Consider the following 144,179-nt stretch of genomic DNA (forward strand, 5'->3'; position numbering starts at 1 on the left):
AGTTTTTGTGTTTTTAAGTTTTGACGTGTTTGTGTTAGTTTTTGTGTGTGTGTGTGTGTTTATTTTTTGTGTGTGTGTGTGTGTTAAAGTTTTTGTGCGTGTGTGTTTGAGTTTTTTTTTGTTAATGTGTAATTTTGTGTGTGTATAAGTTTGTGTGTGTGTGTGTGTGTGTATGTTTTTGTGTGTGTCTGTGTTAGTTTTGGCGTGTGTGTGTAAGTTTTCTTGTGTGTGTAAGTTTTCGTGTGTGTGTGTAAGTTTTTGTGTGTGTGTGTAAGTTTTTTTGTGTGTGTAAGTTTTTGTGTGCATGTATGGTGACCGAGGGAGGACCTTTGGGGCCCAGGGTGGGCGTTTGGGGATCCGGAGGCCCTGGAGGTTTGCGGGGTCTTTGGGGAGCCAGGGGGACCTTTGTGGACCGGGGGGAGGGCCCTTGGGAGCCCGGTGGTCTTTTGGGAGCCCTGTGGGCCTTTGGAGGTCCGGGGGGCAGTTGGGGGCCTGGGGGACCTTTGGGGACCGGTGGAGGACCTTTGGGACCCCGTTGGCCCTTTGGGAGCTCGATGGGGCTGTGGGGGGCCCGGGGATGGCCTTTGTAGCACTGGGTGGGCTTTTGGGGGACAGGGGGACCTTTGGGCACCGGGGAGGGCATTTGGGGCTCGGGTATGGCCTTTTTGGGGTCTGGGGGCCCTTTGGGACCCCGTTGGTCCTTTGGGAGCTCGATGGGCCTTTGGGGGGCCCGGGGGTGGCCTTTGGAGGTCTGGGTGGACCTTTGGGGACCGGGGAGGGCCTTTGGGGCTCGGGGCTGGCATTTTTGGGGTCTGGGGGCCCTTTGGGACCCCGTTGGTCCTTTGGGAGCTCGATGGGCCTGTGGGGGGCCCGGGGGTGGCCTTTGGCGGTCTGGGTGGGCCTTTGGGGGCGCGGGGGTCCCTTGGGGAGCTGGGGGGCCCTTTGAGTCCGGGGGGCTCCCTGCGGGTGTGGGGTAGGGGGATTGGAACCCTTTGGGGTTGGGGTAGAGGACCTCGAAACACTGTTCAAATGGAACTTGTGTATTATAACGACCACACCCAAAACCTCTTCCAAAATCGTTTCAAAAATCATCTCTTAAATGTCTCTAGCTGTTTCGCCGAAATCATTCCATAACCTGTCTAAAACAGTTTCGCCCAAATGATCCCTAAACGGAATTTCAGCGTGTTCCTTTTGTTTGGCATCCCTTTGCTTTCACATTTGAAATTACAAAGAAACCTTTTCGCACGCTAAGATCAAAACATCTGCCTCGGAAACGATTCTCTTGTTAGAACTCCAAATTAATTCCCCTTTCGTGAATCAATTCTCTATAGAACAACAAATTAATTCCCCGTTTGTGTCAATCAATCAATCATGACATCCTGTGTGATCTAACTGTTTCTCGGTGACAATTCTCTTTGGAAATGCAAGGACATTAATTAACTTGACGTCATCTGTCAGACATTAATTAACTGTTTCCCGGAACCTCATAATATCTGGCTCGAATAACAATAACAAATACTATTTCCGGATCATAACATCTAACCACGTGTTCTCCCTAATGACTCTATTCAAAACAACAACAACATTGACATTCGCTGAGAGCGTGCCAAAAACACACCTGGAGAAAGAGTTCATTGACCGATTACGCAAGCATTCTCACTAATGACTCTATGCCCATATAAGGAGCCCCTTCACGACCTTCTGAGGCATCTCTACTATCAAGTCATCCTAAAAGACATTTTTATCATATTTTCGACCATGCTGAACAAAATGGCTATCTCAAAATTTTGATCGGATGACTTTGGGGAAAAAATAAGCGTTGGAGTGGGCCTAGTTGCCCTCCATTTTTTTGTCACTTAAAGAGAGCACTAGGAATTTTAATTTCTTTTCCAACGAGCACTCCCATGATACTTTAGGACCACTGGTCGATACCATCACCCCTGGGAAAAACAAACAAACAAACAAACAAACACGCATCCGTGATCTTTCTTCTGGCAAAAAATGGAAAATTCCACATTTTTGTAGATAGGATCTTGAAACCTCTACAGTAGTGTTCCCTGATACGCGGAATATGATTGTGTGATTTTCATTAAGGTTCTATATTTTTTAGGGAATCTTTACCTCTTTTTTCGAAAATCAGCCAAATTTTCTCAGGTACATAGCTTTTGATATGTAATCTTAAACTGAATGAAACTTATATATTTGAAATCAGAATTAAAATCTGATTCTTTTTATGTATCTATTGGTATCAAAATCCCGTTTTTTAGAGTTTCGGTTACCATTGAGCCGGGTCGCTCCTTACTTACAGTTCGTTACCACAAACTGTTTGATACTATCAAGGTAAGTGAAGCTGCCCACCTGATCAATCTTTTCATTACCCAACGTCACCTTTTCATCTTCAATTATTCCTAGCCTTAGTGACTTGGTCTTCTTAACATTAATTTTCAAACCTATTCTAGCACCCTGAATTCGCAAAACAACTAAAAATTCATTCATTTTGCTCACACTTTCATCTAGGACGATTAAATCATCAGCATAATCTCCAGGAGACTTTTTCCTCCCCATTTGATTCCGTGGTCTCCCATTGCCTTTCTTGTGCTCCTTAAGACTAAGTCCATCAAAATAATCCATATAAAGGGGGATAGAACACATCCCTACTTAACTCCTGATTTAATACAAAACTAGCTGTTAATCTCATTTCCTACCTTAACCGCAGCAGTGTTATTCTCGTGCATAGCACTGATCACTGTAATATATTTGTCTGATATAATATACAAGGATAAAACCTTTACTAAAGCTCTTCTATCAACAGAATTGAACGCTTGCTTATAATCTATAAAACTGAGGACCAAAGGTGTTTGACAACTCAGGAACTTCTCAATTATTAAACTAAGAGTGAAAATTCGGTCGAAACATCCTATACCTTTTCTAAAACCGCACTGCTCTTCTCTTAAAACTTTGTCTACTGCATCTCTCAGTCTAAAAAGTATCATATTACTAAGTAATTTGCTACCTACAGAGACCAGACTAATCCCTCGATAATTACAACACTAACTTTTATCTCCTTTCTTATAAAGTCGCTTAATTAAGGTTTTTCTAAAACCGTTAGGTGCTTCCCCTTTTTCAAAAATCATATTAATAAGATTAAGTAACTTATTTCTAACCTCAGAACCGCCATATTAAACTCATTTACCGCCCTGTCAGCACATGGAGCCTTATTATTTTGATTAGAAATCTATTAACTTGATTAGAAATCTTGATAAAACAATTAGGTTGTCAAACTTGATTGAAAATATTGACAGAAAATTGGGTTGTTAAGTTTGATTTTGAATATGAGGGACTAGGTTCGAATAATTTAGTTATAATCACTTTTCAAAAGCGCATCAGACTAAGCTTGTGCCTTCTCGGGGATGCACGCATCCTCAGGGGATGTGTAAAAGGATTTATGGTGACGGAGAAAGTATTTCTACTGCCAATCTCAGGGAGGGTATCTATACTATTAAATAATAGGGCATACATCGCTAGTGGAGAGTGAATACGTCCACCTACACTCGTATCTGCATTTTTTTTTTTTTTTTTTTTTTTTTTTTTTTTTTTTAATGTTGAGGCAAGCAAAAAAAAAATTTAAGTTCCAGTACTTTTTAAAGTGATCCGAAGCCAATGTTCAAGTGCAAGGCCGTACCCAGGATTTTTTTTTTCATAGGGGGTTTTTCTGAAAAAATGTTTTTGAGGGGTTTTACACACCCTATATATATATATATATATATATATATATATATATATATATATATATATATATATATATATATATATATATATATATATATATATATATACACAAAATTTGTTTATATCCATTTTTGTTCCGTTTTTACGAGTCAGACAAACAATTTGGGGGGGGGGGGGGGTCAAACCCACTAACACCCTGGATACGGCCTTGTTTCAGTGCTCCCAAGACTAAACCAGGAGCTCCCTATAAGTATGCACAAAACCCAAGGGGCACGAAAGGAATTTATGTCGGCATGGCAAATGATTTCTAGGGACAATCTTATAAATATTTTCTATGCAATTGAGTAATTGGGTACTCATCGGTGGTGGAAAGCGAAGACTTCGTATCTGTGTTATTTAATATTGTTCAGGAAAATAGAAACAATTTAAAATTCAGCTGTTTTCAAAGTGTATCAAGCTAAGCCAGGGAGTCCCAGCGTGGGAAATGATGTCTAGGGATAGTCTTGGAAAGAGTTTCTATACAATTGCATAGCAGGGTGCACATCACTGTGAACAGTGAAGACTTGGCATATATATTATTGAAACTTTTCATAGAATCGGAAAAGATTTAAGAAACTGAATATAAACATTGAGGATCTAAACATTGAGAAACATTATTCGGTTGTTTACTTCGGAACAAAGATGTTCACAGCATAGAATCCTGATGCAACACGCTTGTTTTAACGCTGGATATATACAAAGGCGTCAAATTCGGGGAGGGGCCTATAGCTTTGGAAAAAAATATTTTTTTTTTTTTCTTTAAAAAATTCCCTTTTTGGCATTTTCATTGAAAAAACCACAAATTCCCTCTTCCAGATTTAGGAAAACATGTGTCCCCTGTACATGCTCATGAATTGAAGCAACTAGCGACACAATTACACATTAAAGTACTATTTACAGGAAAGGGTGCTATACAGAACATTGAGCTGTCCAGTTATGATTTATAAAGTAGTTTTTCAACAAAAATTTTGTGGACTTGTGTAAAAAAAAAGGGACTAGTCTAAAAGGGGTGCAGAATATTACTTTAATACTTCAAGCCGTGCAAAACTAGAAAAGGTTTGTAGCCCCGCGGAGAAAAGCATTCGCATCTACGAAATTTCCCTACATAGAAGTCATCTATAATCATGAATAGGAGCTATTTTTATTTCTAGATTTCTTTTTCTTAATTTTGTCAGTCATACTCTTACCACTTACAAAAAATGCAACAGAAATAGCTTCAATAATTTCAAAAAATGTTAAAACGGAGGCACCAAGAAGAAGGCCAAGAGACCCGCCAATGTCACAAAGCAAGGGAATTGATGTGTAATAGATCGATTCTTTAATATCGTCAAAAGTCAAATCCTGAAATGAAATCAATATGGTAAATTAGCAATTTCAGTCTCCATTCAAATGTTGTGACCACATCGCAAAAAGGAGGAATCATTCTATTGTTCAAACAGTTTGTGGTAATGAACTACAAATAAGGAGTGACTCAGCCCAATAGCAGCCGAAATTCTGAAAAATAAAGTGTAATAAAAATTAATACATTAAAAGGTTTTTTTGCTGATTCCAAATATATAAAATTCACTAAGTTTAGTTTTGCACATCAAAAGCTACAAAACTGAGAAAATTTCCCCGATCAAAGGCAGCGCGCTAGTGCTGCCTAAGTAAAGAGCGATGTGGGCACAATGTTTTCTTTTGTTTTTTTTAGCCGGGCACATCGTATCGAAGGAGTTGTCGTAGAAACTTCTAAAAGGGCTCATTTGATTGGAAATTTGGGTGGCAAGTGCCCTTTTCAATAGTCGAAAGTGATTGGAGGGCAACTAGCCCCCCCCCACGCCCATCATTCCCCCAAAACACATCCAATCAAAACTCTGAGATAGCTATTTTGTTTAACGTAGTTGATCTCCAGATAGAAAATAGATTTTTGAGAAGGACACTCCCCCACAACCCTCGGGGCAAGGGTTGTAAGTTATGCCCTGAGGGCATATAAGAACGTTGGCACAATGTACTATGTATTATTTTTTCCTTTAGAGTAGGGCACTTCATATGGAAGGGCTCGTCGTAGAAACTTCAAAAAGGGCTCATTCGATTGGAAATTGAGAGTTCGAGTGCCCTTTTTAATAGTCGAAAGTGATTGGAGGGCAACTAGCCCCCCCCCCCCCACGCACATCATTCCTTCAAACACATCCAATCAAAATTTTGAGATAGCCATTTTGTTCAGCGTAATTTATTTACAGATAGAAAATATGCTTTTGAGGACGACACTCCCCCCCAACCTTCGGGGCAAGGGTTTTAAGTTATACCCTGAGGGAATATAAGAATGATGTTGGCACAATGTACTATGTACTATTTTTTTTCCTTTAGAGCAGGGCACTTCATATGGAAGAGGTCGTCGTAGAAACTTCAAAAGAGGGTCCTTCGATTGGAAATTGGGAGTTCGAGTGCGCAGATTAACATTCAAAAGTGACTAGAGGACAACTAGCCCCCCCCCCCACGCCCATCATTCCCCCAAACACATTCGATCAAAATTTTGAGATAGCCATTTTGTTCACCCTAGTTGATTTCCGGATAGAGAATATGTTCTTAAGGAGGACACTCCCCCACAACCCTCAGGGCAAGGGTTTTAAGTTATGCCCTTTGGGCATATGAGGTTTTTATAGAAGGTGTTGTCGTAGAAACTTCAAAACATGCCTTCCCAAGGCCAGAACAAAATTTGCACTTCACTGAAAAAATACAAATGAATGTGCATTGTCAGTTTAATATACATATATTGATATTTAGTAATCAAAATGTTAATATTGTTTGATTTATTAAGGTTATAAAATTAAAAAAATTTATATTTTTTTCAGTAAAGTGCAAATTTTATTCTGACTTAGGGAAGACACAGGGGTTTCGCGCCCAAATTGTGTTTATTTCTGCTTGTTTTGAGTCTTACTTAGCTATTTACTGTAATTCCTATTTATTTGGGAGTTCATTTATTTACTAAGTCTAAAGTGGGGTAGTTCACGCTTGGTAGATTATTTGATTTTAGATTTGCTCATTTTTTGTTTAATGGAGTTCTTTACGTTTCTTTGAAAAACTGATTTTGTGGAAAACGTTTTTTTAATTAATTTTCAAGGAAGGGGTGAAATACCCCCACATAAGCAAGTGATCTTAATAAAAATCCCACCAATGAATTCAGCATATAAGAAAACCCTTCTGGAGAAGTTTTAAGCTCCTATATTCGGATACCTTTTTTTTTAAGGGTGATCATGTCGAACCTAGGGGTCCTAGAGGAGAACCGGTAGAGGGACTAATCCAACGGAAGTCAAAATTTTAAGCGCTTTTTTGAAGTAACCAAAAAGATTGCACCACGTGAAAGCGGCGTTTGCTTCCACTTTGTGGCACCAAACTTTGACTTTGTATCAGAGAGGACCAAGTTGAAACAATTGAAAATTTAGAGATAGCCAATTGATTTAAAAGCATTAAAAATAATATATATATATTGAGCCTTCCAGTTGCCGAGGAAGTAATACCGGACGTTGGCGCTTTCGTTTCTGAAGAGTTACGTAGTCCATACAAAATAAACGGTTAATATAGACATTTATTTTAATTTTTATTTAAGTAAGTTGATTCACTTGATTTTTCAACAGACTATAGGGCCGTTTTTTCACTAAACAAAGTTCTAATATCATACATCTTTTGTCAGAAAAAGCTTAAAAGTGAAATCTTTGAAAAAATATCTTTAATCTTTGGTCGTTTTTGTGCAAACGTCTTTCATCATTCTGCTCTGATCAGCGGTCTGAGAACAATGATGAGTAGATCATCAAAGTTCTCTCATCATTGTTCTATATGGCAGAACAGTGGCGGTCTTCACACATTTTGCTAACATCAGTGAGCTTTAAGATCTTAGAACAAAGATGAGTTAAAAAATGATAATCTCTGCAGAAAGATGTAAGATCTTAGTGCTAAAAAACGGGCCTTATGTTCAGTGATGTATAATTGCGCATCAGCTATTGTGAAGGACGAGTGGGAGGGCATTTTATTGCACAAACTATCTAACTCTCCATGAGCCTTTAGGAATACATGGAAAGGGATTTGGGGGGGGGGGAATTAATCTCTCATGTCTCTTTGTTTAGACTAAGTTAAATAAGGGGGCTGCAGGGAGATACCATCCTTCTTATCGCCGAAAAACGTTTCTGCCGTTTATTTTAAAATGCTTATTTAACTAAACTTATTTGCTTCATATTTCTCAAAATTGTACCCAGTAATATATAAGTACGCCACAGTTATTATGAAGGATGGACAATGGATTATTTTTTGTCCCGTTTACTTTCTGTCCCAATTCCTCAAAAATAACTGCTGAAACGCAAGAGCCGGAAAGCCCCCTTCGTATACAAAATAGTTTCTTTTCTTGTTTTAAATTTTAATGTTGCTCCTTACTATCAGTTGAAAAAGCTTGTTTTTTTAGTTTAATTTTTGATCGTTTTTCACATCATGCTTAGACCTCACTAAGGTATGATGCGGGACTTGTAATTTATTATTTTATGTTAAAAAGAAAAAAAAAATCTGCAATAAGAATGAAGCTGTCATACTGCAACACCTATATTTAGGCATAGTCCAAATGAAAGAAGGCTAGGGATTGATTTTTACTCTCAAAATCATCTGCCATATCTATCAGAGCGTTCACAGAAGGTTGGCAAATTTGAGTGTAAAAATAGTTTTTTTGAGGTGCTAGGTACCCCCCTCTGATTCGAATCAACTAGGTTAAATCAAACTTTATAATAAGCGCTTATATTAACTGTTTATTTTGATGAACCACGCACACGCAACTATCCAGGAACGAATTTGGTACCACTTGGTTCACTGCCTCTGAAACCGTGAACCTTAGTGTATAGCTTTTCAGTGATTTTAGTCGTATGGCTACCTCAGAATTTTCAATCGATAACAACTTAGCCATCTTTGGGTCAAAATTATAATTCGATACTATAAAACGGGAAAAACACTCTTTACTGTGGCATATTTTTTTGGTTACTCGAAAAGAACACTAAAAATTTTAATTTCAAAGGGAAGGAGCCGTATTTCAATTTCCTAGGACAATTGGTTCAATGCGATCACCCCTGGAAGAAGAACAAATAAACACGAATCCGGTATCCACCTTCTCGAAAAATAAAAATTCAAATTCCCCATTTGTGGAGATGGGAGCTTGGAGTCTGTAGATGGGAGCTTGGGTTCTCTGATATTTAAATAAATTGTATACATTTGTTTAAATAGATTGAAACATAATATATAAATAAGAAAACAGAAATATCACCATATAAAATCGCTGAAAAGAAGTCTCACGGTAGCGCTTACAACCCCCCCCCCCCCTCCCAAGAAATTTACTAGCAAGGCTCATTATGCTCCTCCTCACCTTCTCAACCTCTGTGCCGGTTGACATGCGAATGTAATAAGCTAGCACTAACTTGAGCCCATCAGAATTAGCCGTGGAACTTTTCAGCCAATCAAAAAATTCTACGGAAAACTTCATTGGTTTAAATTAGCACTAGCGAAATCTTGGTATTAGTAAATTCTCATTGTGAGTGGACCTTAAGAAAAAAAACCGATTTATTGTCTAATCGTTTTGTATCTATTAATATGAAGATAAAGAGAGTGGGGTCTGACCTCATCATCTTATGTATGAATAAAGACTGGACAAAATCTGATCCTCGCAATTCATGTTAAGTTTCCTATTGTGTAGAATTCTTATGACCATTATTAAACAATCTGAGGCGGGGCTTTAATGTCGTAAGGGATTATGCAAAAAGAGGAATTGGTCTGATAAGAAAGTTTAGCGTATCGGTTAAAGAAGAGCAATCAGAAAATTCTTGTTGAAGATGGTCGAGAATCACAAAAAGTCGTCACCAAGCGAACAAAAAAAGGATTGATTTACAAGTTGATTAATCAAACGCATGTTTCGACTTTCTTAATAATCATTGATGTTAGTGCACATTTTCATTAATAGCTTAACTTAACTAACGAAATGAATTTAGAAAAAAATCGTATTTTTTGCCAAATTTTCGAACTGATCGAAGTACACAACCTCTAAATATGATCAAACCTGCTTGACATTTTTTATGTATACCTTTGACAACACTGGCACTTGGAGAGCATCTACTAATATCTTATGTTATATTTTTATGTATACCTTTTACAACACTGGCACTTGGAGAGCATCTACTAATATCTTATGTTATATTTTTATGTATACCTTTTACAACACTGGCACTTGGAGAGCATCTACTAATATCTTATGTTATATTTTTCGCTTTAAAAAATGAAACACCAAAAGAAGTATTCATATAAACAAAATCAAGTTTATATTTAGGTGTCAGTGTATACTGGAAAATAAGCTAAACTATTTCTGACAAAAGCAGGAAAATGTGATGTAATATCCATGGAAACACGAAAATGGCAATAGACTAATTTAAATAAAAAAAATCTGCTTGGAAAAACGGCCAAAAGCCAACACGATTCAGAGCATGTCTGAAAGACGGGCTGGGTCATCATTGATAAGCGTTAAAACCAAGTGGAACACAATCACACAGAATATATATAAGAAAATATTGTGGTTACTTAATCTGCAAATAGAGTGTCAAAAGAGAATAAGAATAAAAGAAAGTAAATAAGTGGCTAAACATTCTCCAATAGGGTTCATCAAAGGGATACTACTAATCTGTGTTAATTTCACAGCAATAATAAGTGAGAGAATAAAGACCCACTTTTAGGTCTGCCCTAACTCACCTGAAAAAATACTCTTAGTCTTCCAAGCTTATTCTCAATAACGCTTGTTTCAGTATAAGGTAAAAAATAGTTTTGGTTACATTGTCTAGCGCAGGAACAGTTGGAGCTGGACCACTCACCAAAGAAGAGTAGATTGTCAGCAGCTAAAGCAGCTTTACTATATGACTCTGGAGATGAGCAATAGTTTCCTTGTACTCCTAGAGTGGAAAAAAATTTCAAAAAGATCAGGGGACTCAAAGAGTCCAGAGGTAACTTCAAAAAACCAATGTAGAGAGAGATTCTGACAATGGTAATATTAATTCAAAGAAGAATGTGTTGCATAAAAAGAGGTGTTCAAGGAAAAGCAAAGAGCGATGCTAAAACGTGAAAGGGGCAGGAATAACGTGATATGGTAAGTTGTCAGAAGGAGTCATCAGTTGTCAGAAGGAGCGCTTAGTAAGATGGTAGGATCTCTTTCAGATCCTCCTAAACCCATCCCCGTCATCTGCTCCTGTTGTTTTCCCACCTGCCGTCTCTAAAGAACCCTATAACGTCGAGCTGGACACACCAACCAGAGCCAAAATACTAAAAGTGATCAAGACCCAGAAGAACCACAAAGCCCCAGGTGAAGACGGCCTCCCCTGGAAGTGTACAAAGAATGCCCTGAGGTCACTACTGAACAGCTCCATGGTATTCTCGAAGAAGTGTGGAGGACCAATTCTTTACCAAAAGATTGGAATACATCAGTCATTCTCCCTTTCTATAAGAAAGGAGATAAAACCGAATGCAAAAATTACCGCGGAATAAGTCTTATAGACATTGCGGTCAAAATATTCGGGATCATACTCTTGAACCGCTTCAAAGGGGCACGGGAGGAAAGAACCCGAGAAAATCAAGCCGGCTTTCGGCCAGGTAGAGGCTGTACTGATAATATCTTCGTTTTTCGCCTCATTATCTAGCAGTTTGAAAGGTACAATCTACCCCTGATCTTGATGTTCCTGGACTTCATTGCCGCCTTCGACTCTGTCACTCGCCAGAAACTTTGGAAGATCCTAGAGAATGACGGAATGCCGCTGAAGTTTGTTGAACTGATGAAGGCATACTATGACGCGTCAGTGAGCCGAGTTTGAGTCTATGGTGAAGAAACTAAAGAATTCCTGGTTGAGTTCGGAGTAAAACAAGGGTGTGTCCTCTCTCCGACTCTGTTCAATTATTGCGTCGATTGGTTGCTTGAAAATGCACTGTCGTCCTATCCAGGAGTTCAGATCGGACAGAATCTCTCACTGACTAACCTCGATTATGCGGATGATGTTGGCCTCCTGTCAGAACCCGTAGAAGCTCAAAACATGCTTGACAACGTGGTGGCCTGGGCAGACCTGATCGGCTTGAAAGTCAGCACAGAGAAAACGAAATTCATGGCAATTAACCACGACACAGGACCATTCACACTAACTGTCAATCAAGTTCAACTGGAAAAAGTCAACTGTTTCACATACTTAGGCTCCCAAATATGTATTGACGGATCCTCCGACGCTGATATCCAACAGAGAATACAGAAAGCGCAGACAGTCTTTGCATCCCTTCGGAAACCCTTATGGAATCGCCGCGAAGTCAGTGTCCGAACGAAAGTTCGAATCTACCTGGCACTAGTCCGCACCGTTCTCCTTTACGGATGCGAAACATGGTCGGTAAAACTACAGCATGAGAATACGCTGAAGGTGTTTGAGTATACTTGTCTGCGAAGAATTCTCAGAATACAGCTGCGTGACCGTATCTCCAGCACGGATCTACGTCGAATGTGCAATATTCAGAGAGATGTTGCGCTCACTATTAAAGAACACCGTTTGAAATGGTTGGGCCATGTTTTACGGAAGCCGCCAGAATACTTGCCTCGCCAAATACTTCTAGTCGAGCCTATTAGCTCATGGAAGAGACACCAAGGAGGACAGCGGAAAAACTGGTGGAACCTGGCTAAATCAGACCTTGAATCTATCAGGGGGTTCGGAAAGTTCGTACACAGATGGTCAACTCAGTGGCTTACTTTTGCAGAGCAGCTGGCAGAAGATCGCTCAACATGGTCCAAGAAGGTCTCCAAGATCATCGATGCCGGGCGAGGTGGAAACGCCTGATTCCCGCCACAAGTAAGTACAAGTAAGATATGGTAGGTCAAATTTAACCCTATCATGGCTGATGACTCTTTTAAGGCTCACTACGAGTTTCGGCAAATGCATGCTTCTGGTTGGTCAAAATGACAAAGTCTTTGTAAATATTTGGAATCTAGGAGAAGAGAGATATCGAATGATGTATTACTTTTCCCCTTATGAGTCATCTAACGATTTTTGGACAGGACTGAAGTTGATGAAGTGGAAATTTCTTCATTCCGCTAAATGAAATAAATGGAACTCAGATAGAGTGAAAGTTTCTGCCGTATGCTTAGAGAAAAAATATATTGTGACGTCCGTTAATGTTAAAGATTAAGTCTGTTTTGTCTTTCATCATATTTTTCACTCTTGTATCTTGGCACGAGCTTTTTGTCTATTAGTCATATAAGACCCATCCGCCACAGGGAAGGTAAAGTGCAAGAGCAATTTTCTGAAAAGGCCCGTATAATATAGCTGTGCTTCAGTTAGAATCTGCTATGTGTTTTTATTTGCTTCTATTTTTGCTATTCTAAAACATGAATCTATTCCAGATATTGAATCGTCAACTTCTTTATATATCAAGGAGGCTACGGAAGGGACTGAAAAAAGTCTGCAAAAAGTGCTGAGGATAAGGCACGAAGGACGACTAGGGAGAATAGACCTTATCAGTGCAGTATCCTATGTCTTGGAGCCAGACGGCAAACTGTCTGAACTGGATTTGGAGGTGTCCAAGAATGAAAGAGACCTCTTCCTCTCAGAAAACCAGCTGAAGAAGAAGATGGCGACTGCTGCGAAGACAGCGACGACGAATATGATCTGCCCTTCTGTGGAAGAGCCAAGTTGCACATGAAGTCCGCGAAAGTACTTCGAGCTGAAGCTGAGGCAGACGTTACATCAAGCTCTTCGGCAGACCAGAGACGAATCTGGAAGAAAGCTCCAGTACTGGTAGAGACGACAGTTGGGAAGGACACGTTTCAAGTTCCGACTCTTTCTTGGTGACTCCAATTGCCTACTTCCAGAACTTTTTCGATTCGGTCATCGCAAGCAGTCTTGTAGAAGAGACAACCCTATATGCCTTACAATAGAAAGGCTTGGAGCTGAAATACAAATTTAAAGAAATGGAACAGTTCCTTAGGATTCATCTGCTTATGGGCATTGTGAAAATGTCAAATATGACGATGCACTGGGAAACAGCTAAACGCTATAATAATACTAATAATGATAATAATAATAATAATATGCTGCAAAAAAAGGCTTTCACCTCTATAAAATTTACTTTCACTAAAAAACGTGTCAATACTATTCTTGAAATAGTTAGTAGAGTCAGTCATAACCACTTTTTGGGGGAGTTTGTTCCATTCCTATTTACTCGGTTTGAGAAGGCCCACCTTCAAACTTCTTTATTGAAAGTGTTTTGTTTTAGCTTAAAGTTGTTTCTTCGCAGATAGTTTGTGTCGAAGAAGAGTATTTCCTCTGGTCCAATATTATTGTGTGCTGGTGAGATAGCTTGAAATTTTCAATTAATTCACCTTGGAGGAGTCTATAGGAGATGTTAGGAAGTGGCAGCTTTTCCAATCCTTCACAGTAGAATAGGCCTCTTGGTCTTGGTATAGATTTTGTTGCTCTTCGCTAAATTTTCTTAAGTGCATCAATGTCTTTTTGAAGGTGCGGTCTTATTGCCGTGTGTCCATATTCAATGATAGGCCGAACAAGAGACTTGAATAGAGTTGAAAAAAACTTAAGATTGATTAAGGTGAAGTTTCTACGAATAAGTCCAACTACTTTCGAAGCTTTTCTCACCACGGATTTGTAGTGGCTTGTGAATTTTAGCTCAGTGTTTATTATTACTCCAAGGTCCCACTCAAAAGATGTTTTTGGTATTAGACTGGTGTTAAAGCTATAGATCGACTTGAAATTCTGTGGTCCAAGGCAGAGGTGGGAGCTTTTGTTTGTGATGACCTCCATTTCCAACGTCCTCATCCAATCGCTATCTTGTTCAAGTCAGTCTGCAGTTCTTGAATTTCATTTGGGCATTTGGTAGGTCTAAAAAGCTTTGTATTGTCAGCATAGAGTGCGATATCTGAGTAAATATTGTCAGGCAGGTCATTTGCAAGAATATTGAAGAGCATGGGCCCAATGACGCTGCCTAGTGTAATACCACTAGATACTTTTGTCACAACTTTGCTAGTGTGGCCATCTACTTTCATCCTCTGAGTTCTGCCTGCCAGAAAATTCCTCTAGTCGCTGACACCATGGCAAGTGACCGTTTCAAGAAGATACAATATTTATTTCGAGTTAATGACAGCTCCAAAGCAATCACGAAGGGGAACAGAGGATACGACCCCCCCCCTTCAAGTTGCGACGGTTATATGATAGGCTGCGGGAGAATATGTGAGAAATTCCAAACGAAGAACGTTAATCCGTAGATGAGCAAATGGTCCCATTCAAAGGTTGTCTCAGTTTAAAACAGTATATAAAACACAAGCCCCACAAGTGGGGAATGAAAATATTCACGAAAGCCAGAGCTAGGGGTATAGTGTATGATTTCAAAGTCTATAGCGGAAAAAAAACCACCATTGGGTCTGATCTTGGTTTTTGGCGCAGATGCGGTGCTTCATCTGGTTGAAAATCTTCCGAAGAACCAAAGCTTCAAGATTTTCTTTGATAACTTTTACAGCGGCTCTCATCTCGTAGAAAATCTTCAGCAAATGGGAATTGGGTCAGTTGTGACAGTGAGAATAGACCAAATGCGGAAAGCAAAACTCCCAGCTCTAGAAGAAGACCAAAACATAAGAAAGCCGGGAAGGGGATCGGTTGATCGGCGAAGCGAGCAACATTCTAGCATTGTCATGACGAAGTGGTACGACAATAAGCCTTTCATCTCATTTCATCATACGCCGGGCCTGACCCCACTGATCAATGCAAACGATAGGACACAGAGAAACAGGCTCAAATCGACGTGACTGGACCTCATGTCGTCAAAGAATATAACAAGTTTATGGGGGGCAGAAATGGTACATCCGTCTTATTTACTACTTTCTGGACGTGAGTGTGGCAAATGCTTGGTTGCCTTATAATCATTATAGGAATGCCGAGAAGTCTCTGCTGCTTGTTCGCTTTTCTGCTGACATTGCAGACTGGCTACTGAGAGATTAATTGTGCCTGAAATGAGGGAAGGGAGACCGCCAAGTGGGTCTCCGGTTACTTCCCGACCCCAGAAAAAATGAGGAGTGATAGCGTTCCTAGTTCCAGTGTTCACTAAGATAGCTTTGTCAACTGGCCCAAGATGGTCGAAGAACAACAGAGATGTAAGTCCTGTGCAAAACACGCCTAAACTTTTGTCAAGTGTCTGAAACACAACGTACACCTTTGCCTCACAAAAGACAAGAACTGTTTCAAAACATAAATTATTGAGAGGACAGTTTCATTATTTAGCTGATGAGCCTTAAAAGAGTCATATTCCATGTGAAATAGATATTTGAAATAAATTATTTTTCTTCTTTGCAACCTTATCACAGAGCCCTATTAAGCTAGAAAAAAAAACAAAGTATATTTTTTTTCTCGATTTCATATTCAGCCATCAAAGGGTTAAAATGAACAGGAATAACTATGAATTAAGAAAAGAAATCTACAGCGAGCTAAAATCAAAATGAATAAACAAACCAAATTTATGACGAACAGAAATTACCACCAATACAGTGGCTTTAAGGCCATCTATAGGCTAGAGTGTCACTTACACTTTTATTTCAACATTTATTTGCCGGTTGTGTTTTATTTTCTTTATTTGTCCCAACATAAGCAAAAATTAAAGTGTTAATCAAGTTTACAAAAGAAACAAAAAAAGAGTAAATACATTCGTGACTTTCAATTTATTTTGATTCTTTTAAAATTTTGTTTTTGTCACTATTTTCGTTTTGAATCTATTTTAACCAAAAGTAAAGTTTATTGATACCTAAGCAAAATATTTACAACACTAATTGGCAAATAATGAAAAATCTATTTAATTTGCAGGAAGCAAAATTTTAAACGGGTGAATAAATAAATGATTCGTGGAGGAATATAAGAGATAGATAAACCTTATATTTTATCTAAAATTGGAAACAGCTTAAATGCATTAAAATTGGAAACAGCTTAAACAGTTTGAATCACCATTATATCCTAAACGGAGATAGCATCAAGAACCTATCTTCCCTCTTAGAGGATGAAAATACACAAAAGCACTAAATGCTGAATAATTCAGAAAAAAACGAGCGTGAGACTCTTTTTTTACAAAAAAAACATTAACAAATATAGCTGCATGGATCTCCTCAAAGGCTACATGGCCTTCAAAGGACCGGGAAAATCCACACAGCGTACTATTTAGATATTAACTTTTCAATAGTAAAAAACAAAAACAAAAAAAAACAGGACGCAAAGCACCCTTTCTAGGTTAAAATCAGTTCACGTACACTGTGGTGTCACTTCAAATAAATGTAAGGGAGAGGGGACAAAATGTCTCTGTCAAAACCTAGGGTGGGGAGAGATAAATTTGTCATTTTTATAAAATGTTCAATAAAAAATACCAAATAAAATTTAAAAAAAACACTACAAAAAATAGAGGGAAAGAGAGAGGAAGAGGGAAGAATTCAGCAGCTTATAACAATTATATCTGACCACTCGGCAGAAATTGGACCGGCGATCAATGGCCGAAAATTCTTAATATTCTAAATTTCTTTTTCAAGCCCTTTTAAGGTGTCAAACGAATAGCATTCTCGAGCCGAATCAGGAAGGGCACTCTATATAATTTGACGCGCAACTAAAGGATTGAAATACGATCTTATTGTTGAGGTATGCAGAATTTCAATATTCTGAGAGCTACGGAGCTGATAATTTGACCAATCAGATACAGAGGATGAAGTAAATCAAAGAGACCTGAGAAGATCGCAGTGGAGCTGTGAAAAACTGAAGGATACACAGGAAAGAATATAAAGCTTTTCAACATCCAGTAACGGTTTAGGTGCTGAACATTTTTCACCTGGATAATATTTATGGATCTATTACAAGTGTTAGAGTGTGGTTTAAGAAAGGAATGCAAAGTGGGTCATACAACTGAATTAAACATACAACTAAATCAAACTGTCAAAGACGATTCTCAAAATTGGCCAAGGAAAAAATACGTTCGAGCTAATAGAATATCAAGGCTTCTGTATAATTTCATTTGAATCAAATAAATATGGTGCTTAAAAGATAAATTTTCATAAAGAAGGATGCCAAAGAAACGGACATGGCCCGCCGTATGAACTTCAGTTTCTATTTTCCTCGAAGTAACAAGGATGCCAATCGGCGAAAGCAACAAGGCAATCCAAAGAGAGCAAACTACGACTATGAGAACAGGAAAATAAAGAATGACATAGATGACAACAAATAAAAAATTGTTCATATCTGAATGTGCAAACTAGGTCAATTACATTTGAAAAAATTATTCTTTAATTAGAAGAGTTCTTGAAAAAATATAATCTTCAAAAACCGGTATTCCGTAAAATGTGTTAATCCACTATGTAATTTCGTAATCCGGGTCGCAGCGGTAGCTAGCAACCTAGTAAGAGACGATCACGCCCCATAGTAAAAAATTAAATAGGTCATAACTCCTAAAACTTGAATCAGATAAAAAAAAAAACACAGTATTAGAACCGTCTTGTTCGAAACCCCCCGTATAGGAAACTTATAGTCCCTTGATTTGAACAACAAGGGAAACATGCTGGCTTGAAAATCAAGAAAAGTGGCTGAAACCACGATATTCTGCATATACGGCATCATTTTTTCTTTTTTCTTTTCCTCAGATAGCGGGGCATTGTAACATCGTAGATAGCTGTTTAATGGCTCATTTTAAACGAAATTGATGGGGTTACGGACCTTTTGTAATTAAAAAAAGTTATTTTTAATATTAAATCATGTTCTTACGAAAAACTGCATTTTCATGGTCATGATTGATGAATCACGTCATAATCTTAGGTATTTAATCATCATAATAGAAAGCTGTGTAATGGCTCATTTTAAAGGAAATTGCTGTATTTAGAAACCTTTTGTAATTAACTAAAATAATAATAATTAAGAACGAATTTTAGCCCACAGTAAAATAAATAACCATATGCTTTATTTGAGGCTCGAAGTCATAACCCTACGATTATGAAACCTACGCTCTACCGACTGAGCCACCGAGGCCCTTATATTATGAAGGATTATTCACTTTGAGACAATATTGAAAAAGAGTATTCAAATTTCAAATTTAAATTCATTTAATTCAAAAACAAGACATAGCTCTTGTGGGCAAAGCCCAAATATGATGTCTCTTAGTCATAATTAGCAAAATAAAGTTGTCTGATAAAACTTTGTCAGGATTAATAAACCAAAGGATAAAAACACTTGAGATTGAGAATAAAATTGTCGGATAAAACTTCGTCAGGATAAAATAAACTAAACAATAAAAACACTAGAGATCATTGTAATATTTCACAAAGCTTAGCACAAAGCTTTTATTGTAGCACATGGTGTTATAGTGGACTGGGGTTTGTTTCGGAACCTTCTCAGCTACTTCCCTAGGGGGCCGAGATCTTATAGGGACAAAAGGTGGGGGAAGGAATGATCGGTAGATGGGATGTTGAAGGAGGGAGGAGCCAAATATTTGGCATAATTTTTCTCGGCGGGAAGAAAGGGATTCAAGTTTAAATTCCTTGAGGTAAAAGGAGTAAGGTAGAGGGGAACCGCCATAAATGATTTGCAGTGATCTCTTCTGAACTCGTTCTGTTTTACCAGTTTCATCCTGGGTAAGGGAAAAGTGCCAAACCGGACAAGCATATTCAACTAAGGGGCGGATGAAAGTGTAAAATATTAGTTTCAGCTTGTCCTTAGGAACTCGAAATTTGTTCAGTGTTTTTAGCATTTGGATTGCGCCGTTAGCTTTTTTTACAATTATCTTTGTATTTTCCCGCCATGAGAGATCAGAAGAAATCACCACACCAAGTAAAGTTATCTTATGGCTTATTAGCTCGGAAGCGATAGGAGGTTCGAAAGACGGTTGAGTATTCTGAAGACAAGAAAATGTTGTGACCGAGCATTTGTCTTTATTCATGACCATGTTTAGATCAGCCGCCTCTGAGGTAACTTGGTCGATGAAACCAGCAGCATTGCTCTTCGAATCCTTAGATACGATTTCCGTTAAGGACAAGTTGTCAACGTATTTCCATCTGTCCTCCAGCTCAGAAGCAATTTCATTTATCATGAGGAAGTATCCTAGCAGCCCGATCACAGTTCCTTGTGGAATTCCACAAAAAAACTGGCAGAGGAGTGGAAAATTGGTCTTTATACTTTACAGTTTACTCTCTATTTGTTAAGAAGCTCTTGATGATTTTAATAGTAAAGCTGGGTATATTTTTTTCCGCCATTTTTTCTAAAAGGATTTTGTGATGAACAAGGTCAAATGCTTTTCTGAAATCAAATGCAATTAAATTTATCCATTTTCCAGGTCCATCCAGGTGTTTTAAAATAAAATCAATTAAATTAACGAGGTAATGAACTGTCGAACACTTAGGGATGTTACCAAACTGCTTTCGATCAGTTACTTTCAAAAGATATTTTTTCAGCCATGCGGCAACACAGCTTTCGTATATTCTGCTAAAGACTGACGTAACTGGGATTGATCAAAGACCCGAAAATCATTAGCTGCTCCTTTCTTTGGAATGGGAGTACTTAACCCTTTCTTCCATTTCTTTGGGAAATATTCAGTATTTGTTATAGTATTGAAGATGACCTGAAGGGGAAATGATAATTCTCTAGCAAATGCTTTAAAAAGAGCAACTGCAATGTCAAAAGGGGCAACGGAAGTTCTTTTTGAAGAAGAGAGTTTACGGATCATAATTGCCCATGAACTATCAGCAATTAAATTATCATCTGAAGGAGTAGTTAAATTTACTGGAGGATCCTCGGATGGTCGAGGGTGGTAAGACTGCAAAATTGAAGCAAAATGGGCATTTAAATCATTCGCAGTTTTCTCTAGAGGCTCCTCCTTCATGAAGTCAACTGGTTGAGAACTTTTGCCAGTCAGACTTTTTACTTTACTGAAAAACTGCGACGGCATGGACTCCAAAAGATGGTCAACTTCATTTTCATAGTAATTTGCTTGTGCCTTTTTGATTTTCCAATTTATTTGGTTTGACAACTGTTTTGCTTGGTTCACTTGACCTTTTCGTATTAGGTGCAATTTATGTTTTATCAGTTGCTTTATTTTTGAATTTACGTATGGTTTATTACTAGTACAGAATTTACTCTTACGTTCGGGAAAGCACTCGAGAAATTTTGAATTTACCTTATTATGGAATTCTTCTAATTGGGATTCCAAGTCTTTAGCTGAAGAGACTGCGACCCAGTTTTCTCCCGTTATCCAGTCACCGAATTGCAGCAGACCATGGTCAGTGATCGGCCTTGAAGTAACTTCGGTCACTAAATATTTAATTTTTACTTTTTCCAAGGGGTTCCACTGTAACATATAATGATAACTTCCACCAAGTGGTGCTAGTTTAGTTGGATTCTGGTAATATTCCGAAAGATTTATTCCGTAATATTCCGAGCGAGTACGCTTGCGTGGGTAAAATTCCATAAAATTTTCATAGTAAAATATAAAATAACGGGTGTTTTAGAGTACATAGCTTAGTCAATAGAGTTTTAACAAACAATCTGATTGGTGAATTGAAACTAGAGTAAATCCTGAAAATTTTAAATAAAATAATTTTATTTTATGGACTGCTAAAGTTATTATGTAAACTGCAAAAATATTTATGGTGTTTGAGCATTATTATAATAAATAAGGAACATTTGCCTGTACTAATAAATAAGAGATTGAAATAGTTTCAAACAGTTCGTGGTAGCAAACTGCAAGTAAGGAGTGACCCGGCTCAATAGTAACCGAAACTTTAAAAAACTAAATTTTGATACGAACAGATACATCAAAAGAATTTTCCTTTTATGCTGATTTTGAAAATAAAATTTTCATCAAGTTTAGTTTAACTCATCAAAAGTTACGAGTCTGAGAAAATTTGCCTTATTTTCGAAAAAAGGGGAAAACACCCCCTAAAAGTCATGGAATCTTACTGAATAATCACACTACTTACCTTACTGTAGAGGTTTCAAGCTACTATCTGCAAAATGTGGATTTTTTCCAGAAGAAAGATCACGGATGCGTGTTTATTTTATTTTTTTTCAGGGGTGATCGTATCGACCCAGTGGTCCTAGAATGTCACAAGAGGGCTTGTTGGAACAGAAATTAAAAATTCTAGTTCCCTTTTAAGTGACCAAGAAAACTGGAGGGCAACTAGGCCCCCTCCCACACTCTTTTTTCTCAAAGTCACCGGATCAAAATTTTGAGAGAGCCATTTTGTTCAACATAGTCTAATATTCTAATAACTATGTCTTTGAGGACGACTTAATCCCCACAGTCCCCAAGGGAAGGGCTGCAAGTTATGAACTTTGCCCATTGTTTACATATAGTAGGCTATTGGTTATTGAGAAATATACAGATGTTTTCAGAGGAGATTTTTTTCAGATGGGGGGGGGGTCGGAGGGAGGGGATTACGTGGGAGGATCTTTCCATGGAGGAATTTTTCATGGGAGAAGAGAATTTCCATGAAAAGGGCGCTGGATCTCCCAGCATTATTTAAAAAACAATCAGAAATTAAATTAAAAAAACAAGTTTTTTCAACTGAAAGTAAGGACCAACATTAAAACTTAAAACGAACAGAAAATATTACGTATATAAGGGGGGTTGACTCTCCTAAATAGCTCGCTATTACACTAAAGCTTTTTTGAACTTTTAAAAGAGGTTATTTTTCTAATTAAACAGCCTTTGTGATTCAGGAGTCATTCTTAAATAAATGGAACAAAAATCAAACTTAATTCAAAACCTGCATTAATTAAAAACGCTCAGTACTTAATTTTTTTTAACTGAAAGTAAGGAGCGACATAAAAACATTAAACGAACAGAAATTATTCCGTATATGAAAGGGGCTGTCCCCTCCTCAACGTCCCATTCTTTACGCTAAAGTTTGACTCTTTCTCACAGCTCTACTTTATTAAACAATCAAAAACTTTAGCGTAAAGAGCGGGGCGTTGAGGCGGGGACAGCCCCTTTCAGATGCGGAACAATTTCTGTTCGTTTTAAGCCTTAATGTCACTCCTTACTTCAGTTAAGAAAAACTTTTTTTTAATCCAGGTTGCAGCGGTAGCTAGCAACCTAGTAAAAGACGATCACGTCCAATACTAAAAAATATAATAACCTATAACTCCTAAAAATAAAGTCAGATCAAAACAAGAAGTACACTATTAGAACCGGCTTGTCCGAAAGCCCTATATAGAAAACTTACCGTCCTTGCCTTGAAGAACAAGGAAATTATATTGGCCTGAAAGTCAAGAAAAGTGGCTGAAACCACGATATTCATTATATACACTATCTCTTTTTCTTTTTTTTCCGTTTTTTTCGCCTCAACTAGCTCGGCACTAGAAAATCAAAGAGAGCTATTTAATGATTCATTTGAAAAGAAATTGATGTAGTTAAAAACCTTTAACAATAAAAAAAAAATCAGTAACAAAATGATTTTTTCGGGTTTTAAAAATAAAGAATTTAAATTGTATTTAACAAAAGTAAATTTACAATTAAAGATTTTAATTAACAATTACAAGCAACAGAGTAATGTTCTGTAACCAGTAGTTTCTAAATTTTTAATTTTACACCTGAAAATTTTACGTACATTTTTCAATTAACCATATCAATTTTACCGATATAATTTTTTAATCTACCATATCAGTTTTACCAATGTAATTTGTCAATTAACCATGTCAATTTTACCAGTGTTGTTTGTCAATTTATCATGTCAATTTCACAAATGTAATTTGTCATTTAACCATGTCAACTTTATCAATTTAATTTGTCAATTTACCATGTCAATTTTATAATTGCTGGTTAACAGCCAACTTTAATGAAAAAAAATTACTTGTAAAAGCTTTTGATATTATTATAATGATTTATCTACCCAGGGACGGATCCAGGGGGTGATTCCAGGGGCACATGCCCCCTGTAGAAGGTTGAAATCTGCACTAATTACAGGGGTGGAGGAAGACTAACCACAAATGGGGAAGGCCTGGTTTTGTTGGTGATTCCCCCAAACATAAATTATGCATCCCCCCTGTATCTACCCATGTCAAAAGAAAGTGGAAAACTGTTGCTTTGTCATAGAGAATTCTTGCCGCGAATACATTCGTGGCCCGCAGCAAATTATATAATCTGATAAGAATCAATAGTTATCCTAAAATGACAGAAAAGGATGATAGCATTTCACCCAGTGGCGCTAATTCACAAAAAATTAGGGGCGAGGGGGATATTTGTTTTCAAAATCTAGGTGGGACAAATTTGACATTGCGTTCAATAAAAATACCAAAAATGGTATTTTCATTACAAAGCCCCCCCCCCCCACCCCAGAAAAAGGTGTTTTCAAAATGAATAGGGGCATATTCGTTATTTTTTCAATCTTTTCTTCAATGAAAATTTCCAATAAGGCATTTTCGATGAAAATACCCCCCCCCCCCTTCAAAAGAAAAACAACAAAAAACAAAAACAACGACAACAACACAGTTTTCGAATTCTAGGGGAGCAGAAAAATCTATAGGGTTGGGAACCTCCCTCTTCCCCATTTACCTCACTGAAATCACCAGTAATGGCTGCTATTGAGCTGTACATTAGAAACCAAATATTAGAAGAAAAAAAAAATCAAGTCCTGATGGTAAAACAAATTAAAGACAAAACTCACTCCAAGAGGGACATGTACCAACCACACAAGTTTTTACTGCCTGCTTTAACTATAAGAAATAAAAGTAAACGCAATAAAACCAAGTGTTAAAATTTTTCATGACTAAAGTATGAATAAAGGGAAAAGGGAATAAGGAAACATAAAGAGACTCAACCATCGACATCATACTAAGAATAATAAAAAAAACTGACAATAAACAAAAATAATAAGAAAGCAAAGAAAGGTAATTTAATTGAAATAGTTTAGTAAGCAAAAATTTCCAGGTGGAAAAAAGAAAAGGATATAAGAAAGAGAAGAACTTGGACAGACCTACAAACCATGTTATAATATATGATAAAGCACTATATAATAAGACCAATTAAAAAAAAAAAACAAGAGCATGAGATGAATTAATTACTGTAAAAATCTCTACAAATACCTGTTTCTTATGAAATTGAATAAAGGGGAAGATACCATTTGGAGGGAGGGATAACCTGTCCACTTTTGGTTAAAAAATTCATAAGCTGGTTTAAAAATGAGGATAATTGTTCGAAAACAACGTGTAACTGGTGTTTTAAAAAAACCCTCCCCCTCCCTAAAACAAGCTTAAAATATAATTTTCGGGAAAAAAGCAAAGAGAGAACAGAATAACAAAAAAAAAAGGTTTAAAATAAAAAGACTTTACCGTCCATGTAAGGAAGCTTGCAAGGTGCTTTCGCTGCTAGAGCCGTCACAAAACATTTGGCAACACATTCTGACCAACTATAGTCTCCCTTTGAAATGCAAGGTCTTGACTTTGTATTCAATGTTTTGAACTGAAAGAAAAAATATATAATCATTACCAATTACTGAAATAAAAACTGAGATGCAATCCTACTAGGAAATCATGTCCGACAATTAAATCAGCAGCCGGAAAAAGAATATATCATAAAATCGTGAAAAAATGTACTTTTCAAAAATAAATCCTACAACCTCAGATATACCAAATGACAAATTAACAGGCATAACATGGTTTTGGGCAATTTAACATTTTCGTCAGTGTTGCGATGTTGATCCTTGAAAATAAAAAAGCGAAACTACTTGGTTTAATTTGGCAACACTTCCGTAAAAATTGGAACATTAACAATCTGTTAGTTCCCCACTACTACCTACACCACTTCCTCCTTACTCTTTCGCCCTATAACTTCAAATGGAAAACCATGTCTTCTTAAGCTGTTTGGTGCTACTGTTTCTTAGCTTATTTTTTGCTGATTTTCCCCCTCGTCACTTATTTTTAAATTATTATTCATCATTATTTATTACTTATTCATACATTTATTATTTATTTTTGTTTATTGTAAGTCCCTACTTGATAGGACTCGCCTTTTCCTTGATTGTACTCCCTAGTTGTATATTCGGCTGAAAGTCAAAGTTTGGAAAGTTGAACATCGTTCAACTCAGAAAGTACGAAGGGAGTAGAGTATTTGTATTATGGTCGTCTTTTATTTTTATTTTGTCTATAAATGTGACAATAATGTGGCCCCACCATAAAGTATTTGAGGGAGGTAGCACTAATTGAGTCTTTAAATAGAACCGTATAGAAAACAATGCGAAAATCAAACTGTGTAATAACTATGATTGTTTTGTAACTTAAGTATATCTGTCTTTGAACCCCTAAATTCATTCAAATTTCGACAAATATTTCATCTTAAACTTTCATTACAGTACTTTCGATAAGGAAAATTTTCACGAAATCAAAAATTTTCTTTCAATAAATGAACACTTTGGGGAGTCCTGCAGGTAAGCAGAAACATGAAAGTTTAAGTTATTTTTTAAAGTGTATCTGACTAATTCAGAGCCCACCCTTCCCCGGTAATTCACGAAACCCTAAGGGAAAAGGGTTTATGTTGGCTTGAGAAAGGATTTCTAGGTTTAAAACCAATTAACTAATTATAAATCGGACCATTAGGATGGTCAACAAAGAACCACAATAAAGGACAAAGTAAGTCTAGCCATTCGAGAGACTTGATTTAAATATTAATTAATACGAATTATTAAATAATTAGTCAAGATTCAAAATAAACTAACTAATTACCGATCGAACATAAATTCTCATATCTTTTCCCCAGCCACGGTAAACAGTGCTTCCATGGGTTCGGATCCCGATTAAAGCCGAGTCTCTCGAGTCGTGTACCAACAGCTTCCAGCCATCATCAAGATTATAGAGACTCTTTTCCTTCTCTTCGAGCCTTAAGTAGAAATTGTTAAACATGCCAGAAAGTCGAACTGAAGGGTCATCTATAATAAAAATCAAATTGGGAAAGTTCAGATTTTTAAAAAAGAGATACACTTTCCCTTTGAAGTCCGTATAATTACAACATTTCACTTATCTAAGTTTTATGTATGCTTATGTATTTCCTTATCTGAAGCTCGGAAGTATATTTTTAGGCCTAAAATTCAAACTTTCTATGAAAGGTGATTCAAATGTACATAGAGAGAGGAACTTAATCCGTAACTCCTCTTGGTTTGGAAGAATTAATTTGTGCTGATAGTTCAATGGGTACTGGAAAGTAGAATATCTTCTCTTCAGTGACGGTTTTAGGCCCGGCAGGGGAAGGGGGTGTAGCTGCCTGCTTCCAGTTTATTTTATGGTAAAATTCTAGTTTAGCTGCATTTTGCTATGTTGGAAAGGGGTTAGGTTAGGAAAGTAAAACTTTCAGGGACAGGTCTACAGACTAAAGTATGTCCTGGGAAGGTATTTTAAAGTACCCACCTCTACTCCTTCTCTCTCTAGAGAGCCCTGACCTTTGTTGACCTTTCAAAAAATTTGTGTTGTAAAATTGAAACCTTGAAAAATAAGTCTTCTGCTTAAATAAAGTACAAGAAAACTGTTTTAATCTTTATAACTTTGCTCAATCCTAATTTATGAAGTTTCAAAGATCTGTAAATATATTTCACAGATTTTGAAGAAACCATTGATATGGCTTATAATTCTACTCAAATGACAGGAATTGTATTTTAAGAACTGAAACCAGAGAAAAAGAAACTGATAACTCAAAATTAAGGTAAAATGTTGTTTTGTCAAAATTTCAATAGGTATAAACCTGTCAGGTATTCAAATTTCTAAGACCTGGAAATCAGAAGAGGGTTAATATGGAAGCTTGGAATTGCCTTCTCAGTGTATGTTTTTGGCCCTGGATACATTACTGAAAGTTTCATTTTCCTAACCTAACCCCTTTCCAAGATAGCGAAAAGTAGTTAAACTAAAATTTTACCTATTTTACTTCTGACATTAAATTCCTTTTATTTTATATTTTTACACCCTATTAAGTCACTTTCCCTCCTAGGTTATGGGGCTTAGAACTGCTACCTTCTCTCTTGATTACCTCCTCTCTGATCTATGATTCAAAATACCGAATCATAAGAATAAAACGTTGATCTTAAGCGTAAGGAGTAGGAGTTTGATGGGTGTGAGTGCGACAGCTTCCTTTTTATTTCGCAAAATTCTATTTTCTAATGTAAAGCAAATATATCTAAATGTGCCCCATTTCCCAAAATACTGCTATGCAATTAAAACAGCGTAAAGAGCAGGGGTTGACAGGAGTATAGCCCCCTTAGATTTATAATATAGCATATTATTAACCTTTAATATGATGTTCAAAATGACAAGAGACTGAATATATAAGAAACAAGATTTTTTTTTCAAATGACAGTGGCGAGCAACATTAAAAACTATTATTACTGTATTATAGAGGACAGTGGTGAGACAGTGGTAAAGAGAGTGGTAAGATCTTGGTAAGCAAATGGACTCTTTATATCAGAATCTTTACACAGACTTTAATATTTCTGATTCGTTTTGCTGAATAAAGCCCATATCCCATTTTCTGATTAATTCTAAACTTAGCCAAAAGCTTAAATAAAATTTTGTTAAAACTTTTGTGACAAAAATTCAACACAAATTTGTGACTCTAAGTTTTCTTCTTAAGTGCTATCAAATATTGGTATAAATAGGTAAACTCGCACAAAAAACTAGTAAATAACCTTCCCAAATCAAAATAAACTAAGTTATTCTTTAAAACTTTAAAAAACTACGGCTTTAAGCCAGTTGGATACAAGGCTCATAACTTCTTGTTTAGTTAGAACAACTAAAAACGGGAACCATATTCTAAGTCTTCTCAGTCAATTCTCGGTCCTCACTAATTTATACCAAAACTTTGTTGTGAATGGTGTGAATGTCTTACAAGAAAAATTAATAATAGCTAAAAAGAGAAAAAAGAACGAGAACAAAAGTGAATGCTAGAATAATCGAAGTAGTTTCTTATTATACAAGTTCTTATTATATATCAATAAATAAAATTATTAATAAATAACAAAAAAATTAAAAAAAATTAAAAAAATCCTTTAAAAATTGTTTTCGAAAAATTTACTTTTAGCGAGTTCAGACCCTAAATTACGGTAGTAGACTTAAGTAAGTCAAGCTTAGAGCGCGATCGGGCCCTAAGGTATAGCAGTTGACCAGTATGGCAATAACTCCCAAAAGTTGTCAGAAGAACTTAAATATAGTCCTTTTCAAATACCCTGAGATCGCCTTGTCCAATATTTTAAAATCTTAACTGGAATATTAAAAATTCTTAAGTTACTAAACACTGTCTCTACTCAGTGACAGGAGCTAAGACAAGTCAACAAGACTTCGATGGTAAAATTGCCACGCTGCAACTACGGAGCGGGTAAAATGCTAAATAATTGACTATAGTTCAACTATGGTCAACTGTATGGCAATAACTCCCAAAAGTTGGGAACCATAAATAGCTTTTATAAATATATCATCATCCTATCTAGTATATGAAACAATTCTTGGTTAATTACTAAATCAATTAGCTCATTTTATGGAGCTACTTACGCAATTTGTATGAGTAGCAGACCCCTTGATAAGTATAAATCTTTTTCCATTCACCACGCTTGGAACATGAGATATTTCTACCAAACCAACACTAAAATAGAAAAACAAAGTTACTTCTTTAGTACTATCAACTTAGACGTAACATAATCAAATATCAACAAACATACAGACCAGTAAGAGCCTTTGCAAGTGGTGCGACCGCACCGGGCCCCACGCTTACCGGGACCCCGCGCTAACAGAGCTAAATATGTTACGAATTACAATGACGTGGGTGATTTACTGACTTCGCGAGGAGCCTCACAAAAAAAGCCGTGGGATGCACGGATGGGGTTTCCCATTACATTATTATTGCTCCCGCTGCATTGTAACTACGACGTCATACCCGGCGCAGTGGTGGTTGCACAAGGCCCCGCAAACTAGTAAGGCCACTTCTGATACAGACAAATAGTTTTCAAATCAATTAATAAGCAGATCTAAAAAATTCAAGATAATACATTTTTCCTAAGAATTCTAAGAGCGGAGCAGCGATTTTATAAATATTCTAAAATAACACATGTCTTTTCCACAAAGCAAGGCAGTACAAACAAAATCGATCATGTTAGAGAGGGGGCTTTAGTCCCTCCCTAGAATACCAAAAATATACAAAATGCAAAACTTTAAAAATCTAGAACATGTGACGTTCTTTTTGGCTTTTGCTACAGAGGGGAGGGGGTCTCAATCCCATCTACAAAAAACATACACAAAATACAAAGCTTTGAAAGTAGTAACCAAGGTACTATTTTGCTCGGAGGTATAGCAATTTCTATGTTATTCTGGATCTGTATACACCTTTTCAAAGAGATTCAGAGCTCCCTCACATGACCTTCTGGATTTGCTCGGAGGTATAGCAATTTCAATGTTATTCTACGGGGCATTACACCTTTTCAAAGAGATTCAGAGCTCCCTCACATGGCCTTCTGGATTTGCTCGGACATATAGCAATTTCTATGTTATTCTGGACCTTGTATATGCCTTTTCAAAGAGATTCAGAGCTCCCTCACATTGATTTATACTATGTTCCATCTTGTACTAGTTAGGACCTTGCATAATATGTTATGAAAGACAAGTTTTTCTGACACAATTTACATAGACCAGATTTCTAGTTCATGGTATATATGTCTTTTAGGGTAAATCCATGTCTGAAAACCAGCGCGTCTTGTTTAGCTGTTAATATATATCAATTATTTTTTTGTTGTCACTATTCTAGTTTTTTCTAAACCAGTATTTGCTTGTGGTTACTCTATATACAGTAACTTCATTAGTAGGCTTTTTTTAAAAACTTGGCAACGTATAATGTACTCAAGCAAAAACCCTATAAATGATCATACCCTACATTCCAATCTTCATTATGATTTAACACATTTATTATAGTACACTACTTATTATTAACTTTAAAAACAATGGATTTGTCAATTTTCAATGTGATTGCAATTTCATTATTTATTTCCAAAAAAAAAAGTTTTAATAGTAATTTAAAATTTCAGTGGGGACTTAGCCCCCCCCCCCAACAATACAAAATATTAAAATATAATGATTATATTCAATAGAAAACGCTAAGTATGCTTTTTTCTATTATGTAAAACAAAAACCCACTACTCAATTGCTGCGTTACGATCATAATTCTTTAGTTTTAGTTATTTCGTTCAAACTGTGGCTTTTCACATTATCAAAAATAGAGTATCTATGGCTAATCCTCTTAACAATACAGCAATTTCCAAAGCTTAGTAGGTAATATCTTGGCTCATTGTCATGAATTGAAACCTGTTTCTGTGATCTTCGTCCTTCAAAGTGAAATTTTGAAAAGATGTATTTATTAAGCTATTAATTAGTTAAAGCATATTCCAGCCTAGGTAGCATACTAGGACTCCCAAGACTGTTCAGTATGATGAATATATGTACGCGAAGGAACATTTGAGCAGAAAAATATTGATTTGTAAAAAGTAGCAGGCATTCTAAAGCACTAATAAATTGAGCGCTACGAGTTTCAGAATCGACTTTATAGGTCAAATTATATCACGGGAAGAGGGTTATAAAATCATCCTTCCTTCCAAACTCAAAGTTTTCAAAAATTTTATTTTAAAAGCTGTTTTAAATATTTCTAAAGTGCTAATAGTTATAGCACTATAAACATCAGAATTGACTTTATGGGTCAAATTATATTATGGGGAGATGTTTTTGAAATCCCCCTCCCTCCAAACTCAAAATTTTCCAAAATTCTACTTCAGAAGCTTTTTTAAATATTTGTAAAGCTTTAAGACATAGAGCACTACAAACATCAGAATTGACTTTATAGGTCAAATTATATTATGGGAAGATGTTTTGAAATCACCCTTCCCTTCTTCCCTTCCCTCCAAACTCCAAATTCTACTTAAGAAGCTTTTTAAATATTTCTAAAGTGCTAAGACATAGGGTGCTACAAACACCAGAATAAACTTTAGAGGGCGATTTATCTGTAAAAGAGGGCTTATTATTTTATTACTAAACTTTTTCTTCTTTTTTAAGAATGTTGAGGTGGATTCATGCGATTACCCTCCCTCCGAAAAGAGACCAAGATGGGATGATATCACATCAATGCAAGCTGCAAGACCATCGGTCATCAGATTTGCTAATTCCAATGCACGTCCGTTGGACCAGCCAGGAGTCTCTATGCAACCTGACAAGAAATTCGAGTCAGCCTCATCTGATCAAGATGGAGGGAACACTCCTCTTCATGCATTGACAGGGACTTCTGATGTACAAATGCAGCCAGAATTTGTAAATGTATATTTAGTTTTTCTTTTCCGTATTTTTCAAAAACAAGACGAATTTTCTCAACCGTATAACTTTTGATGAGTAAAACTTAAATTTGTTTCTAAACTATTCTATATTCTTTCATTAACCAAATTAGCAGTATATAAAAGAATGGTTGTAACACAGAAGTACCAAATAGCTTATCATTGATTTTATAAAACTTTACCTGTAATTTCTCTTTTAAGCAAGATGTTTTCTACTGCAAAAATCCATTATTTCTTTAAACAAATAACTATTATTTCACAGTTGAAAATCGGACAATCATTCTTAAACTGAGATGTGTTTTGCACCTGGCTTTTGTGTGTATATTTAATCCGTTTATCAAAATAACCCATCGAAATGGTTGGATACTAACCTGACAGGCATAAATTTGAACCTTAATCGCCTGCTCGCTACAAAGTGAGGTTTCAAATAACCGAATGTTTTTTTATCTTAGACGAAGAGAGATATTAAAACAGGAAAAATCGCATAAATTGTTTCCACGGCGCATTTCTATCTGACGCCGTTTTTGCAGCACGTTATAGACTCATTGAATATAGGCTAAGGGGTTAGAAACGCAATTTCAACCTGTAAGAATATTTCAGCGTGTGTGTGTGTGTCTGTGTGTGTGTGTATATGTGTCTGTGTGTGGGTGTGTCTTTGTCTCTTTGTGGGTGTGTGTGTTTGTGTATGTGTGTGTTTCCTTGATTGTGTCTTTGTGTGTGTTTGTGTGTGGGTGGGTGTGTGTGCGTGCGTGTGTGTGTATGTATATGTGTGTGTGTGCGTATGTGTATGTGTGTGTGTATGTTTGTGTATGTGTTTTTGGGTGTGTGTGTGCGTGTGTGTGTGTGTGTGTTGGTGTTTTTGCTTGTGTTTGTGTGATTTCTCTCTTGTTCTTGCTGTTTTGCCTTTGGGTTTGTGTTTTTGTTCGCGTGCGTGTGTGTGTTTGTGCGTGTGCGTGTGTTTGCGCATGTGCCTTTCCCTGTGTATAAGCAAAAATTTGTAACTTATTATGCGTTTGTTTGATAAATTCGAATCCAATTAAGAAAAAAAAAATGTTTGATAAAAAAAAGAAAAGTGCGCTATAATTGTAATAAAACTTTCGTCAAAAAAAACTTAATCCATTCATATTCTAGTTTCAGGGGGACGCTGTGAAAACTTCTGCCTTCCCTGGCCCAGGATTTCAAAGTATCATGGGTAATTGTCCCCTCTCACCGGATGATGTTAGTGAAGGTACGTTATTTGGTATCCCCCTGGATTTTCAATTTACAGCTGAAGAAATGGACAGTCTTATGCAAATTGTTGGGCCTCATTTTTCCGAGGACACTTTTAACGATAACTTTACTATTAGTGAATCGAGTCCTGTACAAACAGGTGCAGGACATGAACGTAGTGCTAAGTCCTTGGAATCGCGTGAATTTTATTCATTAGAGTCTGCTCTAGGTCACTTACTAACATTCAGAGTTTATTTTAACCCCCCTGAGGAAAACGCGGGCCTTCTTTTAACTGACCCCGTGAAAGGTATCCAGAACTACATCGACTAAATTAGAGATCAAATTGAGTTTTCGATTAATAATTGGGGGGGGGGTCACGGAGGGAATAAAACAACGGTGAAACAAAAAGTGTATTTAAACAAGACAACATCCGGGGATATCTTTTATTGTAATTCTTCAACTGACAGCCAGACTTTTCACCCAGGTCTCAACGAATTTGGGGACAACTTTTACAACTGGGTAAATAAATTAATATCACCTTTGGACACGTTTAATGAGAGGGGAAATGGGTCCACCATTTTATACATTGAACACATGGATATGAATCTCAGTAGATTTAAAAATAACTTTATGGTAAGGGGGGCGGGGGCTGCTCGACGAATAAAATGCCACCCAGATTTTTTGCCTACAGAAGGGGTTCATGGTTTCAATTTTGAAACGGGACTATAATGTTTTAAATATGCATTTTTAGCAGCAGCCCATAAAACATTAAAAAAAGAATCGTCAATGAAAAATCTCGACAACCTTGCACGTAATGGCGGAAAAATTTTTCATATTTTACTATTTTATTGTTTAGAGGGGATTTTGCCAGCTTCACTTAGATAAAAAAGCTTTATCTAGGAAGCAATTTCACTTCGTTGGGTGGGGGTGGTCGTTCTTCAGTATGGTAGCGGCTTTGTAGATGGGGAAAAAAAACAAATAAAAAATCGGTTTTGTATTAAGTGAGGACACCGTCAGTAGAAAATGTTAAAAATTGGGTTTGGATTATTTACGAGCCTCCCAAAGATGTCAATTCTTATGGTCATTTTTCCCCGTAACAGCAATAAATCAACTCCTAGCCAACGGTAAATAGAATGGAGAATGTCTTTAGTACTCCATGTATTTGTCTTAATTCAGATCCAAGTAGACGGGTTTGTGCCACACAGGTACGAGCAGAACCATATACACTCAAATACGAAACCTATCAATGCAAACCAAGGATCCTTAACCATTTAAAAATTTCCATAAGTCTTTTCTCAATCCGTCCAACCGTGTCTAGACTGCGATTCAAGATTTATGTAGGCATCGGACTCATCAAAGCCGAATATAGTCAAGGATCACAAACTAGTTGCGTGTTCCTACGCGCATGCTCGTCGTGATTCCAACAATAAAATGCAATTAGAAGAGTTTTTTTGACTATGGATGAGAAGGGCAGTATGGAAAAGCTATTGATTTCTGTAATAAAAACAACGAACGGGGGAATTTCACGATTGCGTCACATCAATTATCCAATGACATTGTCAGATAAATAGCAACCGGCGCTGGAAAAGGGGACGATTTTCTGGGTATGTAGAGGTGCTCTTGCCCCAAAAGACGCGGTCCAGGACCACGATCACCTTATTGACCCCAATTAAACGGGAAAAAGTAACTCTCGGGGGTGGGCTCACAATTCATGTAATTTAAAAATTAAACAGCAACTTTTTCTTCCTGTTTTTATACATAATGCTAACTACGATCTAAAGTATGTGCTACCTGCATTGGTGCATCTTCAAAGAAATGGAACAATGGATAATGCATTGGTGATAGACAGCTTTACCTACAACATCATACCTAAATCAGCGGAAAACTTGCTTGTTTTGGAATTTAAGTGGAAATTTGTTGAAGCCGACATTGAGTATACGAATAAAATTTGCTTTTTAGATTCATACAGTTTTTTCCCTAAATCATTGAGCGAATTAATTCAAGTGCAGAAAAACGATGACGGTTGCAATGCTTTCCCCCTTCTCAAGCAACAATTTCCAAATGATTTATATGATTTGTTGACGGTCAAGGGCATATATTCTTATGACTATTACTGTTCCATGTCAAGATTCGCCGAGGAAACTATTCCTCCAATTGAATCGTTTTACGACAGTCTTCACGATCGTAGTTGCACCCCCGATGAATACAGTTTTGCTACAAAAGTTTGGGCAGAGGGAGGGTGTAAAAATGGGTTTGACTACTGCAAGCTGTATTTTTTGAGTGACGTGTTAACTCTGTTAGACATTATATGTAACAATACGGATAAAATCTATGAGGAATTTAATCATCAATTGGGGTATTATTTTTCTTTTCCTCGTCTAGTGATGGACATTATCCTAAAAATTAGTTTGGAAAAAATTGGGCTAAAATCGGACATTTATCAACACCTGTTCATAGAAAGATCAATGAGGGGGGGTTTTGTTTTTCACGCGGATCGTATCTTTGAAACTGATCCAACAGGAGAGAAGACGGGGACAAAATCGGATGCAGTTTTCCTCGATATGAACTCTCTCTATACCTTAGCCATATCTCATTATGCAGTACCTTGCGTCGACTACAAATGGCTCAATGACCCTCGAGCTCCTCATTTCCCCAACATTAACAGTGTTGAGGAGAATGGACCGGTTGGATGGTTTTTTGAAACTGATGGAGAGATACCAGTCGAGCTTCACGATTCAGTAAAGGATTTTGTTTTCCCATGCATCAATAGACCTGTGACAAAGAACTCTTTGAGCCCTCGCCATAGGCGTTTAGTCGAGGTGGACGGATTGCATTGGAAACCTTCAAAACAAAAACTTATTACTGATCTTCTGCCAAAAAAAAAATAGTTGTTACATCATATAACTTTAAAATGGATGTACAACAACGGTTTCAAAGTCACACAGGTTCACCGAGTGCTCGAGTTTAGCACAAAACAGTATTTGAAAACATTTGTTGACACTTGTGTCTAAAAAATTTCTGCACCGGAGACAAAAGATAAAAAAGAAATTTATAAGCTTTCTTTGAATTCAGGTTACGGCAAAATGTGTGAGGGCGTCCATAAGTAAAAATACTGCTACGTTGTGACTTACCCTAAAAGTTGAGTATGAAGCATTACCAATCCCAATTGTGCTTTCTTCAAAGACATTTGCCTGGACACGGTACTTTTGAATAGGAAAAAAAGGAGAATTGTCTTGAATAAAAATATTGCTGCAGGCAGTGCGATCTCGGAGATCTCAAAAAAGCTCATGTTGGAATTCTACTACAATGTGGCTAGGGTACAGTGGCCGGAAAAGGGGCAAGTAAAGGTCTGTTATGGTGACACGGATTCTCTACTGTTAAAAGTAAAAACCTCGAATGTAATTGATGATTTGGCGCACGTTTAATCTGTCAGTTAACTGTGGTAATGCACTAAGGGAAGGGGCATTTATCCATAGATCTTGAACCTTGGAGACTACCAGAAGATTTTATTTTTTTAAATCTTACCCAGTACGCGACATGATTTCCCGTGGTATGTTTGCAAGTCCAAATGTGTACTTTATGCAAACACACGACGAGAAAATCAAGAAACAATGCAAAGGAGTGCCATCTCGCTATGTGGAGAAGAATGTTAACATGGACATCTGTAGGAACTGTATTGTTGAAAATACAATTCCGCGAGTCTACTTGCTGGCAATTTTCTCCCTCAGCTATGAGATCTTTACTGCAAATGTAGAAAAAATTGCCATGAGTACCATCTCCGAAAAGGTCTATGTTTGTCAAGACGGTGTGACTACCCTCCCCCTTGGACACTATTTAACTTCAGACTGGACCGAATGTGTTACCCATAGGGAAAGTCGCGGTTTAAATAAAGTCCTGTAAATTATTTCCTAAAAACCTTTGGGGGGGCCTCGCGGCCGGGGGGGGGGGGCGGCCGCCAGCGGGGGGCGCACCGCCACTATCAAAGTTATTCTTTTTGACTTAGAGCAGATTTTTTTTTGTAAATGTTTCATTCAAAAAAAGTGATATTTTTTCAAGTGCTTTAATTTAATGTTGTATTTTTTTTCCCTATAAATAAACAAAAAAAGTATTCAAGTGTTTTTTTTCTCTCTGTGTGCCTATGTAAATGTTGTATTTTTTTTTATTATAAATAAATTTAAAAAAAAAGTGTATTTTTTCATGTTTAATGTGTTTTTTTTAAGTATTGTTACTTTCTTATGTATATAATAAAAGAAAATATGATTCTTTATTCGTTTTCTTCTTCTTGAAGAACAGAGTAGCAGTAGGGAAATTATATAGTCATTAGACAATTAGGGTCTATAGTTAGTTGTCCAGGTGAAATGTTGAAGGGAATATGCATCAATTTAAAACACCATTCAGATCGTTTCTGTGTGGGCCCTCAATGTCGGGCAAAACAACACTCTTAACTAAAATAATTCAAAATTGCGATAAAATATTTGCGGAAAAGCAAAAAAATATTTTATTGCTACAGTATTTGGCAGGCGTCATAAGATAAAATAAAAGCAATTGCTGTCATGAGATCAGTGCATATACAATTCATACAAGGATTTCATGTTTTCAACATTTATGAACCAAAATCTAGGATGATCATCGACGATCTGGCTAAATCCATTGAGTAGTGGTCCCAACAAAAGCTGCAATTGTCCACACTTCGCTCTCATCATGAACAGATTTCCGTTACTCTAGTTCTACACAATCTCTTTCATCAGAGCAAATGTATGCGAACACTTGCATTGAACTGCACCTACTAGATCATCTATGGAGTTGTTCGTGATTCTAGCTGGCTAATAGCACTCAATAAACGAATCTATCTAGGAGCCCTTAAATTCCTGCTCTCGGCACACAATCAGGCAACTAATAAACCCCACGACTATATCCTGTTGGGTCTTAATCGAACTACACCCGAGGATCTACGTGTAGTCACAGATATTTTTGACAATAAAATTATAGTATATCTCCCCGTGAACGCCAAAAAGACATATTAGTCGGTCTCATGGCACTGAAAAAATTACTTGAAAATATATATTAGTTTTTAGTTTCAATCACTTCAAAACCTCCGCTTAGAAAAGCCATACTCAAATACGGTACTGACAATTATTTAATTAATCTAATATACGAACTTTGTTTAAATTTTATCTAGGATAATTATTAACTGACGGAAGAAGCTAAGTAGCAGGCAAAGCAACATCGTTCCATTGTAAGTACATTGGCCTCTAAAAAGAAAGGAAAGAATTTTAAAAGGAAACAACTCCATCAGGCAGGTGGTAGCTTTTTCACGCTTTTTCTGCCTATAATTGCAGGATCAGTAAACAGTTTTCTCTAGAGAATGGCAAAACGCTATAAATTGACTCCAATAGAACTCGCTCTCTCACCCGTGGAACACTTTGAGGACAATCTGAGTAAATTCCTTGACAATGAAAATATTGAGGATGATAAAAACCTGATTTTACTTCAAGATGCACTTCGCCGAGTGGACAAACACAAGTCCTATCGATCGAAGCCCACTGCTACTGCTGCTGATCACAAAAGAATCATCTCCTCAAGAGTCTACTGCTGGAACACAATTAAAGAAGGAGGAATTGGATTCAATTGTATTTAAATTTGTATATATAAGGCCCCACTAATATCGTGAAAAAATTACACGCTTCCTAATATATCTTTTGGAAAATGGTCAAATTCAAGTTAAAAGCGATGGTAAAGGCATTATAATTCAGAAAAAGATCTATAATCTACTTGATTTAATGTACGACATGGGTACAATCTGTTAATGATAATTATAATTTGAAAATCATCTAGATAAATTTTTATATACGTAAAACATACTCAAAAGTCTTATTGACAATAGACAAATTGTAAGAAAAATAAATGAACATGTATCATCATCAACATTAAAATATTAACTTGAAGAAGAAGAAGATTTATAATCGAGTTTGAAAAATAATAGCACGCCACTGATAGCTTGACAAAAGCGAAGACGAATCCGGTAAGCGTCACCGCCACCACCGCCAAAAGCCAGTATACAAAAGGGTAGAAGGTATTACACAACGTGTTTACATCCAAAATGGCTGAAGTTCTGAAAGGTGTTTATGAAAAAATAGGTGTGGCGGAGAGTTTAATTTCCACCACCACTCGTATCAAAGCCACGGGTTTTCAAACTTTAAGTATAAAATACTATCTAAAAAACTAACAAAGTTGCCCTATGCATTGAAATAATAGACTTCATTCTAGCCAATATCGAAAAACTAAATCCTTTTACCAGTTTTATAAAATGAATGTGGATCTCATGAATCTAGATGAGACTCAACGGCGTCACATTACACCATACAGGTACATTCGACTTTAATACATTGTTTATAATCGTAATGCTCATGCGTTTTCATTAAAAACAAGGAGATGTGCTGAAACTAACCGGGCGTTTGAAAGTGTTCTTCAAATTGATTCACATAAAAAAATTCAAAAAGATCGTGGTAGTAAATTTGGTAAACTTTAGATTACAATAGTATTAGTGAAATATAGTACACTGCTCTATCATAGTCACAGCCATATAAAGGCTGCATTGGCCGAACGATTGATAAGAACTATTCGACTTTTAATTTCAAGATATTGTACATTGAAAAATACACCGGATTTTATTCATGATCTTGATAAAATCATGTTGATTTATAATCAACGACTTGATTTATTTACAATGAGCTCATTGATCATTATCCAACTCTACAACTATTTAGTTTGATCATTCGGAAGGTGATGTACTTGAAATGTTTCTTAAAGAGTATTACAACAACATGATACACAAGAAGATGACTAATACAATTAATGTTTGTGTTACTATTGGACTTAATAGAACAACTGGTGTTTTTGAAAAGGGGAATTACTTGTGGTCCACCGAACTTTTTAAAGTGGCAAAAATCCTAGACACTAAGCCTATAACTTATCGCCTGCGTGATACCAAAGATGAAGATATTCTCGGCGTCTTTTATGACTATTAATTGCAAAAAGTTAAAAATGCTAGTGAAATCTATCAAATTGAAAAGATATTAAAGACACGTACTCGCAGGGGTAAGAAACAGTTACTTGTTCGGTGGCTAGGATACAACTCTGATTTTGATTCTTGGATCGGTGTTGAAGAAATTGACAATGCCCCATGATTTCTATGTAACTTTCCTGTCCAAAGTTTCCGATCCTCTCTACAATAACTTGAATACGACAAGTGATTTTTGGACAAAACTCTCCCCCGCCATCAAATTTGACGGTGCATATGAAGTGGCTCTTGCCGACTGTATTCTCAAAAATACATATGACATCCTGAGAAAGGATCGAGTGTATGATATAAAAGTTTTACCATTCGATTGGGCTATGAATGGGTTGGGCTATGTCAACTCTGAATGGGTTGAAGCACTTAAATCTACGAGATATCCACGTGTCAGATTGAAATATATTGAATATGATAATATAGGAGATTTGTGTTATACAATCAATAGAAAAATCTCATATCGCAGGAATGGTACCTTCTATTTTAATTATTCATTGGAATTTGGTAGGATTTACATTAGCTCACCTGTTGACACTGAAACAATTATTCCCAATGATAATCTGAGAGATGTTCTTGGCTTTAAACAGAATATGATCAATGGGAAAAATGCTGGCATCGTTTACGAGATGGATCAAGTTATTTTTGCTGATTATCCACCTGGTTTTGTCTCGGACTCTTGCTTATTTCTCTATGCATCCTTTGTGGAAACGTCGAGAGTCGGTAATTCAAATGTCCCCCTCTTGCGTTTTCTTGAACGAAAAACAACTAATGAACTTGTTCATCACTACAATAGAAAGCATAATCAGTGTGTTCCTATAAAAACCTCGCATTTGGAACTCCTCCGGTTAACATTACGAACGAAATTAGGCAAAGCTCTAGCACTAACGAAATTTATTACACGTCTTTTATTAGCCATTATCAACAACAGCACAATCAGCTAAAAAAAACAATAGAAGAATTCCATTTGTCTGCCCCGATATTGATTGTTATCTTGGTGCTTTGAGTCCACGTCAAATAGGCAATGGATTGGACTACTACAAGGGTTGTACTACAATGTCTTGCTATGGTCTTGGTACTTGGTTTGCTAGGCTATTTCGTTCTGAACTACCCCTTGCCAGAAAATATCTTGTACCTGCTGCATCACATTTTGCTGCCTCCACGCTACAGGACTGGTGTTAGGGAATGAACTTCAAGGATAGTGAGAAGGAAAATACCAAATCTTAAGCAAGAACCATTAGAGAACAACTAAAATATCGACATAAAGTTGAGGAGTTTAAAAGGATGCATGCGCATCGTACACTCAACAGTTTCTAACCAGGCGGGAAGCGAAGGACATCAACAAGGACATCAACAAGGAAAAAAACGAAGGCCAATAAGAAGAAAAAGAAAAAGATTGTTAGATCAAAGAAGAATTTCTTCTCTTAAGATGTCTTACCGCATACGAATGGAAGCATACCTTTCAATCTGTTACTCATTCAGTCTATTTAATGCTGAAAATGTTGATATCAGTGTCAAGTATGACTAATATAAAGAGTTTCATCCTGAATGATCCTTCCAAGACACTATAAGCTTTCAAACATATTTCAATCAAGACTATTTCATTGATTTGTCATCAACATTTATTGATTTAAATGTTGTGGTGAAGAAAAAGTTAGATAATACAACCCCAAATGCCGTTGATGGTCTCTTCTCTGAAAACTGTATTACATACAACATATTTAAACAAATTTATGTATTTATTAATGGTAATTTGGTGAGCGCTAGCAATAATCTATCAAACTATGCAAGCTACATGAAATTTACGATGAAGATGCCGAAATCATACAAGGAGTTTCGAGGACAATTATTGGGCTATGACTATCGAACAGATTTTGATACTGACGTTGATCTGACTACAGTAGTGGCCCTGTAGTATAATCTAGATGGAAAATTAAACCACAAGATATTCAATATATCCCAATGCCTACCCCCCCAATGTCAAGATTAATATAAAGTTAGAGATTGCACAATAGAATTTCATTTTGAGAAAAACACTTCCTGCAGCACCCGATGCAAATGTCATTATCACATCGGCAATTCTCCATGTCCAAAAACAACAAGTTATGAGCTCTGTTGCATTGGCAGTGGAAAAGCTAAGAGCCAATGGCAACAACATTAAACTTCTTGTCCCTCATACAATCACCAATCAACGTCACATTGCCGCCGGTTCTCGTAGCTATAGCGATTCATCATTTATCAATGGAGAAATCCCATCAAAACTGTCTTTCACCTTTGTGAAAAGTGGCAGTGCCGTTGGATCCTGGACTGAATCCCTCCATGATTTTAATTTTTTTGGTCTATCTAGCCTCGTCTGCAAAAGGAATGGTATTCCACTGTACACCCTATCTTTTGACAAAAAAATCCTATAAAACGCTGTATAAGTAGACCATGCGATCCCTGGATTATGACTCTTAACTATTTGAAAATTAAATAACCAAATTAACATTTTAAAAAAATCATGGAGTAATTATTTTGGATTTGTCTGGGACTCAAGATATGAGTATAGTATGAACTGGAAATGTACGTTTAGATTACACATTTACCGATGCTCTGGCTAAGAGCATCACGCTAATATCACTGAGTCAATTTGAAAGCTAATGGGAAATGTAACCTTATGGTAGTATTTTGCTATACCTTGTACAATAACTACAAACCAAATAATTGGCGTATTTATCTTGGATCCAGACTTATCCAAGAGCAAGTTCTATTGCATACCTTCATAATTAATTGAAAAAAATCCAAGATTAAGAAATATCTTTATCATTGTTAATAGCAGTCCATCGACTTTGACGACCGGTCATTGGCCATGCATCTTTCAAACAGCGAAGAATATTTAATTTTTTGATCCTCTTGGCCTATCGTATAAATTCTATGCTCCGTACATCAGCAACTTTATTGAAAGCAGTGGGAAAACCATTATTCAAAATCAACTAAGAGTACAGGATTTAAGGACTAAGACGTACGGCTTTCATCCATTACTCTTTTTCATGTTCAGATGTCGTTGTTATACCTACAATCAGTGTCTCGATATCGACGCTGACTTACCTCGATTTAACGAATTTCTAGTAGAGATTATACTTACAAGTTTATTTAATGATGATTTTAGTGCCCTACGAATGAAATGCACTAAAAATTTATGTGAAATTTTTTATTAATTAAAAAAAAATTATATACATGATAAAACGACTTTTCTACTCTTTAGAATTCATCCACTACTAGGTATTTGTCGACAACAACTAGTGCAGGTAGATTATCCGAATTCACAGTGTACTGATCCTGATATAGTTCAATGTCAGGGTCACATTTTCTACAGTAGAGCGTGACTTCACTCTTGTCATATCTCTTTGTATATTCAATGACACTATTCTCATTCATTCTATAGAATTCACATGTTTCAATTTGCGTATTTGAAGCAATTTCATAAACAGTGTCCTCAAGTGTCGAATCACATTCCGTCACAGCCAAATAAAAATCAGTGGGCTTATAATCATAACACCCATTGTCTTCACAACAATGACGTAGAAACCATATTCTCTTGTTGTTCCAACAGTTGAATCGCTGACCCGGTTCCTCCTCCCAGAACAATCTAAAACCGCTACGATACCAATCTCTTAGCAATAAACTAAAATCACGGTTAGGATTCTTTCCAATCATACCAGGATATCTGCTCTCCGACTGCTTACAGTTATCATGATGACAATTGGAGCATAGGTGGCCTCTAGGATGAGAGTCACACACCTCTTCAAGACAGGAATTACAACCTTTAATTTGTATAGCATATCCTTTATGCAAATTACACGGGTTGCATAATCTACACTTTTCATCATACTCCTCAATCATTGTGCAATTCTCACATGATGACCAGCTGCCCAGTGTGTACATACATAACGGGCCTGTACGGAACATTTTGTCATGTGTTGACACTCTCACTGCCACAATGAAACTGAGCTAGCAATAACAAAAATTGTCTGAAATAGAGAGAGAGAGAGAGAGAGAGAGAGAGAGAGAGAGAGAGAGAGAGAGAGAGAGAGAGAGAGGAGTAAATCATACTTGAACACCATCTTTCTTATGAAAAAAAAGTCATAAATTTAAAAACTAATGTTTAAAATAATATAAACAATATAATTTGGCCATGTCTTGATCAATATATCAATGAATTGTGTAAATGCATTTGGACCACAACGTAAAAGCTTCATACACTAATCTAATGATGGAGAATCAGTTTTCATTATGTCTACAAGCATTCCCCAAGAAAATATCTTTCTTTGAATAGATGGTTCTAGAAAATTGCCATATAGAACCAAAAATTTTTCCATAAGAACTAGATTCCTCATGATTCGCTCTTTCTCGAATCTATCCATTTTTTAGAGTCCTAACTCTCTCACAACCAACTTCAGACTAACCAGAATTTCTTTTTGTACTCTAAAAAATATTCGCTAGTCTACTATAGAAAGAAAGAAACCATTGATTTAGAAACGATTTTATTGAACATAATTACAATAATAACATTCACTGATGCATTTTGTTCTCATCAATATATTTTGATAGGACATCTAATGCTGAACGAAGTTTATTTATATGGAGAATATTCACTTTTCCAGAAAAACATAACTGCTCCTCCTGCTTAAATTTGCTTAATTATATCACATATCTAGCATACATAGTGTCCCATTCAAGACATAGTCTACAACCAGCGGTTATTTCCACAGCCAAATTGGGTACTCGTGCATCATTGCTGCTGTTGTCGGCTCCATCATTAATCTCCAATAATGTAAATGCACCACTCATTTTTTCCTCTACTAATATCCTCACAAATGAACCATTCTCTTTAAATTCAATTCTCTTACTAATATGAACTGTAAAGAAAACTATACCTTTTATTCAAATCCCAATCACCAATCAAGTTATACTCACTCTCTTTGAAAAGGTGTAATGCCCTGTAGAATAACATTGAAATTGCTATACCTCCGAGCAAATCCAGAAGGTCATGTGAGGGAGCTCTGAATCTCTTTGAAAAGGTGTATACAGATCCAGAATAACATAGAAATTGCTATACCTCCGAGCAAAATAGTACCTCGGTTACTACTTTTGAAACATTTGAAAAAATACGACACTTTTTTGGCTTTTGCTTTCCAAACCCTAGCGAATGAAAAATCTGAACTGTTCACCAATTTAGATTATCACACTTAAAGAACCGATTCTGGTTTTTTATTAATATAGAAAAAAAACTGATGAAAATAAAAGAGCAAAGTTGAAACTTAAAACGAACAAAAATTACTACCTCGCAGTTTTGCATTTACAAGCTTACCGGCACTTACGGTCGAGAGAGGCGTGGGGAGCGGCAAGTGCTACCAGGGGCAATTTCTTATTGAATTTTAATGAAAATAGAAATAATAGTGCTAAATCAAGGCTCTAGGATTCAAGGTTCTAGTACTCTTAGTGAATATTTCCACAGCAAGGTAGCGTTTTCAATCATTTTATTGCGCAAAACAACTATTTGGGCAAAAATCTATCGAGTAAAAAATTTAGGATAGGCAATCAATTTAAATCATCCGAAAACTTTATAGTGTGGTTCTATGTTTCAAAGGTACTAATACTGTGAAGTGACAACAGAAACTATTCCTAGTGCCTAGAAATAATGCCACAGCAAAGTAGTTTTTCTACCATTATTGCCTCCAAACAATAATTGTGACCAAAGAAAAGCAAAAATCTATCGAGTAAAAAATTTAGGATAGGCAATCAATTTAAATCATCCGAAAACTATATGTTGTGTTCTTATGTTTCAAATATACTGATAGTGTGAGATGACCACAGAAACTATACCTAATGCCTAGAAATAATGCCACAAAAAATTAGCGTTTCCACCCTTATTGGCTCAAAATAATAATTGTGACTAAAGAAAAGCAAAAATCTAGCGAGTAAAAATTTCGGCGTAGAAAATCGATTTAAAATCCTCAAAAAACTATAGATTATACTACCCAATTTCAGAGGTAGTAGTATCACGTGGTGGTGGAACTGTTCTTAAATAGGTACGTCGTCAATTTAAAATGAATGATTAATGTTCAAAAACTGGATTTAACTATGCTGGTTAATTTGTGGCTAAATAAAATTATGTACATTGGTATGTGATTGTACATCAGCTACTATTGAGGAGGGTCGGTTGACCTTTTTGGGAGTGGGGAGCCTGAAGCATCATAAAGATTCATTCCTTTATTTCAAATGTATTCGATCCATTTCTTTCGCAACTATGTGAAGCGCAATCGGTTTCACACTCATCCTAGCAAATCTTCTGCCATTCATTTGCTTGAATTTAGCTTAATCACTTAGTCACCTGCCACTACATAAAAAAACACCTGACAGATAAATTGTGTTAATCCTCAGACAAATCGTAACGCTACTAATGTAGCCCACTGTCCATCAATTTACAAGTGCAGGCACATAAAATTTTAAGAGCAAGGAGGGGAGGAGGTCTTTCGGAGGAGGTAGCCTCCATCATAACTTAGAAGAACTGGGGCAGGATTGGGATAGTGATCAGATATTAAATAAATAGCAATTGCTTTCAAATGAAAGTAAGGAGTGACATTAGAACTTAAAACGGAAAGAAATTGTTCGATACATGGGAGGGGCTACTCTTTCCTCAATCTAAAATTTGACTTCTGTCCAAACTACATTAAAACGACTGCTCAAACAAATCGGCCGTTAAATTGGACTAAAAAGTATGCTTAAAGCACCATCAAACTTTTGCGCACAGAGCAGAGGGCTGAGGTTGAGCCAGCTTCCTCCCACAATTCAGGGGATATTTTTGTTATTTCGACTTTTTTATATGAAAATACCGAAGACAGGCATTTTTTTCAAAATCTAGGGGGCTATTACCATCCAGGTGTCACTCTCCCTGCTCATAGTTGGTATCCCTGCACATTATTGAGTTGATTATTTTACAAAATTTCTTCCATGACATAATAGTAACACACTGACAAACTTTTAAACCTACCCTTAATAGTTCAACATCGATTTACTATGTGATTTGCAATCAAGTTTTACCATTAAGATTAATTGAAATAAAAGTTACCACTCTTGAGCCTAATTCAAATTAACTAAAAAAACAAGTTTTTTTTACTGAAAGTAAGGAGCGACATTAAAACTTAAAACGAACAGAAATTATATCGTATATGAAAGAGGCTGTCCCCTCCTCAACGCCTCGCACTTTACGCTAAAGTTTTTTATTGTTTTAAAAAATAAAGTTTTGAGACAGAGTCAAACTTTAGCGTAAAGAGCGAGGCGTTGAGGAGGGGACAGCCCCTTTCATATAAGGAATAATTTCTGTTCATTTTTTGTTTAAATGTCGCTCCTTACTTTCAGTTAAAAAATAACTTGTTATTTTAGTTAATTTCTGAACGATTTTGAATTAATGAAGCTTTGATTTTGGCTCACCGTACATGAATAATCAAAACGAAATTCGCATATTAATTTTCCTTTTTTTGGCTAATTGGCTTTCTCGAAATTTTTTTCTGACGTAACTTACGAATTAAATTACGTAACAAATTTCTATATTCGTATGTTTTTATTACGTATATTAGGGAGTTCACTCCCTAGTCAATATCTTACTCTTTACCCTTAAGTTCGAATTTTGTTCGGATCACAAACCCCTGTATCACAAAGGAAGTTAAAATGGAATACACAGCTCTTTTAAAAGTACTAAAAAAACTTTAACGTGAAGAGCGTAGTATTAACTAGGGGGCGAACCCCCTCATATACGTAGTAATTTCTGTTCGTTTTAAGTTTTAATGTTGCTCCTTATTTTCAGTTGAAAAAAACTTGTTTTTTTTATTAATTTCTGATCGTTTTTTAAATAATGCTGGTAAATCTGGTGCCCCCTTCATGGAAATGTCCCTTCCCACAAGGAAATATCCTCCATGGAAAGATCCTTCCCCGTAACCCTTACTCCGACCCCAGCCCCCCACTAGAAAAAAATCCTCCTGAAAACGCCTGTATACTTCCCAATAACCAATACTATATGTAAACAAAGGGGAAAGGTTTTAACTTGTAGCCCTTCCCCCGGGAACTGTGGGGGATTAAGCCATCCTCAAAGACAAATTAATTAGATTTTTGACTATGTTGAACAAAATGGCTATCTCAAAATTATGATTGCGTGACTTCGGGAAAAATGAGCGTGGGAGGGGGCCAAGTTGCCCTCCAATTCTTTTGGTCACTTAAAAAGGGCACTAGAACTTTTAATTTCCGTTCGAATGAGCTCTCTCACGATATTCTAGAACTACTGGGTCGATACGATCACCCCTGGGAAGATAAAAAAAAAAAAATAAATAAATCAACATGCATCCATGATCTTTCTTCTGGCAAAAAATACAAAATTCCATATTTTTGCAGATAGGAGCTTGAAACCTCTTTAGTAGGGTTCTCTGATACGCTGAATCTGATGGTGTGATTTTCATTAAAGTTCTATGGCTTTTAGGGATTGTTTCCCTCTTTTTTCGAAAATAAGGCAACTTTTCTCAGGCATGTAAATTTTGATGGGTAAGACTAAACTTGATGAAACTTATATATTTGAAATCAGCATAAAAATTTAATTCTTCTGATGTATCTATTGGTATCAAAAACCCGTTTTCTAGAGTTTCGGTTAATATTGAGCCGGGTCGCTCCTTACTTACAGTTCGTTACCACGAACTGTTTGATGGCGGTTCTTCCTCGGCTTTATTTTATTTTATTATTTCTTTTTTTAAAACGTGTTTTTAAATCTTCAATGGCAATGGGCTAGGGTTCCATTTTTAGTAGGTTCATATTTAGGTTCGTTTTTTAGTAAAATCCAGTGCCATATTCTTTATCTTTTTTTACCTTTTTATACCATTATATTCTGTATCTTACCTCTAATGCCATAACATTTATGTCATGACTAATTTCATTCCAGAGTTGCTTAGCATTCATTCGCTTAAATCCTACTAATTCTGAAATATTCCAATCAACTCCTGGAATACCAGGGGTTGGAGCCTCATTTTTTAAACTGTACATCTCCGTCCGTAAACTAATTAGCTTCGAAATGTTAAATTCATTTTTATTGCAAATCGTTATTGTTGGAAATCGGAGTGTTGAGTTCCGAGTGACCCGAACACTTACATCAACAGGAAAGGAGAGATAATAAACAACTCGATCGTGAACCTGAAAAGAAATAGAATTTTGAGCCATTGGTTAAATTCAACGATTTTAAAATATTGTAAAAACCGAATATTGCTATATCAAGTGATCTCTATACCTACTTTTGCGGGTATAAGAAATTTTATGAGAGAAAATTTTCAATCTTATTTTGACTTTCATACTTAACTAACTCGTATTTAACTATATCAGCGGAATAAAGATACATACGAAATGACCAAAACTTTCTGATGAAAATTTTCAGAGAGAATTTTTCGATGTTTCCGGAAACTTTTCAGAAAAGTTTCCAAATTCCAATTAGGCTAAGTTAGCATAGACTTCCGCTCAACTCGATTGGAACATTTTGGTTGAATTTTGCACACAATTAATCAAATAGTTGGCCCAAACTAGCACGCTCGTATATCTCTATGAAATTTGAATCCTACGAAAGTGACAATGGCCTCTAGATAGTAAAACGAAGCTTAACCGTTTTCCCCATGGGAACTCTACGTGATGCAAGGTTTTTCATTGTAATATTACTTGTATTACAGGCTTCTCACAACAATTGGGCTTTTGGTAGCCGCCGTGGTGTCAATTCATAGAAATTAGGGGGAGGGGCAAAAATGTATTTTTGAAAAACGAGGAGGGGGCATTTAGTCGCTTCTTCAATTTTTTTCAATGGAAATACGAAAAAAATAAAATTTTCAATGAAAATAATGAAAAGAAGTATTTTGAAAATCTAGCAGGGTGGAGGACAAAAGATCCCAAGGGGCAAGGTCTCCCCCCCCCCAAATTGACGCCACTGGTAGGACATCAAATTTTGGGTAATAGCTGGCTAATTATGGATAATAGGTATCTAGAGCTGGGATATCAGCTTCTTAATTCCAGTGCCCTTTTAAAGATTATAAACAAAAAATTTGACATGGTGATATCTCCCTACGTAAGACATAGAGCAGCCATCAATACTTACTAGGAGAAATGAGCGTTTAATTCCTTAGATTTTAAGTTTTTTGTTCCTGTAGGGAGAGGGAGGATGGAGGTAATAAATGAAAGCAGATTTGCTCTCTTTGTTAAATGTCTTCATTTTAATGTCCAATTTCTTAGAGACCAAAATTATCGGACTGTTGATAAATTTATTAATATATTAAAATCTATTAAGATAAGTCCTGTTCAATCCATGGTGACCGATAAATTTGGTGCTTCTGCTCTCCCTTTTCAGTTTCATCAAAAAGGTTTTCTTGAATGTTGTCTATTGAAAAAGTAAGCTCATTCAGAGCACTTGATCCTCATTAAAGAAATTCAAAAAAATTAAATATAATTTGAAATAATGATTTTTTTGAGGAATCAGAAATCATCATTAATTTTTGTGTGATTAGTTATCAGTCCTAAGCCTAGGATCGTTTAATGAATATTGTTTAACCAAGTGATTTTATTACTACTACTACTACTACTGATAGCAACTCACCGCAGCACCAATCCACCTGAGGCCAACACAGCTGCGCACGCTCCTTCTCCATTACAATCTGTTCAAAGCCTCCCTTTTTACACCCTCCCACGACGGTCTCATTTCCACTAAATCTTTCTTTATGACGTCATCCCACCCCAGACGAGGACGATCTGCTCTCTGTTTAGCCCTAGACGGTTGGCCAAAAAGAACAATCTTTGGAAATCTGTCATCCTTCATCCGTACAACGTGCCATAGCCACCTCAACCTTTCTTTCATTATAGCCCTAGAGAGCGGTATTGAACCACATTTTTCGTAAAGCCTATTGTTTGAAATACGGTCAGTTAGCCAGGTACCAAGAACAATCCTTAAGCAAATTCTCTGGAAAACATCTAGCAAATCTTCATCCGCTTTTCGAAGTGTCCATGCTTCACAGCCATATTTGACTACTGTCACCACTGTGGCTTCTAACATTCTAATCTTGGTTTGCAGACTTAGTGATTTTATTAGTTTTTCAAATCAAAGAATTTTAAATCATTCAATAAAAGGGGCACTGCTGTCTTTAAACATACATCACCATCATTACCAACAGCTTCAGGGTATACCAAAAACCAAACAATTTTTTCAAAATTCCAAAATATATCGTGCCATCCGGCTTATACACTTTTCATCTGTGGCTGATATAAATGTCATTTTTAACGACATTAAAAAGTTGTACGATCTCATATTTGTTGTCATTTCTTCTCTGCCGACAAAAAAAATTAATCAAGTGCCATATTAAAAAAATGTTGACACGCATGCTGAGATACACATTAATGTTGTTATGTAGTTAATCAAATCCAATTCAAGTAGATAAAGACCAAAAATAGCTTAAAGAACACATTAACAATAATTTCTACTAAAATTACATTTCAGAATTGTGACCCTGTAACAGTAAGAAAACAAAGTTTCCAGGCAAAAAAATGATTTCAGAATAAAGCTTTATGAATATTAGCTTGATTTACGTTTTACAGGTTCAACTTACTGATTCATACTGCATGAGAGACGTGAGTGACAGACGACACTCGATAGTAGTCGACAATATCGGTTGTGCGCTGAGGAAGGTGAAGAGGCGCCGGTCGGTACTGTCCTATATGCAGGTATTGGGAAGTAGAAAGGGGGCGCGGCCACCTCCGCGTACTCTCAGAGTAGCCGCGTGGCCTTGAAGGCTACGAAGTTTTTAGCTTTGGTTCAAGAAATTTATGTTTATTTTTCTGCTTCAACACAACGTCGGAATACTTTTAAAAAACATTTAACTAACTTAACGCTCAAGCCCCTTAGTGAAACCAGATGGAAAAGTCAAATATATGCTGTCGTACCTCTTCGATATCAACTGGGTGATGTTCATAACGCTTTAATGGACATTTTATGAAGATTACTCTTTAAATGGGTAAACAGGTAACAACTCGCGAGTGCAAGCTTTAAGTCTGGCAAAAAACATTGAAAAATACAATTTTGTTGTAAGTGTAGTTTTATGGCACAGTATACTTTTTGAAATCGACATTTCAAGTAAGCAGTTACAATCCAATCAATTTGATTTGACTGCTGCCAAAGATCACCTAAGCAAAACTAAATTGTACTTACAAAGGTTACGTTGCGTTGATGGCTTTGGAAGTATTCTAGTTGACGCCAGAGGAGTGGCAGAGGAGCTAAACATTCAACCAACATTTGAAACAGAAACCCTGCCAACTCAGTTGAAAAAGAAGGAAAAACAGTTTGATAGCGAAGCAGATGATAAATCTTTGGTATCCCCTCAAGAACACTTTAACGTCAATTTCCATTTTGCCATTCTCAATACTGCAATTTCTTCCCTGGGTGAAAGGTTTTAACAGTTGGGCAAGACTTCTTCTATTTTCGGATTTGTCTACAATATATCCAAGGTAAATGCTGGAACAACAAAGTCCTTTATGGACAATTGTATGAATTAACAACATTTCCTCTCAAAGAATGAAGCTAAAGATATTGAAGGCGACGAACTTTGCAATGTAGTTCAAGCTATTGCTACGAGGGTACCCAAGAACGCAAATCCAAAACATGTCCTTAACTTCATCATAAGCAATGGACTTAAAGATTGTGCCCCAAATTTGCTAGTGCCCTCACGGATTTTGCTGACTTTGCCTGTGTCTGTTGCTGGTGGTGAGCGTCGTTATTTAAAATTAAAATTAATTCAAACTTATATTCGATCCACTATGACGCAAGAAAGGCTTCAAGGACTAGCCACTCTATCAGTTGAACAGGACTTGGCAAAAGACATCGATTTGAACGAACTGGTGACTTCTTTCACAAAGATTAAATTAAAAAAAAATTGTGAACTAACTTTCTTTCTGTCAATTTTTAACTTTTCCCTATAATCTATGTAAACTTTCAGAATTAAAGTTATCACTTCTGCAAAATTATCGGTTTCTTTGATAAGTTCCTATTATGCACCTAAGGAAATAAATACGCGTATAATTATCGCGTATTAATTATATAATTATATAATTATTCGAGTATAATTATCTATCACAATTATGGTTGTACTAGCAGCCACACAGGTTAGATATTCCTTGGTTAATTCCAGGTTAAGTATTCTTTATATTGTTTGTATTTGCGTTAGGTAATTTGTGAATGTGTGTCTAAATTAATGTAAGTTACGTTAAGTGCTAAAAAAAATACATAAGAAGTAGGCAGTAGGCAGGATAGGTTGCGCTGGCCCTGGCCTAATGTCATGGCCCACGCAAATAAAATAGGCAAAAATAGTTTTAGTCCAAACTAAAATAATCAAACAAAGATCATCAAACATAGTTGTTTTTCTTGGAATGATTTTTTTTCTAAAATTTCCTTAATAATGTGAATTGTTCGGATTGAATTACCTGGATTGCATTTATTCAACAAAAAAAAAACAGAAAAAATATAGTAAATAAGTAAAAAAAAAAGTAAGTATGACGGCACTAGACTCTTAAGGTACAAACCGGCAGTGCTGATCTCCGTTTCCTGGCCCTTCAGGCAGGAAGTGCAATGGGGGGGGGAGGGGCGGGGAGCCAGCCATCCTGCTCTGCCTGCCAGCCATCTATGCTATATATAAAAATATAGCATAGGTATCAGACATGTAACTAAATTTCGATAGACAGCTAAATTTGATAATATCTTGGACTGCGTAAGGTACTTTTCCCCCTAATTGAACCCACACCAAGAAATATTTAACAGCCATACCTGAAACCCTGATGTCAATGCACATATTAATAAAATAGCAATCCACATAATTCTTCTTGGTAGTTTCGCTCGATCGCCAAAAATTGTTTTGAATCCAGGAATAGAAATTTCTTCTAATGTTTCCTTAATAATCTGAACTGTTGATTTATCAACGTTTTCCTCTGCTATTCTCATAGCATTAGTGCTGTTTGATCGGTCAAGATGATTTGTTTTAAGTGCAGGGTTATTTTTTTGGAAATTAGGGTTTATCCTTGATATTTGGTATGACGTTCGCCAATAATAAGCCGTAGGATCTGGTGGGTCCTAAAAGAAAAGATAAGAAGTTTACCTTTACATCACAAAGGAAGAAGGAACAGTGATTGAAGTTGCTATTTCTCAAGACAAGTTTTTTTTTTTAACAGTAACACTGGGTTTATTTAAAAATAAAGTATACATCTTTTATTCCCTGAAGCAGACTTGTACGGGAGACAACCCTCCTAATAAATCAATGAAAAAAAAAAAAACAATTTCCATTTTCTTTGTATCATTTCCAATTGTTACCAAGAAATTAGGTTTCAAACACGGTTTCTCAAATAGTTTAAAGTGAATTTTCTTCTGAAAGGGAAAATGATATCCTCATTAAAAAAAATGGTCAAAATCAAGTTTAAATTGACGAGAATTTTTATTCTGTTATGACTATAGAAATTTACAAACATATCTGAATAACTTGATCAGGATGTTTTTTTTTCTGTTACGACCATAAGAAGCTTACCAACATATCTCAATAAACTTTGGGCGGAGCTCAAGAAACTAAAAATCTTACTTTCATTTTTTTTTTACAATTTTGTTAATCTTCACTTTTTCAAAATTCGCATTTTGTTATCTCAATGCTGGTGAATTGAACATGAAATCTACATGCTCATACTGCTTCTACCACTGCTACTATTACCACTATAGACGTCATCTATAACCTTACACAAATGGTCAAAAACGCATGTTCTTTCTTTCCCTTAAAGAGGTTTCATATCCATTGCTAAATGGTTGTCAAAACACCTGTGCTTTGACGTCTATACCATTTTTACTTCAAACAAAGTCTAAATTTTATTTTCCTTTATGGTTATATATCAGCTGCCAGGTTTACAATAATAACGCTAAGAGTGGGACTTCGGCACCCGATCTGGTGCTGCTTTGGTCTGGTGCTCAATTCAGTACTTGTATATATGAAAATCAGAGTAGCACCATGCTATTTCGGGCATCTTTGTGAAAACAGGAAATAAAATAAATGCCCTCATAGAATCTCTCTGTATACGGGGTAGCGATCGGATTGCCAATTGTTGGTTTCGGTAAGGTAGGAACAGTGGAGAAGATTGAGATGTTTTCGAAATATTGTGTGGTTTATACAAGAATTATTCCCTTGAATTACGCTAAGGGCATCAAAATAAAAACCCTTTTTTGGCTAGCTGGATCGATCTCGGTCTATTGGCACCTAAAAGTCGTGATTTGTTTAAAATTTTCCCTTGATTCTTTTAACCTTATAAAATTCTTATAAAATTAGGACAAATCTATATAAAATTAGGGCAATGTCACATGTTTGTCAGTGTTGCCACGTTGAACCGTGAAAATAAACAAGGAAATCAAATTTGGCAACACTTTTTGTCCATAAAATTTCAAACAGTAGTGTTGATCTCCAAAGACAACTACACTTTGAAAGAAAAGCTAGGCCTTCTTAAGCTATTTGGAGCCTAATGTTTTTAGCCTATTTTAGTTGTTTACCTACGTTTTTTTTTATTTGACGTCTGCTATTACAAAGAGCCGTCCCAGCCAAGTGGCTAGCGCTCCGGACTTGAACTCCGGTCTCCGGACTCCGGCCTCCGGTCGGGGGCTCGAGTCCTGCTGTCACTGGTCATTTGGTTTGGAACGGGGGTCAATGATGTCACCCTGCAAGCTCAGCCAGAGTCGACCCAGCTCTAAATCAGTACCTGAAGAAATCTGGGGGGGGGAACAAGAGAAGCGTCGGATGATTTCCCCCAACCACTTATTGCACTCCCGGCCGAAGGCATTGAGTTAGGAGCTTGGTACCTGCGCAACGCAGACCTTTGGTCAGCATGCGAAAAAGTTTTTTGTTTTATTATTATTACAAAAACTACATATTTGCGCATGGAGGTTATTTTCACTAAAATTAAATTTTCAGTGTTTCCTAATTTTTCAAAATATAATTGATCGAGCTGATGTCCACTTGACCAATTTAAACAAACAGATTTCTTTTCACTGTTCTCGGCACTTTAAATTTCTTGGAACCAAAATTACCAAGCTACTACCCCAACCTTTAGGTCAAAACAGACCCAAACCGTGAACCAAAGAACAAAATCCACTTTTATGCACTGAAGCCATTGCATCTTCGATATTAGAATAGCGTGGTCCTAGCACAAAATATTCCAAGTGGCTCATCGGATTCACCCTGTTTGTGAAAAACATCCAATGAATTAGAGCTACCAGACCTGTTGCTTAAGCTAAAACTTCCACAGTAATATTAATCGTTCTTGATAAGTGAGTTGAAAAATGAAGTACTGAAGAAAAGGAATGTACTTGATGATACTATTTTTACAGAAGGTGTGTGTCAAAATTCTGTGCTCACATATTCAATCAGGTCAAGTTCAAGTTATTCAATAATCAATAATTAATTTTTTCACAAAACTATCAAATTAATTACCCACAGTGAGGATAACTCGTGTGTGGATTATACAATTAACAATAAATAAATAATACCATCTCCAGATACTGGAATAAAAAGATGGCCAATCAATTCTTCGCATGGTAACAAAAAAACACCCAGTAAATTCAAAATAACCAAATAAAAAAAAATAAGACAAAATAAAATAAAATTTGGAGCCTCCACAACACAATTCAAAGTAAATTAATATTGATACAGTATAAAAGTATAGCTAATTTGGCTAGACTATCGGTCCGTTTGCCATTAGTCATGTGCTGAACAGTTTTTTGTGTTTTATTTTTGTAAAACGTCAAAAAACGTAGAAAATAACCATTTATTTTTATTTCTTTCAATCAATATTTGTCTTTATTCATATAAGTTACATACGCAAATCAGGTTGCACAAAAATGCATGTGCATAAATTCACAAAAATGTAGTAGGGGGGTATCTTTTTTGTGATAAGAAAAAAGGAATTTTGAAAATCCAGGGAAAGGGGGAGCATTTTCGATTTTTTTATTACTTTTTAAATGAAAATGGCTACATAAGGTAATCAAAAAAATTTCAAATTAGTTGCTGATCTAAAAAATTTTACAAACAGTATTTTCCTGCTATATATGGAATCAGATGTAACAATTGCTGAAGTCTTGAGAAAACAAGTTAAAGTAATTGATCTTAAGCTGGTTGAAAATCTAAACAAAGACAAATCTACCTTTGATAACTGAATTTTCCCAAGATAATCCTCATCTGTGTCTTTGTATAGTCCAGCTATTTTAAGAAACAATTCAGCTTTTCCTTCTCTTCTTCTGATTGACTGGTTTGGATAATCCTGTTCTAAGCAACATTTCGTTCCTGACACGCCAAAAAACATCCTAAAATTGAGAGCATATATGTATATATATATATATATATATATATATATATATATATATATATATATATATATATATATATATATATATATATATATATATATATATATATATATATATATATATATATATATATATATATATATATATATATATATATATATATATATATTTAGAGCATATTTTATGTATTGTACTCCAGGGATATAAGCTACCTTTATCTTTATAAAATCTCTTCCATTCTTCAAGTTTTGAACTTTTAATTTTATTAGAATAGAATCTTTTTTTTCCATTTTCATAAAATGATAATTCTCCTTGGCTGCGTGAATTCAGTATTTTTTTTTGTATTTTTTAAATGTATTTCAGTCTGCTTTCTTGTAGTTGAAACGGGGACCAGTCACATTCACGCTAGAGGAATCTTCAAAAGAACACCTCAGCTTGTTATACGTAGCCATTATCTGAAAGACTGGGACAATTTGACACTTTCCAATCAGAAATATCACGGGACATATGATTTCCGACGGAGATTACATCTGGGCTAGTGGTATTCAACTGAATACATGTAGAACTGATGTATCGTTTACAACAACCAATGACTTACTAGCAAAAAACAGTTCTAATTCAGCCCTCTTCCATCTGTATTACTACTACTAAGCCAGAACGGACTTCTGGCATTAAGACCACCACCTAATATTAATGCGTGCGTTTTTCTGAGTCTCTCAACTGGATAAGGACATAATGAGCGATTTTGGTACGATTACGGATAGTAAGGTGACAACTGTGAAGCTCTTATTGCTAGTATAGATAGAAACTACAGTGCATTCATTTTTAAATACCCTTATGCATATGCGGTTTTACCGTATTTAAAAAAAAAATGCTGCGCTGCAAAATTTACAGTGATGTAAAAGTTATTCTCTGTAAAATAATGTCATGACCAGGTCATTATTCTCTGTCTTTTTTTATTTGACAGTTTTTCAAATAGATAATAATAAATTACCCTAATCCTTACTATTGAATTGTTGGAGTTATCCTTAAATAGACGATTTTACATCCAGAAAACTTCAAAGTTGAAAAATAAATTTCAAACTATTAAATTCAATAACTTCAACTGAACCAAACACCTGAAGAGGAAGAAGAAATTAAACTGACTGGAAGTATATTTGCATTGGTTTCATTCCATAAGACTTTCACTTTGTTTTTAGGAACAGGATCATTATTCAAACTATCAGCCTTGTTATAAAGGCCAAGAAAAAATATTATCGAAAGTTTGTACCGACAAAGCATTCATTTCGTTGAAAAATATTTAAAGTGTCATATGTACAAGTACTTGTAAGCACAGAGAGACTATTAGCAATAAGGCATAAATTTCCAATCAATCAAATATTTGAATAAACTTGGTATTATTAGCCTGAAACCCGTGAAACAAAGCCTCATGCATTCGTATTTACACTGCATATTTGATGACTATTTATTACAGCAAGCTGATACATGGAACATTTCATCGGTGCAAATCAATTTTCAAAACCATCCAAATGTGATAGTCTTTTCTTTCATTTAGACACATATAATGCCTTTTAACCTATAGTAGGCAGCTCAATAGTGCTGTGCTGTCAAAATAAAGAGCGATATGACTTCAATGGACTTTTTTGTCCCCATGTCACTTCATCTGCAGGGAGTTGTAATAGAAGTGTCGAAGGGAGCTCATTCCAATGGAAACCAAAAAATCTAGTGCTCTTTTTAAGAGTCAAAAGTGATTGCAAAGCAACCAGCCCCCTCTTACTTCCTTCTTAGTTGCAAATAACAACGAAGCTAACACTGCCTTCCCATCACGAAAACAAACAACAGATAAAACAATACGGAATTTAACTAAGACAGTGAATTTTTTTAAAACCTTAAATGAATATTTCGACTATACATTCAAGGGCCGTCCTCAATCAAGCACACATATAAGTAAAATAAGACTTACAGTAAAATTCGATCGTTAAAACTGAAATTAAAATATTAAAATAGTCCCAGAATCATTACTTCAAGGAAGTTCAACCAGGGCTGAGGAAAAACAGCACCCCCCCCAATGAAAAGTTCCTCCCGCGGAAAATATCCCCATGGAGAATTTCTGCTGGTGATAATTTCTCTCTTGGAGAAATTCTTCCACTTAAAAATGCCCCGGAGAAATCTCAATTCTACAGAAAATTTTCCACAGACAATTCCCCAAGAGCATCTCCATATACGAAATGGGGTTGCCAACGAGAAAGTAAGAGAAATAAAACAAATTTTGTGAATGAGATCTGGCAAATCCCTCTAGTGTGTAATTTACCCTGGAAAGTTCACCCCCGACAACTTCCATCCCGATGGGAAATTCTCCCCGTAGAAAATCTATTCCCAGAAAATGTCCCCACCCCCTCCTCTGAAAAATGTCGGTATGCTTCCCGATAAGAAATACAATAAGAAAAAACGGGCTAATTTCATAACGTGCGGCCTTCCTATGGGGGCTCTGGAGGGTCACATCATACCCAAAGATATATTTATTGACCTTTTCAACTATACTGAACAAAATGACTATCTCAAAGTTCAGATCCGACGACTTTAGAGAAAAAAGAGCGTGAGAGGGGGGCAAGTGGCCTTCTATTTTTGGGAGTCACTTAAAAATGGCACTAGAACTTTAATTTCCGTTCAAAGGAGCCCTCTTTCAATTTTCTAAGACTATTGGCTTGATACCACCATCCCTGGATTGAACAGAGAAAGAAAAAATAACAAACATGTATCCCAGATCTATCTTCTGGCAAAAAATACCAAATTTTACATTTTTAAAGATGGGAGCTTGAAAACTCTATAGTTGGTTTCTCTGATGCGCTGATTCTGATGGTGTAATTTCAATGAGGTTCCTTGACTTTTTGAGGATGTTTCCTTCCTTTTCTAAATTCAGGGAAATCTTATCAGGCTCTTAAATTTTTATGGGTAACATTAAACTTAATGAATTTTATATATTTGTAATCAGCATAAAAGTCAAATTCTTTTGATCCGCCCACTTTTATGTTTTCTTAGGGTTTTGGTTACTATTGGGCCGAGTAGCTCCTTACTTACAGTTCGTTGCCACAAACTATTTGATTAAGTAAAAGAAAAATCAACTGAAATTTAGGAGAAACATTAAAACTTAAAACGAACAGAAATTATTCCGTATATGAAAGGGGCTTACCCTTCTTCTTTACTGCACTCTTTGCGCTAAATTTTGACGCTTTGTCACAACTCTGCTTTTTAAAGGAATAACAACATGAATCTTTGCCTCTTTATTAAAACTCTACTTTTTAAGGTAATAAAACTTAAGCATAAAAACGAGATAATGAAGAGGGAGCAGCCCCTTTCATATACGGAATAATTTCTATTCGTCAGTAGTAATAGCCCTGACACTCCAGGGAGTACAACTGAATGCATATCATATAAACCGACCAGAACACGATCTAGTTCCCACCAAAATGATATACGATTGGGAGTTAACTGCCTGAGGAACATAATTTATTGCAAGAATGATGCAAATGATATACCTTTTGATACCTGTATATAGGTAGGTCAATGACCCAAATTATGGTGTTCGCCCAGTATAACTAGCATTCAAATGGTCTCTAATGGCTTAACTCATGATATGAACATACAGATAAAACCAAACGGCAATAATGAGAATTTTTTTTTATTTGTATTAAATGAAACAGGTAAGGAGTTGAACGCTTACCAACTAAAGGTAAGTCCGAGCAAATGGTGAATCCCACGCCACATCATTTAAATGTCAGAATACGTTTAACATATATTCATCCTTCTCAAGTCAATTGCTTCGATTGACCTAGCTTCACTTCTTGGCTGTGGTCGCTATAATACACAAGTACCAAGTGAGGAGTGCGACTAATATACAATACTGTTTAGTAATGGAGTATGCATTGGCAACCATTAGTCATCCATGCCCCAACCTCCAAGGGCCCCAATATACCCACTCCCAAATTATTGGCCCCTCCCCTTATTTTTTATACTTTTTTTAGCTTTATTTTTTGAACTTTTATTTTTATTTTTCATATTTTTTTTTACATAGAAATTTTTTTCGAATTTTTTTACATTTCTTAAAATGACATGAAATATGTTTAAAACAAAAAAAAATCACAATTAAAATTTTCAAAATACAAAATTAGAATGATAGATATGTTTGTCGTGATTTTTACATTTAGAAAAACCATGTTTGTACAAGTAACACTTTTTTTTTTACTTAAAATTTTTTGGACTTATCATATCTTTAAAAAAGAGAAGATTAATTATTTGAAGAAAGTGTGTGCGCATGATAAATTCATCGTTGTGTTGAATGCTGACAAAGACAAATATTTGAACTACAAAACAAGCACTAGTGGTAACACTATTTAAAACGTGTGCGTGCGTTGTCAAGACCGTGAGAGTTTAGATTTCTTTGGAGTAATGAAGAGATTCAAAATTCTTGATGGTGGATATGCTTGAGTATCATTTCCAGAGATAACAGTGCTCAAAGAGAATACCAACATAAAAATAATTTTCGATGATGGGGGACAAATTCTTGCTACTGTTAGTGGTAACATCTTGCCTGTTGGAAGATATTATCAGAAACGCTCTGGTTTTAGCATTCTAAAGAAGACAAGACGAAGACAGGCATACTCCTGCACTATTGTCATTAACCATATATTGTCTACTCGTCAGAACTGTTACCTGTGTCAAAACAATGTGATAATAAATAGTGAAATCACAGGAAAATTTAAAATGGGCATTGATAGACAATATCACTAATGAATATAAAGATGAATTGATGGAAAATAAAGCGCAAGTCATCATTATTACAACTATTGACCACATACAAACAGATATAGTCAATGAACCCAATAATACCAAATATGAAACTCATATTGAACCTGTAGGTGACGCCCCAATAAAAATAGCTCATGACTCAAAATTGATTAATGATTATTCTACTGGTTACAAACTAAGAGAAGAGAGTAGCCAGAGTATCAAGAGAAAACACGAAGAATTATTTTATGAAACAGATTCAAAATGTCCAAAGTTGTTCAATGATATTAATAATCTATGTAAAATATTTTTATGTTAATATTCTACATGTCGTTATTTCATTAGAAATATTTTATACATTACTTTGTTGGTTTTTGGAAAATACTGGTAAGGTCTTAGTAAAGTTGGTTTCAATAAATCTGATTTTGCATAGACTGTCCAGAGGCCTATTATGCTTCCTAAACAACCAAAAAATAATTTTGCATAGACCGTTCAGAGGCCTATTATGCATCCTAAACAATCACAAACTGTACTTAGCAAATTCAGAATTAAAGTGGAACTTTTTCTCTTCTTAGAGAAAAATTCGGAATCGAAGTATAACTTTTTCGATCTTCTACGGAAAAATTAGAACAGAACTTGACATTTTTTCTCTTCTTTGACAAAATTCAGAACTGAAGTGGAACTTTTTTCTCTTCTTCCAGAAGATTTAGAAGAGAACTTGAACATGTAATCAACAATGTGAGTCCATTGTGAGTGTGAGGAAATAATAGAATAACGAAAAATTCAGAACAGAACATGAAATTTCTTCTCTTTTTTGAGAAAATTCAGAAGAGAACTTGAACTTTTCTTCACTTCTTTGAGAAAACTCCGAATTGAACTGGAACATTTTCTTTTCTTTGGTAAAATTCAAAAGAGAACAATCAGTTCTCTGAGAAAACTCAGAATTAAAGTGGAACTTACTCTGTTCTTGGGGGAAAATTTGGAATCGAAGCATAACTTTTTCTATTTTCTACGGAGAAAATAAAAACTGAACTTTTCTTCTAGTCTTTGAGAAAATTCAGAACTCAAGTGGAACGTTTTTCTCTTCTTTGGAAAAATTCAGAATTGAACTATATTTTTTTTCTCTTCTTTAAGAAAATTCGGAACAAAACTTGAACTTTTCTTCCCTTCTATGAGACAACTCAGAATTAAAGTGGAAGTTTTTCTCTTCTTGGGAAAAAATTCAGAAGAGAACCTGAACTTTTCTTCACTTCTTTGAGAAAACTCAGAATTAAACTGGAACTTTTTTTTCTTATTGGGGAAAAATTTAGAAGAGAACTTGATCTCTTCTTAACTTCTTTGAGAAAACTCAAAATTACAGTGAAACTTTTTTCTTCTCGGGGAAAATTCAGAATCGAAGTATAACATTTTTCCATCTTCTGTGAAAAAATTCAGAACAGAATTTGAACTTTTTTTATCTTCTTTGAGAAAATTTAGAATTGAGGTGTAACTTTTACTCTTATTGGGGAAAAAGTCGGAATCGACGTACAACTTTTTGTAACTTCTACGGAAAAATTTAGAATAGAATTTGAATTTTTTTTTCTCTTCTTTGAAACAATTCAGAAGAGAACTTGAACTTTTATTCACTTCTTTGAGAAAACTCAGAATTAAAGTGAAACTTTTTCTCTTTTTGGGGAAAAATTCAGAATAAAAGAATAACGTTTTTCGATCGTCTACGGAAAAATTCTGAACGGAACTAGTAATTTTTCTCCTCTTTGAGAAAATTCAGAATAAAAGTGGAACTTTTATTTCTTCTTTGGAAAAATTCAGAATTGAACTGTAACTTTTTTTCTCTTCTTCGAGAAAATTCAGAGGAGAACTCGCTTTTCTTCATTTCGATGAGAAAACTCAGAATTAAGGTCGAAATTTTTCTCTTCTTGGGGAAAAATTCAGAAGAGAACCTTAACATTTCTTCACTTCTTTGAGAAAACTCAGAATTAGAGTTGAACTTTTTCTCTTCTTGGGGAAAAAAATCAGAATCGAACTTTTTATAACTTCTATGGAAAAATTCAGAATAGAATTTGATTTTTTTTCTCTTCTTTGAGAAAACTCTCAAAGTGAAACTTTTTCCCTTCTTTGGGAGAAATTCCGAAGAGCACTTGAGCTTCTTGGGAAAAAATTCAGAAGAAAACCTTAACTTTTCTTCACTTCTTTGAGAAAACTCAGATTTGAAGTTGAGGTTTTCCTCTTCTTGGGGAGAAATTCAGAATAGAAATATAACTTTTTCTAGCTTCTACGGAAGAATTTAGAACAGAATTTGAATTTTTTTTCTTCCTGAGAAAAATTCAGAGTTGAACTGTAGCTTTTTCTTGCTCCTTTTAGAAAATTCAAAAGATAACTTGAACTTTTCTTCACTTGTTTGAGAAAATTCAGAATAAAAGTGAAACTTTTTTTGTTTCTTGGAAAAAAAACTCAGAAGAGAACTTGAACTTCTCTTCACTTCTTTGAGAAAACTCGGAATTAAAGTGGAACCTTTTCTTTTCCTGGGGAAAAATTCATAATCAAAATATAACTTTTTTTATCTTCTACAGAAAATTCAGAACAAAACTTGAAATTTTTTCTATTCTTTGAGAAAATTCAGAACTGAATTGGAACTTTTTTTTCTTCTTAGGGATAATTTAGAAGAGAACTTGAACTTGTAACCAAAAGTGTGAGTCATTTTAAAATAAATAGTGCGGGAAAAAGTCACCCCTAAGTGCTCCCATCTTGCCATGACCAGGGTAATCACAGCCAGCCTGGCGCAACCTGGATAAATACGGTAAATATTTTTTTTCTTATTACCTAGGTTACATTATGTTAACTGTTCTTAAGCTAGGTTTGTTTCGGTTCTGTAAACGTGCGGGCACTCTTACTGAACCCAAATGGACTTAGCTTAAAAACAGTTACCATGATCAAGTTCACTTCTGAATTTTTCCCCAAGAAGAGAAAAAGTTCCACTTTAACTCTGAGTTTTTTTCAAACAAGTGAAAATTTTCAAGATCTCTTCTGAGCTTCCTCAAAGAAGAGAAAAAGTTACAGTTGAATTCGAAATTTTTCAAAGGAAGAGAAAAAAGTTCCACTTCAGTTCTTAATTTTCTCAAAGATTAGAAAAAAAATTAAAGTTCTGCTCTAACTTTTTCCGCAGAAGATAAAAAAATTATACTTCGATTCTGAACTTTTCCTAAAGAAGAGAAAAAGTTCCACTTTAATTCTGAGTTTGCTCAAAAAAGTGAAGAAAATAAAAAAATCTTACAGTTCCATTCTAATTTTTTAAAAAGAAAAAAAAATTTCCTCCAGTTCTGAATTTTGTCAAAGAAGAGAAAAAAATTTACAGTTCTGTTCAGAATTTTTCTGTAGAATAGAGAAAAAGTTATACTTCGATTCTGAATTTTTCCCCCAGAAAAGAAAAAGTTCCACTTTAACTCTGAGTTTTTTCAAACAAGTGAAAAAAATTCAAGTTCTCTTCTGAATTTTATCAAAGAAGAGAAAAAATTACAGTTTAATTCTAAATTTTTTCAAGACAGAGAAAAATGTTCCACTTCAGTTCTTAATTTTCTCAAATATTAGAAAAAAAATTAAAGTTCTGCTCCAACTTTTTCAACCGAAGATAAAAAAAATTATACTTCGATTCTGAATATTTCCTTATGAAGAGAAAAAGTTCAACTTTAATTCTGAGTTTTCTCAAAGAAGTGAAGAAAATAAAAAAGTTACAGTTCCATTCTAGTTTTTTCCAAAGAAAAAAAGTTCCTTCAGTTCTGAATTTTCTAAAAAAAGAGAAAAAATTCAAGCTTTGTTCTGAACTTTGCCGTAAAAGATAGAAAATGTAATACTTTGATTCTGAATTTTTCCCCAACAAGAGAAAAAGTTCTAATTTTATCATGAATTTTCTCAAACAAGCAAAAAAAATTAAAGTTCTCTCTTGAGCTTTATCAAAGAAGAGAAAAATTTAAAGTTTAATTCTAATTTTTTAAAGAAAGAGAAAAAAGTTCCACTTCAGTTCTTAATTTTCTCAAAGATTAGAAAAAAATAAAGTTCTGCTCTAACTTTTTCCGCCGAAGATAAAAAAAAATTATGCTTCGATTCTGAATTTTTCCTAAAGAAGAGAAAAAGCTCCACTTTAATTCTGAATTTTCTCAAAGAAGTGAAGAAAATAAAAAAAGTTACAGTTCCATTCTAATTCTTTCCAAAGAAGGGAAAAAAGTTCCTCTTCAGTTCTGAATTTTCTCAAAGAAGAGAAGAAAAGCTGTGTTCTGAATTTTTCCGTAGAAGATAGAAAAAGTTACACTTCGATTCTGAATTTTTCACCAGAAGAGAAAAAGTTCCACTTTAACTCTGAGTTTTCTCAAACAAGCAAAAAAAGTTCAAGTTCTCTTCTGAACTTTATCAAAGATGAGAAAAATTTACTGTTTAATTATAACTTTTTTCAAGAAAGAGAAAAATGTTCCACTTCAGTTCTTAATTTTCTCAAAGATTAGAAAAAAATTAAAGTTCTGCTCTAACTTTTTCCGCAGAAGATAAAAATAATAATGCTTCTATTCTGAATTTTTCTTAAAGAAGAGAAAAAGTTCCACTTTAATTCTTAGTGCTCAAAGAAGTGAAGAAAATAAAAAAAGTTACAGTTCCATTCTAATTTTTTTCAAAGAAGAGAAAAAAGTTCCTCTTCATTTCTGAATTTTCTAAAAGTAGAGAAAAAAATTCAACTTTTGTTCTGAACTTTTCCGTAGAAGATAGAAGAAATTATACTTCGATCCTAAATTTTTCCCCAGAAGAGAAAAAGTTCCACTTTAATTCTGAGTTTTTTCAAACAAGTGAAAAAAGTTCGAGTTCTCTTCTGAATTTTATCAAAGAAGAGAAAAATTTACAGTTTAATTCTAAATTTTTTCAAGGAAGAGAAAAAAGTTCCACTTCAGTTCTTAATTTTCTCAACCATTAGAAAAAAATTTTAAGTTCTGGTCTAACTTTTTCCGCAGAAGATAAAAAAAATTATACTTCGATTCTGAATTTTTCCTTATGAAGAGAAAAAGTTACACTTTAATTCTGAGTTTGCTCAAAGAAGTGAGGAAAATAAAAAAAGTTACAGTTCCATTCTGGTTTGTTTCAAAGAAGGGAAAAAAGTTCCTCTTCTATTCTGAATTTTCTCAAAGAAGAGAAAAAATTTCAAGTTTTGTTCTGAAATTTTCCGTAGAAGATAATGAAAAAGTTATACTTTGATTCTGAATATTTCCCCCAGAAGAGAAAAAGTTCCACTTTACCTCTGAGTTTTTTCAAACAAGCAAAAAAAGTTCATGTTCTCTTCTGAACTTTATCAAAGAAGAGAAAAATTTACAGTTTAATTCTAAATTTTTTCAAGAAAGAGAAAAATGTTCCACTTCAGTTCTTAATTTTCTCAAAGATTAGAAAAAAAAATTAAAGTTCTGCTCTAACTTTTTCCACAGAAGATAAAAAAAAATTATACTTCGATTCTGAATTTTTCCTAAAGAAGAGAAAAGTTCCACTTTAATTCTGAGTTTTCTCAAAGAAGTGAAGAAAATAAAAAAATTTACAGTTCCATTATATTTTCTTTCAAAGAAGGGAAAAAAGTTCCTCTTCAGTTCTGAATTTTCTCAAAGAAGAGAAAAAAATCAAATTTTGTTCTGAACTTCTCCGTAGAAGATAGAAAAAGTTACACTTCGATTCTGAATTTGGTACCCAGAAGAGAAAAAATTCTACTTTAACTCTGAGTTTTTTCAAACAAGTGAAAAAGTTCGAGTTCTCTTCTGGACTTTCTCAAAGAAGAGAAAAATTTACAGTTTCATTCTAAATTTTTCAAGAAAAAGAAAAAAGTTCCACTTCAGGTCTTAATTTTCACAACGATTAGAAAAAAAAATTTAAGTTCTGCTCTAACTTTTTGCGCAGAAGATAGAAATAATTATACTTCGATTCTTAATTTTTCCTAAAGAAGAGAAAAATTTCCACTTTTATTCTGAGTTTTCTCAAAGAAGTGAAGAAAATAAAAAAGGTTACAGTTCATTCTAATTTTTTCCGAAGAAGAGAAAAAAGTTCCTCTTCAGTTCTGAATTCTTTAAGCAGAACTCTATTAACATTATCAAACGCTGTTCTCAAGTCCAAAAATGCAACACATAACTTATTTTTTTCTGATCCATGCTTTACAATTAATCCACTTAAAATACACACTCTTTCCGTAGTACTATAACCTTTTCTAAATCGTTGTGTTCTTCATTCATAACTCCAAAACCCTCTATCCAATGATCTAACCGGCTTTATAAAATTTTCTCTAAGATTTTGCTAAATATAGGAGCTAAGGCTATCAGACTATAACTCTCATGATCCTTAGAACTCCCCCTTTTAAATATAGGTACCATTATTGATGTTCTCTATGTAGAAGGCCATACTCCATTGCTACTAATTCTATCAAATATGTAAACTAACTGTTATATGATCTTTGGACTATTTTGAACAAAATCGCTATTTCAAAATTTCGATAAGATGCATTTGTGGAATGATGAGTGCTATAGGGAGGGGTGTTCTATTTGCCTTCTGATTACTTTTGACCTTTAAAAAGAGCAACAGAACTTTAAAATTCTAATCAAACGAACTTAAACCAGTCTCAAAAGATTCAATTTTTTTTGTTGAAATTTCAAGTCATGTTCGAAGTCCAACAAATTACTGAAATTATTAAGATTTACGTACTTTTCAGTCGAAAAAATGTAATTCTCAACGTAAATAGTACTTAATAATCAACACAGTTTGGATTTCAATAACAAATTTAAATTTTTTGAATATTATATTAAATGGTGCCATTTAAAGTAACTTGTTCAATAGAAATTCAATTCAAACGTTGGAATTATGACAGGAAAAAATTAAAAGCTATTTGTCTTTTCGAATGTAAAGATCATTCAAAAAAACAAATAAAATCAAAGTTAAAACATTTTACTTTGAAACAAGTTGAATATAAGCGCCTGTGAAGTACACACACAGAAATTTCCACACAAGCATTACATTTTCATAAAACGTTTATAAGTGATTTTTTTAGTGATTTTTTTTTATAAGTTTCTGTAGCTAGAAAATATGTGAAATGCCACCCTAATCTTAGCAGTACTAATGCTTAAAATATGTTACCTTCTGAATTCAAACTCTTTTTTGATACCGAAAATTCTTATGTAAGAGCAGCTCTCATTTTCGCCATAAACGCCATTTTTACAATAAGAAACAGAGAGCGTTTCAAAAAAAAATCTTGCTTTTATTTGCCACAAATTTACTACTAACGCTAAATTACAAAATAAGCAAACTTATCCGAAGGAAGAGGACACCAATAAATGTGTTTAAATCCTTTACAGGGCCATAAAGGAACCAGAACTTCCCAAAACTAGGGAATTTTCCAAAATAGCGCACGTTTCAACAAGACGTTAAAATGCTACATTTTAATAGAACGAAAGATGCTTCCAAAACTGACTAAAATGTAACACCAATTTGCCATAGATTTATTTTAAATAAAGGGACGTTGAGCTAAAAATTTCTATCAAACATGGTAATGATCTGTAATTAAGGACTGACTCGGCTTAATCGCAGTCGAAACTCTAAAAGACGGACTCTAAATACCAATTGATACATCAAAAGAATTGGCCTTTTAGCCTGATTCCAAATATATGAAATTCATGAAGTTCAATGTTACCCATCAAAAGCTAAGAGCCTGAGAATAGTTGCCTGATTGTCGGAAATGGAGGGAAAAACACTCCCAAAACTTAAATCGATTTTAATTTAAAAAACAAAAATTTTATCTCAGACAACCTTATTGTAGAGGTTTGAAGCTCCTATGTACAAAAAAAAATGGAATTATGTGTTTTTGCCATAAGACAGATCACGGATGCGTGGTTATTTGTTGTTTTTATGTGCTTCTGTTTTCCAGGGATGATCATATCGAGCCAATGATCCCTACAAGATAGGAAAAGGGCTCATTTGAACGAAAATAAAAAGTTCTAGTGCCCTTTTTGAGGGACCATAACCTATAAAAAAGTGACCATAAAACCCCTCCCACGACCCTTTTCTTCCTAAAAGACATCCGATTCAAATTTTTTGATAGCCATCTATTCCTCTGGAGATGACATGACCCCCCACAGCCCCCAGAAGGGATGTAAGTCATGCAATTTGCCCGTTGTTTGCATATAGTATTTGTTATCGGGAAATGTGTGGATAATCATCTGAGTGAATTCTCTGGGGGAAGGGGAAGCCCACGGGGAGGATTTTCCATGAGGAGGAAAGTTTCCATTCCAGGGAAAAATTTACACAGAGAGGATTTTCTGGCATGATTTGAAAAATGGTCAGAAATTAAATTAAACAAAACTAGATTTTTCAATTGAAAGTAAGGAGCAACATTAAAACTTAAAAGAAACAGAAAGTATTCCTTATATGAAAGGCGCTGCCCCTTCCTCAACCCTCGCTCTTTGTTTGAATGACTAGTATTTTTAAATAGTCTTAAGATATTAGCATACAGAGCGAGGGTTGAGGAAGGGGCAATCCCCCTCATATATGGAATAATTTCTCTCCGTTTTAAATTTTAATATTTCTCCTTACTTTTAGTGAAAAACGTGCGTTTTGACTTTAATATATGTAAGACAAACATAAAAACTATACTTGCTTTGCGTACTGAGTTTCAATTTTCCTCTTTGATATCATAAAGAAAACCCTATTGTTGGAGAGAAAGAGAGAGAGAGAGAGAGAGAGAGAGAGAGAGAGAGAGAGAGAGAGAGAGAGAGAGAGAGAGAGAGAGAGAGAGAGAGAGAGAGAGAGAGAGAGAGAGAGAGAGAGAGAGAGAGAGAGAGAGAAAGGATGATATATATATATATATATATATATATATATATATATATATATATATATATATATATATATATATATATATATATATATATATATATATATATATATATATATATATATATATATATATATATATATATATATATATATACATATGTATATATATAAATTGTAGATAAAAAGTAATATAGATGAAGCTGAAAATATTACTTGTCTTTGGGTTCTGGTAAAGCTGCTTTTGTCATATTCCTTTTAAAATATTGTCACTTTTAAACAGGAGTAAGGAGATTTCTTTGTAGGATCGCACAAACTTGTCTCTTACGAAGACTTGTAGCATTTCCCTAGAAGCTATATAATTGTGAGAACAAACAGATGGACGGAAATTGTAGACTGATTATGCCGCGATGATATCAAACGAAGAGTTTATCAGAAGTCATTATTTTTGTTTTGATAAAAATCATTTACTCCAAGACTATAATGTGAAACATTTTGTAAATAGTACAGATTAAAATAGTTTCATTTCTATTCTGTTAATCTGCATAATAATATATAATAAACAGTAATTTATTTATTATATTAAAATCGTAAGAATGATTTTTCAAGAACCTTCTACCCCTAAAATTATAATATTTTATAAAAGAACCTTGCAGTAATACAACACTTACAACGAGTGTTTCAAGCTAACCGTTTAAAAGATCAGATCGAAGAGTATGGATAACTTATAAGAGTGGAAACTGGTGCTACGACAGGAAAACTATCAACCCCATCTAGCGTTTGGCGACACTTGGTATTTTTATCAGTGTAATAGTAAAAGTAATTAATGTAATTTGTAAAACTAGGGCGGTAATAAGTATCTGATCTGATTTCCAGACAGAAAAATTATTGCAAAGCTTGAGAAATTTCCTAGTGTCACCATATGCTAAATGGCACTGATAGTTTTTTTTTGTAGATACTAGAGCCAGTTTCCGCTCTTGTAAGTTATCCAAACTCTTTAGATCAGACTCTGAACCAAACAGGGCACGCACACACGAAGCTTGATATGTTTTGGTGTGTATTTTGGAATCCCTAAATCAAAGCCTGAAGGTCTTATCTCTCTCAACTCTCTTTCTAGATTCATAGTGAAAGAGATTTTGCATGTCTTTCGACTCATGATCTTTCAGGGGTTATATATGAATAATAATTCGAGAGCCAAAATCAGAGCCTTAAGGTATAATCCTCCTCAAGCCCCCGCCCCCCATTTCATAAAATTAGATATGTTCCACTTCAACGAATTCTAACTTGCTCGTAAATTACCGAACAGTTAACGTAAAACGTAATTTACCGTAAAACGTAAATTCCCATAAACATGAATGTTTGAATAGTTCTAAGTTATCATAAAAGAGTCCCAAACCAAATCTCAAACAACTAGATTTGCGTTGCCAAGGCAACGTGAAGTGTTACAATAACCCTTCGTCGGTTTCGCCAACAGAAGTATTGCTTGCTTCTTGCTTGCTTAACGCTCTTGCTCAGTAGGGTCGCCAGCATAGAGGGAATTGGTTAACAGCGCTGTCAGTCTTCTCCAAGCAGCCCTATCCAGGGTTAAGGATGGGCCTTCATTTGGGTCGATGTTGCTAACTTCAGCTCATCTGGTGCGCGGCCTCCCTCGAGGAAGTTTCCAGACAATCGAGGGATTGAAGTCCGATATTATCCTTGCAGGGGTAGTTGGCGGGAGGCGGAATAAGTGGCCATACCATCTTAGAGAACCAGCTTCTGTTTGGGTGGAGAGGTTCGCTGACTTGAAGGTCCTCAGGATCTCATTATTGCGGATCTTGTCATACCATTTGAAACCTTCAACTCGACGCAGGTGTCCAGTTTGGAAGACATCGACCTTTCTTAGCTGTGTCTGGGTTATCGGCCATATCTCAGAAGAGTACAGCATGATGCTTGAGACTGTGGCGTTGTAGATACGGACTTTTGTAAGGCGACTAATTCGCGGTTTGTGAAGACTGCTCTCAGGAGAAGTCCAAATACAGAGTTTGCCTTGGCTGATCTAGCTGAGATTTCGGCGTCAATTGTGCCATTTGATGATATAATTGATCAGAGATAAGTGAACTGCCTTACCAAGTCAATAGCTTGGCCGTTGATCGCAACAGTTAAGGGTGATGTCGATGCGGTCTTTTCTATGGGCATGATTTTCGGTTTCCTCCGGTGGGTTTGCAGCCCAACTCCGGAAGCAGTGGAGGAGAGCGTCTTGAGTACAGACTTAAGTTGGTTAAGATTTTCGCTAAGATGGCTGCATCGTCGGCAAAGTCAACATCAAACAAAGTCCTCCCGGCATAACTTATGCCAAAAAGGTAGACACGGTGTGTCTCTTTCAAAATGTGGTCGATCACGCAGTTTTCGACCACGCAGTTTTCAAAGCGCAACCTTGCCGTACACCATTTTTGATCGGGAAGGAAAAGAAAGCTTCCCGTTAACAAGGACGGCGCTTTCTGTGCTGCTGTAGAGCCCTTTAAAGAGGCCGGCTATCTCTGTTGGTACGCCCACAGCTTTCAAGATTAGCCATAGGGACTGCCTGTCAACAGTGTCGAAGGCAGAACAAAAGTCAATGAAAGCTATGTAAGCTTTCTTTGTTGAATTCTAGTGATCTGTCTGACCGTATGAATCTGTTCAGTTGTCGATCTTCCTGGCATGAATCCGGCTTGTTTGGGGTGGCGCAAAGCATGTAGGAAACTTATTGCACGTTTCAACAGGAGCATTGCAAACAGCTTTCCTTGAACAGAGAGTAGGGTGATACGACGGTGGTTGCTGCAACCTGTCTTGTTGCCCTTGTAAACACTGGCACGATGATGCCTTTCTTCCAGTCTGACGGTATAACTTCAGTGCGCCAGATTACACTGAACCCGTAGTAGGTAGCTCTGGAGCGATGCCAGCTGCTTTATTGTATTTTAGTTTCCTCATTGCCAATTTAATCTTCTCAGGAGAAAATTCGGCGTCGTCGCGGGCAGGGGTAGCTTCTGCAGCAGCGGCAACAAGCCCTGGGTCAATGCAGTCGGGTGGATTTGACATTTAGCAGCTTATTAAAGTGTTTCTCCAAGAAACCAACACATTGAGACTGATCGTATACAGTTTCTCCATTCGCTACTTTCAGGCTTGTGGACGTCATGGCATGTTGGCCAGTCAGATAGCGCAGGATCTTGAATGTTGCGCCTATGTCTTTCTTTTGGGCAGCTTGCTCGAGCTCACCGGCTTTACCCGCATTGAAGTCTTTCTTGTCCTTGTGAAGCAAGGAGTTGGGTTGTTTGTTGAGCTGTCTGTAGAGTGCCATATCTCCTCGTAATCTCGCTCGCCGTCTCTGCTCAATTATTTCAAACGTCTGGTAGCTAATCCACTCTTTCTTCATTCGCGGCTTCGATCCCACCACTTCGGTAGCTGCTTTGAGAACATTGTCTTTGAAATTGGTCTATGCTGACTCACTTTCTGAACACAGCTGGAGAGCCTCGAAGCGGTTAGAAACTTCAACCATATACCGCGGGTGAACCGAGGGATCTTGCTTTAGTCGACAGGTGTCTATCTTCTTGGTGGATGAGGAGTTACTCTTATTAGCCCTCAGCCAGAGTTTTATCCTTGCAGAGACAAGACGATGGTCGACATTGCCGAGCTCGTCAACACCGTATGAGCGGTAGTTCTGGACAGACGAAAGCCAGCGTCGTCGAACAATGATGTAATCAAGCATTTTTTGTCCTGCCAGCATTGCCGTACCAAGTGTAATTCGCAATATCTTTTCTCACAAACCAGGTATTTGTGACTGATAGAGCGTGGGTGATGCAGCAATTAAGCAGCCGCTTACCATTATCATTCAGAGTGTCAACTGTCACAGGTGCAACAGCAGCATCGTACAGACCAGAGCTGTTAGCCACACCTGCGTTAAAATCTCCTGGGACGAGGTAGTCTTGTGGAGGTACGGAGGAAAGCTCGGAAGACGGTACCGCATAGAAGTCGGCCTTATCTTCATCTTTGGCCTCGTTTGTCGGTGCATAGCAGGGAAGAACAGTTATCTTCCCGTTCTTGCCGTCAATTCTCGCTCTCAGTAGACATGGTGAGATAGGCGTAAACAACAATAGGGTTTTCCGAGCAAAATTGTGGAGAACAAGACCGATTCCCCCTCTTCTTTGGGGTCCACCAGACCAGAGCAGTGTCCGCCCTTCTCCAATATCTTTTTCACCGCTTCCCGTAAGGTGAGTTTCTGTTATTCCTGCGATCGTCACTTTGTATCTTCTTAGTACATTTGCTAAAAGAAGCTTGGAACCAGGCTGGTCCAGCGTCAGGACATTCCAGGTGGCAAAATTAATGCCACCTTGGTCAACGATGTTCAAAGGGGTACGTCCTTGGGCAGGCATGGGTCCAATTAGGATAGTAGATAGGGCATCCGAGGCTGTATATCCGGTTCCTTTCGTAGCAAGTAATTTCAGGAGGAGGGTTGCTAGCCCAACCGTCCATAGGTGCATTTAGTTCCCTGTTGGCTAGCCGGATATCCAGAGGTACGTGAAGTCTGCTCTGCACGCGCCATGAATGCATGGGAGCAGTGTACCCTTAAACGTATCGAATGACTTTTCATAATTTTTCTGCCGTCAGGTGTGTCGAAATCAATAAAAAGTGCACTATTTATACATAAGTTTTGAACCTCTCACCCATGAGGATGGCTCTAAAAAAATGATTGATGAAGCATTTTGGTTTTGTTGATTCGATATTGGTTACCTATAAATAGAATATCTAGAGCAGTAGAGCATCAGCTCCTACTTTTCAGCATTCACATGGGGAGTTTCGATAGTACTCCTTGAATCACAGCAATCGCTTTATGCCAGTGATTCCCAACTGATTTTGGGCGATTCTCCACCTAAGCTTTTCTAAAATCCTGAAGCCCCCCTCGTGATAAATAAATTTTGTTATTCAAAATTTTACGTGTATTCGCCTGAAGGAAGCTTAAAAGGTCATGAACTTGATATCTGTTTTGGGGTCGTCCTCTTTGCATTTTCCCGACTAATAAAAAGTATTCTCTGAATACAACACCTTTCCTGCAATGTACAGCGGCATTGTGATACTATCATGTACCTTTTTTTTCTTTAAGTACATTTGAATGCGACGTCATTCACGTGAAAATAATTCTTTTTTTCAAAAATAAAGATCTAAAATATACACACAAGGCTCTAAAATATGCAAAACCTGCCCATGACTCACCCAAATATGGCCATGTCCCACCAGTGGGGCCTGCACCCCCCCGTTGCTAATCACAGCTTTATACGGAACATGGCACCGGATTGCAGATGTAGGTGTTCAGCTAAGTTATCTCACAGTGAAGGCAAATTACATAATATCCCTACTTTACCTTGACTCCTCTCTCCTATTGACGATCAACTTGAAGCCTCTGACGATCAACTCCAAGCCTCTGACGCTCCTCCCCAAAAAAGGGACCGGACATGCAGATTGTTTTGACTCCCAATCACTCGGGGAAAATTCTCCGCTGCCATCATTACACTTTATCTCAAATGCAACTATTTGGTTATACGGAATGTATACAGTTTCTTTTAATTAAGTTAAACATTTTCTCATCCTGCCCTGTAAGTTTCAACTTAATAGACTTAGCCGCTTCTTAGATATCACAGATACGCCTTTTGGCAACCTTAGATGCGCATTGTGTATTTTGGTTTAGTTTAACATCCCCAACATGCCGTGATATTTCCAACATAATACCCTTAGCTGTTCCTGGGATATTGTACAGAAACCCTTTTGACAATCTGGATAAACAGTCTTTAGATTTAGTTTCATATCCCCTCCAACTTTTCCTGAAAATTTCAACTTAATATCCAGTCTGCTGCTAAGACACTGCATCTTCACCATTTTGATAACCTGGATGTGCTTAAACTCTTTTGATTTTATTGAACAGTTGTAGTAGTAGCAGTAACAGTAGTAGTTGTAGAATGTAGAGTGACCGTAGCAGTCGCAGTCAGAGTCCCAATTGCAGCAGTAGTATTAGTCACAATCATAGCCGAAAATAGTCACTGTCACAAGTAATCAGTCACAAGTAGTTGCAGTCGCAATCACAATTACTTTAAGTTACAAGTAGTCATTTTCACAGTCGCAAGTAGTCGCATACAAAATCGCAAAAGCAAGTAGTCCAAGTGGAAAGTAGTCGCAGTCACACGAAGTCGCAGAAAGAGTAACATGTAGTCGTGTTCGAATTCGCAAGTTGTAACAGTCGCAAATATTCAAAGTAACAGTCACGCAAGTAGCTGCAGCTGCAGCAATCGCAGGTAGTCAGAGTCACAGTAGCAATTAGCCCAAGGCGCAAGTGGTTGCAGTCACAAGTGGTCGTGTTCACAGTCACAAGAAGTCAAGTCACAAGTAGTAAGAGTCACAGTCACGAAATCCACAAGTAGTTGCAGCCGTTATCACAAATAGTCACAATCGCAATCACAAGCGGTCACAGTCGCAAGTTATCGCCAAGGCAGTCACAAGTACTTACAGTCAAAAGTAGTCACGATCACCAGTAGCCGCAGTTACAGTTTAAGTCACAGGTAGTCGCCAGGGTGTCACAATCATAAGTAGTTGTAGTCACAATCGCAGGCTGTTGCCGTCGCAGGTAGTCGCAAGTAAACTTAGTCGCAGTCACAAATAGTTGCAGGTACAGGTTGTCGCAGTTACAAATAGTGGTAGTGGAAGTCGTAAGTTGTAATCTTGGACACGAAAATTAAAATTATGACTATACAACATGAAAAAATTTGCATCTTTAGCAACGTGAAGTTTTGCATTAAGACTTTTGAGTTGTTTCGTCAAAATAAGTGTTTTAGGTAAAACACTCTTATTTTATTTCTTTGCCATCAACTAACCCCCGCAGCATTTCGGGTCTGGCGTATTCCACACCGGAGAATTCCCCTCCTGAAAAATTTTAATTCAAAAATATTTGACAGATTAGGTTAGGATTTGTAACTTACCAGTTGGGTCTTGCTGCGCGAAAAGTATTCGAAAGATTAAGAGGGCCTTGGTGTGCCCATCTTAAAAATTATTCAAGGTGATGATTGAATCCATTGGAATATTACGTGGGAGGAAGCATTGAACGATCCCCACGAGACCACTCCTAATTAATTCTCAAAACATGTTTGACCACATTATACCTTGCCAACTTAATTCCTAGTGCTGTACGCAAATAGCATGGCGAGGTACTAAGGAACGTACTGTACGCAAATAGCATGGTAATTCCTAGGGGCGTACGTAAATCCATATTTAGCATACTACTCATAGTCTAGTGGTTTGGATAGCGTACTCTCACCCAGTTGGTTCGAGTTCAATTCCCGGAATGGAGAATATAAGGATTTCCTTGTTACTTCAGTTATTAGGGGCTACAGTTCGTGCATTAATGTAATCATTGATTAATCTTTAACATGAAATTGGCAGTTTTTCGTAAAAAATTGAATCTATTTTAAAAATAATTTCTTTTAATTAAAAAAGGCTTTCAACCCTATTAATTTCCTTTAAAATGAGCCATTGAACAACTCTCTACGATGTTCCAGTGCTAAGCTATATGTGGAAAAGAAAACAACAAAAAAAAGAAGCCGTTTAGGCAGCCACTTTTCTTTATTTTCAAGCCAAAATATTTCCCCTGCTGTTCAAACCAAGGGACAGAAAGTTTCCTACATAGACATTTCAGACAAGACGGTTCTAATGGTGTACTTTTTGCTTTGATCTGACATTTTTTTTTTTGGAATCATGGGTTTTTATATTTCTTAACATCGGTCATGATTGTCTCTTACTAGGTAGCTACTGCTGCAACCCTGATTCAGGTACTATGGAATACAGATCGTTCTTTAATGGAAATTACTATACAGTTCGTTACCACGAACTGTTTGATACACAAAGTGCAGTTTTTTTGTCAAAATTGATTCTATTTTGTAAACTATTTTATTTTTAACTACAAAAGGAACTAGATGTAGCAATTTCCTTTAAAATGAACCATTATATAACTCTCTATGACTTTTAAGTGCCCTGATAGCTGAGGAGAAAAAAAAGGTAAGAAAAAACTTGCCTTGTATTGAGAGTATCGTGGTTTCAGCCACTATTCTTGATTTTCAAGCCAATTTATTTTCCTGTTGTTCCCGCCAAGTGATGGTAAGATTAATATAGAGAGGTTTTGGAGAAGGCGGTTCTAATAGTGTACTTCTTGTTTTGGCCTGACTCCATTTTAAAGATTTATTATGAATTACTTTAGTCTTTACTATGGGGCGTGGTCGTCTCTTGCTAGGTTACTAGCTACTGCTTTAACCTTGATTTTGCTATGAGCTTCAGGTTCGTTCTTTACTGTAAGAAATCCCTACTTTGATTTTTGTATGCAGGATGATAATAATAACATTTTCTGCTACAGAGCTATAGAAAAATGAAGTTTTTCATAGAAAAATGATTTTGTTTTTAAAATTATTTTTGTTAATTAAATGAAATTATTTAAACGTATCAATTTCCTTTCAAATGAGACATTAAAACAGCTCTACGATATTTCCCAGTGCTGAGCTAGCTGAGACGAAAAAAAGGAAAATCAAACCTGCTGTCGATACGGAATATTTTGTCTTCAGCCACTTTTCTTGATTTTCAAACCAATATATTTTCCTTGCTGTTCAAGCCAAGCAACACTTAGTTTCCTATTTAGGGGTATTGGACAATTCGGTTCTAATAGTGTACTTTGTCTTTTGATCTGATTCTAGTTTTGGAGTTATGGACTATTTTCTTTTTTACTATGGGGTGTGATCCTCCCTTACTAGGCTGCTAGCTACCGATGACAATATTGGAAAAATTTTCCTTAAGGGTAGTTACTTTCCCTTAGCCTCAAACATAGATTTAAAATTTTTAACTATTTTTTCTTCTCCAATACAGGCAAAAATTGAGCCTAATTCAACTATTAGTGACTTGAATGTGGGTCTTTTCTTAGGGTCAATATTTAAACAGTTTGTTGCTACATTATATAGATTTTTCAAATTTTCATCATTCGGGACACTACTCTCAAGCTTTTCAGTATCAATACATTTTTTGGGGGTATAGAATACCTTAAGGTTTTCAAGTGTCTTATGACAAACTAACTCAATAAGAATAACTCCAAAGGAATAAACATCACTAGACTGATCATAGTCCTCACCAGCAGTAATTTCTGGCGCTGTTCTAGGAAAGTCTCTCACTATTCCAAATTTCGCTTTTTTTCTTCTATTGGGCATAACACATGCTAATCGCAAATTAGACACCACTGCGACTTCATTAGCTTTCAGAAGAACATTGGCGCTACTAAGATTCCTGAGAATAATATTCGCTTCATGTAAACAGGACATTCCTGAGGCTATATCTCTTGCAATCGCTACACGTTTTGAAAGGGACAACTGCTCATCACTTTCAAGCCTTTTTTCCACCGTTCCAGGTCAATATTCAAATACATGCTGCTCTCCCTGTCCTATTGAGCTCAAGGATGTTGATCCTAAATAATTCACAATATTTTTGACGTATTTATCATTAGACCTTCTCAACAACTCAACTTCCTTCTCAAAAGCTTCCCTATCATGACCACGGAAGACTTTAATAGCAACGTCTTTTCCCTTATAAGAAGCCTTGTATACGCTTACATAAACGCCTGAACTGATTCTCACAACATTTGAAAACTCAATTTCAATAAGCATGTTACTGTTATGCGAACTCATTATATTTAAACTTACAATGACGAGTTAAAGCCACGCGTCAAGTAGCAAAAACCTAACAAAAAACAAAATTAATTTTAGAATTTTTAGGTGTTTTTCTAGTTTGAAATAAAAAATAGAAACTATTGCTCGGACACCATAAATATTTTTGCAGTTTACATAATGGACTAAAAGCTAAAATAAAATAAAAAATTGAATTTCTTTTCTACAGAAATATAGCACAAAAGATAGTCACTTTAGAAGTTGAGCAAAAAAAGTTTAGTTCCAGAAGACAATTATAACTTTGAAGTGAGATATAAAATCAAACTCGTTGATTAGTTTGAAATAAAAACAAAACTAATTTGAAGATTTTTAGGTATTTTTCTTGCTGAAACTAAAAAATTAATATTATTGCTCAAACACCATGAATATTTTTGCAGTTTATAAGCTTAGCAATCCTGAACTGAAAGCTAAAATAAATAAAAATGAATCTCTCTTCTACGAAAATACAGCACAAAAGATACGCCCTTTAGAAGTTGATCCAAAAAAAGTTTGATTACAGGACACATTTACATCTTTGAAGTAAGAGATGAAATAAAACTTTCGCTGATTAAATCGATCAAAAAGTCACCCTAACCTAAAAATTTGAAGGTATTTTCATAGTTTTAATAAAAAAATTAATATTATTGCTTAGACACCATAAATATTTTTGCAGTTTACATAATAACCTTAGAAATTCTGGATTAAAAACTAAAATAAAATAAAAAATTGAATTTCTTTGCTAAGGAAATATAGCACAAAACAAACACACTTTAGAAGTTGAGCCAAAAAAGTGTGGTTCCAGGAGACAAAAAGAAAAGAAGAAAAAGACCGTATATTACGAGTAGGCTATCGTGGTTTCAGCCACTACTTTTAATTTTCAAGCCAATATATTTCCCTCGTTATTCAATCAAAGGGACAGTAATTTCCAATATAGGGGTTTTGGACAAGGCGGCTTTAATAGTGAACTTTGTTTTTTATCTTATTGTAGTTTTAGGATTTATAGACTATTTAATTTTTCACTATGGGAGGTGATCGTCTTTATCTAGGCTGCTAGCTACTGCTACCACCCGGATAATACCACTGAAACCCAGATTACAAACAGGAAAAAGCCTATGTCTTTTTCTTAGTTGGAAGAGTAAGAGACGATATTCAATGTGCTTTTTATTGTGATTATAATAACTTTATATTCGTTCTTTATTGCAACCTAACAAAAAATAAAACTAATTTAAAATTTTTCAGGTATTCTTCCAGTTTAAATTACAAGATTAAAATTATTGCTCAGATACCATAAATATTTTTGCAGTCTATAACTTTATCGGTCCTGAGCTAAAACAAAAATAAAATAAAAATTGATTTTTCTATTTTTACGTAAAATTACTCATTACATCATATATGGTTATTAGTACACAGTCGATGTTAGATCTTACGTCACGTCACTTATTACTTTATATATGGTTACGATTGCTTAAGAAATCAATTATTTTTGAAAAAAACTGCAATATGAAAAGACATCTAAAATGCAGTGCTTTTGTAAAAAGTGATTCTATGTTTATTTTTTTTATTAAAAAGGCACTAGAAATTTTAATTTATGTTCAAATAAGCTGTCTCGCAATTTCTGGGACCTCTGGGTTGATACGATCACCCATGGGAAAAAAGGAAAACAAATAAACACGCATCCGTGATCTTTCTTCTGGCAAAAAATATAAATTCCACATTTTTGAAGATAAGAGCATAAAACCTCTACGGTAGGTTTCTCTGATACGCTGGATCTGATGGTATGATTTTCATTAAGATTCTACGGCTTTTAGGGCGTGTTTTTTTTCTTTTTTGAAAATAAGGCACATTTTCTCAGGATCCTAACTTTTGATGGATGTGAGGAAACTTGATGAAATGTATATATTGAAAATCAGAATAAAAATCCGATTCTTTTTATGTATCTATTAATGTTAAAATTCCGTTTTTGGATTTTGGGTTACTATTGAGACGAGTCGCTCTTACTATAAGTTCGTTACCACGAACTGTTTGAAACATTGGACGTGATCGTCTCTTACTAGGTTGCTAGCTACTACTTCAACCTGGATATTTGCAACCCCATTTTATAATGAACTATATCCATCCAATATGTATGTCTTATATCATTGTGTCAAAATATAACCGCTTGCTAATATTGCATTCACTAATTACTTCATATATGGTTACTACCTATGATTATGACAAGGTATCATATTGTTAATTTTACAACTTTAATTAAATGATCTCTTCGGAGGCGTGGGTTCAAATCTTACCGCTGGTATACGATTATGTTTGAAAGACTGCAGTGTGAAGACATCAAAAATGCAGTTTTTGGTGGAAAAATTTATTCTCTTTTAGAAATAATTTATTTTAGTTACTATAGATTTTTAACCCAATTAATTTCCTTTAAAATAAGCCATTGAACAACTCTCTACGATGTTCCAGTGCCAAGCTATCTCTGGATACAAAAGAAAAAAAATATCCTGTTTAGGCAGAATGTTGTAGTAGCTGCCACTTTTCTTGATTTTCAAGCCAATGTATTTCCCTTGCTGTTCAAGCGAAGGGACATAAAGTTTACTATACAGGGGTTTCGGACAAGGCGGTTCTAATGGTGTACTTTTTGTTTTGATATGACTCCTCTGTTAGGAACTATGGATTTTTATATTTCTTAACATTGGACGTGATCGTCTCTTACTAGGTTGCTAGCTACCGCTGCAACCCGGATTCCTCATTTTAAACCAAAATCATTTGACCGTACTAACACAAATCAGGTCGGTATACAAGCTTCTTTATTCGCTAGGGAGAGAACTTAGTATAGGCAAGAGGTCGTTCCTTATTATAACCTCTGTTAGGAACTATGAGTTTTTATATTTCTTAACATTGGACGTGATCGTCTCTTACTAGGTTGCTAGCTACCGCTGCAACCCAAAACAAACAGGAAAAAGCCTACGGCTTTTTCTTCTTTGAAATAGTAAGAGACGAAGCTCAAACAATCAAGTAGCTAACTAACTCCAATGTATGCAATGATTGGTTATTCCAATAATCATCTTTTAATGTAAAAATATATTGGCCTTAAATATAACTGTACTTGCCTACACTATAGTTAAGTGGCCTATAAAATTTAGTAGAGGCAAGAGTTCGTTCTTTATAATAATTGTCTGTGTAGTACTGTTTTTTTAACTTGCGTGCAGCTTGCTTTGATCTAACCATTATGTAATTCACGAATGAGACCATTTACATCTTTGTCGTTCTTAAGTAGTAATTATGACGTCACGGCGTAATGATTTTATTTCATGACGTCACGGCGCAATGATATTATTTCATGAAGCGTTCAGAAACCACAACATAATGTCGTGTTTTTCTATTCACGTTATAGCTCTAATATAAAACTATGACGACATTCATTATTTATCTAGTAGGGTTTCAGACAAGGTAGTTCTAATGATGTACCTTTGTTTTGGTCTTACTCTATTTTTACGAGTTTTGGGTTTTTATATTTCTTAGCATGGGACTGATCGTCTCTTACTAGGTTGCTAGCTACTGCTGCAACCCAAATTATGAGAGGCAGCCTGGCCGAGTGGTCCAAGACACTGGTGTTAGCCACCAGTCTCTTCGGAGGTTTGGGTTCAAATATTACCGCTGGTATACGATTATGTTTGAAAGACTGCAGTGTGAAAAGACATCAAAAATGCAGTTTTCGGTGGAAAAATTTATTCTCTGTTAGAAATAATTTATTTTAGTTACTATAGATTTTTAACCCAATTTATTTCCTTTAAAATGAGCTATTGAACAACCCTCTATGATGTTCCAGTGCCAAGCTATCTGTGGAAATGAAAGAAAAAAGAAAAAAAAATATCCCGTTTAGGCATAATATTGTAGTGTAGTTACTGCAATGCTAGCTACTGCTGCAACCCGGATACTGTGAATCAGTTACCACTTGGGTTTTCTTTTATGCTATATCATTACAAACAGGAAAAAGCCTAAGGCTTTTTCTTCTTTGAAATAGTAAGAGACGAACCTCAAGTAACTACCCCTGGAACCACCATTTATCAGTTACTATGGATGAGAGATCGTTCTTTACTGTAAACTTCAAAGATGTTGCACCATTGCGCTTGGTAACTGAGTCTAAAAATTTTTTCAACAACTCTCTTTTGATCAATATTGAGCGACTCATAATCATTTTTCAACCTGTCTTCGGTGTAACCATTTAAAAACTGTTTGTTTGCGTCTAACAAATCCTCCATAGCATCTGCTGCTCTGTCAATGACTCCTCCCTGAATTGCATTTTCTGGGTCATCTTCAATGTTTTCATCAATATTTTCTGCCTTCAGAATTTCTTTTGCACGTTCTCGGACCCTTTCTTCAAATTCTATATTTCTTTTCCTCTTAACAAAAAATTTTTCGTGGTAAGCTACCATGTCGGGATAGTTTACACTTTCAACACAGTAGGTTTCGTAGTTGCTATTTCCACTGACTATTAGTTCATTTTCATTTCGCCAAGGTTTAAACAATTTTAAAAGATCTCCATAGTAAGCATTTTTCTTTTCGTCAGTTTCAAATGGGTTTACCTTTCTGTGCTGTATAATATACGGTTTAAAAAGCCTTTTTCTGAGGTAGAAGGACCCGTCAGCTAACATCATATTATCATCAGTACCATTACGCTCCCGTTCATACCAAGACAACAACTGAAAAAGACTGATATTTTCCATATGTTCCGGTCTTTTAGGGTAGATATCAATAACCCAGTGGGCAATGTACAAATCACTACTCTATGGATCGTTTTTAGCAAGCTTTTCAAGCTCCTCAAACCTTCTCAGTGTCCTCTTCACATTGCTCTTTTTCGCAAGGTCAATATATCTAAATTGCCTAGAAATACTATACAATTTAGTACCAAGAAGCCTATCAGCAGCTTCAACTGCTCCAACTTGACGGGTTTTTATGGACTTCAACAAGTAGAACATAGTTCGTTGACCAAGACTTTTGCATGCATTATTTACTTCCTCCCACATTGCTTCTATTTCGACACTCTCTGCTTTAGTCGTGTAATCGGTAATGTAATACGGTAATTTAGAGCCCAAATGGCCAATATATTGAACATCAATGTTTGCTGGATTAGCAATAAGTAACGCAGGAGAATAGTCATTTATATAACGCTCGTCATCTCTTCGAAGCAGATGATATATTCTTTTTCTTGGCTTTTTAAGGTTTGCACCGTGAGCCAAGCAGTCAAGGATGTCATATAATTCTGTTCGTTCCTTTGTAGGACGAGGAAAGCCAAACTTACAATACGTAACCCATCTTCCTCTTTTGCTCCTATATTTTCTTTGACAGTATTTATTACAGTGGTGCACTTGATGGTGTTTGACCAGTTTGTAAAGAGTTGGACTAGTCAATCTATTTGGTATTTCACAAGTTATAATACTATTCATATACTGAATCACTTCAGACGCTGTTGGTTTCCCAATAATAGGAGCATCTTCAATCCACACTTCACAATGTACATCAGGCGCACCTCGTTTCTGATACTCGATACCCCAGAAATGATCCTTAATTTTACCAAACAAAGGATTTGTCTTTGAACAAATTAGCTCATTAAATATAGGTGTCCATTTTTTGTCAAAGTGCATGGAAACTGCAACTGGATCTAGACACGTCAACTCTGCTGGGGTGATTTTTGCTACACCAGGTAAGTTCTTATGGACAGTCCATAAATAGTCAATAAATTCAGGAGACTACCACTCAGCATATAAAACTGTCATAAACAAAGTCGGTGGACCCAATTGCTCAATCATTGACTTTACTTTATAGGAAAGAGATTGAAAATACTGCTGAGATCCTCTGATTTTTGATTGAACAGAAAACTAAGTCGCTTCCATCTCTCCATCACGGGAATGAAGCCTGTCTATAAATTGACGAGCATTTTGATTTGGTTTCACAGTCCGCAACATATGACCGACGCTATTACACATGTAAGACAATTCTTGCAATTGGAAGCTGTGAAAAAGAAACTGTTTGTCAAGACGATACTTAGTATGTCTGCTAAGAAGCCTTGATTTAAAATATTCTGCATTCCTAATCCGAAATGGTCTTGCCTTGTCACGCAAGCCATATTTGCCTTTCGGGAAACGATTTGGAAACACTTTAAGATCAAGTTCTTCCTGAAATAAGTTTTCGCTATCACCTTTTAGTTTCTTGATTTGAAATTGGTCAGTACCAAGATCTTTCATCTGCTTAAAATCTTCTATGAAGTCTTTTGGAACCGCTGAATTGAGAGGCTGGACAGAAAAATGTTCAACCAATATAGATTTTGCGCTTTCTGTCAGTTTCTGAAGGATTTCAGCTTCCGGTATTTCAGGAAAATTATCAACACCAACCGCTTTTTCCGCAAGACGTGCTTCAAGTATTTTATTTAAGTCTAATAGGCTGTATGCACGGATTGTTTTATAGAGACTGTTGTCCTCTCTTAACCACAACAGTGCTTCATGCACTTTTCTCAGATCTATTAGTGCAGTCCAAAAATTCTTGTTTTAAGTAGGCTGACCATTGACAATGACTACAAAACTATCAATGTTAAGAAGTTTTTCAGGCTGAATATCTGCATTTGCTTGCACATCAACAGGTAGATATACTATTTTCCCCTTTAAGAGCGTCAACAAGTTCTGTTCTAGGTCTCTTCAATGCAGTTACTTGCCCTAATCTGACGATCGTAAGACAAGGCATTACAAATCGAATCATTGCCATTTCAAAATTATATAAACACTTTATACATTCCGTTGTACAGTCTATATGTATGTTATTTAATACTAATCGGGTATTCTCCTTACTTTTCAACATTTTCCCAGCTCAGTAATCACAGACAGAGAATGAATCTATGGCATCCTCATTCCAACCTGTACAATGAATTAGCTGTTCTCTGTCATCTTTGGGTATTTCCTGTTGTAGGTGTTCTAAAGTCGTGGCCATCATTACATCAAAACCTTTCTTATTTGAAAGGGATCTTAGACTCTTCAATTGGTATTTTGTCTTTATCTGCTCGCAACTGTCACAATGCATTGTGGGGTATACATCCCTGATGTTAGCTATCTTATCAAGGCTCTCACCAAATAATTTTATTATTGTATTTTCATCCACATAAACTCTAATATTGCTATCACCGCAGATGAAGTCTTGACTATTATTACGACAGAGTCTACTTGACACTTCTTCTATATAATGACTTAGTTCCTTGTACGAGCCCTCGACTTTTAGTAGATTAATATGTTGTATAATCTTTGATTTTGATACTGCCTTATATACGCTATTAATGAAACAGGTCAAGACAGGAAAATGTGGAGCTAGTACCCTTAGAGAACGCAAATAGCTCTGACATCCCTCATTTGGGGTACAGTATAACGAATGCCCATGCTTTCTTGTGTCCCTGTAATTGATGTCACAATAATCCAAGCCACCAAGGTAGAAATTAACCACTTTTTCAGTTGAAAATTTTAATTCTATATTACTTTCAAGGATATCAAAAAGAATTTGACATAATTCAATATCCATCGGATAGAGCTTGCAGATATCAGGGTGATATTGCCAAGTAACCTGCTGCCCAATTTTTGGTTTTGAATGTTTACTCGGATTGTTATAGGTGACTTCAGCCATCATAATTTCCTTGTCAGATCTAGATTCAGAGCATTTTTCAATAGTTGTCTCGTACTTTTCAGGGCAGTTTGTTCTACTACACAGAGAATTTTTTGCCAAATATTCAGTAGAACTAAAAGAACTGTTTAAAACACAGTTAGAAATACTTTTTTCTTGAGTCGGTGTTCCAGGAATTTGTTCTAAATCATTAGTCTTACAAACACATATACTAATAACCCTAACAGGCTCGTTTTTGCCATAATTGAATTACATTGCTTTTCCTTCGCTGCTGATAGGTATGCTTGTATATATATTTTTATTGCTGCTACATAAACTGCAATTGCTCCTTCCAAAATTAATATACGAATTTTCTAAGAAGTACGCCTCTGTATATTCACTGTGTTGTCGAACATTTTCCATTGTTTCTATAAACTGTTCCGCAGTTGCCAGTCTATACCTTGGAAGCTTTTCATTAAAATGACAACATTTCTTTTGGATATTACTATGAAGCTTTGCCAAAGCATTTCTAGCCGACTTTTCAACAGCATCCGCTCTTTCAAAGAGAATTTTAATCTGTAATTTTGAATACTTTTCGTGATCCCGATAAAACATGCGTAAAATGTTTCTCAATTTACAAAGATCAGCCTGCATTTTTGCCATCTTCTTGTATTTCTGAATGTATTTATTCCCTTTGTCCATATGCGTTCTTCGGTACAACCTCGCAGAGAATTTAATTTTTTCATTATAGCTTTTGTCACCCCAGTATCTACCCATTATTCTGGTAGCAACTTTTTTCTTATGTTTGTTTCGGTAATCTATATCGTTATCATACCGTTCCTTGCTCTTTTGTTTGGCTCTCTCAATTTTCGCATGTCTATAATCTTCATCATTGTGATAACACATCTTGCTGTTTTGTTTTGCTCTCTCAATATTATAATAACTAAAATATTATAATAATATTTATAAATATAAATATTATAATAACGCTGTTTGTCACTATCAATTTTCGCATCTCGATACGCCTGGTCGGTTGAATACCTTTGCTTTTCTGTTTTCAAGATGCTATCTCTGTTTTTTTGGTAGTACTGTTTTTTTAACTTGCGTGTAGCTTGCTTGACTGAAACCATTATGTAACCATTAGTTGAATGTTTATGTCACGTATCAAGTATCAAGAACCTAACAAAAAATTAAACTAATTTTTAAATTTTCAGGTATTTTTCTAGTCTAAATTAAAAGATTAAGACTATTGTTCAGACACCATAAATATTTTTGCAATTTATAACTTTAGCGATTCTGAACTAAAAACGAAAATAAAATAAAAATTAATTTTTTCAATTTTTACGTCACGTCGCTCATTAAGTCATATATGGTTATTAGTACACATTAGGTTTTAGATATTACGTCATGTCACTTATTACGTCATATATGGTTATTAGTAGATAATCGGTAAAATATTCGTTCTTTATTATAATGCTACTATGGGCTAAGGTTCGTTCTTTCATGTAAAACTAGCAAAACATTTTTTAAGCCTGATGAAGATTTAACTAATGTGTCAAAAGTAAGGTTGCAAGTCGACGATTTTGTTTTGGCCTTATTATAATTGGTATGGTGAAATGATAATATGCATATGGCTCTTAAATCATACTTCTTTATGGTTCCATATGGTCTAGTGGCTAGGATAGTTAACTTTCACTTAACAGGCTTGGGTTCGATTCCCGGTGTGGGAAAATTTTTAACTCTATAATCTTTGAACATTTGAACCTTTTATAATTTATAATGATGTAAAATATAAATACTGTAATCTTAACTATAGTGAAGTTGCGTATGCAGGTTAGTATAGGGAAGAGTTTGATCTTTATTATAATTTCATTATAGCTTTTGTCACCCCAGTATCTACCCATTATTCTGGTAGCAACTTTTTTCTTATGTTTGTTTCGGTAATCTATATCGTTATCATACCGTTCCTTGGTCTTTTGTTTGGCTGTCTCAATTTTCCCTTCTCGATGCCCCTGATCCGTAACATACCTCTGTTTTGCTCTGTCATATTTCATTTTCTTAAATCCTGGATCACAAGACATCTTAGTAGCAATCCTTACGCGTTCTCGAGCTTTATTGCGTTCGGTGGCATTTTTATCTCTTTTGAATAAACTTTTCTGATATTTCAGGATGTTAGCTTTATTTTTTATGTAGTAAAGTTTTCTATTAGTAGAAATTTGGATTGCTCTATTTTGGTATTTTTTTTGGTTATTCTTTCTTTTTTTCCACTCGCGTGAGACCATATTTTTTCAATGTTTAAAATTATTAAGTACACAAAATCCCGTGTCGAGTATCTAAAACCTAGCATAAAACAAAACAAATTTTAAAATTTTCAGGTATTTCTCTTGTTTGAATTACAAAATTAGTATTATTGGTTAGACACCATAAATATTTTTGCATTTTACATAATAAGTTTAGCGATTCTGGACTGAAAACTAAAATAATTGCAATTATGAGACAATAATATGGAGAAATGTACTTTACGGGTTACAAACCAAAAAAAGTTTGGTTCCAGGATACAATAATAAATTTGAACTGAGATGAAAATAATTTTTCTTCCAGGAGACAAAAAGCAAAACTAATTTTAGAATTTTCATGTATTTTTGTTGTTTAAATTAAAAAATTAATATTACTGATTAGGCATCATAAATATTTTTGCAGTTTACATAATAATTTTATCGATTAAGACAAAAAAGAAAATTTTTGTTCAAGGAGTTTCGGTTACTATTGAGACAAGTAGCTATTATTACTATAGAGTTCATTACCATGAACTGTTTTATTGCTTCAAAATTCAAATATCTTTGAAAAGACTGCAGTATGAAAATACATCAAAAATGCAATTTTTTTGACAAAATTGATTCTACTTTAAAAAGTATTTTAGTTTTAAATACAAAAGTGACTAGATGTTGCAATTTCCTTTAAAATGAGCTATTATACAGCTCTCTATGATTTTCCAGTGCCCAGCTAGCTGAGGAGAAAAATCAAGCGGAAAGAAAAAAATATCCCGTTTGTGGAGAATAACGTGGTAAAAGTCTATTTTCTTGATTTTCAAGCCAATATATTTTCTTTGTTATTCAAGCCAAAGGGCGGTAAGTTTCCTTTATAGAGGATTCGGAGAAGACGGTTCTAATGGTGTACTTTTTGTTTTGATCTGACTCTTTTTTTAGGAGTTGGGGGGTTTTATATTTCTTAACATTGGAGGTGATCGTCTCTTACTAGGTTGCTAGCTACCGCTACAACCCGGATCTTAAGGAACATAATGAAAATTTCTTAATGTCATAAACATAATTTGTTTTAATTACAAGAAGTTTTTAACCCCATTAATTTTCTTTAAAATGAGCCAGTGAACAACTCTCTACGATGTTCCAGTGCCAAGCTATCTGTTGAATTACTAACCTAAACTATAATTAAGTGGCGTATAAAATTTAGTAAAGGCAAGAAGTCGTTCTTTATAATATTTTATTTCAAAACGTCATGGCGCAATGGTATTATTTCATGAGGTCTTCAGAAACAACAATATAATTTCGTGTTTTTCTATTCACGTAATAGCTCTAATATAAAACTATGATGAAATTCATTATTTATCTAGTAGAGTTTCAGACAAGGTGGTTCTAATGATGTACTTTGGTTTTGATCTGACTCTATTTTTAGGAGTTTTGAGTTTTTTTATTTCTTAGTATTGGACTGATCCTCTCTTACTAGGTTGCTAGCTACTGCTGCAACTCAAATTCACATATATATATTTATGAGAGGCTGCCTGGCCAAGTGGTCGAAGGCACTGGTGTTAGCCACCAGTCTCTTCGGAGGCATGGGTTCAAATCTTACCGCTGGTATACGATTATGTTTGAAAGACTGCAGTGTGAAAATACATCAAAAATGCAGTTTTTGGTGGGAAAATATATTCTCTTTTAGAAATAATTTATTTTAGTTACAATAGATTTTTAACCCAATTAATTTCCTTTAAAATGAGCCATTGAACAACTCTCTACGATGTTCCAGTGCCAAGCTATCTGTGGAAAAGAAAATAAGAAAAAAAAATATCCCGTTTAGGCAGAATGTTGTAGTAGCTGCCACTTTTCTTGATTTTCAAGCCAATATATTTCCCTTGCTGCTCAAGCCAAGGGACTGAAAGTTTCCTATACAGGGTTTCGGACAAGGCGGTTCTAATGGTGTACTTTTCAATTTGATCTGACTCCTTTTTTAGGAACTATGGGTTTTTATATTTCTTAACATTGGACGTGATCGTCTCTTACTAGGTTGCTAGCTACCGCTGCAACCCGGATATTTCTTAACATTCGAAGTGATCGGCTCTTACTAGGTAGCTAGCTATCACTGCAACCCGGATTTGATCTGAGTTTTTTTAGGAGTTATGGGTTTTTATATTTCTTAACATTGGACGTGATCGTCTCTTACTAGGTTGCTAGGTTGCTACCACTGCAACACGGAAAATTTATTTTTTATTATTGAGGTTGATTGTCTCTTACTAGGTTTGCTTGCTACCGCTACAACCCGGACTACCACTACATCGGGATACTGTGAAATTACAAACAGGAAAAATCCTATGGCTTTTTCTTAATTGGAATAGTAAGAGACAATCTGGGTAATACCTATGATAATGACGTCATTGACCAATCTTGATCATGAAATTATATCTGATGAAACTTACATATTCTGCATTAACGATGAACCATATCGATCCTTTTATTTACTTGTAGCTACCCCTGGAGCCACCGTATATCAGTTACTATTGGTGAGAGATCGTTCTTTACTGTAACTTTTAACGTAACATATCAGTTACTATGGGAGAGAGATTGTTCTTTAGTGTAATGAGCCATTGAACAACTCTCTACGATGTTCCAGTCCCAAGCTATCTCTGGAAACAAAAGAAAAAAGAAAAAAAAATATCCCGTTTAGGCAGAATGTTTTAGTAGCTGCCACTCTTATTGATTTTCAAGCCAATATAATTTCCCTTGCTGTTCAAGCCAAGGGACAGAAAGTTTCCTATACAGGGGTTTTGGACAAGGTGGTTCTAATGGTGTACTTTGAATTTGATCTGACTCCTTTTTTAGGAACTATGAGTTTTTATATTTCGTAACATTGGACGTGATCGTCTCTTACTAGGTTGCTAGCTACCGCTGCAACCCGGATTATGAACTTCTTCAGTGGGTATCCACGAATTAAAATCAGAGTTGTATCCTAGCCAGCGAATAAGAAACTATAGCTTACCCTTGCGATTACGTGTCTTTAATACTTATTAACATTGGACGTGATCGTCTCTTACTAGGATGATCGTCTCTTACTAGGAGGATAGCTACCGCTGCAATCCGGATTATGTAAACCATGATACAAACAGTATAAAGATGTATCAGTGAGAAAAACATGTACAAAGATGTATTAACCAATTCAATATCATGACTTATATATTATTTATATATTATAAGTCTCTGATAGTACAGTGGTCACTATCGCTGTTTGTCATGCGGAAGACCTGGGTTCGATTCCCCGTCATAATTCTTTTTAATATATTGAATTTAAAGTAGTATCTCTTGAATTTACAATTTAAAAAAGAAATTCAGTTTCCCTACCTCTTAGCTAAATATAATAACTTTAATATAAATTAATAAAGGCAAGAGGTCGTTCTTTATTATAATTATTTTCCAGTTAACATTGGGTAGATGTCGTTCTTTATTATAAGGTAAGTTTCCTTCATAGGGGTTTCGGACTAGGCGGATCTAATGGTGTACTTTTTGTTTTGATCTGACTCTTTTTTTAGGAGTTATGGGTTTTTATATTTCTTAACATTGGACGTGATAGTCTCTTACTAGGTTGCTAGCTACCGCTGCAACCCGGACACAAAAATCAAATATCTTTGAAAAGACTGCAGTATGAAAAGACATCAAAAATGCAGTTTTTAGTAGAAAAATTTATTCTCTCTTAGAAATAATTTGTTTTAGTTACAAAAGATTTTTAACCCAATTAATTTCCTTTAAAATGAGCCATTGAACAACTCTCTACGATGTTCCAGTGCCAAGCTATCTGTGGAAAAGAAAAAAAGAGAAAGAAAAAAATATGCCGTTTGTGGAGAATAACGTGCTTAAAGTCCATTTTCTTGATTTTCAAGCCAATATATTTCCCTTGCTGTTCAAGGCCAATGACAGAAAGTTTCCTATACAGGGGTTTCGGACAAGGTGGTTCTAATGGCGCACTTTCTTTTTGATCTGACTCCTTTTTTTAGGAACTATGGATTGTTATATTTCTTAACATTGGACGTAATCGTCTCTTACTAGGTTGCTAGCTACCGCTGCAACTCGGATTCAGTTAACATGGGATAGGTGTCGTTCTTTATAACTGTAATAGCCTATACTATAGTTAAGTGGCTTATAAAAGTTATCATAGACAAGAGGTCGTTCTTTATTATATTTTATTTTAAAAGTCTTCGATAGTCTAATGGTAAGTATTCCCACTTGTTACCTGAGAGAAGGGGGTTCGATTCCCAGTCGGGGAGAATTTTTAATATGTTGAATTAAAAGCACTATCTTTTCAATTTTAAATTTAAAAAAGAAACTTGTTTTTTTACATTCTAGCTAAAATAATGAAGATAATATGAATGAACCACAGTGTTCAGTTTCTTTGGACTTGAGTTCGTTTTTTAACTATAAATACAAACAGGAAAAAGCCTACGGCTTTTTCTTCTTTTAAATAGTAAGAGACAAAAATCAAACAATCAAGTAGCTAACTAAGTCCAATGTATGGAATGGTTTGTTATTTCAGTGATCGTCTTTTAATGTAAAAATATAAATACTGTAATCTTAACTATAGTGAAGTTGCGTATGCAAGTTAGTATAGGGAAGAGTTTGATCTTTATTATATTTGATTGCTTCAAAATTCAAATTTCTTTGAAAAGACTGCAGCATGAAAATACATCAAAAATGCAATTTTTTTGACAAAATTGATTCTACTTTAAAAAGTATTTTATTTTTAGTTACAAAAGTGACTAGATGTTGCAATTTCCTTTAAAATGAGCTATTATACAGCTCTCTATGATTTTCCAGTGCCCAGCTTGTTGAGGAGGAAAATCAAGCGGAAAGAAAAAAATATCCCGTTTGTGGAGAATAACGTGGTTAAAGTCAATTTTCTTGATTTTCAAGCCAATATATTTTCTTTGTTATTCAAGCCAAAGAGTGATAAGTTTCCTTAATAGGGGTTTTGGGCAAGTTGGTTCTAATGGTGTAATTTTTGTTTTGATCTGACTCTTTTCTCAGGAGTTAGGGGTTTTTATATTTCTTAACATTGGACGTGATCGTCACTTACTAGGTTGCTAGCTACCGCTGAAACCCGGACTCTTACTAGGTTGCTAGCTACCGCTACAACCCGGATGTAGCTACCCCAGGAGCCACCTTCTATCAGTTACTATTGGCGAGAGATCGTTCTTTACTGTAATTTATTTTCCAATGACCCTTCTTTTAGTGGAAAATTTTAATATATTGACCTTAAATATAATAACTGTACTATACTATAGTTAAGCCTATACTATAGTTAAGTGGCCTATAAAATTTAGTATAGGAAAGAGGTCGTTCTTTATTATAACAACAATAATATGTATATGGCTCTTAAATCATACTTCTTTATGGTCCCATATGGTTTAGTGGCTAGGATAGTTAACTTTCACTTAACAGGCACGGGTTCGATTCCCGGTGTGGGAAAATTTTTAACTCTATAATCTTCGAACATTTGAACCTTTTATAATTTATAATGATGTATAATATAAATACTGTAATCTTAACTATAGTGCAGTTGCCTATGCAAGTTAGTATAGGGAAGAGTTCGATCTTTATTTTAATAAAAAAAAACACCTTATATCAGTTACTATGGGCCAGAGATCGTTCTTTACTGTAACATTGATCAATCTTTAACATTAATCATAATCTTATTTTAGCTACAATGGGCTGGAAGTTTGTTCTTTAATGTAAACAAAGTCTAATGTATGTAATGGTTCGTTATTCAAATTATCGTCCTTTAATGTAAAAAAAATTATCCTCTCTTAGAAATAATTTATTTTAGTTACTATAGATTTTTAACCCAATTAATTTCCTTTAAAATGAGCCATTGAACAACTCTCTACGATTTTCCAGTGCCAAGCTATCTCTGGAAAAGAAAGAAAAAAAGAAAAAAAGAAAAAAAAAATATCCCGTTTAGGCAGAATGTTGTAGTAGCTGCCACTTTTCTTGATTTTCAAGCCAATATATTTCCCGTGCTGTTCTAGCCAAGGGACAGAAAGTTTACTATACAGGGGTTTCGGACAAGGCGGTTCTAATGGTGTACTTTTGAATTTGATCTGACTCCTTTTTTAGGAACTATGGGTTTTTATATTTCTTAACATTGGACGTGATCGTCTCTTACTAGGTTGCTAGCTACCGCTGCAACCCTGATGATTCTTGGAGGTTAGTCTCTTATTATAATCAATTACTATGGACTACAGATCGTTCTTTAATGTAAAACCCAATTAATTTCCTTTAAAATGAGCCATTGAACAACTCTCTACGATGTTCCAGTGCCAAGCTATCGGTGGAAAAGAAAAAAAGAAAAAAAAATACCCGTATAGGCAGAATGTTGTAGTAGCTGCCACTTTTCTTGATTTTCAAGCCAATATATTTCCCTTGCTGTTCAAGCCAAGGGACTGAAAGTTTCCTATACAGGGGTTTCGGACAAGACGGTTGTAATGGTGTACTTTTGAATTTGATCTGACTCCTTTTTAGGAACTTTGGGTTTTTATATTTCTTAACATTGGACGTGATCGTCTCTTACTAGCTACTGCTGCAACCCGGATGAAGATTTAACTAATGTGTCAAAAGTAAGGTTGCAAGTCGACGATTTTGTTTTGGCCTTATTATAACTGGTATGGTGAAATAATAATATGCATATGGCTCTTAAATCATACTTCTTTATTGTCCCATATGGTCTAGCGGCTAGGATAGTTAACTTTCACTTAACAGGGCCGGGTTCGATTCCGGTGTGGGAAAATTTTTAACTCTATAATCTTCAAACATTTGAACCTTTTATAATTTATAATGATGTATAATATAAATACTGTAATCTTAACTATAGTGAAGTTGCCTATGCAAGTTAGTATTGGGAAGAGTTCGATCTTTATTATAATCCAGTTACTATGGGCGATAGTTCGTCCTTTAATGTAATTTTTTAGGAGTTATGGGTTTTTATATTTCTTAACATTGGACGTGATCGTCTCTTACTAGATTGCTAGCTACTACTGCAACCCGGATTACATACAGGAAAAAGCCTATGGCTTTTTCTTCTTTTAAATAGCAAGAGACGAACCTCAAACGATCAAGTAGCTAACTAAGTCCAATTTTATGCAATAATTTTTTTATTCCAATAATCGTCTTTTAATGTAATGTTATGTGGCATATACAAGTTAGTATAGGCAACGGTTTGTTCCTTATAATACTAACTATTATTTTAATCCTTCGGTTACTATGGTGTAAAATTCGTTCTTTAATGTAATTTTATATTTCTTAACATTAGACGTGATCGTCTCTTATTAGACTCTTGGTAGGTTGCTAGCTACTGCTGCAACCCAGATTCACATATATATTATTTATAAGAGGCAGCCTGGCAGAGTGGTCCAAGGCACTGGTGTTAGCCACCAGTCTCTTCGGAGGCGTGGGTTCAAATCTTACCGCTGGTATACGATTATGTTTGAAAGACTGCAGCGTGAAAAAACATCAAAAATGCAGTTTTTGGTGGAAAAATTTATTCTCTTTTAGAAATAATTTATTTTAGTTACTATAGATTTCTAACCCAATTAATTTCCTTTAAAATGAGCCATTGAACAACTCTCTACGATGTTCCAGTGCCAAGCTATCTCTGGATACAAAAGAAAAAAAAAATATCCCGTTTAGGCAGAATGTTGTAGTAGCTGCCACTTTTCTTGATTTTCAAGCCCATATATTTCCCTTGATGTTCAAGCCAAGGGACAGAAAGTTTACTATACAGGGGTTTCAGACAAGGCGGTTCTACTGGTGTACTTTTTGTTTTGATCTGACTCCTTTTTTAGGAACTATGGGTTCTTATATTTCTTAACATTGGACGTGATCGTCTCTTACTAGGTTGCTAGCTACCACTGCAACCCGGAAAAAGTGGCGTATAAAATTTAGTATAGGCAAGAGGTCGTTCTTTATTATAATTTCTTAACATTGGACGTGATCGTCTCTTACTAGGTTGCTAGCTACCGATGCAACCCGGATTACCTATAAAAGTTAGTACAGACAAGAGTTCGTTCCTTATTATATTCTTTACCATAACAACCAGGATAACGTCAGTTACAACTTGGGTTCTGTTTTATGCTATATCATTACAAACAAGAAAAAGCCTACGGCTTTTTCTTCTTTGAAATAGTAAAAGACGAACCTCAAGCAATCAAGTAGCTAATTTAGTTCAATGTATGCAGTGTTATGCTATTCCAATGATCGTCTTTTAATGTTATTCATTAATCGGCTATTTAAATATATCCTATGTGGTCTAGAGGTTGGAATAGCTCTCACCCAGTTGGCTTGAGTTCAATTTCCGTATGGGAAATTTTTACTTATGATGATTTCTTAAGGAATATAATTAGAATTTCTTCATGTAATAAATATAATTTGTTTTAATTACAAAAGGTTTTTAACCCCATTAATTTTCTTTAAAATGAGCCATTGAACAACTCTCTACGATGTTCCAATGCAAAGCTATCTGTTGAACTTATACTATAATTAAGTGGCGTATAAAATTTAGTATAGGCAAGAAAATAATTAAAAATAATTTATTCTAGTTACAAAAGATTTTTAACCCAACTAATTTTCTTTAACATGAGTCGTTGAAAAACTCTCTTCGATGTTCCATTGCCAAGCTATCTGTGGAAAAGAAAGAAGAAACAAAAAATATGCCGTTTAGGCAGAATGTTGTAATAGCCGCCACTTTTCTTGATTTTCAAGCCAATATATTTCCCTTGCTGTTCCAGCAAAATAACAAAAAGTTTCCTATACAGTGGTTTCAGACAAAGCGGTTCTAATGGTGTACTTTTGTTTTGATCTGACTTTTTTTGTAGGAGTTAAGGGTTTTTATATTTCTTAACATTGGAAGTGATCGTCTGTTATTAGGTTGCTAAATACCGCTGTAACCCCGATTACTATTGAGACTAGTCGCTCTTACTACAGTTCGTTACCACAAACTTTTTGATTATAAACGGGAAAAAGCTTATGGCTTTATCTTAGTTGGAGTCGTAATACACAAACCTTAGTATGGTACTATTCCCCAGACAAATAACTTCTCACAATATACTTGTATTACATTAACTTTTAGTTACTATATGTCGTGGTTTGTTCTTTACTAGGTGTCAGGTATATCCGATGAAAATTATATAATCCTCATTTACGTGCTCATCTTTTACTAAGTTGCATCTACGACAGCAAGCATGATTCATTTTTCAGTTATTTTTCTTTTCTATAATTACAAATGGTTTTTAACCCCATTAATTTCCTTCAAAATGAGCCACTGAACAACTCTTTACGATGTTCCAGTGCCATGCTAACCTATACTATAATTAAGTGGCGTATAAAATTTAGTATAGGCAAGAGGTCGTTCTTTATTATAACCTGGCCGAGTGGTCCAAGGCACTGGTGTTAGCCTCCAGTCTCTTCGGAGGCGTGGGCTCAAATCTTACCGCTGGTATACGATTATGTTTGAAAGACTGCAGTGTGAAAAGACATCAAAAATGCAGTTTTTGGTGGAAAAATTTATTCTCTTTTATAAATAATTTATTTTAGTTAATAAAGATTTTTAACACAATTAATTTACTTTAAAATTAGATATTGAACAACCCTCTACGATGTTCCAGTGCCAAGCTATCTGTGGAAAAGAAAAAAAAAGAAAAAAAGAAAAAAATATCCCGTTTGGGGAGAATAACGTGGTTAAAGTCAATTTTCTTGATTTTCAAGCCAATATATTTCCCTTGCTGTTCAAGCCAAGGGACAGACAGTTTCCTATACAGGGGTTTAAGACAAGGCGGTTCTAATGGTGTACTTTTTGTTTTGATCTGACTCCTTTGTTGGGAACTATGGGCTTTTATATTTCTTAATATTGGAAGTGATCGTCTCTTACTAGGTTGCTAGCTACCGCTGCAACCCGGATCAAACAATCAAGTAGCTAACTAAGTCGAAAGTATGCAATGGTTTATTATTCTAATGATCGTCTTTTAATGTAATTCAATAGTTGTCTTGTACTTTTCAGGACAGTTTGTTCTACAACACAGAGCATTTTTTGCCAAATATTTAGTCGAACTAAAAGAACTGTTTAAAACACAGTTAGAAATACTTTTTTCTTGAGGCGGTGTTCCAGGAATTTGTTCTAAATCATTAGTCTTACAAAGACATATACTAATAACTCTAACAGGCTCGTTTTCGCCATAATTGAAAAACATTGCTTTTCCTTCGCTGTTGATAGGTATGCTTGTATATATATTTTTATTACTGCTGCATAAACTGCAATTGCTCCTCCGAAAATTAACTTACGAGTTTCCTAAGAATTACGCTTCCGTATATTCACTGTGTTGTCGAAAATTCTCCATTGCATCTATAAACTGTTCCGCAGTTGCCAATCCATACCTTGGAAGCTTTTCATTAAACTGACAACATTTCTTTTCGATATTACTATGAAATTTTGCCAGAGTATTTCTAGCCGACTTTTCAACAGCATCCGCTCTTTCAAAGAGAATTTTAATCTGTAATATTGAATGCTTTTTGTGATCCTGGTTAAACATGCGTAAAATGTTTCTCAGTTTACGAAGATCAGCCTGCATTTTTGCCATCTTCTTGTATTTCTGAATGTAATTTTTCCCTTTGTCTTTATGCGTTCTTCGGTACAACCTCGCAGAGAATTTAATTTTTTCATTATAGCTTTTGTCACCCAAGTATCTACCCATTATTCTGGTAGCAACTTTTTTCTCATGTTTCTTTCGGTAATCTTTATCGTTACCATCCCGTTCCTTGCTCTTTTGTTTGGCTGTCACAATTGTTGCTTCTCTGTAATCTTCATCATTAGCATACCATTCCTTGCTCTTTTGTTTGGCTGTCTCAATTTTCGCATTTCTATAAACTACATCATTATAATAACGCCGTTTGTCACTATAAATTTTCGCATCTGGATACACCATGTTAGTTGAATACCTTTGCTTTTCTCTTTTAAAGATATTGTCTCTGTTTTTTGTATAGTAGTGTTTTTTTTTAAATTACGTATAACTCGCTTAGAAGGCATCTTATTACAAAACATGGAATAATATTTTCATCCAATTAACACTTCTTATAACTCGTATCGAGTATCCATAACCTAACAAAAAATGAAACTAATTTTTAAATTTTCAGGTATTTTGCTAGTTTGAATGAAAAGATTAAAATTATTGCTCTGATATCACAAATATTTTTGCAGTTTACATAATAACTTTAGCGATTCTAAACTGAAAAATAAAATATATAAAAAATGGAATTTTTTGGTCTGAAAATACATAGTCAATCCCAAGTCGTGTAGTTAGAACCTAACCAAAAATAAAACTAATTTTAAAATTTTAAGGTATTTTTCTAGCTTGTATTGAAATATTCAAACTATTGCTCGGATCAATCAATCAATCAATCAATCAATTTATTAATACTAAAAACAAAGATACCATGGATATTTTTGCAGTTTACACAAGCTGCAAAGAACGCACAGGCTGATCTTTGTAAATTGAGAAAACTTTTACGAATGTTTTACCGGGATTACGAAAAATATTCAAAATTAAAGATTAAAATTATCTCTGAAAGAATAGATTTTGTTGAAAAGTCAGCTAGAGATGCTTTCGCAAAACTTCATAGTAATATCCAAAGAAATGTTGCATGTTTAGTGAAAAGCTTCCAAGGTAAGGACCGGCAACTGTGGAACAGTTTACAGATGTAATGGGAAATCTTATACATCATTGTGAATATATGAGGCATAATTGTCCTTTCCTTAGTTTCAGCTTAAACTCGATGATCGAGCCTTTATATAAGCCAAGGGACAGAAAGTTTCCTATACAGGGGTTTCGGACAAGGCAGTTCTACTGGTGTACTTTTTGTTTTGATCTGACTCCTTTTTTAGGAACAATGGGTTTTTTATTTCTTAACATTGGACGTGATCGTCTCTTACTAGGTTGCTAGCTACCACTGCAACCCGGATGCTATATCATTAAAAACAGGAAAAAGCCTACGGCTTTTTCTTGTTTGAAATAGTAAGAGACGAACCACAAGTAACTACCCCTGAAACCACTATATATCAGTTACTATGCATGAGCGATCGTTCTTTACTGTAAATCATGGCGCAATGATATTATTTCATGACGCGTTTAGAAACCACAACATAATGTCGTATTTTTATATTCACGTCATAGCTCTAATATAAAACTATGATGACATTCATTATTTATCTAGTAGGGTTTCAGACAAGGTAGTTCTAATGATGTACTTTTGTTTTGATCTTACTCTATCTTTAGGAGTTTTGGGTTTTCTCTTACTAGGTTGCTAGCTACTGCTGCAACCCAAATTATGAGAGGCAGCCTGGCCGAGTGGTACAAGACACTGGTGTTAGCCATCAGTCTCTTCAGAGGTGTGGGTTCAAATCTTACCGCTGGTATACGATTATGTTTGAAAGACTGCAGTGTGAAAAGACATCAAAAATGCAGTTTTTGGTGGAAAAATGTATTCTCTTTTAGAAATAATTTATTTTAGTTACTATAGATTTTTAACCCAATTTATTTCCTTTAAAATGAGATATTGAACAACCCTCTACGATGTTCCAGTGCCAAGCTATCTGTGGAAAAGAAAAAAGAAAAAAAAATATCCCGTTTAGGCAGAATGTTGTAGCTGCCACTTTTCTTGATTTTCAAGCCAATATATTTCCCTTGCTGTTCAAGCCAAGGGACAGAAAGTTTCCTATACAGGGATTTCGGACAAGACGGTTCTAATGGTGTACTTTTTGTTTTGATCTGACTCCTTTGTTAGGAACTATGGGTTTTTATATTTCTTAACATTGGACGTGATCGTCTTTTACTAGGTTACTAGCTACCGCTGCAACCCGGATTGCTAGCTACCGCTGCAACCCGGATGCTATCTACCGCTGCAACCCGGATAACATAACATTAGGTTTCTAGCTACTGCTGCAACCCGGAACTATTCAAAAAATATTTTATCTTATATTACAGAAGGAAATAGATGTAACAAGTTACTATTCAGACGAGTCGCTCTTGCTATACAACATACAGTTCGTTATCACGGACTGTTGCTTTGATGTATCTATTGGTATCAAAATTTCGTTCCTTAGAGTTTCGGTTACTATTGAGACAAGCAGCTATTTTTACTATAGAGTTCATTACCATGAACTGTTTGATTGCTTCAAAATTCAAATATCTTTGAAAAGACTGTAGCATGAAAACACATCAAAAAATTCAGTTTTTGACAAAATTGATTCTGCTTTAAAAACTATTTTATTTTTAATTACAAAAGGCACTACATGTAGCAATTTCATTTAAAATGAGCTATTATACAGCTCTATAAGATTTTCCAGTGCCCAGCTAGCTGAGGAGAAGAAAAAGCGGAAAGAAAAAAAGATGCTGTTTGTGGAGAATATCGTGGTCAAAGTCAATTATCTTGATTTTAAATCCAATATATTTTTCTTTGTTATTCAAGTCAGAGGACGGTATATTTGCTCTATACAAGTTTTGGACAAGGCGGTTACAATAGTTTACTTCTTGTTTTGATCGGAACCTTTTTTCAGGAGTTATGGGTTACTTTAGTTTTTACTATGGGGCGTGATCATCTCTTACTAGGTTGCTAGCTACCGCTGCAACCTGGATATTGACAAACACCATTTATGATGAACTATATCGATTCTTTATGTAATACTAGGTTGCTAGCTACCGCTGCAACCCAGATTTTAATGAAAATGTCTTGACTTTAAATATAAATGTACAAGTCAATGCTGTAGTTAAGCTGTCTATGCAAGATAGTATAGGCAAGAGTTCGTTCCTTATTGTAATTGTTATTCAAGCCAAGGGACATAAAGTTAACTATAGGGAAGTTTCAGACAAGGTGGTTCTAATGGTGTAATTTTTGTTTTGATCGGACTCTTTTCTTAGGAGTTAGGGGTTTTTATATTAGGGGTTAGTTAGGTGGTTCTAATGGTGTAATTTTTGTTTTGATCTGACTCTTTTCTTAGGTTTTAGGGGTTTTTATATTTCTTAACATTGGATGTGATCGTCTCTTACTAGGTTGCTAGCTACCGCTGCAACCCGGATCCCCCACAACCCACGGGGCTAGGGTTTTAAGTTATGCCCTGAGGGCATATAAGGTTTTTATAGAAGGCGTTGTCGTAGAAACTTCAGAAAAGGATCATTCGATTGGAAATTCAAAGGGCTAGTGCCCTTTTTAATAGTCGAAAGTGATTTCAAAATACTGCTTTTCACTCATTTTTTAGCCAGAGGGCAGTAAGATTCCAGTAGAGATTTTTGACTGTGGACATACCAGTGGTTTTCTTTTTGTTTTGAAGTGACACCATTTAACTGGTTTCAGGGTATGTTTCCGAATTCCTGTAAAGAACTTCCCAAAATATCATTTTATCGTTAAGACTAAATGAGATAATAACCAACACTTCTGAATCAGTTGGAAACGTCAATTTCAACGCACTTGCCAATTTTCTTTTAAACGGTTTTTTCATTTTTGGTTACTATAAACCAGGGTTCTTCCTTTACTAGGTTCCATCTACTTCTGAAATCATGCGCTAATGCAATCGTGATGAGGACTTTTAAATTCCTATCTAGAAACCATTCTAGGTTCCCATAACCATTTATTTATTTTATTTAATTCTTCAGTTCAAAGTTGCAATTTTCTGCTGGAACCAGACATTTTTTCGTTTACCTCCTAAAGTGTGTATTTCTTTAACCGTTGTCTTAAATTTCCAAAGAAAATAAATCAATTTTTTTTATTATAGTTTTCAGTTCAGAATTGCTAGAGTCATTATACAAACTGCAAAAATATTCAAGATGTCTCAGCAATACGTGATTTTATGGGGTCAAACTTTAAAACAAACATATTGGTAAAATAATCGTGAGGATTATATGAGTTTTAATAAGCTAACTATTGAACATGTTGATTTGAAAGATAAAAGGATATTAATCAGAGTGGATTTTAATGTTCCTATAAAACATGGAGAAGTTATTGACAACCAAAGAATTGTAGCTAGTCTTAATACAATAAATTATGTGTTAGACAAAGGTGCGAAATCCATTGTGCTGATATCCCACTTAGGTCGCCCAAATGGACGGAGAGAAGATATGTATTCTTTGAAACCAGTTGCAAAAGAGCTTCAGAGACTTCTTGGAAGGAAAATCGTCTTCATCGATGACTGTGTTGGAGAGAGTGCTATGTCTCATTGCAGTAATCCTTCAAAAGGCTCTGTTATTTTACTGGAAAACCTCCGTTTTCATAAAGAAGAAGAGGGAGGTGGGATAGATTCTTCCGGAAACTACGTAAACTCCAATCCCAATGATGTGTTAAGATTTCGCAAGTTACTAAGAAGACTTGGAGATATTTATGTAAATGATGCTTTTGGGACTTCACACAGGCCACATAGTTCAATGATGGGAGATAAATTTGATATTCGGGTAGCTGGACATTTGCTTGCAAAAGAAATACAATATTTCTCACACGTTGTTATTGCACCAGAACGTCCCTTCCTTGCCATACTAGGAGGAGCTAAAATTAAAGATAAAATACCCCTAATTGAGTCTCATTGATAAAGTTGACTCAATAATAATTTGTGGAGGGATGGCATTCACATTCTTGAAAGTTATACTTAAAATGAAAATTGGAAGCTCTCTATTTGATAATGAAGGTGCAAAAATAGTGGAAAAGTTTATAGAAAAGGCTCGAGAAAAGAATGTTGCTCTGCACTTTCCAGTTGACTTTATAGTAGCCAATCAATTTTCAGACAATGCTGAGACTGAGTATAAGACAGTTGAGGAAGGGATACACAAAATTGGATGGGCTTAGACTGTGGCCGAAAGTCAGTTAAAAAGTTTCTTGGGCCCATCTCTAAAGTCAAAACGATAGTATGGAATGGCCCGATTGGCGTCTTTGAGTTTGAAAAATTTTCAAGCGGCACAAAAACAATTATAGATGCTCTGGTAGAAGCCACTGCTAGAGGTGCAAAAGTGATTATTGGGGGTGGAGATACGGCTGCTTCCGCTGCAAAATTTGGAGCAGTAAATAAAGTCAGCCATGTTTCCACTGGTGGTGGTGCTAGCATTGAACTCTTAGAGGGCAAAGTCTTACCTGGCTTAGTTTCCCTCAATGACATAAGTAGTAAAAGGGTGTGCAATTTTACGAGAACTCACGGCTTTTTCTTCTTTTAAATAGTAAGAGACGAAACTCAAACAATCAAGTAGCTAACTAAGTCCAATGTATGGAATGGTTTGTTATTTCAGTGATTTACTAACCTATACTATAGTTAAGTGGCCTATAGGCAAGTATACTATAGGCAAGAGGTCGTTCTTTATTATAATAATGACTCCTTTTTTAGGAACTCTGGGTTTTTACATTTCTTAACATTGGACGTGATCGTCTCTTACTAGGTTGCTAGCTACCGCTGCAACCCGGATAATATGCATATGGTTCTTAAATCATATTCTTTATGGTCCCATTTGGTCTAGTGGCTAGGATAGTTAACTTTCACTTAAGAGGACCGGGTTCGATTCCCGGTATGGGAAAATTTTTAACTCTATAATCTCCGAACATTCGAACCTTTTAATAATTTATAATGATGTATAATATAAATACTGTAATCTTCACTACAGTGAAGTTGCCTATGCAAGTTAGTATAGGGAAGAGTTCGATCTTTATTATAATCGGATAACTCATTTTAAAGGTAGAACTCTTTCTAATTGATTACAAACAGGAAAAAGCCTACGGCTTTTTCTTCTTTGATATAGTAAGAGACTAGCCTCAAACAATCAAGTAGCTAACTAAATCAAATGTATGCATTGGGTTTTTATTCCAATGACCGTCTTTTAGTGGAAAATTTTAATATATTGACCTTAAATATAATAACTGTACTAGCCTATACTATAGTTAAGTGGCCTATAAAATTTAGTATAGGCAAGATCGTTCTTTATTATAACTACCCATTATTCTGGTAGCAACTTTTTTCTTATATTTTTTTCGGTAATCTTCATCATTGTGATAACGCTCCTTGATCTTTTGTCTAGCCTGCTCAATTCTTGCTTCTCTGTAATCTTTATCATTATCATACAGTTCCTTGCTCTTTAGTCTAGCCTGCTCAATTGTTGCTTCTCTATAAAGTTTATCATTCTTATAACGCTCCTTGATCTTTTGTCTAGCCTGCTCAATTCTTGGTTCTCTGTAATCTTCATCATTATCATACCGTTCCTTGCTCTTTTGTCTAGCCTGCTCAATTGTTGCTTCTCTATAAAGTTTATCATTGTGATAACGCTCCTTGATCTTTTGTCTAGCCAGCTCAATTTTTACTTCTCGATACGCCTGGTCGGTTGAATACCTTTGCTTTTCTCTTTTCAAGATACTATCTCTGTTGTCTGTGTAGTACTGTTTTTTTAACTTGCGTGCAGCTTGCTTTGATCTAACCATTATGTAATTAACGAATGAGACCATTTACGTCTTTGTCGTTCTTAAGTAGTAATTATGACGTCACGGCGTAACGATTTTATTTCATGACGTCATGGCGCAATGATATTATTTCATGACGTCTTCAGAAACCACAACATAATATCGTGTTTTTCTATTCACGTCATAGCTCTAATATAAAACTATAACGACATTCATTATTTATCTAGTAAGGTTTCAGACAAGGTAGTTCTAATGATGTACTTTTGTTTTGATCTGACTCTATTTTAAGGAGTTTTGGGTTTTTATATTTCTTAGCACTGGACTGATCGTCTCTTTCTAGGTTGCTAGCTACTGCTGCAACCCAGATTCACATATATATTATTTATGAGAGGCAGCCTGGCCGAGTGGTCCAAGGCACTGGTGTTAGCCACCAGTCTCTTCGGAGGCGTGGGTTCAAATCTTACCGCTGGTATACGATTATGTTTGAAAGACTGCAGTGTGAAAAGACATCAAAAATGCAGTTTTTGGTGGAATATTTTATTCTCTTTTAGAAATAATTTATTTTAGTTACTATAGATTTTTAACCCAATTAATTTCCTTTAAAATGAGCCATTGAACAACTCTCTACGAAGTTCCAGTGCCAAGCTATATGTGGAAAAGAAAAAAAGAAAAAAAGAAAAAAAAAATATCCCGTTTAGGCAGAATGTTGTAGTAGCTGCCACTTTTCTTGATTTTCAATCCAATATATTTCCCTTGCTGTTCAAGCCAAGGGACTGAAAGTTTCCTATACAGGGTTTCGGACAAGGCGGTTCTAATGGTGTACTTTTGAATTTGATCTGACTCCTTTTTTAGGAACTATGGGGTTTTATATTTCTTAACATTGGACGTGATCGTCTCTTACTAGGTTGCTAGCTACCGCTGCAACCCGGATTGCTAGCTACCGCTGCAACCCGGATTTAGTGGAAAATTTTAATATATTGACCTTAAATATAATAACTGTACTAGCCTATACTATAGTTAAGTGGCCTATAAAATTTAGTATAGGCAAGAGGTCGTTCTTTATTATAACCATATGGTCTAGTGGCTAGGATAGTTTACTTTCACTTAACAGGCTCGGGTTCGATTCCCGGTGTGGGAATATTTTTAACTCTATAATCTTCGAACATTTGAACCTTTTATAATTTATAATGATGTATAATATAAATACTGTAATCTTAACTATAGTGAAGTTGCGTATGCAAGTTAGTATAGGGAAGACATCGATCTTTATTATAACTCTTACTAGGTTGCTAGCTACCGCTGCAACCCGGACTAGGTTGCTAGCTACCGCTGCAACCCGGATGTACTTTTTGTTTTGATCTGACTCCTTTGTTAGGAACTATGGGTTTTTATACTTCTTAACATTGGACGTGATCGTCTCTTACTAGGTTGCTAGCTATCGCTGCAACCCGGAAAAAAAACACATTGTGCCCACATCGTTCTTTACTCAGGCAGTGCTAGCGCGCTGCCTATGATAATAAACTGATTACACACAGGAAAAAGCCTACGGCTTTTTCTTCTTTTAAATAGTAAGAGACGAGTCTCAAATAATCAAGTAAATAGCTAATTCCAAAGGTATGCAATTTTTGTTATTCCAATGATCGTTTTTTATTGTAACTTGGTTTCAGCCATCTCTACAGCCATGATACTATTGGAAATTACATAATCCCTATTTATGTTTTAGTTAACATGGGCAAGGTGTCGTTCTTTATTGTAAAAAGCAAAACTAATTTTAGAATTTTCATGTATTTTTGTTGTTTAAATTAAAAAATTACTATTACTGATTAGGCATCATAAATATTTTTGCAGTTTACATAATAATTTTAGCGATTAAGCCAAAAAAGAAAATTTTGGTTCCAGGAGTTTCGGTTACTATTGAGACAAGTAGCTATTATTACTATAGAGTTCATTACATGGACTGTTTTATTGCTTCAAAATTCAAATATCTTTGAAAAGACTGCAGTATGAAAATACATCAAAAATGCAATTTTTTTGACAAAATTGATTCTACTTTAAAAAGTATTTTATTTTTAAATACAAAAGTGACTAGATGTTGCAATTTCCTTTAAAATGAGCTATTATACAGCTCTCTATGATTTTCCAGTGCCCAGCTAGCTGAGCAGAAAGAAAAAGCGGAAAGAAAAAAATATCCCGTTTGTGGAGAATAACGTGGTAAAAGTCAATTTTCTTGATTTTCAAGCCAATATATTTTCTTTGTTATTCAAGCCAAAGGGCGGTAAGTTTCCTTTATAGAGGATTCGGACAAGGCGGTTCTAATGGTGTACTTTTTGTTTTGATCTGACTCTGTTTTTAGGATTTGGGGGGTTTTATATTTCTTGACATTGGAGGTGATCGTCTCTTACTAGGTTGCTAGCTACCGCTGCAACCCGGATTGTTTTGGTCTGATTTCTTTTTTAGGAGCTATGGGTTTTTTACTGTAATGGTTTGTTCTTTACTAGGTTGCGGACACCTCTGCAGCCATGATACTGATGGAAATTACATAATCCCTATTTATGTTTCTGTTAACTTGGGCTAGGTGTCGTTCTTTATTGTAATTTATTTACATCCTAACTAAAATAATGGAGATAATATGAGTGAACCACAGAGTTCAGTTTCTTTTGGCTTGAGTTCGTATTTAACTGTATATACAAACAGGAAAAAGCCTACGGCTTTTTATTCTTTTAAATAGTAAGAGACTAAACTCAAACAATCATGTAGCTAACTATGTCCAATGTGTGGAATGGTTTGTTATTTCAGTGATCGTCTTTTAATGTAATAGTAAGAGACGAAACTCAAACAATCAAGTAGCTAAATCCAATGTATGGAATGGTTTGCTATTTCAGTGATCGTCTTTTAATGTAAAATCTTATAAAAACCAATGTATGGAATGGTTTGTTATTTCAGTGATCGTCTTTTAATGTACTTACTGTAACGTCAATATAATGAATAGTAAATTGTTCATTTTTGGCTTTGAAGACTCTTCGAGTAATGCGATATAATTCTTCAATCGTGTCACATTATATGACACATGCTTTTCCATTATCATTTTGCAATGGTGCTCCTCTGGGTCCGCATGAGTAAGAATCTGTAAAATAGTATTTTTCATCATAATGCATGAGACCCAGTCATTTAGAGTATGCAACTATTATTCCAGCATTATGTTCTCTAAATAATTTTTTTAAAGCAGCCAATAATGTAATTCCTAATTCTCCATTATTTATAGAATCCAATAAGCTTCCGCTGCACAACCAATTATCGTCATAATTTAGGGACAATACTGCGTCATACATTAGAAAATCGTCCTTGATAACATCTAAATTTTTCAATACCAGATAGCCACTAGGAGGAATCAGAAAAACTCTTGGATTTCTATTATTATTATTTTCACGTATGAGAGCATAAATAGTATCCCCTTCAATCATGTTTCTGTTCAGAATATTTTCATTCAATTGCCTTGAAGGTATAATAGCAGCTCGGACAATATTTGCGAGTACCATGGCAAAGCATTGGCTGCCTGCGTATCCAGATAGAAATATATTAGCTTCTGCTTGATTCCAGTCAGCATGTATAATTCTTGATACCTTTCTATTACTATCAAGAGTAACATATGCACTGTGATCAAGTTTCGCATTAATATTTAATTTTTTTTCTTTTGTTGACACCACCGGTCCAACACTAGTTATTCTTTTCTTATTTTTGGGATAAATTTCTATTAATAAGGGTTCTTCAACTGAAGGGCTTCTCATTCTTTTTCTGGGACCTCCAACAATGGAATTTTTTTTTCCTTGAGTCTGTTGTCCTTTAGAATTTACTTCATTTGTTATACATACTTCATCTGGTGTACCTCTGAGTTGCCTTTCTGGGAACTCAAACAATGGAAGATCTGTTCTATAAATTTTTCTCAAACGGTTGTACTCAATTAAAGCATCAACATCGCAATAAATCTTTGTATTATCAAATTCTACTAGATGTAAACCTGCACTAGTGGTCACACGAGAAAGAGCAACGTACATCATATCTGAACCAAAGCAAAGATTACCTGTGTCAACAATTGCACACTTTAAACTTAGTCCTTGGGACTTGTATATTGTAATGGCAAAGACCAGTTGAACAGGAAACTGTCTTCGTGTAAAAGAGATGCTTCAAAACTTCAAAGCGCACGGTTTCTCTGCCAATTTCAACCGGAAGTTCCAGTCCATAAAATTTTACAAGAACTCCAACTATTTCTCCGTTTGGTAGCAACTTGAAGCTTGTTAATGTTCCCATTGATCCATTTACTAGCCCCTTAGCAACACAGATATTTCTTTGGAGCATTACACGTGCACCTACTGCAAGTAACAAGCTCATGAAAGAACCGGCTGTTCTTTTTCTGTCGTTGCCAAAGTTTAAAACAGTGGGTGCTGCTTTCTGTTCGATTCGTTTTTCGTAAACAACTTAAGAGAGTCGATCAGCTGCAGAAAGATTAACGTAGTCTGTGCAGCTTTTTGTAAGATGCAACTCGGTAATTACCATACAATTTTCATTGGTGGGCATAAGAATGACACGTCTATTTCCCTCTTCATACAATTTTGAGTAAAGATCAATTATTTCGTCATTTGAAGCTCTGTAGGAGTTCTCAATTTTTCTCTTGTAAAGACTATTAAAATTTTCACCAGTGCAAAACCCCTGTCTAATTTCAGCAAGTGTATTAGCATAACTCTCGTCAATCTTTTGTCTCACATTTATGCTTAGTTCCTCATACTAAAATAGATGCCAGAGGTTGAAAGTACCAACTGATCCGATCCTGTTTTTTACTTCTAGTCGTGTGAGAGGCATATAAGAAGGATTACCACTTACTGGTCTTAATTGAAGAAAATCTCCCAAAAATACGCAGTTAGCATTACCCACTGGCAAATCAACTGCCAATATTTCTGATAGTCTTAAATGAATGTATGTTAAAAGAAGAGACGAAACCATGCAAATTTCATCAATAATAAAAACTCTTGTCTCCTTAAGTGTCTTTCTCAAAGTGAGAAGTTTTTCAGTGGAGAGAGGTGTGTATTTTGTGGTGTTTTCCTGATCAATAGCTAAACTTAAACAACTATGTATTGTTAAACCATTTATGCTATGTGCAGCAATACCAGTAGGTGCCATAACTACAACGGGACAATCTTCATTCTTGAACTTGTTGCAAAGTAGTCTTCTCACGACACTGATAACCCTAGATTTTCCTGTACCCCTACATCCAGATACAATCAACTTCAAAGATGTTGCACCATTGCGCTTGGTAACTGAGCCTAAAATTTTATCAGCAACTCTCTTTTGATCAATATTGAGCGACTCATAATCATTTTTCAACCTGTCTTCGGTGTCACCATTTAAAATCTGTTTGTTTGCGTCTAACAAATCCTCCATAGCATCTGCTGCTCTGTCAATGACTCCTCCCTGAATTACATTTTCTGGGTCATTTTCAATGTTTTCATCAATATTTTCTGCCTTCAGAATTTCTTTTGCACGTTCTCGGACCCTTTCTTCAAATTCTATATCGCTTTTCCTCTTAACAACAAATTTTTCGTGGTAAGCTACCATGTCGGGATAGTTTACGCATTCAACACAGTAGGTTTTGTAATTGTCATTTCCACTGACTTCTAGTTTATTGTCATTTCGGCAAGGATTAAACAAGTTTAAGAGACCTCCATAGTGAGCACTCTTCGTCTCGTCAGATTCAAATAGGTTTACCTTTCTGTTCTATTTGATAAATGGTGTTTAAACACTTTTTCTGTGGTAGAATGACCCGTCATTTAATATCTTATTATCATCAGTATCATTACGCTCCCGTTCATACCAAGACAATAACTGAAAAAGACTGATATTTTCCATATATTCCGGTCTTTTAGGGTAGATATCAATAACCCAGTGGGCAATGTACAAATCACTACTCTGTGGATCGTTTTTAGCAAGCTCTTCAAGCTCCTCATACCTTCTCAGTGTCCTCTTCACCTCGCTCTTTTTCGTAAGGTCAATATATCTAAATTGCCTAGAAATACTATACAATTTAGTACCAAGAAGCCTGTCAGCAGCTTCAACTGCTCCAACTTGACGGGTTTTTATGGACTTCAACAAGTAGGACATAGTTCGTTGACCAAGACTTTTGCATGCATTATTTACTTCTTCCCACATTGCTTCTATTTCGACACTCTCTGCTTTAGTCATGTAATCAGTAATGTAATACGGTAATTTAGAACCCAAATGGTCAATATATTGAACATCAATGTTTGCTTGATTAGCAATAAGTAACGCAGGAGAATAGTCATTTATATAACGCTCGTCATCTCTTCGAAGCAGATGATATATTCTTTTTCTTGGCTTTTTACTGTTTGTACCATGAGCCAAGCAGTCAAGGATGTCATATAATTCTGTTCGTTCCTTTGTAAGACGAAGAAAGCCAAACTTACAATACATAACCCATCTTCCTCTTTTGCTCTTATACTTTCTTTGACAGTAAATATTACAGTGGAGCACGTGATGATCTTTGACCAATTTGCGAAGAGTTGGGCAAGTCAATCTATGTGGTATTTCATAAGTCATAATACTATTGAAATAGTTAATCACTTCAGATGCTGTTGGTTTTCCTATAATAGAAGCATCTTCAATCCACAATACACAATGTACATGAGGTGCACCTCGTTTCTGATACGCGATACGCCAGAAATGATCCTTAATTTTACCAAACAAAGGATTTGTCTTTGAACAAATCAGCTCATTAAATATAGGGTTCCATTTTTTGTCAAAGTGCATGGAAACTGCAACTGGATCTAGACAGGTCAACTCTGCTGGGCTCATTTTTGCTAAACCAGGTAATTTCTTATGGACAGTCCGTAAATAATCAATAAATTCAGGAGAGTACCACTCAGCACATGAAACTGTCAGAAACAAAGTCGGTGGACCCAATTGCTCAATCATTGACTTTACTTTATAGGAAAGAGATTGGAAATACTGCTGAGATCCTCCGATTTTTGATTTAACAGAAAACAAAGTCGCTTCCATCTCTCCATCACGGGAATGAAGCATGTCATTAAATTGACGAGCATTTTGATTTGCTTTCACAGTCCGCAAGATATGACCGACGCTATTACACATGTAAGAGAATTCTTGCGATTGGAAGCTGTGAAAAAGAAACTGTTTGTCAAGACGATACTTGTCAGTTGAAAATTTTAATGTTATATTATTTTCAAGGATATCAAAAAGAATTTGACATAATTCAATATCCGTCGGATAGAGCTTGCAGATATCAGGGTGACATTGCCAAGTAACGTGCTGCCCAGTTTTTGGTTTTGAATGTTTACTCAGATTGTTATCAGGTGACTTCAGTCATCATAATTTCCGAGTCAGATCTAGATTCAGAGCATTTTTCAATAGTTGTCTCGTACTTTTCAGGACAGTTTGTTGTACTACACAGAGAATTTTTTGCCAAATATTCAGTAGAACTAAAAGAACTGTTTAAAACACAGTTAGAAATACTTTTTTCTTGAGTTGGTGTTCCAGGAATTTGTTCTAAATCATTAGTCTTGCAAACACATATACTAATAACCCTAACAGGCTCGTTTTCGCCATAATTGAAAAACATTGCTTTTCCTTCGATGCTGATAGGTATGCTTGTATATATATTTTTATTGCTGCTACCTAAACTGCAATTGCTCCTTCCAAAATTAATATACGAACTTTCTAAGAAGTACGCCTCTGTATATTCACTGTGTTGTCGAACATTTTCCATTGTATCTATAATCAGTTCCGCAGTTGCCAGTCCATACCTTGGAAGCTTTTCATTAAACTGACTACATTTCTTTTGGATATTGCTATGAAGCTTTGCCAAAGCATTTCTAGCTGACTTTTCAACAGCATCCGCTCTTTCAAAGAGAATTTTAATCTGTAATTTTGAATACTTTTCGTGATCCTGATAAAACATGCGTAAAATTTTTCTCAATTTACAAAGATCAGCCTGCATTTTTGCCATCTTCTTGTATTTCTGAATGTAATTTTTCCCTTTGTCCTTATGCGTTCTTCGGTACAACCTCGCAGAGAATTTAATTTTTTCATTATAGCTTTTGTCACCCCAGTATCTACCCATTATTCTGGTAGCAACTTTTTTCTTATGTTTGTTTCGTTAATCTATATTGTTATCATACCGTTCCTTGCTCTTTTGTTTGGTTGTCTCAATTTTCCCTTCTCGATACCCCTGATCCGTAACATACCTCTGTTATGTCAACATAACAGACCTAAGACACCATAAATATTTTTGCATTTTACATAATAAGTTTAGCAATTCTGGACTGAAAACTAAAATAATTGCAATTATAAGACAATAATATGGAGATACGTACTTTACGGGTTACAAACCAAAAAAAATTTGGTTCCAGGATAAAATAATAACTTTGAACTTAGATGAAAAACATTTTGGTTCCAGGAGACAAAAAGTAAAACTAATTATAAAATTGTCATGTATTTTTGTAGTTTAAATTAAGAAATTACTATTACTGGTTAGACATCATAATTATTTTTGCAGTTTACATAATAACTTTAGCGACCAAAAAAGAAAATTTTGGTTCCAGGAGACAAAAAACAAAACTAATTCAAAAATTGTCAGGTATTGCTCTAGTTTGAATTAAAAAATTAGTATTATTGGTTAGACATAATAAATATTTTTGCAGTTTACATAATAACTTTAGAGATTATGAACTAAAAACTAAAATAAAAAATTTTTTTTGAATATTTCTCATTGGAAATATAGGACAACAATACAAAGATACGTACTTTACGAGTTAAGCCAAAGAAGTTTGAACGAAGATGATATAAAATTAATGGCGTGAAAAAATGGTGTATCGAGTCAATTGAAGCAAAAGAAAAAACCGAAACTAATTTTTAAATTTTCAGGGTTTTTTTCTGGTTTGAATTAAAAAATGGAAATTATTGTTCAGACACCGTAAATATTTTTGCACTTTGCAGCTAAATAAAATCATATTTTTTTAAATTTTCAGGAATTATTCTAGTTTCAGTTGACAAATAAGTTTTTTTTTCTTCATGGAATTGAGCAGCTAACTAAGTCCAATATATATAATGGTATTTTCTTCGAATGATCTCTTCTAATTACGTTCCTAGCTACCGGTGCAACTCGGAACCATTAAAATATATTTGATCTTTAATTACAGAAGGAACTAGATGTAGCAAGTTTTACTATTGAGACGAGTCGCTATTCCTATACTACAACATATAGTTCGTTATCACGAACTGTTTGCTTTGATGTATATATTGGTACCAAAATTTCGTTCTTTAGAGTTTCGGTTACTATTGAGACAATCATAATTTTGTTCTTTAGAGTGTCGGTTACTATTGAGACAAGTAGCTATTATTACTATAGATTTCATTACCATGAACTGTTTGATTGCTTCAAAATTCAAATATCTTTGAAAAGACTGCAGTATGAAAATACATCAAAATGCAATTTTCGTGACAAAATTGATTCTACTTTAAAAAGTATTTTACTTTTAATTGCAAAAGTGACTAGATGCTGCAATTTCATTTAAAATGAGCCATTATACAGCTCTCTATGAATGTCCAGTGCACAGCTAGTTGAGGAGGAAAATCAAGCGGAAAGAAAAAAATATACCGTTAGTGAAGAATAACTTGGTTAAAGTCAATTTTTTTGATTTTCAAGCCAATATATTTTCTTTTTTATTCAAGCCAAAGAGTGATAAGTTTCCTTAATAGGGGTTTTGGACAAGGTGGTTCTAATGGTGTAATTTTTGTTTTGATCTGACTCTTTTCTTAGGAGTTAGGGGTTTTTATATTTCTTAACATTGGACGTGATCGTCTCTTACTAGGTTGCTAGCTACCGCTGCAACCCGGATTGGACGTCATCGTCTCTTACTAGGCTGCTAGCTACCGCTGCAACCCAGATTCATTCTTTACTGTAACTTAATGTAACTAACTACCACTGCAACCCGGATAATAAACTGATTGCAAATAGAAAAAAACCTATGGCTTTTTCTTCTTTGAAATAGTAAGAGACGACCCTCAAACTATCAAGTAGCTAACTAATTCCAATGTATGTAATTGTTTGTCATTCCAATTATCGTCTTTTAATGTAATTTCGGACACCTCTGCATCCATGATACTGATGGAAATTACAAAATCCCTATTTATGTTTCAGTTAACATGGGCTAGGTGTCGTTCTTTATTGTAATGTTAATTAAAACAGGTTTCTATATACAGCAGTTTCCTTTAAAATGAGCCATTAAACAGCTCTTTATTATGACCACGAACCGTTTGATTTAATACTTAAGTTACTATGGGTTCAGTTCGTTCCTTATTGTAACTCTAAAAAAATCAGGCATCTAACTAAGTCCAATGTATGCAATGGCTTGTTCTTCTAATGATCGTCTTTTACTATAAGCTAAGGTTCGTTCTTTACTGTAATCCTTTACAGGGGTTTCTGACAAGGCGGTTCTAATGGTGTACTTTTTGTTTTGATCTGACTCCTTTTTTAGGAACTATGGGTTTTTATATTTCTTAACATTCGACGTGATCGTCTCTTACTAGGTTGCTAGCCACCGCTGCAACCCGGATAGGCCAAGTTATCTGTGGAAAAAAAGAAAAGAAAAATGATGCCGTTTAGACAGAATACTGTAGTAGCTGCCACTTTTCTTGATTTTCAAAGCAATATATTTCCCTTGATGTTCAAGCCAAGGGACAGAAAGTTTCCTATATAGATATTTTGGACAAGGCGGCTCTAATTGTGTAGTTTTTTTTTTTTGATTTAACTGTTTTCTTAGGAGTTTTGGGTTTTTATATTTCTTAACATTGGACGTGATCGGCTCTTACTAGGTTGCTAGCTACTACTGCAACCCAGATTAGATTTATAAATTAGATTACAGCTAAAGCTGCAACTATGATACTATAATCACTCCATATGTTAACTTTAAATAAAACTTTACCAGCCTATAATATAGTTAGGTTGCCTATGCACGCTAGTATAGGCAAGACTTCGTTCTTTATTGTAATGATTTTCAAGCCAATATATTTCCCTTGCTGTTTAAGCCAAATAACAGACAGTTTCCTATACAGGGTTTTCGGACAAGGCGGTTCTAATGGTGTACTTTTTGTTTTGATCTGACTCCTTTTTTATGAGCTATAGGTTTTTATATTTCTTAACATTGGACGTGATCGTCTCTTACTAGGTTGCTAGCTACCGCTGCAACCCAGATATGAAACCTTCCAAGGTATGATCTGGCAATTGTGGAACAGTTTACAGATCTAATGGAAAATATTAGACATCACTGTGAATATTTGGAGGCATAATTGCCCTTTACTTAGTTTCAGCTTTATTCGATGAGTAACTATTTTTATAATGAGCTAAAAAATAATTTTTTTATTATAATTTTTATAATGAAATATTTCGATCCTTTATTTATTAGTATAGGCAAGAGTTCGTTCTTTATTATAAAAATTGTTGCTTCTCTGTAATTTTCATCATTATCATAGCGTTCCTTGCTCTTTTGTCTAGCTTGCTTAATTTTTGCTTCTCTATAAAGTTTCCTAGCTACCGCTGCAACTAGCTTTACCTAGCTGTACGCTGGGTTACAGTTCGTTCCTTATTGTAAATTATTTTTAATTACAAAAGGCACTAGATGTTGCAATTTCCTTTAAAATGAGCTATTATACTACTCTCTATGATTTTCCAGTGCCCAGCTAGCTGAGGAGGAAAAAAAAGTAGAAAGAAAAAATATCCCGTTTGTGGAGAATAACGTGGTAAAAGTAAATTTTCTTGATTTTCAAGCCAATATATTTTCTTTGTTATTCAAGCCAAAGGGCGGTAAACTTTTTCTTCTTTTAAATAGTAAGAGACGAAACTCAAACAATCAAGTAGCTAACTAAGTCCAATGTATGGAATGGTTTGTTATTTCTGTGATCGTCTTTTAATGTAAAAATATAAATACTGTAATCTTAACTATAGTGAAGTTGCGTATGCAAGTTAGTATAGGGAAGAGTTTGATCTTTATTATATTTGATTGCTTCAAAATTCAAATATCTTTGAAAAGACTGCAGTAGAAAATACATCAAAAATGCAATTTTTTGACAAAATTGATTCTACTTTAAAAATTATTTTATTTTTAATTAAAAAAGTGACTAGATGTTGCAATTTCCTTTAAAATGAGCTATTATACAGCTCTCTATGATTTTCCAGTGCCCAGCTAGTTGAGGAGGAAAATCAAGCGGAAAGAAAAAAATATCCCGTTGGTGGAGAATAACGTGGTTAAAGTCAATTTTCTTGATTTTCAAGCCAATATATTTTATTTGTTATTCAACCCAAAGAGTGATAAGTTTCCTTAATAGGGGTTTTGGACAAGGTGGTTCTAATAGTGTAATTTTTGTTTAGATCTGACTCTTTTCTCAGGAGTTAGGGGTTTTTATATTTCTTAACATAGGGCGTGATCGTCTCTTACTAGGTTGCTACCTACCGCTGCAACCCGTATGCAACCCGGATTAGTATAGCCTAAAGCTCATTCTTTATTATAAAATAAATTACAAACAGGAAAAAGTCTACGGCTTTTTCTTCTTTGGAATAGTAAGAGACGATCCTCAAATAATCAGACAGCTAACTAGGTTTATAATTTGTTCTTTAACATAAACGACATTAATCGGATATTTTAATTTATCCTATATGGTCTAGTGGTTGGGATAGCTCTCACCCAGTAGGCTTGAGTTCAATTTCTGTATGGGAAATTTTTACTTATGATCATTTCTTAAGGAACATAATTAAAATATCTTAATGTAATAAACATAATTTGTTTTAATTACAAAAGGTTTTTAACCCCATTAATTTCCTTCAAAATGAGCCATTGAACAACTCTCTATTATGTTTCAGTGCCGTGCTATATGTTGAATTACTAACCTATACTATAATTAACCCTTGACAGGCCACTATATGAACGAATACCAGGAAAAATCTACAACGCTTCCCATGTAATCTCTAGGTCAGACTATTGACGAAAAATTTTATTTTTGCATGATTTATTTAAAATTGTCAATTTTAGACCATGTTGTAAAAATACGACATTAGCCTCTCGAATATATAAAAATGGGGCATTTTCACTTGGTGTGGAAGGCTTTAAAACAATTGTTTTTGGCAGTAAGGCACAGTGGAAGGTCACATTTTTCGCATTCAAAAGTGGTATATCCCGATTTGCACTCTTTGCAGCGGCTCTGCTTTTCATTCTTTTTTGGCCAGTGATCAAGTCCATCGGCTTGAGCAGATATTGCCGGTCGGATTCGATTGCGACTTCGAATGGGGCTGGGGCTGGGACTATCTTCAACATCTGCGGATGGTCTACCACGTTTACGTTGGGGCATCACACGCGCCGAGGCATAAAACCCTGCAGCAACTTCAGACCTGAAGGCTCTCAAGATCATCGGTTCGTCTGTCCTTGAAGTCAGCACTTTGACGTCTGACCTGAAAAGAAGCCAGCTATTGCACACTGCTGTGTCAATAAGCCACAAGAAGATTCTCATATACCATTTTCGTGTCCGAAGATGAGTTCGGCACATCTCCGCCAGCATGTCTGCTAAATCTACGCCACCCATATGAAGGTTGTACTCATAAACAATGGCTGGCCTTGAAACTTCAACCCTGGATTTATCCTTAACGTTCCAGCGTCTGCACGTATCCTGTGGAGTTATTCCTGCATACGTTGAAGCCAAGCAAACCGTGTTGTTATCTAACCATTTCACTACAAAAACGCCAAAATGAATGTCAGTCCTATAATTTCACTTTCCTCTCTCTCGTTTCTTCATTTTTCCATCTGTGAGAAGAGGTAATACATTCAGTTATGCTTTGTTTAACGTACTGATAAAAGAGACTACTGTAATTTTTAGCAAACTTAATAGTTTCAAGCTGAAAAACTAGTTGTCAAAGTAAACCTTGTAGTTCATTTTCTCTGGCAAGGTACTCATCAGACGTAAAACTATGTTGCCTCCGACTCCAAGATCTGGCTCTATGTCATCTTCAACAAGAGTGCCCTTCCCTTGGTAAACTTCAAAATCATATACAAAACCTGACACACCGGATCTTGTGAACACTTTTATTCCCCACTTCGTCGGCTTTTTTGGTAGATATTGTCTCAAGTTCCTTCGCCCCTTGAAAGGAATCATTTGCTCGTCAATTGAATGGTGTTCTTCGGGGCTGACTTCAAGAAACTTGGAACAGATATGACTCAGGACGGGTCGAATCTTGTATAGCTTGTCAAATCCTTGTTCTCCAGGTTTCTTAGCTTTATTGTTGTCGTTGAAATGAAGAAAACGTTTGATCTTGTCAAACCTTTGTCGGCCCATCTTGTCGGCAATTTGAGGGTATCTGGTGGCTGCTTCCCAGTGCATTCGATAATAGGGAACTTTTATCACTCCAAATAATAGAATAATGCTCATGAAAACTTTTAGCTCTTCGGCAGTGAGGCAGAGGTTGCATCCCGCAGTTTGAAGTGCAAAGACGTTACTTTGTTAAACTATCAGCTCAAGAAGCTCATCGTCAAAGAATTTTTGGAAGTATTTCAGTGGAGTCTCCAAGATGCCCAGAACTTGGCGAGGCTTTCCTTTCCAAGACAGATCAACTTTTTCCATCTCTGGTTTTCTCCTGTAGAATTTTTCTTGGACTCTTGATTTCTTCTTTGATTTTCCAGTACTTGTTGTTATCGGTTGCTGTTGCTGACTGGAGGGTGGAGTTTCCCCCGAGTCATTGTCACTGGGTTCAGTGTTAGCCTCCACGTCATCATGTTCCAAGAAGAAGTGGAGATTGTCCAGTAGAGGCAACAAGTCTGCATCAGGATCATCGATAAGATCTTCTGGAGACAGGAAGTCTGGATCATTGTCATCATCATCGTCGGACAAATCAGACAACATGTCTTCTCGAATGTCAAAAATATACTTGGTCGCCTCTTCTGCGTCAATTCGGCGATTTTGAGCTCGTTTTCTTAGTCTGTCGTAATATTCCGCCATCTAGAAAGAAAACAAAAATTAGACATATGAAACACCCTGGCTACTCAATGATCCACCATTCCTGAGGGGTGCTTTGAGCTACTATGTAGGAGGGACTCCTTCTACATAATAGCTGATGTAAAATTATATTGTTTTCTTTACCCTTTTTATTTTCTTATTTAGTTGTTTGTTTCATAATTTTGAGCCACGATCGTCCGATGTTGTATTTTTACAACAGGAGGAAGTTTATCTTGCTACTGATCCAAATTCTTGCTTATTTCGTGAATTTCAACTACAGTAATTCTAAACGGTATATATTTTATACGCATATGACATGCAAGGAATCTCCCACCTTTTCGTTTTTTTTCCAGTTTCTAGCTTAGAAATTGCCTACCTTTTCATTCGTTTTTCTTATCCCGTGGTTTGGTGACTCACTGTTTAGGCCACATGTCACGCAGCAGCTCCCCGAAGGTATCAATCGACTGCCATCTTTCAGCCCCATCAAAAGATGTTGATAAAAGCAGTATTTTTTACAGCAAGATGGCAGTCCAAGCTCGAAAAGTACAGATTTGTTTTTTTACAACAATTGCCTGTGTAGGGTTAAGTGGCGTATACAATTTAGTATAGGCAAGATGTCGTTCTTTATTATAATGGGAGAGAGATCGTTCTTTACTGTAATTCTTGATTTTCAAGCCAATATATTTTCTTTGTTATTCAAGCCAAAGGGCGGTAAGTTTCCTTTATAGAGGATTCGGACAAGGCGGTTCTAATGGTGTACTTTTTGTTTTGATTTGACTCTTTTGTAGGAGTTGGGGGGTTTTATATTTCTTAACATTGGACGTGATCGTCTCTTACTAGGTTGCTAGCTACCGCTGCAACCCGGATAAACTATAGTTAAGGGGCCTACAAAACTTATTATAGGCAAGAGGTCGTTCTTTATTATAATATCTCTGGAAACAAAGAAAAGAGAAAAAAAGAAAAAAATATCCCGTTTAGGCAGAATATTGTAATAGCTGCCACTTTTCTTGATTTTCAAGCCAATATATTTCCCTTGCTGTTCAAGCCAAGGGACAGAAAGTTTCCTTTACAGGGGTTTCTGACAAGGCGGTTCTAATGGTGTACTTTTTGTTTTGATCTGACTCCTTTTTTAGGAACTATGGGTTTTTATATTTCTTAACATCGGACGTGATCGTCTCTTACTAGGTTGCTAGCTACCGCTGCAACCCGGATATGCCAAGTTATCTGTGGAAAAAAAGAAAAGAAAAAAGATGACGTTTAGACAGAATACTGTAGTAGCTGCCACTTTTCTTGATTTTCAAAGCAATATATTTCCCTTGATGTTCAAGCCAAGGGACAGAAAGCTTCCTATATAGATATTTTGGACAAGGCGGCTCTAATTGTGTAGTTTTTGTTTTGATTTAACTCTTTTCTTAGGAGTTTTGGGTTTTTATATTTCTTAACATTGGACGTGATCGGCTCTTACTAGGTTGCTAGCTACTACTGCAACCCAGATTAGATTTATAAATTAGATTACAGCTAAAGCTGCAACTATGATACTATAATCACTCCATATGTTAACTTTAAATAAAACTTTACCAGCCTATAATATAGTTAGGTTGCCTATGCAAGCTAGTATAGGCAAGACTTCGTTCTTTATTGTAATGATTTTCAAGCCAATATATTTCCCTTGCTGTTTAAGCCAAATAACAGACAGTTTCCTATACAGGGTTTTCGGACAAGGCGGTTCTAATGGTGTACTTTTTGTTTTGATCTGACTCCTTTTTTAAGAGCTGTAGGTTTTTATATTTCTTAACATTGGACGTGATCGTCTCTTACTAGGTTGCTAGCTACCGCTGCAACCCAGATATGAAACCTTCCAAGGTATGATCTGGCAATTGTGGAACAGTTTACAGATCTAATGGAAAATATTAGACATCACTGTGAATATTTGGAGGCATAATTGCCCTTTACTAAGTTTCAGCCTTATTCGATGAGTAACTATTTTTATAATGAGCTAAAAAATAATTTTTTTATTATAATTTTTATAATGAAATATTTCGATCCTTTATTTATTAGTATAGGCAAGAGTTCGTTCTTTATTATAAAAATTGTTGCTTCTCTGTAATTTTCATCATTATCATAGCGTTCCTTGCTCTTTTGTCTAGCTTGCTTAATTGTTGCTTCTCTATAAAGTTTCCTAGCTACCGCTGCAACTAGCTTTACCTAGCTGTACGCTGGGTTACAGTTCGTTCCTTATTATAAATATTTTTAATTACAAAAGGCACTAGATGTTGCAATTTCCTTTAAAATGAGCTATTATACAGCACTCTATGATTTTCCAGTGCCCAGCTAGCTGAGGAGGAAAAAAAAGTGGAAAGAAAAAATATCCCTTTTGTGGAGAATAACGTGGTTAAAATCAATTTTCTTGATTTTCAAGCCAATTTATTTTCTTTGTTATTCAAGCCAAAGGGCGGTAAGTTTCCTTTATAGTGGTTTCGGACAAGGTGGTTCTAATGGTGTACTTTTTGTTTTGATCTGACTCTTTTTTTAGGAGCTGGGGGGTTTTATATTTCTTAACATTTGAGGTGATCGTCTCTTACTAGGTTGCTAGCTACCGCTGCAACCCGGATACAAAGAAAAAAGAAAAAAAAAGAAAAAAATATCCCGTTTAGGCAGAATGTTGTCGTAGCTGCCAGTTTTCTTGCTTTTCAAGCCAATATATTTCCCTTGCTGTTTCAAGCCAAGGGACAGAAAGTTTCCTATACAGGGGTTTCGGACAAAGCGGTTCTAATGGTGTACTTTTGAATTTGATCTGACTCCTCTGTTAGGAACTATGGGTTTTTATATTTCTTAACATTGGACGTGATCGTCTCTTACTAGGTTGCTAGCTACCGCTGCAAACTGGATTCTAGCTAAAATAATGGAGATAATATGAATGAACCGCAGGGTTCAGTTTCTTTGGACCTGAGTTCGTTTCTTAACTATAAATACAAACAGGAAAAAGCCTGCGGCTTTTTCTTCTTTTAAATAGTAAGAGACGAAACTCAAACAATCAAGTAGCTATCTAACTACTAGGAGTTTTGGGTTTTTATATTTCTTAGCATAGGACTGATCGTCTCTTACTAGGTTGCTAGCTGCTGCTGCAACCCAAATTATGAGAGGCAGCCTGGCCGAGTGGTCCAAGACACTGGTGTTAGCCACCAGTCTCTTCGGAGGCGTGGGTTCAAATCTTACCGCTGGTATACGATTATGTTTGAAAGACTGGAAAAATTGGAAACTGTGGAAAAATTTATTCTCTTTTAGAAATAATTTATTTTAGTTACTATAGATTTTTAACCCAATTAATTTCCTTTAAAATGAGCTATTGAACAACCCTCTACGATGTTCCAGTGCCAAGCTATCTGTGGAAAAGAAAAAAGAAAAAAAAAGAAAAAAATATCCCGTTTAGGCAGAATGTTGTAGTAGCTGCCACTTTTCTTGATTTTCAACCCAATATATTTCCCTTGCTGTTCAAGCCAAGGGACAGAAAGTTTTCTATACAGGGTTTTCGGACAAGACGGTTCTAATGGTGTAGTTTTTGTTTTGATCTGAATCCTCTGTTAGGAACTATGGGTTTTTATATTTCTTAACATTGGACGTGATTGTCTCTTACTAGGTTGCTAGCTACCGCTGCAACCCGGATTCTAGCTAAAATAATGAAGATAATATGAATGAACCACAGGGTTCAGTTTCTTTGGACCTGAGTTCGTTTTTTAACTATAAATACAAACAAGAAAAAGCCTGCGGCTTTTTCTTCTTTTAAATAGTAAGAGACGAAACTCAAACAATCAAGTAGCTAACTAACTACTATGAGTTTTGGGTTTTTGTATTTCTTAGCATAGGACTGATCGTCTATTACTAGGTTGCTAGCTGCTGCTGCAACCCAAATTATGAGAGGCAGCCTGGACGAGTGGTCCAAGACACTGGTCTTAGCCACCAGTCTCTTCGGAGGCGTGGGTTCAAATCTTACCGCTGGTATACGATTATGTTTGAAAGACTGGAAAAATTGGAAACTGTGGAAAAATTTATTCTCTTTTAGAAATAATTTATTTTAGTTACTATAGATTTTTCACCCAATTAATTTCCTTTAAAATGAGCTATTGAACAACCCTCTACGATGTTCAAGTGCCAAGCTATCTGTGGAAAAGAAAAAAGAAAAAAAAAGAAAAACATATCCCGTTTAGGCAGAATGTTGTAGTAGCTGCCACTTTTCTTGATTTTCAAGCCAATATATTTCCCTTGCTGTTCAAGCCAAGGGACAGAAAGTTTTCTATACAGGGTTTTCGGACAAGACGGTTCTAATGGTGTACTTTTTGTTTTGATCTGAATCCTCTGTTAGGAACTATGGGTTTTTATATTTCTTAACATTGGACGTGATCGTCTCTTACTAGGTTGCTAGCTACCGCTGCAACCCGGACTAGTAACTGAAGTAATAAAAAGATTCTTTATATACAATATTATTTTAATTATATTCCTTAATAAATTATAATGTAAAGAACGAACTCTAGGCCATAATAACTTTATTTAATTTTTAAAAGAAGAAATTACGACAGAAACCTAAATGGTTGTATAAGTAAGCTACAAGTTATAAAGAAGCTCTTCTGAGATTTGAACTCACATTTCAGGATTCAAATTCCTAAGTGCTAACCATTGCACCAAGAAGTGTTTATATAAAAAAGAATTTTAACAGTATATGATAAGCAAAGAAAGGACTAACCATCAGTATTGCAATGAAGTCATTTGCCAACATAATTTTGAATTGATCGTAACAATATAGCGATTCTAAACTGAAAAATAAGATATATAAAAAAATTGAATTTTACGGTCTGAAAATACACATTAAATCTCACGTCGGGTAGTTATTATGTACTAAATACATCAAACGAGTATGACGTCATTGATAAACATTTTACATACAAAATCTTTTTTTTCGTAAAAAAATGATTCTATTTAAAAAAAAATTAAGTACAGATGGCACTAGATCTAGAGCTTTCCTTTAAAATGAGCCATTGAACAATTCTTTACCATGTTCCAGTGCCAAGCTATCGGTGGAAAAGAAGAAAGAAAAAAATATGCCGTTTGTGGAGATTAACGTGGTTAAAGTCAATATTCTTGATTTTGAAGTTAATATATTTTCTTTGTTATTCAAGCCAAAGGGCGGTAATTTTCCTTTATAGGGATTTCGGACAAGGCGGTTCTAATGGTGTACTTTTTGTTTTGATCTGACTCTTTTTTTAGGAGTTAGGGATTTTCATATTTCTTAACATTGGACGTGATCGTCTCTTACTAGGTTGCTAGCTACCGCTGAAACCCGGATATTTTTAACCCCATTAATTTCCTTTGAAATGAGCCATAGAACAACTCCCTACGATGTTCCAGTGCCAAGCTATCTGTGGAATTACTAACCTATACTATTATTAAGTGGTGCATAAAATTTAGTATAGGCAAGAGGTCGTTCTTTATTATAAAAAAAATGGCATCTGTTTTTCTTTCTTCTTCTTTTCCACAGATAGTTTGGCACTGGAACATCGTAGAGAGTTGTTCAATGGCTCATTTTAAAGGAAATCTCTAGATCTAGTGCCATTTGTAATTAATTTTTTTTTTAAATAAAATCAATTTTGTAAGGAAAACTTAATTTTTTATGTACAATATTGATCAATGACGTCATAGTCGTTGGATGTAGTTAGTACATAAAGGCTCGATCCTCGAATAAAGCTGAAAATAAGTAAAGGACAATTATGCCTCCATATATCCACAGTGATGTCTAAAAATACCTTTAAATTTTAAAATTAGTTTTATTTTTGGTTAGGTTCTAATTACGCGACGTGGGATTTAATATGTATTTCCAGACTAAAAAATTCAGTTTTTTTATATATCTTATTTTTCAGTTTAGAATCGCTTAAGTTATTATGTAAACTACAAAAATATTTATGATATCTGAGCAGTAATTTTAATCTTTTCATTCAAACTAACAATATACCTGAAAATTTAAAAATTAGTTTATTTTTTGTTAGGTTATGGGTACTTGATTCGAGCCTTAAGAAATGAATAGCTCTCATAAAACTCACGTCAAGTAGTTATTATGTACTAACTACATCCAACGACTATGACGTCATTGGTCAATATTGTACATAACAAATGAAGTTTTTTCGTAAGAAATTGATTCTATTTTTAAAAAAAATTAAGTACAAATGGCACTAGATCTAGAGATTTCTTTTAAAATGAGCCATTGAACAGTTCTCTACGATGTTCCAGTGCCAAGCTATCGGTGGAAAAGAATCTTTTATATTGATTATAATCTTTTATTTAGTTACTATGGGTTGGAAGTTTGTTCTTTACTGTAATGTTCCAATGATCGTCTTTTAATGTAATTCCTTTAATATAAAAAGTCTACCCGTGTGGTCTCCGAAATTATCTAAAATAAAAATTGATTGTTTCAATTTTTAATGTCACGTCACTCATTACGTCATATATGGTTATTAGTACACAATCAGTGTTAGATAATATGTCATGTCACTTATTACGTCATACATTGTTATTAGTAGACAATCGGTAGAATATTCGTTCTTTATTATTACTGTTTGAAATTGCTATAAAGTTCATTACCACGAACTGCTTGACAATACTGATGGTTAGAGTTCAGTCTTTAATTTATAAACTAAAAAAAATCATATTGTTATCAGAGGCAACGCTTTAGTGGCAAATTATAGTAAACAGCCATAAGAATTCAATTCATCCTTTGGATATTTATTGATTATTTCATTCTCAGAGCCACTTCGTTTGGAAGGGATGATTATAGAAACCCTTGAAGGGTCTCATTCAACTTCATCGTGTAGCTTCTAGTAAAGTCTTAGCGTAAAGTCTTGAATTATATTAGCGTAGACCGTCGTCCTATGGTGTCACGTGAATGCACCGCTACCTAGCATACTTTTATATACCTGTGGTAAAGAGCTTTATGCTTTTTAAATCAGTACACCTGATTTTCTTTTGCTAATGTTTTTGACCCATAAGGCAGGAATCTTGGTAGCACAGTAATATTAGTTCATAATATTGGGCAATATAAAGAACTTTTACAAAAAAGCTTTGAGTATGAATCTAACAGGTTATTATCTTGGCATTAATAATTTTACCTTGCACTTTGGCCATATCAAAAAGATGCACTTCACCTTTTTTTTCAAAGATAACGTTCCCTATCACAAGGCTCTGACCTTTCATTTGAAGAACCTGAACTGATGATGGGCTAATCCCGAACCCCTTAACTATTTTTGTGCCAAAAAAAGAATTATGTACAGCTATATTAATAGTTGTATTTTTCTTAATACTGATATTGCCGCTAACATTGGTGTCGACAAGAATAGAGTGTTTGTTGGCAACTTGAATATTATGCAAATTACCATTTTTTATTTGTAAACCGCCGTTGATCTTGAAATTTTCTGTGATTTCGACATTTTTTCCATTAAAGGAACCGTTGATTTCAACATTTTGAGCCTGAAATCCGTCAACATCGACAGATCCGTTACATTCAATGTTTTTACATTTCCAGTTTTTTCCTCGAATCTTTCCATTAATATCAACATTTTGACCCTGAAATCCGTCAACATTGACTGATCCATTACATTCAATGTTTTTACATTTCAAGTTTTCTCCCTGAAGTGTTCCATTAATGTAGATAGATTTCTTGATAAGGTCTTTGAATTTAAGACTCCTATTAACTGTTAAAGAACCATATTTTTGTAGATTTAAATCATTATTTTGTTCTCTTGAGACCATAGTTTATTTTTGCTTTGAATTCTTACACTCCTTATATCATCATGTGTCGAGTAGCAAGAACCTATTAAAAATTAAAACTAATTTTAGAATTTTTAGGCCTTTTTTTAGTTTTAATTAAAAAATTGAAATTGTTGCTCATACACCATAAATATTTTTGTAGTTTACATAAGAACTTTTACTTTTTGATTATATTTGTATTAGACATTTCAGTAACTATGTACCATGAGTAATATGTGATATATTTAAAATATAAAAAATGAAAATAAAATTGTTTCCTTCTGAGGATACTTTCGATAACTTGTACCGGGGGAATTTTGTGTGGTAGTCGGTCCTGTTCCACTTGTGACCGTGTCACTTGTGCCATTAAGGATTTAAGCTGTATTATTAAGGATCACGCCAACTGCGCCGTTATGGAATTGCTCCACTTGTAGCACTCAGGTTTTACCTTAAGCCGCTTGATATAAACTTGTACCGCCAAAGGCTGCACCACTTGCAAGGGAGAAAGGGATGAGTATGACTGAGGGGGAGAAAAATGACCGCGCCACTCCCTATGAGAGAAAATAAAGTACGTAACTATGGTAATGTGCCATAGTTATAATGTGCATAATGTGCCAAATAGAACTTTAAACACCACTTGTCGTCATCAGTCGACCACGAGCTTCCTACATCAGGGCTTTTTCGTTAGCCACTTATGTTTTGAATTAAACTATATTGCTTTACGGTTGATGATACTGAAGTCTGATGAAGTCGAGGAGAAAGTAACGACACAATCGGGTAGAACGGTATGATTTGTATGATTTCTACTTGTGAGCAAAAAGTTTTTAAATTATTGTTCCTTTATGACACCTATCCATTAAAAATCTCTTAATCCTGTACTGACTAAAGGTAATTCCATCTATCAGGTTTTTTAACCGTTCTACCCGATTGTGTCGTTACTTTCTCCACGACTTCTTCAGACTTCAGTATCATCAACCGTAAAGCAATATAATTTAATTCAAAATATAAGTGGCTAATGAAAAAGGCCTGATGTAGGAAGCTCGTGGTCGATATAGCTGTACATAATAGCTTTATGATATAGCTTTATTGATATAGCTACATTTCTTAGTTTCAGTCCTTCGTGACTTTTCGTGAAACCAGTTAAACTACCATGCATGCATACGTTCTGCAAAACTTGGATCCTTCAATGGGAACAGAACCAAAAAGATTGCCCCTATTGCAGAGCGAAGTATGAAAAAGTGTCCCGTGAGATACTCTTTTAGTATCTGCATTGAAAAACTGCATTGCTGCATTGAAAAACTCATTGGATCTATTTATACTGATGATGAAAAAAAACAACGAGATGAACTGACCAAGTCACATACTGACCTTGAAAAGCAACTTATTTCACCAATATGTTTTACCTTTACCTTTAAAATGTGCCATTGAACAACTCTCTACGATGTTCCAGTGCCAAGCTATCTGTGGAAAATATGCCGTTTAGGCAGAATGTTGTAATAGCTGCCACTTTTCTTGATTTTCAAGCCAATATGTTTACCTTGCTGTTCAAGCCAAGGGACAGAAAGTTTCCTGTACAGGGGTTTCGGACAAGGCGGTTCTAATGGTGTACTTTTTGTTTTGATCTGACTCCTTTTTTAGGAGTTAGGGGTTTTTATATTTCTTAACATTGGACGTCATCGTCTCTTACTAGGTTGCTAGCTACCGCTGTAACCCGGATAAATTGATCTGACTCTTTTTTTGAAGTTAAGGATTTTTATATTTCTTAACATTGGATTTCTTAACATAAGCCACTTAGTTATAGTATAGCTTAGTAAAGTTTCCGGGTTGCAGCGGTAGCTAGCAACCTAGTAAGAGACGATCACCTCCAATGTTAAGAAATATAAAACCCCCCAACTCCTCAAAAAAGAGTCAGATCAAAACAAAAAGTACACCATTAGTACCGCCTTGTCCGAATCCTCTATAAAGGAAACTTACCGCCCTTTGGCTTGAATAACAAAGACAATATATTGGCTTGAAAATCAATAAAATTGACTTTTACCACGTTATTCTCCACAAACGGGATATTTTTTCTTTCCGCTTTTTCTTTCTGCTCAGCTAGCTGGGCACTGGAAAATAATAGAGAGCTGTATAATAGCTCATTTTAAAGGAAATTGCAACATCTAGTCACTTTTGTATTTAAAAATAAAATACTTTTTAAAGTAGAATCAATTTTGTCAAAAAAATTGCATTTTGATGTATTTTCATACTGCAGTCTTTTCAAAGATATTTGAATTTTGAAGCAATAAAACAGTCCATGGTAATGAACTCTTTAGTAATAATAGCTACTTGTCTCAATAGTAACCGAAACTCCTGGAACCAAAATTTTCTTTTTTGGCTTAATCGCTAAAATTATTATGTAAACTGCAAAAATATTTATGATGCCTAATCAGTAAAAGTAATTTTTTAATTTAAACAACAAAAATACATGAAAATTCTAAAATTAGTTTTGCTTTTTGTCTCCTGGAAGAAAAATTTTTTTCATCTCAGTTCCAATTTATTATTGTATCCTGGAACCAAACTTTTTTTGGTTTGTAACCCGTAAAGTACATATCTCCATATTATTGTCTCATAATTGCAATTATTTTAGTTTTCAGTCCAGAATCGCTAAACTTATTATGTAAACTGCAAAAATATTTATGGTGTCTAACCAATAATACTAATTTTGTAATTCAAACAAGATAAATACCTGAAAATTTTAAAATTAGTTTTGTTTTATGCTAGGTTTTAGATACTCGACACGGGATTTTGTGTACTTAATAATTTTAAACCTTGAAAAAATATGGTCTCACGCGAGTGGAAAAAAAGAAAGAATAACCAAAAACAATATCAAAATAAAACAATCCAAATTTCTACTAATAGAAAACTTTACTACACAAAAAATAAAGCTAACATCATGAAATATAAGAAAATTTTATTTAAAAGAGATAAAAATGACACCAAACGCAATAAATCTCGAGCACGAGTAAGTATTTCTACTAATATTTCTTTTGATCCAGGATTTAAGAAAATGAAATATGACAGAGCAAAACAGATGTATCTTACTGATCAGGGGTATCGAGAAGGGAAAATTGAGACAGCCAAACAAAAGAGCAAGGAACGGTATGATAACGATATAGATTACCGAAACAAACATAAGAAAAAAGTTGCTACCAGAATAATGGGTAGATACTGGGGTGACAAAAGCTATAATGAAAAAATTATATTTTCTGCGCGGTTGTACCGAAGAACGCATAAGGACAAAGGGAAAAATTACATTCAGAAATACAAGAAGATGGCAAAAATGCAGGCTGATCTTTGTAAATTGAGAAACATTTTACGCATGTTTTATCGGGATCACGAAAAGTATTCAAAATTACAGATTAAAATTCTCTTTGAAAGAGCGGATGCTGTTGAAAAGTTGGCTAGAAATGCTTTGGCAAAGCTTCATAGCAATATCCAAAAGAAATGTTGTCAGTTTAACAAAAAGCTTCCAAGGTATGGATTGGCAACTGCGGAACAGTTTATAGATGCAATGGAAAATGTTCGACAACACAGTGAATATACGGAGGCGTACTTCTTAGAAAATTCGTATATTAATTTTGGAAGGAGCAATTGCAGTTTATGTAGCAGCAATAAAAATATATATACAAGCAAACCTATCAACAGTGAAGGAAAAGCAATGTTTTTCAATTATGGCGAAAACGAGCCTGTTAGGGTTATTAGTAAATGTGTTTGTAAGACTAATGATTTAGAACAAATTCCTGGAACACCGACTCAAGAAAATAGCATTTCTAACTGTGTTTTAAACAGTTCTTTTAGTTCTACTGAATATTTGGCAAAAAATTCTCTGTGTAGTAGAACAAACTGTCCTGAAAAGTACGAGACAACTATTGAAAAATGCTCTAAAACTAGATCTGACAAGGCAATTATGATGGCTGAAGTCACCTATAACAATCTGAGTAAACATTCAAAACTAAAAATTGGGCAACAGGTTACTTGGCAATGTCACCCTGATATCTGCACGCTCTATCCGACGGATATTGAATTATGTCAAATTCTTTTTGATATCCTTGAAAATAATATAGCATTAAAATTTTCAACTGACAAAGTGGTTAATTTCTACCTTGGCGGCTTGAATTATTGTGAAATCAATTACAGGGACACAAGAAAGTATGGGCATTTGTTATACTGTAGCCCAAATGAGGGATGTCAGAGCTATTTGCGTTCTCTAAGGGCACTAGCTCCACATTTTCCTGTCTTGAACTGTTTCATTAATAGCGTATATAAGGCAGTATCAAAATGTAAGATTATACAACATATTAATCCGGGTTGCAGCGGTAGCTAGCAACCTAGTAAGAGACGATCACGTCCAATGTTAAGAAATATAAAACCCCCCAACTCCTAAAAAAAGAGTCAGATCAAAACAAAAAGTACACCATTAGAACCGCCTTGTCCGAATCCTCTATAAAGAAAACTTACCGCCCTTTGGCTTGAATAACAAAGAAAATATATTGGCTTGAAAATCAAGAAAATTGACTTTCACCACGTTATTCTCCCCAAACGGGATATTTTTTTCTTTCTTTCTGTTCCACAGATAGCTTGGCACTGGAACATCGTAGAGAGTTGTTCAATGGCTCATTTTAAAGGAAATCTCTAGATCTAGCGCTATTTGTACTTAATTTTTTTTTTAATTAATTTTTCTTACGTAAAACTTAATTTTTTATATACAATATTAATCAATGACGTCATAGTCTTTGGATGTAGTTAGTACATAAAGTCTGGATCATCGAATTAAAGCTGAAACTAAGTAAAGAACAATTATGCCTCCATATATTCACAGTGATCTATAAAATTTCCCATTACATCTATAAACTGTTCCACAGTTGCCGGTTCATACCTTGGAAGCTTTTCACTAAACATGCAACATTTCTTTTGGATATTACTATGAAGTTTTGCGAAAGCATCTCTAGCTGACTTTTCAACAAAATCCATTCTTTCAGAGATAATTTTAATCTTTAATTTTGAATATTTTTCGTAATCCCGGTAAAAAATTCGTAAAATTTTTCTAAATTTACTAAGATCAGCCAGCATTGTTGCCATGTTTTTGGACTTCTGAATATAATTTTTAATTTTGCCCTTATGCGTTCTTTGCAGCTTGTGTAAACTGCAAAATATCCATGGTATCCGAGCAATAGTTTGAATATTTCAATTCAAGCTAGAAAAATACCTGAAAATGTTAAAATTAGTTTTATTTTTAGTTAGGTTCTAACTACCCGATGTGGAATTTACTATGTATTTTCAGACCAAAAAATTCAATTTTTTAATATATTTCATTTTTCAGTTTAGAATTGCTAAAGTTATTATGTAAACTGCAAAAATATTTATGATATATGAGCAATAATTTTAATCTTTTAATTCAAACTAACAAAATACCTGAAAATTTAAAAATTAGTTTTATTTTTTGTTAAGTTATGGGTACATGATACGAGTCTTAAAAAGTTTCAATTAGACAAGAATATTATTTCTTGTTTTGTAATAAGATGCCTTCTAATAGAGTTATACGTAATTTAAAAAAACATTACTATACAAAAAACAAAGACAACATCTTGAAAAGAGAAAAGCAAAGGTATTCAACCGACAAGGCGTATCGAGATGCGAAAATTGAGAGAGCCAAACAAAACAGCAAGGAGTGTTATGTTAATGTTGAGGATTATAGACATGCAAAAATTGAGACAGCCAAACAAAAGAGCAAGGAACGGTATGATAACGATAAAGATTACCGAAACATCCGGGTTGCAGCGGTAGCTAGCAACCTAGTAAGAGACGATCACCTCCAATGTTAAGAAATATAAAACCCCACAACTCCTAAAAAAAAAATCAGATCAAAACAAAAAGTACACCATTAGAACCGCCTTGTCCGAATCCTCTATAAAGGAAACTTACCGCCCTTTGTCTTGAATAACAAAGAAAATATATTGGCTTGAAAATCAAGAAAATAGACTTTTACCACGTTTTTCTCCACAAACGGGATATTTTTTTCTTTCCGCTTTTTTTTTCCTGCTCAGCTAGCTGGGCACTGGAAAATCATAGAGAGTTGTATAATAGCTCATTTTAAAGGCAATTGCAACATCTAGTCACTTTTGTAATTAAAAATAAAATAATTTTTAAAGTAGAATCAATTTTGTCAAAAAAATTGCATTTTTGATGTATTTTCATACTTTAGTCTTTTCAAAGTTATAATAAAGAGCAACCTCTTGCCTATGCTAAATTTTATAGACCACTTAACTATAGTATAGGTTAGTAAAGTTTACATAAAGGACTGATTATAATAAAGAACGAACGCTTGCTCATAGTATCTGAAATATTAATTAAAAGTAGTAGCTCTAGCTTTAGTAGCAGTATTATCATCGGTAAACTTTTCTAGAGTATGGTGCAATAATTGACTTACTTACACGCTTTATTCTCTGAAATTCGTCTCTTACTACTCAAACTAAGAAAAAGCCGTAGGCTTTTTCCTGTTTGTAATACAATAAAGAACAAACTCTTGCGTATAATAACGTGCATAGGCAACTGAGTTGCAGTGGTAACTAGCAACCTAATAAGAGACAATCACGTCTAATGTTAAGAAATATAAAATTACATTAAAGAACGAATTTTACCCTATAATAACCGAAGGATTAAAATAATAGTTAGTATTATAAGGAACAAACTGTTGCCTATACTAACTTTTATATGCCACTTAACAACAGTATATGCCTGTACAGTTATATTAAAGACAATGCATAAAAATTCACCACGACTGGGAATTTAACCCCTGTTACCCGCGTCACAAGCGGTTGTATTTACCATTGTACTAGAACGAACGCTTTCTCATAGTATCTGAAATATTAATTAGAAGTAGTAGCTTTAGCTTTAGTGGCAGTATTATCATCAGTACACTTTTCTAGAGTATGGTGCAATAATTGACTTACTTACATGCTTTATTCTCTGAAATTCGTCCCTTACTACTCAAACTAAGAAAAAGCCGTAGGCTTTTTCCTGTTTGTAATCTGGGTTGCAGCGGTAGCTAGCAACCTAGTAAGAGACGATCACGTCCAATGTTAAGAAATAAAAAAACCCATAGCTCCTAAAAAAGCAGTCAGATCAAAACAAAAAGTACACCATTAGAACTGCCATGTCCGAAAACCCTGTATAGAAAACTTTCTGTCATTTGGCTTGAACAGCAAGGGAAATATATTGGCTTTAAAATCAAGAAAATTGACTTTAACCACGTTATTCTCCACAAACGGGATATTTTTTTTTCTTTTGTTTCCAGAGATAGCTTGGCACTGGAACATCGTAGAGAGTTGTTCAATAGCTCATTTTAAAGAAAATCTCTAGATCTAGCGCCTTTTGCACTTCATTTTTTTTTCATTAATCATTTTTTACGAAAAACTTAATTTTTTATATACAATATTGATCAATGACGTAATAGTCGCTGGATGTAGTTAGTATCCGGGTTGCAGCAGTAGCTAGCAACCTGGTAAGAGACGATCACGTCCAATGTTAAGAAATATAAAAACCCATAGCTCCTAAAAAAGGAATCAAAAAGTACACCATTAGAACCGCCTTATCCAAAACCCCTGTATAGTAAATTTTCTGTTCCTTTGCTTGAACAGCAAGGGAAATATATTGGTTTGAAAATCAAGAAAAATGGCAGCTGCTCCCACATTCTGCCTAAACGGGATATTTTTTTTTCTTTTTTCTTTTGTTTCCAGAGATAGCTTAAAACTGGAACATCGTAGAGAGTTGTTCAATAGCTCATTTTATAGAAAAATATTTGGGTTTCAAATCTATAGTAAGTAAAATAAATTATTTCTAAAAGAGAATAAATTTTTCCACCAAAAACTGCATTTTTGATGTCTTTATAATAAAGAACAAACTCTTCCCTATACTAACTTGTATAGGCTACTTCACTATAGTTAAGATTCCAGCTTTTATATTAAGACAATGCAAAAGGTATGAGAAAAAACTACAAAACTCTGTAAACTGCAAAAATATTTAGAATGTTTCAGTAACAACTTCACTTTATCAAAAGAAACTATATACATTCCTAAAAATATTTAAATGAGTCTTATTTTATCTTAATGTTTAAACAACTTGGATACAATATTATTATTATTAATTACCCAAATTACTTATAATTAGCAGTTTTTGATTCGGGTTGCAGCGGTAGCTAGCAACCTAGTTAGAGACGATCACGCCTCATAGTAATCCGGGTTGCAGCGGTAGCTAGCAACCTAGTAATCTAATAAAAGTCGAGGGCTCGTACAAGGAACTAAGTCATTATATAGAAGAAGTGTCAAGTAGACTCTGTCGTAATAATAGTCAAGACTTCATTTACGGTGATAGCAATTTTAGAGTCTCTGTGGATGAAAATACAATAATAAAATTATTTGGTGAGAGCCTTTATAAGGTAGCTAACAACAGGGATGTATACCCCACAATGCATTGTGACAGTTATGAGCAAGTAAAGACAACATACAAATTGAAGAGTCTAAGATCCCTTTCAAATAAGAAAGGTTTTGATGTAATGATGGCCACGATTTTAGAACACCTACAACAGGACATACCCAAAGATGACAGAGAACAACTAGTTCAATGTACAGGTTGGAAAGAGGATGTCATAGATTAATTCTATGTCTGTGATTACTGTGCTGGGAAAATGTTGAAAAGTCAGGAGAATGTCCGATCCGTATTAAATAACCTTCATATAGACTGTACACCGGAATGTATAAAGTGTTTAAATAATTTTGAAATGGCAATGATTCGATTTGTAATGCCTTGTCTTACGATCGTCAGATTAGGGCAACTAACTGCATTGAAGAGACCTAGAACAGAACTTGTTGACGCTCTTAAGGGGAGATATCCGGGTTGCACCGGTAGCTAGCAACCTAGTAAGAGACGATCACCTCCAATGTTAAGAAATATGAAACCCCTCAACTCCTAAAAAAAGAGTCAAGTCAAAACAAAAAGTACACCATTAGAACCGCCTTGTCCGAATCCTCTATAAAGGAAACTTACCGCCCTTTGGCTTGAATAACAAAGAAAATATATTGGCTTGAAAATCAAGAAAATTGACTTTTACCACGTCATTCTCCACAAACGGGATATTTTTTTCTTTCCGCTTTTTTTTCCTGCTCAGCTAGCTGGGCACTGGAAAATCATAGAGAGCTGTATAATAGCTCATTTTAAAGGCAATGGCAACATCTAGTGCCTTTTGTAATTAAAAATAAAATACTTTTTAAAGTGGAATCAATTTTGTCCAAAAAATTGCATTTTTGATGTATTTTCATACTGCAGTCTTTTCAAAGATATTTGAATTTTGAAGCAATCAAACAGTTCATGGTAATGAACTCTATAGTAATAATAGCTACTTGTCTCAATAGTAACCGAAACTCCTGGAATCAAAATATTCTTTTTTGGCTTAATCGCTAAAATTATTATGTAAACTGCAAAAATATTTATGATGCCTAATCAGTAATAGTAAGTTCTTAATTTAAACAACAAAAATACATGAAAATTTTATAATTAGTTTTACTTTTTGTCTCCTGGTTTACAGTAAAGAACGATCTCTTCCCCATAGTAACTGATATACGGTGGTTCCAGGGGTAAATATAGTTAAAGGATCCGGGTTGCAGCGGTAGCTAGCAACCTAGTAAGAGACAATAACGTCCAATGTTAAGAAATATAAAAACCCCTAAATTCTAAAAAAGAGTCAGATCAAAACAAATAAAGGAAACTTACCGCCCTTTGGCTTGGATATCAAAGAAAATATATTGGCTTGAAAATCAAGAAAATTGACTTTAACCACCTTATTCTCCACAAACGGGATCCGGGTTGCAGCGGTAGCTAGCAACCTAGTAAGAGACGATTACGTCCAATGTTAAGAAATATAAAAACCCATAGTTCCTAAAAAGGGATTCAGATCAAAACAAAAAGTACGCCGTTAGAACCGCCTTGTCCGAAACCCCTGTATAGTAAAATTTGTGTCCCTTGGCTTGGATAGCAAGGGAAATATATTGGCTTGAAAATCAAGAAAAGGGGCAGCTACTACAGGATTCTCCATAAATGGCATATTTTTTTTCTCTTTTTTTCTTTGTTTCCAGAGATAGCTTGGCACTGGAACATCGTAGATAGTTGTTCAATGGCTCATTTTAAAGGAAATTAATTGGGTTAAAAATCTATAGTAACTAAAATAAATTATTTGTAAAAGAGAATAAATTTTTCCACCAAAAACTGCATTTTTGATGTCTTTTCACACTGCAGTCTTTCAAACATAATACCAGCGGTAAGATTTGAACCCACGCCACCGAAGAGACTGGTGGCTAACACCAGTGCCTTGGACCATTCGGCCAGGCTGCCTCTCATAAATATATATGTAAATCCGGGTCGCAGCAGTAGCTAGCAACCTAGTAAGAGTCCAATGCTAAGAAATATAAAAACCCAAAACTCCTAAAAATAGAGTCAGATCAAAACAAAAGTACATCATTAGAACTTTCTTGTCTGAAACCCTACTAGATAAATAATAAATGTCGTCATAGATTTATATTAGAGCTATGACTTGGATAAAAATACACGACACGAAGTTGTTGTTTCTGAAGACGTCATGAAATATCATAACGTCATGAAGTCATGAAATAAAATCATTACGCAGTGACGTCATAATTACTATATAAGAAACGTCAAAACTGTAAATGGTCTCATTCATGAAAACATAATGATTAGATCAAAGCAAGCTACACGCAAGTTAAAAAAACAGTACTACAAAAAAAAAACAGAGATAGTATCTCGAAAAGAAAAAAGCAAAGGTATTCAACCGACCAGGCGTATCGAGAAGTAATCAAACAAAACAGCAAGATGTGTTATCACAATGATGAAGATTAAAGACATGCAAAAATTGAGACAGCCAAACAAAAGATCAAGGAGCGTTATCACATTGATGAAGATTACAGAGAATCAACAATTGAGCAGGCTAGACAAAATTTCAAGGAGCGTTATCACAATGATGAAGATTACCGAATCAGATATAAGAAAAAAGAAAAGCAAAGGTATTCAACTGACCAGGTAAATAGAGAAGTAAAAATTGAGAAAGCCAAACAAAAGATCAAGGAGCGTTATCACAATGATGAAGATTACCAAAAAATATATAAGAAAAAAGTTGCTACCAGAATAATGGTTACGGTAAAGAACGATCTCTCTCCCATAGTAACTGATATGTTACATTAAAAGACTATCATTGGAATAAAAAGTTATTGCATGCATTGGACTTAGTTAGCTACTTGATCGTTTGAGATTCGTCTCTTACTATTTCGAAGTTATTATAATAAAGATCGAACTCTTTCCTATACAAACTTGCATACGCAACTTCAATATAGTTAAGATTACAGTATTTATGTTATACATCATTATAAATTATAAAAGGTTCAAATGTTCGAAGATTATAGATTTAAAAATTTTCCCAAACCGGGAATCGAACCCGAGCCTGTTAAGTGAAAGTTAACTATCCTAGCCACTAGACCATATGGAACCATAGAACAGTATGATTTAAGAGCCATATACATATTATTATTTTACCATACCAATTATAATAAGGCTAAAACAAAATCGTCGACTTGCAACCTTACTTTTGACACATTAGTTAAATCTTCATCAGGCTTAAAAAATGTTTTGCTAGTTTTACATGAAAGAACGAACCTTAGCCCACAGTAGCAGAAATAAGAATATCTAGGTTGCAGCGGTAGCTAGCAACCTATTACATAATCCGGGTTTAAGTGGTAGCTAGCAACCTAGTAAGAAACGCCAAATTAAAAGATGATCATTAGAAGAACAAACAATTGCTTATATTGGACTTAGTTAGCTGCCTGATTCTTTGAGGTTTGTCTCTTACTATTCCAAAGAAGAAAAACCCGTAGGCTTTTTCCTGTTTGTAATAATACATTTAAAGATAACCATGTGTGACGTAATAAGTGAATGCAATATTTATACACGTTCATCTTTCGACAAGTATTGCATTATTATAGTAAAGAACGACATCTAGCCCATGTTAACTGAAATATAAATAGGGATTATGTTTCTTTTTTAAGTTTTAAATTGAAAAGATAGTGCTTTTAATTCAACATATTAAAAGTTCTCCCCGACGGGGAATCGAACCCCCTTCTCCCAGGTAACAAGTGGGCATACTCACCATTAGACTATCGAAGACTTATAAAATAAAAGTTACATATAAGATATGATAATAATTTTTTAATCCGGGATACATAAAGGCTCGATCATCGAATTTTTACATTAAAGTTATAGTAAGAACCGAAGTCTATCTCATAATAACTGTTGCAACAGGGAAAATAAAATAGGTATGTGGTATATTTGACGTCATACGAGGTTACATGTGATTTTATCCGGGTTGCAGCGGTAGCTAGCAACCTAGTAAGAGACGATCACGTCCAATGTTAAGAAATATAAAAACCCAAAGTTCCTAACAAAGGAGTCAGATCAAAACAAAAAGTACACCATTAGAACCACCTTGTCCAAAACCCCTGTATAGGAAACCTTCTGTCCCTTGGCTTGAACAGCAAAGGAAATATATTGGCTTGAAAATCAAGAAAAGTGGCAGCTACTACAACATTCTTCATAAATGGGATATTTTTTTATTTCTTGTTTTCCACAGATAGCTTGGCATTGGAACATCGTAGAGAGTTGTTCAATGGCTCATTTTAAAGTAAATAAA

The 144,179-nt window shown here is 35.1% G+C and overlaps 2 protein-coding genes and 2 pseudogenes across 2 annotated transcripts; 1 reads left to right on the forward strand and 3 right to left on the reverse strand.

Annotated features, from left to right (window-relative positions):
• Positions 1-4,890: 4,890 nt before the first annotated feature.
• On the reverse strand, positions 4,891-71,760 carry LOC148939286 (acid-sensing ion channel 2-like). Its single transcript, XM_089106833.1, has 9 exons — positions 71,665-71,760; positions 57,672-57,831; positions 54,274-54,576; positions 49,335-49,625; positions 29,322-29,412; positions 26,517-26,719; positions 25,128-25,257; positions 10,513-10,709; positions 4,891-5,109 (listed from the first exon to the last, which is right to left on the reverse strand). Exons 1-9 carry the CDS (start codon positions 71,697-71,699, stop codon positions 4,891-4,893), a joined length of 1,629 nt encoding a protein of 542 aa, XP_088962959.1. The 5' UTR covers positions 71,700-71,760.
• Positions 71,761-75,161: 3,401 nt separating this feature from the next.
• On the reverse strand, positions 75,162-75,941 carry LOC148939287 (protein CFDP2-like). Its single transcript, XM_089106834.1, has one exon. The coding sequence runs from the start codon at positions 75,939-75,941 to the stop codon at positions 75,162-75,164; it is 780 nt and encodes a 259-aa protein (XP_088962960.1).
• Positions 75,942-80,288: 4,347 nt separating this feature from the next.
• LOC148939288 (dual specificity testis-specific protein kinase 2-like) lies at positions 80,289-81,161 on the reverse strand (annotated as a pseudogene).
• A 24,862-nt stretch (positions 81,162-106,023) lies between these two features.
• On the forward strand, positions 106,024-107,319 carry LOC148939289 (phosphoglycerate kinase pseudogene; annotated as a pseudogene).
• Positions 107,320-144,179: the final 36,860 nt, after the last annotated feature.

This window comes from Artemia sp. Qi Xiang Cuo, chromosome 21 (assembly GCF_049724085.1).
Source record: "Artemia sp. Qi Xiang Cuo chromosome 21, ASM4972408v1, whole genome shotgun sequence".
Classification (NCBI taxonomy): Eukaryota; Metazoa; Arthropoda; class Branchiopoda; order Anostraca; family Artemiidae; genus Artemia; species Artemia sp. Qi Xiang Cuo.

What these genes read in the sequence shown, in the direction of transcription:
- LOC148939286 (XM_089106833.1), bottom strand. Translation starts at nt 71,699, where the DNA reads ATGACAAAAGCAGCTTTACCAGAACCCAAAGACAA. An exon ending in GGAAAATTCAGTTATCAAAG is followed by an intron (nt 54,577 to 57,671) that starts GTAGATTTGTCT and finishes CTTTTCTTTTAG; the next exon opens with GACCCACCAGATCCTACGGC. An exon ending in TAAATGTTATGGCATTAGAG is followed by an intron (nt 29,413 to 49,334) that starts GTAAGATACAGA and finishes TTTCTATTTTAG; the next exon opens with TGTTGGTTTGGTAGAAATAT.
- LOC148939287 (XM_089106834.1), bottom strand. Translation starts at nt 75,941, where the DNA reads ATGCACCTATGGACGGTTGGGCTAGCAACCCTCCTCCTGAAATTACTT.